Source organism: Mustela nigripes, chromosome 4, assembly GCF_022355385.1.
Source record: "Mustela nigripes isolate SB6536 chromosome 4, MUSNIG.SB6536, whole genome shotgun sequence".
NCBI lineage: Eukaryota > Metazoa > Chordata > Mammalia > Carnivora > Mustelidae > Mustela > Mustela nigripes.
In genome coordinates, this window is record NC_081560.1 from 9,966,759 (window position 1) to 10,110,937 (window position 144,179).

At 39.5% G+C, this 144,179-nt stretch overlaps 1 protein-coding gene across 1 annotated transcript in view; it reads left to right on the forward strand.

The window, feature by feature from the left end:
- The first annotated feature begins 143,875 nt into the window (after nucleotides 1-143,875).
- Nucleotides 143,876-144,179, forward strand: part of TPK1 (thiamin pyrophosphokinase 1) — a 335,002-nt gene continuing 334,698 nt past the window's right edge. The window contains exon 1 of the mRNA XM_059396203.1: nucleotides 143,876-143,966. The gene's annotated coding sequence lies outside the window, so the exon portion shown is untranslated. The remainder of the gene's footprint in view (nucleotides 143,967-144,179) is intronic.

The following is a 144,179-nucleotide window of genomic DNA, read 5'->3' on the forward strand; positions in this document are numbered from 1 at the left end:
TCAAGTTAAGCTGGAGCTTTCAGTGTCCAAGAGAGCTCAGAGCTTGAACCAAGCTAGTGTTCTTCTCCTTGTACTCATTTTGTACCTTCTACTCTTGCCCATATGCACGTAGGAAGTAAGACCATAGGTAGAATTTCCTTTTCTTAACATTGTGCCTTTTTTTCCATTTGGCTAAGGCATTTTTCCTGTCCTCACCCTGTCTTTTCCTAGGTACCATCTCTAACTATATCTGGTTTTCTTTTCTTCTTCTGTTTTAACCATAATCAGATCATAAGATACTCATTTCTCTGTTATGTTTCCCATTCAGAAACATGTTGTATGCATCCCTTCAGTAAATACAGATCAGACTCATTTTGTGATAACTAAGTGACATCCCATTGGGTTACCAATGACATTCAAAATACCTAGCAATTGGTATATATCAATTGTATCTCAATAAACCTGTTTTTTCTGGACATTGATCAGTTAGAATGGTCATCTGCTCTAAAAAACAAACAAGGGGAAAAAAAAGCAAAACTAAAAAAACCCTTGGTTTATTGCAGTTGGTTTTCAAACCTGCTGAGCAATTTCTTTGCCATTTCCATTTGAGTAAATATTAATGTTTCTGGGCTTTTGTCATCATGAAATTAATTCAGTAAATTTTATTATAGGGTAATAGTCTTATATCCTTTTACAGAATGAAATTGAAAAGACCTACTAATTAGCATTTATAATCAGTGTTTTTATTTCTATAAGAAATGACTACCAAAAATGGGATTGGTGTATCAAAAGAAACATATATTTTTGAATTACTAATTTTGGCTGTTACTGCCTGACAACCTCCAACTATCAGTGACAAAGGAGTGCCTATTGTCCACTTTATGGACAGCATTAATGTTTATCACTATTTTTTGACAATCTAATGGGCAAAAAGTGGAATCTGTATTCTTTTAATTTATATTTTCCTGCTAAAATGGAGAATAAACATCTTCTCATTAATTTACTGGCCTTCGGATTTCCTCTTGGCTTAGTTACCTAGTTATATCCTATGCCAAAGTTATATCCTTTTTCTTATTCTTACATAGGAATTCCTTACAAATTCTGCATATCGGGGCCCCTGGTTGACTCAGTCATTTGAGCGTCTGACTCTTGATTTCCTCTCACATCATGATCCCAGGGTCCTGAGATGGAGCCCTGGGTCGAGCTCTGTGCTCAGCAGGGAATCTGCTTAAGGATTCTCTCCCTCTCCCTCTGCCCCTCCTCCCCCTTTCAATAAATAAATCTTTTGTAAAAAAAAAAATTCTGCATATTAACCTTAATCTGACATAAATACTGTAAATATTTACCTACACTGTTGCTTTTAACTTGTGCTTTCTTTAGATTTACACAAATTTTAATCATTCTGCAGTCAGATTTACCTCTTGTTTAAGTTTTAAGGGTTGCTTTCTTGCATTAAACAGTATCCTTCACTCCACGATTTCTAAGTGTCTTTCTGTGTTTTCTTCTGGACTTTCTGGTTTGTTTTAATGTTATTATCCATGCTACATTTCATTTTCTCCATAATGTGAGGTGGGAATATATGCTTGTGTAACTCTGCATGGATGGCCGTCTTTGCCAGCACAACTTATGAAATAAGTCGCTCTCTTCAATAACTGAATTAAAGTAACACATTCGTCACATATTACATGTCCTCTATACTAGATATATTTCTGGGCATTGTTTTTCCAATTGATCTATTTAGCTATTCCCTTGCTATTATCATATATCTTTATTATCCTGATTCCATAGATAGTTTTAGTATCTGACAAGCCAAAAATTATTTCACTATTTATTTCATAACTTTGGGAGCTATTCTCCAATATTTATTTGTCCATTTGAGTTTTAGATTTGGTATTCTGTCTCAAAAATAAAAACATGTGAAGTGGCACTTTGTTAAATGCATATATTTGAGGATAGAAAATTAACTTTTTACATCCTAGAACATGATATGAGTTGACATTGCTCAGATCTTTTTATATTTCTTAATATAGTGTATAGATTTTTGTATAGAGATACTAAGCAGTCTTTCTTAGTTTATTCCAAGGTATTTTAGTTTTGTTTTTGTTCAATTTTTTTTCATCTTCAATACAAACAAATTATTTCCAGTACAGATAAAACCTACTGAATTATGTAACGTTATTTTTTATTCAGCCAGCTTACTGTCTTCTTCTATTAATCTCACTAGATTTATTCTAGGGTGTCTATTCTTAGTAAGTCAAAAGACCAAGCAAACCAAGAGAAACAAAAAAGTATTTATAACAAAAATAACAGATAAAAATGCATTTCTTAACACAAAAAATACTCTTGAAAACCAGTAAGGAAAAAAATGCAGTGGACGATCTTGTAAAGAATATGAAAAAGTAAATAGAAGAGGCAAACACAAAGAAAAACAAAAATGGCCTGTAAACATTTGAAAAGATGTTAAAACCCATGACACTAAAGAAATGCAAATTAAAATAAATTACTATCACATCGGTAAACATTTTACAGGTTGCAACTGCCTAGTTTTAAAATGGCAATAAAACCGAGATACTCTCATGGGCACTTTTTTTTTTTTTTTTTTTAAGATTTGATTTATTTATTTGAGAGAGAGAGTGAGAGATAGCAGGAGAGGGGAGAAGGTCAGAGCTGGGATCCTGATGCGGGACTCGATCCCAGGACCCCGGGATCATGACCCAAGCTGAAGTCAGCGGGTTAACCCACTGAGCCACCCAGGTGCCCACTCTCATGGGCACTCTTAATGGCAAATTCATTTTAGATTAAACTTACGTTAGTTGGTACTACCAGTTTGGTTACCTTCAGCTCGGTCAAAGTATGCCCGAGTTCCTACAGGCCAGGGTTAAACACAAGGTTAAAGACATAGACAGGGAGGAGACTGTGTAACGGAAGAAGACAGGTCCTTCTCTTTTCTATTGCTTGTGTCTGGAAGGACCTGCAGTGCAACTCATTACCCGAAGAACAAACACCTTTGCTGTGAGATAACCATGAGAGCAGAGTAATGAGAATGTGCAGTGTCTTCCTTAACCCATGCAGATGCCCTCTGATGCCCACCTGGGCTTACCTCACTCTAATCATTCCTCTCCCCTCCTTCTTTCATGTTCCTTGTGTCTTTTCTGCTATTTCCCCTTCACCCCCAGAACTCAAGGCTGTATTTAAGGAATTATATAAGGGGTTCTGCTGCTTAATCCATTCAGTGGATCACTGGAAAGAATGAGATATTCTGATTCGTAAGAGTAGAACATCTAGGGGCGCCTGGGTGGCTCAGTGGGTTAAAGCCTCTGCCTTCAGCTTGGGTCATGATCCCAGGGTCCTGAGATCGAGCCCCACATCAGGCTCCCTGCTCAGCAGGGAGCCTGCTTTCTCCCTCTCTCTACCTGCCTCTCTGCCTACTTGTGCTGTCTGTCAAATAAATAAATAAAATCCTTAAAAAAAAAAAGAGTAGAACATCTATAAGACATTAAATTGTTATCGACAGCCTTTTATAACATAAATTGACTACCTTTACTCTACTAAAAAATGCTGCCTAGTTCTTCCAAGGTGCTCCTCACTTCAGGACTGAATATGGGGCAAGAGAGAAGTGAAAGTAAACCTTGTCTTGACCCAACAATACTCTGTAAAATACAGAAAAACAGGTTAGAAACCAGAATCTTGCCATTCTTCTCTGGCTGTTTCTATATTATCTCAACTCTGGCTCTTAAAAAACAAATCTTATGGGTTCCAGAAAGATCAACTATATTCTTCTATTTAGTAACTGTGTCACATACTGACTAAGGACAGTCACTGGAAGGACAATGTCTAGAACATTCTAGGATCTAGATTATTGTTCACTGTTGAAGGATTATCATGATTCCTTCTCATCTGGGAACAACAACTCAACAGATAATAAGAGGCGGGAAGTCGGGCAGGGATACAGCAGAGGATCCGTTTCACTAAAGTCACCCTGCTCACTCTTTAAGGCAAACGGCCTCCGTTGAAGAATTTCGAGCTTCAACTGTAAGGACAATGGTGGGGTAAATTGGAAATTATTTTATTTTAAAATGCATGGTTTTCACAGGAACTGAAGGGGAAAACACAGGTCAAAGCTTGATGTGCTCGACAGAGGACATGAACAGAATACACCTGTGTGGGGTTGGTTCCCCCTCCTGTAGATACAAAATGCACTCACCTTTCAACTCACTGTGGTCATTTGGTTTATTTCCTGGATTTTGTGCCTTACCAGAAACCCATCATTCAGGTTCAGGCCAGCACTTCCAGTGTAATGAATGACTGGAGCTTTTTTTTTTTTTAAGCCATTTTTTCAATGTCCTGTCTCCATAGCCAGGAACATAATAATTCACGTTGAGGATGTTAAGGATTAGCAGACGGGAGAGTGCAGTCACTAAAATCATTACATCAAACTCTGGGTCTTTGCTTTTCCATGCAGTTGTCTTTAGAATTCTCAACCCAACTTCCCATGTGTCCATTAGCCATTGCTCAGAACTCAGCTAGCATCAAGGAACCTTGTCCATCTCCTAGCCTTCATAGCCCTCTGTGTCCAAGCCAGGTTTTTAATCATAGTACGTATTATTTGAGGCTTTTGGGTTGTGGTGTCCGAAAGCAGCTCCAGAAAAAGGTAAAGAGTAATTATAAAAATAGAAAGGACATGAATATAGCCATCCTCAAAAATAGAACTTGAACTGAAAAGAAAGATGTTGAAGTCTCTTTCTCATCTTGGCTTTTTTTTTTTTTTTCCTATTTCTGTTTTACTGTTTTCTAACTCTACTGGCCAGTCTTATCTTTTTTTGTTTTCTTCTTCAGTCTACATACTGTATTGTGACTGCTACACAGTTCTACGGTTAATTTTACAGTCCAGCCACATGCAGAGATTTGCAACCATTCAGAGCTCACTGCCATCCTGGAAGAGAATGCCTGGCCCAGTTAGAATCGGTGGACCCCAGGATCAACCCTAGTAGCTAAACAGCAAAGTAACAGCCTAAGCATCAGGGTCCAAACCTGTGGATAAAGGAAATTTTTCAGAAAAGTTGGCAACATTTTAAGTAGGAAGGACATCCCAAAATTGTTTGCTGTAATTCATAATATCTTCTTGAACTTACTTCCCTAACTTAACCTAAATAGAGTAGAAATCATTTGAGAGTTAGTATGTATCTCATCATTAATTTTTCACCACATAAAGCTTGGAATGTGCCATATAATAAGTGCCTGGTATTGTTTATTAAACAAATTCTTTTTTATTTAGCCCTTTTGAATGAAACATTCATCCAGGTGCTAATGGATGGTCTTATCAGAGCCTTATGAAACTTGAGTCCAGATCATAACCTTACATGGACTCTTTGTGGGAGGTGGAGCAAGAGAGTATACTTTTAATGTCCACATGAAAGTATCTTTGGCCATATATTGAGATAGTATAGCAAAGTGATTTTTTTTTTTTAAATGAGCCTTGGATTCAAGAACACCGGGGTTTGAAAAAGGACTACTCCTCTTTCTGTTTATATGTTGTGGGCTAAATCATTTAACTTCTACACCTCAATTTCCTCACCCACAAAATAAAGATGATAATAATTTCCATAGGAACATTTAAATACTGAAATAAGCTAGTGTACGTAATTGCCTTATAAGAAATAGACAATCAAATGTGGGTGTTTTTCCCTCTTCTTAGCATAATGCTCCTAAGCAAATTGCCCACTATGATGCTATGAAGTGCTTAAAAGGTAAATATTATGAGGCATAAATCAAACCAAGGATTCTAGGAAAACTCATTATTGAAGTACAGAAAAATTACAGCAATGAAAAGATTAGTGAGATTGAAAAAAAGGTTTAGGCACAAAGAATTTAAACATTTAGAACTTGTTGACACTACGGGTCAGATGGTTCACTTTCCCCATTTAAAAGACAAGTATGGGGGGGCGCCTGGGTGGCTCAGTGGGTTAAAGCCTCGGCCTTCAGCTCAGCTCATGATCTCAGGGTCCTGGATCGAGCCCTACATCAGGCTCTCTGCTCAGCAGGAGGCCTGCTTCCCCTTCTCTCTCTGCCTGCCTCTCTGCCTACTCGTGATCCATGTCTGTCAAATAAATAAATAAAATCTTTTAATTAATTAATTAATTAAAAGACAAGTATATGGGGCGCCTGGGTGGCTCAGTGGGTTAAGCCTCTGCCTTCAGCTTGGGTCACGGTCTCAGGGTCCTGGGATCGAGTCCCACATCAAGCTCCCTGATCATCAGGGAGCCTGCTTCCCTCTCTCTCTCTCTCTCTCTGCCTGCCTCTCTGCCTACTTGTGATCTCTCTCTGTCAAATAAATGAAAAAAAAACTTTAAAAAAAATACAGGTATGTGATGTTTATGGAATTGAAGTTAAGTCCGCAGAGTGACATAATAGCTAGTGGTGGAACTGGATTTCCTGATGACCAGTGCAGGGTTCTTTGTGAGAGTAAGGAAGGCACGACCTGTGCCTATAGAAGATGATTCACAGCTAGGTCATCCTGTCAGTCCACATTGCCAAAATTCAAGTTTCATGGCATGATTCAACCTACCATCCTTAATTTTCTCAACTGAACTGCATTCCCTTTATACTCTACTTCAGTCAGGCATTCCTTGCCATTCCTTTGGTCTCACAGTTGACCTTGCATTCACTCAAAACTGCTCTGAAACCTTTAATCCTATAGCCAACCCCATGTTCACAACTTCTAGTCCTTTTAGAGCTTGAATTCGCTTTCTCCACTGCATGTTCTCTTAGAGTCCTTGACATCTCCAGCTCAGTAATTCCTTCCTTTTTTTTCCCCCAGAGCATCTTCCCAATGTTTTCTGTTCTTTCTCTTTTGGCCCAGATTCCAAGAAACTCCATGGGGTTCTTGTTTGCCAATGATCTCACATCTCTGGGACCAAGTCCTCACACAATACTATTTCTAATAATGACAGACAACAAAAACAGAAACAACATATTCCTTCTTTGCCCCTAGTACTTGGGTGCTGAGCTTTGCTGAGTAAAAACTCAAAACTGGGCAGATTAGTCCAATTCTCAGTGTATGGATTATAACCCAACTGACATCTCCAAGTTTCCCTGTAATGATAATTTCAAAGTCATTTCCTCAGTTCTTTTTGCATCCTCAGAGAAGCATCAAATGTCCTGTTTCACAGAGAAATAGAAACCATTATGCTAAACCAACTCCATTTCCTGCCCTTCTGTTTCCCCCCCCCCCCCCACACGCACATCTTCTTCTTTGCCTCTTACAGGATGAAATATTTTTCCATCAGTCCAAAGATACCCCCTACTGTGCTCTGTACCTCATCTCTTCTGACTCTGGAAACTTCCAGCCACCATTTCCCCCTTCAACTCTGAGGAGAAAGCATGTGGTATATAAACACAGTATTTCTCATCTTAGAAATGACATTATAGTTAACTTTGAATCCTCCCCTTAATACCTTGTAAATTCTGTGTAATGAGATATGTGACCACTATTTGGCCATAAAGAGGAGTGAATTTCTGACCAATGGTACGACATGGGTGAACCTTGAAAACATGGTGCTAGGTGAAAGAAGCCGGACAAAGGGCCACATGTTATGTGAAATTTCCAGAGTAGGCAAATCCGTAGAGCTAGATAATTAGAGCTTGAAGGACGTGGGAAGCAGGAATCAACTGCCAGTGGATATGGATTTTGTTTTGGGGGTGATGTTCTCGAACTCATAACTTTGCCAATGTACTTAAGAAAACCGAATGATACACTTTTTAAAGGATTAATTTTATAGTATGTAAGTCATCTCTCAGTGAAGTTTTTACTTAAAAAGGAGACAGTAGAACTGCTAAATCCCATATTATTAGACCAGCTAAGCAAATGGAACATCAGTATTTCTATCTTTAAGGCATAAACCTATGACCAAATTATAGCTACCTGGAGAATCCACTCATAATAGAGAATTTGCAATAGAAAATGTAACTGCAGTAAATCATTCAATAACTGCCTGATTAAAAAATGAACTCAGGCAATAATAGGTAATCAAAAATGTAAAAAAAAAATTTGTGTATCAAAATCAGTAGAAATTCATTTTATGTATCCAAAATCAAAATAGATATACTTTATGCTAATGGAGATTTGGGGGGAAATTATCATTGGCCATCTACGTAAATTGTTCCTAGAAAAAATTAAAAGTTACTTTAAATGCAGTGCAATTTTAAATAAAATGTAAGTAAGGTGAGATGTCTATAAAGTCCCCAGGATATTACATTAGACTTTATATAACCTAACAAATTTTCTTATGGACTTAAATATAAAGATAATTTTTCTCAATGAAGGGAATAATAATTAACTTCTAAAATGCACCATTGTTTCAAAAAGAAGAAATAATGTAGCATCATGTATGCCTCTTCTGCAACTTAAGAATTTCTAACGAAAGAAGATCGATTGCTATTTGTTTCTTTTGGCTTCGAAGATGAGGACCACTTGTCCAATAAATGGACATCAAAACTTCAAGGAATCAGAGGCTATGTTCAAGTGAATCGATTTGCCCTAACAGAGAATGGTAATGGGAAAACTGTTTTATATTTTACTCAAGTCCAAATATCTTGAAAAGATTTCTTTTTGAATTTCCGTATTCTCAATTCTGCCAGTAGGTTGAAATGAGGAGTTACCTTTTTGATCAGTAAGGCTCATAAAGTATTCATTCACATAACCTCCCTGTTCAAGGCTCCTGCCTTTTCCATGTCTGTTCACTTGTTCAACATGGGATTTAAAATCGAATTATTTTTAGTTTAAAGATTTTTCCTCCCTCAAGACTTTTTTCCAGCCTATACCTCTCAGTTCTCTTTCTTCAACAAGGATTGCATTCTCTTTTTGTCTCAGTAATGGATAGAATAGCAGAGTCCCTTAACTCTAGCTGCTCAGATATTCTGTTTTTCTGTGTTGAAGGCATTTTCCTCGGGGGCTTCTGTCATCATGCCACAGCCTACAAAGTAGGTGATACTGTGAGGTGAAGGGAAGCTCAGCGGGCCATCAGATGTAGAATCCCACCCCCTCCCCCCAAGGCCACCTATCGTTTTGCCAACAGAGAAACTGTATCTTGATCCACATAAAATAGTTAGAGCTCAGGGACCCACTGACTCAACAACAAAATGAACCAAACAACAAAAAAAGATAAATAAATTAGAACGTGAACACATTTGTTTTTGATGAGAAAGGTCTCTGTCCCCTACGCTCAGATCACTCCATCCTGTCTTTTCACTGGAAGACAAAGTATATGAAAACAATAGAGCTAAGCAGTAAGTAAAAACACTGGAAAAATAGGAAAGATGATTTTAACTCAATTTTCTGATCGTAAAAGTGATTCTTGGTTTTGGGGGCCAGATGGAATAACAAAGATCTGATTTGCTGTCCTTTCCTGTGTAGTTTCTACATGGTCTTCAAAGCTTCATTAGGCGTCATCTCCAGAAGCCTCCGTAGCTCATCCTGGTCTCTATTCATTGTCCGGTGTTCATTTTTACTTTACCGTATTGTAATTCTCCATTTACTTGCCTTTCCCTAACTGGGCTAGGAGATCTCTGAGGGTGAAGGCTGTATCCGTCAGTTACATACCCTCATACACAGGCACATAGTTGGTTGTCAATAAATATTAAATAGGGAGGGCAAAAGGAAGGGAGGGAGGGAAGAAGCAAGCTACAGATGTACTATGATACTTAAAAAGGATTCCTACTCAACAACGGTACTTTCTCTACATTCCATTGTCATTCTTTCCTTTCCTTTCACCCTTAAATGCTCTAAAAATTATTAACTTTTTCAGCAGCGACTTTAATTTAGGCTAATTCTTGCTGACATTTAAGGAAGCATGTTTAAATATAATGATGAAACTAGTTTATTCTTTTTAAGATTTTATTTATTTGTCATAGAGAAAGAGAGAGCACAAGCAGGGGGAGCAGCAGGCAGAGGGAAGAAGAAGCAGGCTCCAGCAGGGAGCCTGATACGGAGCTCGATCCCAGGACTCTAGGATCACCATCCAAGCCAAAAGCAATTAATGCGCTAAGCCACGCAGATGTCCCTATGAATCTGTTTTTAAATCTCAATGTAGAATGGGTTGTTTCTTAAAAGGTTTCTGAGGACCACAAATGTAATTTTTATACATTGATTTTTTTTTTGTAATAATACTACAAACAAATTTCTCTTAGATTTTTTTGTTTTTATCTACCTCCTCCTAATAAATCTGTCAACATGTACAATAAACTGCCATTTCCCAATTACTATCACTTATACAAACCATATCACCTTTATGTCAAAAAAAAAACCTCTTCTAAAAAAAAAAAAAACCTTCTTACTTTTAAAATATTATTTTTCTAAACACTACAGAAATATGTTTGTATTTGAAAAATGGTATTGAGATAGGAACTCATATTAAAATAAACTCCAAAACAGTTGGTTAAACATGAAAATTAAAATCCTAAATCCTTAAAGATATATTTAAGGCTTACTTAGTCTTTAAAAATATAACTTTTGTAACTTTGAGAGTAGATTATTGAAAGAAATGATAGAAAAGTATTTAACACTTTAAAAATCAAAATAAAAACACAACTCCTTAAGAAAACTTCTTTATAATACATCAGGTACTTAATATCTACTCAATCAAAATGTAAATAAAAGCATTTGAGGGGCGCCTGCGTGGCTTAGTGGGTTGAAGCCTCTGCCTTCAGCTCAGGTCATGATCCCAAAGTCCTGGGATCGAGCCCCACGTTGTGCTCTCTGCTCAGTGGGGAGCCTGCTTCCTCTCTCTCTGCCTGCTTCTCTGCCTACTTGATCTCTGTCTGTCAAATAAATAAATAATATCTTTAAGAAAAAAAAAAAGCATTTGAATCCCAAAAGTTGATTCAGAAACATCTTAAAGCTATAGTTATCAAAAATATATATAATATCAGTGAGCCTGATGATAAAATTTATATGTGAACTGAAACTCTTATATAATGCAGGCAGAAGTGAAAGTGTTATACTTTAGGAGATGATCTATAAAGACTTATGAAAATATTTAAATATTTTGATTAAATATTTATTTGTTGGTATTCTGAATTTATTATCCAAAAGTAAAAACAAAACCACATGCATAAAAATATTCAAAACTGGTATTTAGTATGTAACATTATTATATACTATTATTTGTATAAAGAACCAGAATAACTAGCAATAGATTTTTCATTAAATATAAATATCATAAAAACAATGATTAGGTTTAAAAACATGAAAACTACTTAGCAAAGTAGAACATGTTTATGATGCAGTGTTGATTGAAAAAATAGGATATGACAAGTTCTGCAATATGATTATATCTGTATTGAAATTAAGTATGGCCACAGATAGATCTAAATGAGAACCTGAGAAATCTAAACATTTGATTGACTGGCATAGCAGAATCCTAAGTTTATTTTTTTAACTGACATAATCAATTTAGATTCTTGGTTACACAATGTAACATATGCACCAATTTTTCAAATGGAATAACAGAAAGCTAAATTTGAAAGGATTCTTTCTTGGTAAGTTTCTTGAAGCAAGGCTAAACAGTGTCTGTGGCTAATGTTGCCAGATTTAGCAAACTAAAAAAACAGGGCTCCCAGTTAAATGTGAGTTTCAGATAAACAATGAATGTGTTTTTGTTTGTGGGAAAAAAATTTTAATTTTGCTGATTTTTATAACTGTCCTAAAAATATTAGACTTCAAAAAGAATTAAATTCTTAGCTTTTTTACTGTAAGTATGCACATTTAAATATTTGGAATAGGGATGCGTGGGTGGCAGAGTCATTTAAGCATCTAACTCTCAGTTTTGGCTCAGGTCATGATCTCAGGGTCCTTGGATCAGGCCCCAGGTAGGGCTCTGTGCTCAGCGGGGAGTCTGCTTCGGTTTCTCTCCCTCTCTCTCCCTCTGCCCCTTCCCACATGCGCGCTCGCTCTCTCTCTCTCTCTCTCTCTCTCAAATAAATAAATAAATAAATAAATCTTTTAAAAAACAAAAAAAGGGCTCCAGGGTAGCTCAGTTGGCTAAGCAGCTGCCTTCAGCTCAGGTCATGATCCCAGAGTCCTGGGATCGAGCCCTGCATCAGGCTCTCTGCTCAGTGGGGAGCCTGCTTCTCCCTCTCTCTCTGCCTGCCGCTCTGCCTACTTATGCTCTCTCTCCATCAGATAAATAAATAAGTCCTTTTTAAAAATAAATAAATAAATAAAAATAAATATTTGGAACATGATTTTACTACAGAAGTATTTGTTATTTGTTTGAAATTCAGATTGAATGGAGTGACTAGGATTTTGCCTGTCATCCCAACTTGTGCTACTTAGTAATCCATACTGACTCCAACCATGAACCATTCATATTAAACAGTTGTGCTCCTGGGTAAGAAGTAGGGGAGACGGGTAGGGAGGCAGATGAAACAGTCACAAGAAGATGCAGCCTTGGCTCTGACCAAATACAAAAATGTTTAATTTTATTGCCGTAATGCATCTTCTAGGAAAGCTTTATTTTATCCAAAGGGTCAGGAATAAGAACAGATTCTGACACCAAAGTGAGGAAGAATGATGAAGGAGATTGTGAAAACTGAGATCATAATAGACAACAGGGACAGTTATGTCCCCGTATTTTCAGGTTTTCCCAGCTCTGCTGCCCGAGACCAGTCTACGTCTTGATTAAGCCACCATAACAGCCCCCCATATTGTACAGTCTGTATTTCCAAACAGCCCAGCTCAGTAACGCAGTTGGACAAGATCCAGAGTGGTCCTGGAGCCACTATCCCTGATGGAGCTTATCAGTACTTTGCAGATTATTTACTTTCATCAACACGACACTCATGGTCAACTCTGGCTGGATGGCTCAGCAGAGAATGTTGCCTAGAGAGCAACATACAGCGGCTTCAAGATTATCGCTTTGTCAGCTAATGAGATGTTTCGTGGAAATTTGGTATCCACTTTCTTCGGGATAGATTATAAATCTCAGTCTCTTTTGTCAGAGCTATAAACGGCCTGGGTGAGTGGACTGGCGGCCACAAGGACTCTGAAGCGATAGTCAGCCTGCGGTGTCGCAAGCCTAGAAAGAAGCTAGTGTGGCTGGGAGGCAGTGAACAAAAGGAAGAGTGACAGGTGAGCGCAGACAGGTCGCGCCCAAATTCTGGACCAAGTGTTTGGATACCATCGGAACGTGCATGTGCAGCTCTGGAGGGAGGCAGAGGGGGGACGGATACAATCTGATTTGAGGCAGGTAGCATACATAGTTTTATTCTTATCAGTTGGGCATTTTTTAATGGTCAGCTCACCCCTAGGTCCCTGTTGCTGTGGATAAGGGCTACAGGTCAACTATTCTAAAAGTGGAATCATGGAGGGAGTTTTTTGGCAGACATCCCTCACCTGGCTTATATTTAATAACCTTATGCAATTCTGTTAGTCAGTTTGATAAATAGACTGACATTTTGTAAACAATATGTTGCTGAACCCAAACCATGATTATTTGCGCCTTAACTACCGCAGGCGTCTCTTAAAGTACTTGGTGCTCCTGTTTCCACTTTTGCTCTCCTCCAATCCGTTCAACACCCAGAAGTCAGTATCATTTTCAAAATGTAAATCCACCAAATCGTGTAATTTCCATGCTTAACATGGTCTACTGGGGGGCTACTGGGTTTTTTCTCAGGGTGTAAAGACCAGAAAAGATCATCACTCCCATCCATATGTTACACAAAAGCTAAACAAACTTCAGCTTCATAGCTTTAAACTCACCAGGTGTGGAGGGAAAGGCATACTCACTACCAGGCATAAAACCTCTCTATTTCAGTCTCCACTATCCTACACAAAATATCCATTTTTCAACAAAAATCATGAGGCAACAAGGAACAACAGATTGCCAAATGACAAAGCAATTAACTAACACAACCATACTCAGGTATGACACTGATATTGGGACTACCTGACAGGGAATTAAAAATAACTCATGGGGACGCCTGGGTGGCTCAGTGGGTTAAAGCTTCTGCCTTCAGCTCAGGTCATGATCCAGGGGTCCTGGGATCGAGCCCCGTGTCAGGGCTCTCTGCTCAGCAGGGAGCCTGCTTCCTCCTCTCTCTCTGCCTGCCTCTCTGCCTACTTGTGATCTCTGTCTGTCAAATAAATAAATAAAATCTTTAAAATTTAAAAAAAAAAAAAAACCTCTGTCACTGGCTCCAAAATATTCTTAAGAATTCAAGATAGATGGCAAATGTCACCAGAGAGATGAAGGAAGGAATGAGGGAAGGATGGACGGATGGACGGACGGATGGATGGACGGGCGGGCAGAAGAAGGAAGAGGGATGAAGTGGGGAGAGAGAGAGAAAAAAAACAGTAATGGCAGTGAAAAATGACTTTGTAGACATGTTACAGCTGTGAATAGTCAGTAAACTTGAAGATAAATCAATAAAAAGTCTTTACCAGGACTTAGCTATCAAAACTCAACAGTAAGAAAGCAAACAATGCAATAAAAAACAGTGCCAAGGAGTTGAATATTGCCCCCACGAAGATCTATAGATGGCAAATAAGCATAGAAAGAGATGCTTAATATCCTCAGTGTAAAACAAAACCACAATGAGATACCATCAAGCACTTTTTAGAATAGCAAAAAAAAATTTTTTTAGTTGTTAATACCCTGTACTTACAAAGATGAGGATTCTCATACATTAGAAATATGAAATGCTATGGCTTCTTTGGAGAATACCTGGACATTTTCTTTTTTTTTTCTTTTTTTAAGATTTTATTTATTTATTCAACAGAGAGAGATCGCAAATAGGCAGAGAAGCAAGCAAAGAGAGAGAGGAGGAAGCAGGCTTCCCACCAAGGAGAGAGCCCAATGAGGGGCTCGATCCCAGGACGCTGGGATCATGACCTGAGCCAAAGGCAGAGGCTTTAACCCTCTGAGCCACCCAGGCGCCCAGAATACCTGGACATTTTCTTAAAGCTAAGCATGTACTTACAATGTGACCCAGCAGTCCCAGTTCTAGTGTTTACGTAAGAAAACTGGAAACAATGTTCATACAAATAACTTTACATAAATATTCATAGTTTTTGTTTTGGTTTTGGGCTTTTTGGCTTTTAGGGGTTTTTTGTGTTTGTTTGTTTGTTTTTTAAAGATTTTATTTATTTATTTGACAGGCAGAAATCACAAGAAGGCAGAGAGGCAGGCAGAGGGAGAGAGGAGGAAGCAGGATCCCTGCCAAGCAGAGAGCCCGATGTGGGGCTCGATCCCAGGACCCTGGGATCATGACCTGAGCCTAAGCAGAGGCTTTAACCCACTGAGCCACCCAGGCGCCCCTAGGGTTGTTTTTTTTTTTAAGATTTTTATTTATTTGTTTGACAGACAGAGATCACAAGTAGGCAGAGAGGCAGGCAGAGAGAGAGGGGAAAGCAGACTCCTCACTGAGCAAGAGCTCAAGATCCTGAGATCATGACCTGAGCCGAAGGCAGAGGCTTTAACTCCTGAGCCACCCAGGCGCCCCGGTTTTTTTGTTTTTGTTTTGTTTTGTGTTTTAGAGAGAGAGAGCCTGTGCTCATGCAACGAGGGTTCAGGAAAGGGTGAGGAGACGGAGAGAGAGGATCCCAAGCAGGCTCCATGCCTGGCTTAGAGCCCAATGCATGGCTTGATCTCAAGACCTGAAATCGTGACCTGAGCCAAAATCTGATTGAGCCACCCAGGTGCCCTTCATCGTTCTTATTTTTAAACTCCAAAAACTGGGGGCGCCTGGGTGGCTCAGTCATTAAGTGTCTGCCTTCAGCTTAGGTCATGATCCCAGGGTCCTGGTATTGAGCCCTGCGTGGAGCTCCCTGCTCAGCGGGGAGCCTGCTTCTCTGTCTCCCACTCCCCCTGCTTGAGTTCCCTCTCTCGCTGTCTCTCTCTCTGTCAAATAAATAAATAAATTTTTTTTAAATTCTTTAAAAATAAACTCCAAAACCTACAGGTAACTCAGATATTCTTCACATGGTAAATTGTATTTTATTTGTTCTCAAGCAACCACTTCCAGAGTTCAGTTATGAATGAGTCCAGATTCAGACAAAATTATAATCCAAACCTGTGGTTTAAGGCAACTGTAGAGATTTTTGATCTGGCTTAATGCCTCTTTTGAAATTTTATAAATTAATTAATAATCCACCTTATTCTTGAAATATTGTGGTTACATACAAGCATTTCTTGTTCTTTCTTTTTATATGGTCAAGTGTTGCCTGGAAGAAAAGTGGAGGAAGTAGATCAGAAGATTTAAAACTGTGGCTTTTGGATTCAGCCACTCATTTAACAAATACGTATCAATGCTTATTATATGCCAGAGATTTTTCTGTGAATGAGACACTCCCCTGCCTTCATGGAGCTTGTATTTTAGAAATGGGGACAGTTAACAATAAAAATTTTTAAATTTAAAAATGATGAAGCAGGGGTGCCTGGGTGGCTCAGTGGGTTAAACCTCTGCTTTCGGCTCAGGTCATGATCTCAGGGGCCAGGGATCGAGTCCTGCATCTGGCTCTCTGCTCAGCAGGGAGCCTGCTTCCCCCTCTCTCTCTGCCTACTTGTGATCTCTGTCTGTCAAATAAATAAATAAATAAATAAAATCCTTAAAAAAAAATGATGAAGCAAACGGACATTTCAAATTCTGATCGTTGTTGTAATGAGGCCAGGTGATGTAGCAGAGGAAGAGTAAATGAGAGGCATTTGTTTTAGGGTCCGTGTTAAGGCTGTCTGAGGGTTGACAGCAAAGTTGTGATGTGAAGGAGAAGGAACCAACCCAGTTAAGACCTGGGGGGAAGATGTTGCAGGAGTTGGACACCAAGTGCAATAGCATGAAGTGGGAGAGGGACGCGGGGCCGGACCCGTGAGAGCACTGAGTGAGGATGGAGCCCAGGCAGAAGAGGGGAGGCACAGCCACAGGGCGTGGAAACCCACTTCCGTTTGCAGAGCCTACCAGAAAGTTGTTTGCTTGTTGCGTTTTACTCTCTATACAGCAAAAGATACTCTTGATGACATACAGTCCTATGGATTTTGGCACAGGCATGACATCATGCACTGACCACACACTCACGAAGCAGACGCCTTCTCATGCCTCAGATGGCTCCCATGGCCCATTTGTTGTCATCTGTGTCTTCTCTGTCCCTACCTGTGGTTTTGCCCTTTACAGGATACCGTGTAGACGGAGGCATGCAACAGGTAGTCTTTTGGAATAGATTACTCTGTATCTGAAAAAAAAATATTGTAAATCTCATTGTGAAAAACATGAGAGCAGAAACTATTTTGTTTTGCCCGTCCTAATATTTCAGATGCTCAGCACAGACCCATACCACACCGGCCGCACAGTCAGTGTTTGATGTATGCAGTAAATAATTAATCCACACAGTTCCTCGATAGACAGACCCGGTGTACAAGTGCGAATCGTGGTGTAAAGATGCTGTGGGTTCTGCTGTCGGCTCTGCAGCTAATTAGTGCTGTGACCTTCACCTTTCTGATCCTCAGTTTCCATGGAAGGAAGGAGCTCAGTTAGATGAGTCCTCGGGTCCTTTCCGAATCTCTTGGATTTTCCCCTAGGTTGTATTCAGAAATTCATTGTAAGACAGTTTTTAGAACTGGAAAGGTTTTTCCTGCAGAGTCAATGTTTCCAAATGAAGCAAAATCTCTCAACTGTCCCAAGAAAACCTGGTCTATCCTGAATTTGATGTATTGCAAGAAACCGAAGTGTGTGGGTGGGTGAGTGTGTGTGTGTGAGAGAGAGAGAGAGAAAGAGAGAGAGAGAAAGAGAAGCCAAGGAATATAACAATACAACACTGGAAATTGAATAAAACTGAAAAAGAATAAAATTGAACATAGCTTATCTAACCAAACATAGTTTATCTTGGAAGCAGCTCCTTGAGGCAAAGCAATTTTAATTAGTGGAGAATGAGCTGGTAGATGGAAACTATTTTAGGAATTCTGAAAATGTTCTGAGCATTCTCAAGGCCTTTTATGTCCCGACGACACAGTTTGGCTTATTATTATTACATCTAATATTTCTAAATGTATGACTTTTCTTTTTCTTGTTATAATATATCTCTCTGTCATAATTTCTATGCTTAACAGTGGTGCTAAATTGTTCTTTGACCTACTCAACTGAAGAAAGAAGGGTGAAGGTGATTATAGATTGTCCCAAGGCTTGTGGGGAGCTTGGGAGGGGCCAGGCAGAAGACAATTAACAACAGTAACAGTTCGTATCGGTGGTGTAAGAAAGTAACTGTGAACAAGGAGTTAACCAGGCTTGTGGCTATAAAAGAAATAGGCTGTGGGATTGGTGGGATTACTGAAGACACAGAGAAGGTAGGAAGGAGGGGCTGAGTCTAACCATCTCCACCCTGGGCCACATCAGTTGAAGACGCCATGTGTGTGTTCTGAGGCAACCCAGAAGGAAAGGTCGAGCTTCTTCAGGACAGGGGATTGGAAACAGTTTTCCCTTTCTTGTTCTTCAAGTCTTTCCACTGGTTCCTTATAGAATTGGCCTTCCTATCTTCTTGTGCTGTTCTTGTGGTCTACTTACTGCCACAAGGAATCATAATGGTGCTATCTACTATATCTATATATCTATATATGAATGATCGTACATAGTCAACTTTGACTCACATGGTATTCTTGTTAACATTTGAAAATTTTCCAAGTCTTGAGTCTTCTGCCTATAATATATTGTAACGTAAATAGACAATGTCTACTTACAACATATCATTGTAACTGTAGAGTTGTAAGGACACTGTACATTTTGAGGAAAAAAACCTAAATGGGCTAAATGACAACCCTGTTGTTGACAAAGTAGCTTCTGATGATATGGAAAAAATAGCCATAAGGCAAGTATCACATACTTCACTTGGAAATTTCTTCTATATGAAAATAGAAATGGGTCTACGTATTCCGGTAAAAACCAGAAGACATCTAAATTTTATCAGCTCACTCCGCCTTTGTTGAATGGGTCTCATGTGATGTTTCTCAAAGTGTGGTCCCCAAAATCTTCCTGCATCACAATCGCCGGTGTGCTTGTTAAAAAGCAGATGCCTGAAATCTACCCTGAGTCTTTGGAGATGAGCCTGATATCCCGAATTTCAGCAAGCTTTCTATATTACATTTATGTTTGCTAAAATCTCAGCATCTCCAGTGAAATGCAGGATCCTGTTGTGTCAGACCAGGCACCACGCCAGCGCTTGGCATAGAGTTTACCAACCACAAAGTAAACTGCCCTTCCTCTCTCCCTGCAACCCCCTGCGGTGCTCCCAGACTCTTCTTGCCGACGACATAGATTAGATGCTTCCAAGCACTCAAAAGCCCAAAGGTTAATGAGGCATCTCATTCATATTTCATGATTGCTGTTTGCCCTTCTCTGCCTTTGGGACACACAATGGGAAAGTGCAATCAATAGAATAATATCAGGGGCACCAGACAATTAGAAGATACCAGAAATAATCCATAGACTCCTACTGTATTTAAAAGCAAATGCCCTGAATTAATAAATTATCAGCAGAGATCATTATTTTCTCAGAATTTGTCAATGTGTGGAAAAAAAAAAACAACTAACTGTATCAAACTCTCAAAATAAATAGCACCTACAATTTCTTTGTTCAACATCCCATCCTCACATGGCTGTTTTCGTAACGTCTGCTCTGTTCCTTGGCGTTGGGGCCATCGTTCTACAACTTTGTTCTCTGTGCTGACAGACTAAGTAGAGCTCTTTACTCGCAAGCTAATATCCTCACACAGGCGACCATGATGGAAAGGACAAGCGGAACCCACTATGTGTGGAAGACGAATTCCTCTAACATTCACTTTCTAAATTCTCTAAATCTCCACTACATTTTAAAGTTCATTTCTTGAGTAAGGTTTTTCTTAAAATCTTCTGGGAAAAGGCTACTTTATCAATTACTATTCATTTCATCCCTGCTTCTCTGGAGCCCTTTAGCTCTCCTATACAGTCCTTTGTTTCATATTTAAAAGTTGATTTAGAATAATAATAAAAACCATTATTGAGTATCTAAAATATCCCAGAACTTTTGTATGCATCATTTTTAAATCTTAAGCATTTGCCCAGAATATGGTTCTCACAACTCAAGTCCCCCAAAATGTTCTTTACAAAGAATAGAATTTGGGGATTAGGTAATTTAGGAACTGTTTCACATGGTGTCTTGTCTTCCCAATTCCCCAAACACCTCCACATATTAAATCATCTGAGGAAATCTACAGTGAAAACAAAAATGCAAAAACTTTTTTCCCAGAGTTGCTCAAGTTGACTTGATCATGAAACTTTAAGGTTTAAGTGAAATCACTTTAGAAAATGCTGCCTTAAGCCAGATTTGAAAATAAGTTATATTATTATTAATATTATTGTTGCTATTACTCTTACATTAAGTTTAGAACACTAAGGCAGTGGCAAAAATGATGACTTGCCCAGAGCCATACCACCAATGGGTAGCAGAACCGAAATTGGGACTCAGAAATCCACTTTGTTCTCACTATTTCCACCGTAAGCTCTCTTCTCCAAAACATTTCTGAAGTTCTGTACATTCAAAGAAACTCACATCTACCCATGGATATTGTATGTTCAAGATAGAAATCCTCATTTATTAATTCTTCATAATTCTTCTGGGGGAAATAAACCATTGGATCTTGCTTATCTAATAATGAAGTATAAAGAATTAGCACACAACACTGGTTTGCCCTGTAACCATTGCTTAACATGAAATTTTAAGACAAAAATTTTGAAGCAGTGATCCATTCCAGGGCAATTTTTTTTAATTTTTTATTTTTTATAAACATTTATTTTTATCCCCAGGGGTACAGGTCTGTGAATCGCCAGGTTTACACACTTCACAGCACTCACCAAAGCACATACCCTCCCCAATGTCCAAAACCCCACCCCCTTCTCCCAACCGCCCTCCCCCCAGCAACCCTCAGTTTGTTTTGTGAGATTAAGAGTCACTTATGGTTTGTCTCCCTCCCAATCCCATCTTGTTTCATTGATTCTTCTCCTACCCACTTAAGCCCCCATGTTGCATCACCACTTCCTCATATCAGGGCAATTTTTAAAGAGTTGGAGACCCTGAGGCCGAATTTAGCAAGAAAGCATACTTCAGAGCAGAGCATCAGGGAGAAACCTTCCCAAGGGAAAGGAGGAACGGGAGGATGAAAAGAGGGAGGCAGGGAAAGAAGAAAACGAAGAGGAAAATTAAAGAATTAAATTTGAGATGAGTGAGATGGCGAGAATCGGATCTGGAGTTCATGAGACCGAAGGACACGACACCTCCCTTCCAGGAAAGTGTTCTGCATAGATGTCTGCATAGGGAAGTTAAAGTAATGTAAACAAAAGTGTTCATTACAGCATTGTTTATAAGAAAAAAATGGGAACAGCTTAGGTCCAAAAATAAGGAAGTGTTTAAATAAGTTACGATACAGAATATGGAGTAAGGTTTATATGAACAAATAGGAAACAACTATAAGGCACGTTTTGTTCCATTAAGACGAGGTCCCAGAAGAGTATGTGTAGCACGATCCAATTTGGGAAGGGAGCTGGGCAGGCTGAGATGAAGGAGGTTGTGAAAGGCACCTGCTTGCACACCTGTGTTTGTTACTGTTCGTCTTTAATAGCAACAGGCATGTAGTCCTGGATTACTTTTCTTATTTAAAAATCATTTTAAGAGATCGAGTGGAGAGTGTATGTAATGCAGACAGAATATTCTAGTGAACTAAACATCAACTGTATCCAGACAACCTGAATTAAACTGCAATTCTGCATCCTGTGATCTAGGGAACTGAGCTTTTCTTAAACTTATCCAAGTCTTCACTTTACCAGCATAAAATAGGGGTAATTAATACGTGTCTCTCAGGATTCCAAGACTTCCAAAACTTATATAATGTATATGGAGGTGCCCAGTATATGGTATTCAGCATTAATAATAGCAAATCACTTTGGAGAATTAACAATACATCCCATATTTTGCCATGTGTTGTATCTTCTTTTTCCTTTATCTGCTCCTGGATGCAAGTCCCTTAAAGACTTGGCTGCTCGTAATATTAAATCTTGGTCTCTTCTGCCATATTTACTTACCACTACCTGGTAATATCTTAGGATATTGCAGATTGAGGAAATAAAGTAGAATTATGCAAATTTTGGGCTGGAATATATCTTCCAGTTTACCTAGCCTGATTTCCAATTTTACTACAAAGAGAACAATTGCTTATCATGCTACTTAGTCCATTAAATTTGTCAAATTTATAGTGTGTATCCCAAGGTCCTTTGTCTTAATGCTAACTCAGGTCTGTCCTCCTAGGAGATCTTCCCACTTAACTCACACCATTGAGCTTCATTTCCTGGTAAAGAGATACGTTTATTTTAATTTTTTTAGAGCCAAGAGAAAGTTTTTTATTAGGAATTGTATCAAAATCCCAGCCCCCTAAGTCAGGCCCAGAGAGGAAGCTACTCCAGCCCTGGCAGAAGGTACCCAGGGAGGGCACTGGACCAGACATCGTTCCTCAGAACCATAAATAGAATAAATATTCACAGAGGTCCCAGGAAAAGTCAGACCGCTCTTCTCTCTATGAAGAGGAAGGGTGTTGGGGTCCAGCCCTGCCTTACCCCAAGGACTGCGGACTCCCAAGAGGCATCACGTAAAATCATGACATGAAGGATTCAGAGTCATAAGCCTTAGCAGGCGATCTGAGGAAGTGGCACCCCCAGGTCTGAAGGAGCCCAGCTGTGGTCTAGCAGTGAGGGGAGGCCCCTACAGCACTGGGCTGGTTCAGCTCCCCCCCCATAAAGGGGTGATACATTTAGAACATGGAATGTTGGAAAGCATGCAAGTTGAGAACCATCACTGTGTAAACCTTGAGAAGGCTGAGATTGACTGGCGGAGAGAGGGAGAAAATAAGAACCTGGGTTTGAGAGACACACTTCTCCTGTTCAGCCGGTCTTTAGATTCACTTGTGTCATGTCACTTACAAACAATGTCGTGTTTACTTTGGTCCCTATGTGTGTCGGACCGCTGTGCTAGTCAAGCAATACACGTAAGGAGAGGCACACTGGCAAGACATCCCCTCTTTGCCCTCCTTGTATCGAAGGTGATAGAGACCGCTGGAATATGACGAAATATTTTTAGTAGTGATATTTCAGAGTCCCATTTTCAAATTTTTGGCATTTCATTACAGATAAAAATGACCCCTTGGGGGGAGGGGGTTTGGGAGAGGGGGGTGGGGTTATGGACATTGGGAGGGGTAACTGCTATGGTGAGTGCTGTGAAGTGTGTAAACCTAGCAATTCACAGACCTGTACCCCTGTGGCTAAAAATACATTATATTTTTAAATTTTTTTAAAAAAAATTTTATATATTTAAAAATTTTTTTTAAACTATGAAAAAAAATGACCCCGAGGTAAATATCCTAACGAAGTAAGTCTTCCATGTTTCAGGGCCAGAGGAGGAGCTCCTTGTGAAGCAAATACTTCTACTTGGGGCATCATGCACTATAGGAATAATAGCCTAAAAGAGATTTTTTTTCCCCTATTTTGAAATATTTTCAGACACAGAACAGGAACAAAAAATGAACAAGCAAAACATTAGAGATCTAAACGTTGTACCTCTGATTGCTACCCTGCTTTGGCATTATTCATTCCTTGAATGAAGCTTTGACTATAAAGTAAGTATCCTTAAACTATATGGTATTGTTTACAAGTATCCAAACTCCATATAAATTATGTCATTCTTTATCTGGCCTTACACAGCTTGCTTTATTTGCTTCAGCTTTTGTTTTTGAGATTTATACATACTGATACATGTAGTTCTGGTTTATTTAGGCTGCTTTTGATATTACTCACTTATAAGAATATATGATGACTTAGTCTCATAACCATGAGTGTTTATGTTGTTTCTGGATGAATTGAAAACAGCATGGTAATAATGTTCTGGAATCAGTACGTCTCTACATCTGTCTATCTCTACATCTCCTTCAGCTCATGGACCTGAATTACATAATCGCTGGTCAGAGGGCATAGTTGCTAGATGCTGCCAAATTATTCTTCAAACCCATTTGCCAATTTATACTCCTACTCACACCTACATAAGAGATTTTCTGAGGTTTGAAAATCCTCACCAATACATGGTAGGGTCCAACTTTCTTTAAAAAAAAAAAAAGATTTTATTTATTTATTTGACAGAGAGAGATCACAAGTAGGCAGATAGGCAGGCAGAGAAAGAGAGAGGGAAGCAGGCTCCTTGCTGAGCAGAGAGCCCGATGCAGGACTCGATCCCAGGACCCTGAGATCATGACCTGAGCCGAAGGCAGCGGCTTAACCCACTGAGCCACCCGGTGCCCCAGGGTCCAACTTTCTAATTTTAAAGGAGCTAGTTTTCCCTTTCTTTAAGTTTGCATCATGGTAATGAAATGTAGTTTGTTTTTTATACTACTAGACTCTGCAGATAGCAGAAAGAAGAGATGAAAAGGGGAATTGGACATAATTGGGATAAAATAAAAAATAATAATGATAAAACTTTGAAAGACATCTAAATATAAAAAATGAGGAAATATTAAACATCCATTTCAAGAACTTTGTCATAAGTGGCATTATAAATTCCCTTTGCAAGTCAAAGGGATGCTCCAAGGTAAAATCTTTTAATGTGTATGTGTGCTTTGTGGATCATATACACTTCCAATGACAATTATAAGTCTCAATACGTAACATAAGACAGAGCAATTAAGTATGGTAAAAGTGATATATTCTTGTGTTTACTATTTAGAAACATATTAGAACTTAATATTTTGATACATTTGGAGTTTTATTCTGAACATTTTTTGTCTTCAAACTTTCAGTAGCTTTCTAGAGGGTTCTTAAATTTCTCATTTTGATCCTTTCTTTCTTGTTTACCAAGTTACAAAACTCTTCTAATGGTCTAGGATCTAAAGAAGGTCAAGAATCAGTATTCCTTTCACTGGACAATTAGAGGTCCATGACTGTGAACTCGCTGTTGAATGCCAGACTTCATTCAGGATGTTTTCACTTGGGCTTTTCACAGACTGGTATTGATTTCCCTCTTCAGTGCAATATCTTTTCATGTAGTAGTGCCTTGAGCAGAGCAGAGATCCAAGAAGAATTTGAATTTTTATCTGCTGAATACTTATTTTCAAAACTTTTACATATATTGTCCTCTTACCTTCATATCAGTTGAGCAGGGCTAAATCATTTTCCCTCAGAATCATATTTCATATTATACGTTTAGAATTTCAAATAGCTAAGGGATTGTGTCAACCATCACAATAACTTAGAGGGAGAGGAGTTGAATAAGCTAAGGAAAGCTCCCCTCCTGACTCCCAAGTGGTTTATAAGTCTTCAGACTCCTAAATAATTTGCTATAGTCCACGTTCCTGCAGGTTGATGGTGTTGATTTGTCGGCACAAAGATGGGGGCAGTCCCATTAACCAAGCTTACAAAAGTAACATAAAATAAGAACATCAATTTATTGATTTACAGTGCGAAAAATGACTACAGAGGGAACCCATCACTCAAATCCTTTGGTCCTTGTACTTTTCCCTGCAGACATGACACAAGAGAAGTCAAGTTGTCAGGGTCTATGGTGAACCTGGAAACCCTATCCTTAAATTAATATAGTAAGTGTAGAAATTCAAAAACAAAACAGAACAAAAAGAAAAAAGATAAAGGTGCTCATGCTTGACGGAACAAAAATGTCAGGGTTAAGAAGAAGTCATCTAAGAATCCTAATCATTTTCCCACAGACACGAGTTTCAAGATACTCTATCTATTGAAGAAATTAGAGTGAAAGTCCTTCCCATAAGTAAAACTCCAAATTCAGATAGTGTCACTAATGAATAGTACCAGACATTTAAAGAAGATGTAAGACCAAGCCTACATATACTCTTCTCTTTTTTTAATTTAATTTTATTTTTTATTAACATAATGTATCATTTGTTTCAGGGGTACAGGTCTAAGATTCATCAGTCTTACACAACTCACAGTGTTCACCACAACACATACCCTCCCCAGTTTTCATCACCCAGCAACCCCATCCCTCCCACCCTACCCCCACTCCGACAACCCTCAGTTTGCTGAGATTAAGAGTCTCTTATGGTTTGTCTCTCTCTCTCTGATTTCATCCGTTTCATTTTTTCCTCTCTTCCCCATGATCTCCTGCCTTGTTTCTCAAATTCCACATATCAGCGAGATCATATGAAAAATGTCTTTCTTTGATTGACTTACTTTGCTTAGTATAATACCCTCTGGTTCCATCCACGACTTCGCAAATGGCAAGATTTCATTTTTGATGGCTGCATAATATTCGTGTGTGTGTGTGTGTGTGTGTGCGTGTGTATCACATCTCATTTATCCATTCATCTGCCAATGGACATCCGGGTTCTTTCCATAGTTTGGCTATTGTGGACATTGCTGCTATAAACATTTGGGTGCACGTGCCCCTCTGGATCACTACGTTTGTATCTTTACAGTAAATACCCAGTAGTGCAGGTGCTGGGTTGTAGGGTAGCTCTAATTTCAACTTTCTGAGGAAACTCTACACTGTTTTCCAGAGTGGCTGCACCAAAAGTGTAGGAGGGTACCCCTCTCTCTGCATCCTTGCCAACACCTGTCATTTCCTGACTTGTTAATTTTAGCCATTCTGATCAAAACTACATATATTCTTCTTGAAAAGTGCAGATGAGGGAACATTTTCCTGATTTATTTTATGAGGTGAGCATTATCATGATACCAAAACTGCACATAAACATGACAAGAAAGGAAAACTGAAGACTTTATCCCTCATGGCATAGATGGAAAAATTGAATCAAGCAATATGTAAGAAGGGTAATATATCCTGACCCAGCACGTTCATCCCAGGAAGGCAAAGTTGGTTTATGTTCAAAGGTCCATCAACATATCAGCAGACACACAGTAAATGGAATATACCATGGTATATCCATACAGTGGACTACTTGTCAGTAAGAAATAGAAATGAACTATATGCTACCATGTGGATGAAACTTAAAAATATTTTGCTAAGTGAAATTATCCAATTACAAAAACCATATATTATGAAATTCCATGTAAATGAAAGACCCAGAATAGACAAAGACAGAAGCACAGAAACGTGATCAGTAGTTGCATGGGGCTGGGGAGAGGGAGAGAGGAAATTGGGACGGAACGGAGAGTGTCTGCTATTAGGTACAGGATTTCTTTTTGGAGTGGTAAAAATTATCTAAAATTGGTAATGGTTGCACAACTCTGTGAAAGTAAAACCCATTAAATTGAATTATATGATACATAAGTAAAGCTATTAAAAAAATAATCAGTGTAATTTACCATATTAGCAAATCAAAAAAGAAGATCATACAGTCCTCTCAATAGAGGCAGAAAAGCATTTTCCAAGATCTAAAATCTATTCCTTAAAAATCTTCAGCAAACGAGGAAATGAAAGGAATGTCCTCACTTGATAAAAAGTATCTAGGACAAACTTAGGGTCAAACAGCGTGGTTTTTTTTCCCCCTACTTGTATCAGAGATACACATCAGTGATAGGAAAGCTCATTCAGGAGCCACAGGTTGTCTGCTTAGGATCTTGATCCCACTGGATGTAATTGCATAATGAATTTTGAAAAGATGAAAGTGGATTTCTACTTCAAAAATAGACTCTGATATAAACATTTGAGCAGTAACAAACATTTATAATCTGCAAGTAACATTCTCCTATCCAATAAATTGCCCAAACATTTATAATCTGCAAGTAACATTCTCCTATCCAATAAATTGCCCAACTGAGTATATGTTTCTCACCACTATGCATGATAAGACTAGTTTCAATATGAATGAAAATCTGTGCTGTGTAAAATTTACAGTTTGGGAGAAAGTCTGTATTGGCGTTGGAAAGGAAGGCGGTGCTCACAACCACTGCATGTTTGGCACTCGTACTATATGGAAGAAGAACTGAAGAATAAAATTTGGCATGGACTTAGAAATGAATGATTTTTACCAGACAATACACGAGTTGTTAGTGAATACCTTTTTTAAATTGCTGTTCCTCTTTTTTGACTTCTATTTTCTATTATTTGTGATGCCAGGAAAGTTGTGCTTTTTCTGAGCAGTTGGGGAATTTTGTTGTTGTTGTTTCATTTTTTGTATTTTTGTTGTTGTTGTTGTTGTTCTTTCTTCTTAATCTCACAGACACTATGAACTGTGTGTCATCCATTATATTCCCTTTAGGGTTGGTTACTTTTAGTATATATGCATAATCTTGCTTCCAGATTTTGTGTAGTTAATACACTCAGCCTCGTTTTATTTAATTTTTTTCCCTCCAATTTTCACTCTGTCTCTGTTTTCTCAACAATTTATTTTTGATGTTGTTTTATCTTGTCAGGGCATGTTTTTTTTTTTTTAAGATTTTATTTATTTATGTAAGCGAGAGAGAGAGGTAGAGAGAGCACAAGTCAGGGGAAAGGCAGAGGAAGAGAGAGAAGCAGGGTCCCTGCTGAACAGAGAGCCTGACATGGGGCTCTATCCCAGGACCCTGAGATCATGACCTGAGCCAAAGGCTTACCTGACTGAGCCACCCAGGCACCCCAAAGCATATATTTTTCAGCTGATGACAGCTGACATCATCCTGTCATGTAAGTTTCATATGCTGTTATCACTGAACCCAACCCAGCCGGCTCTGGGAAACAATGTCTTCCACCCTTTCCAGATGTTGGAGAATGGGGAAAAAGATGTGGAGATATATACAAAATCTTCCATTTCCTTAAGACAAGAATGCTTCCCAATTTCTGTTTCTAGCAATTAATTCAGTATATAGATCATCTTGCTTTCTTGTAGTGCTGACACTTTCTGCACAGCTATAGTGAATGTAGGGCAGCACTCTGATTTTTTTTTTATTGCTTCAAAATACCACTGACATAAGGCTATTATTGTGGTAGACAATTACTTCTCTAAAGAAAAGGGTGCTCCCTGTGGAGGCAGATTAGACCAGAGTAAATACTTCTCTATTTCATGCCATTTTGTAAATTGCTTTAATTCCTTATCAAAATAAAGCAAGCGTATGAACATGCAGTTAAAAATCTATCTCTGTTTCTGTTGCTAATGTACAAATCTGTACAAAAGTGTTTAAAGAAAAAAGCCAGAAAGACTTTCTTCCTCAATTGCTTTTTGGGGGAAAAAGAAAGTAGGCATGAAAACAAAGATGTTATCATACTGGCATAAATTTAATAATCTGGGAATGCAAAGTATTAGTGAGAAAATGGAGATATGTGATTCCAGACATCACTGTTGGAAGTGTAAATTGGCAGATACATTTCAGAAAACAATTAAAAGTTATCTTGTAAAGTCAAGCATTCACATACCCTGTGATTTGAAATTCTGTTCCTAAGGATAGAGACTGAGTTGAACTAACTGTCCAATATAGAAGCCACCGGCCACCATGGCTATAACATTTTGAATGTTGAATAAATAGAATAAAATGCCCAGTAGTAATGAGAAGGCCTGGGGTCCAGATCATGGTCTCCAGTACTATTTTCCCACAAAGGGAGCTAGTATTCCTTGAAAATGACTGATTCTAGAATCGGGGCAGGAAATACACAAGATGAGCCTGGAAGACACAACACTCTCTCTCTCTTTCTGGTGGGGGTATGTCCAAGAGACACAGGAAGCAACTGAAAAAGCTCCTGATGGCCAAAGCTGGAATCACCTGAGCAATACACTAAATTCAGTCTTTCCCAAAGTAGAGAAGAAGTATCTGTATGAGTTCATACTGTATATACTATTGAATATAAGAGTATATGGAAGAGAAAAGATGAATCTCCCTTATAGAAGAATTCCAAAGGATTCCCACTCCTTGTGTGTGGGCTACACATAGCAACTCTATTCCAAAAAAATACAGCATGGAAAGGTAGCACAGGGAAGGGGGGCAAAGGGTAAATGTTACAGAGGAGAAACCTGACAGATGCCACCTCAGCCCAGTGATCAAGGTCAGCCACAGCCGTGAGTGCTAAGTCGTGTTCACAGTATTCGTAGTGTGTACCCTTGATAGGACGTGATGAAAACGGCACTCTCCTTCTGTCGTCTTCTTCCCAAAAACCCACGACTCCAGTTTCATTATGAGAAGAACACCAGAAAATCCCAATAGGGGGACACTATACAAAATACGTGACCAGGACTCCTAAAATTGCCAAGGTCATCAGAAACAAGGAGAGTCCCTGAGACTGCCACAGCCACAGAGTGCCTAAGGAAACACGATGACTGAATTTAATGTGGTTTCCTGGATGGTATCCTAGCACAGAAAAAGGACTTTAAATAAAACTATCACAAGCAAATTGTAATATAAGTGAATATTAATAAGGCATGGACTTCAGTTAATTATAATGTATCAGGAAACAAACTGAGGGTTGCTGGGGGGTCGGGGAGTAGAGATAGTTATGGACATTGGGAAGGGTGTGTGCTATGGTGAGGGCTGTGAGTTGTATAAGATTGATGATTCACAGACCTGTACCCCAGGGCAAATAATACATTATATGTTAATAAAAAAAAGTATCAATATTGGTTCAGTAATTGTTAGAAATGCACAGTACTGATGTAAGGTATTTAAAATAGGACACATGGGGTGAGGGACATATGGGAACTCTCTGTGCTACCTTTATAATGTTTCTGTAAATCTAAAACTGTTCTAAAAACTGCAGGGTTTTTTTAAAGAAGAGATCTGATCAGAGAAACAAAACACCACTTATAATATACGAGGAAACTCTTAAAGGCATGTACTGTCCTCTTTTTCCCACGAATCTTTACATCAAAATAAATTTATTTCAATACTCCATGGATGGATCTTTCTTGGAAATTAAAGGCATAAAATCAATTTTGTAAAACTTTTAAATTAAATAAAAAATTCAATTTCTCAGTCACATTGGCCATATGAAGCCAAGAACTTGAAAGCCCCTTGTGGGTATTGGCTGTGATCCTGGATACTGTAGATGGAACAGTTCTCATCATTGCAGAAAATCTGGTTAGATGTTGCTGCTCTGTAGAAACTCTACCTAATCTGTGCACCGATATACATAAGCATGTTGACAGCATTGCTTATGGTATTTTTTTAATTGTAAAAACAAAACAAAATAATTCCCATCAACAGAAGAATGAATAAATAAATTATGACCGATTTATAATGTAGAATCCTACCCAACAGTGCAAATGAATGGATTGTAAATTCGTACATCAGCATGTGTGAATTTTTTAAATGTTGAGTGAGGGGCGCCTGGGTGGCTCAGTGGGTTAATCCTCTGCCTTCAGCTCAGGTCATGGTCTCAGGGTCCTGGGATGGAGTCCCGCATCGAGCTACCTACTTAGCGGGGAGCCAGCTTCTCTCTCTCTCTCTCTCTCTCTCTCTCTCTGCCTGCTTGTGATCTCTCTCTCTCTCTGTGTCTGTCTGTCAAATAAATAAATAAAATATTTTTCAAAAAATTAAAATGTCAAGTGAAAGAGGCAATTTTAAAAGTCACATATATTCTGAAATCATTTTTAAAATTCAGAAACAACAGCACCAAATAATGTGTTGCTTACAGATACTTGTGCATCTGGTAAAATTATAAGGAGAGCACAAGAAAATGATAATCACAAAATTTGTCCTTGGAGGACAAAGGAGACTTAATTGGGAGGAATATTTGGAATTCCAGTGGCACTGGTGAGAATGTTTTTGCCGAGGTCAGGTGGTGGTTCCAGATATGTCTGTTCTGTTACTACGCTTCACAGTCTTCATTTTTATTTCATAAGATATCTTGACCATATCCTCTCTCTGTCAGAGCCTTATCTGATTTCTCCTTTTCTACGTAGCATTTACCCATTTTCTCTAATAGGGATTACTCATTCCCATTATCAAGTGTTGCTCTACTAGAACAGTTGAAATGAACACTTGCTGGCTATCACAGGTTTTACTGTTTGTCTCCTGACCCTGTAAATGGTTTTCATGCTTCCAGATTTGCATTACTACATTTTAGTCTGGGTTTGTAGCCTAATTTAGCACTTCAAAACTCAAAATGAATATTAATCTATGCTTCTCAATTCAGGGGACATTATCTTGCAAGTCAAATGAGAAAGGCCAATTCAGACAATCTATTGTTTAATCTTGTGTCATCCAAATATTGACTGTTCTCATAGTGGAGCATCATTACCTGGAAGAATCAACAGCACTTGAAATGCACAAAATGTTTCTGAACTCACTTAGTAAGACTTTATTAATATTCCCTACAAAATGCTGTTGACGCTGTTTCATTCATATTTCAAAATCCTCTCCTTGATTTACTTAACTAAATCTCTACCCACTCTTTCCAATGCTGTATTAATTACTAACTTCCTTCTATATCCTGCTAGGATTTCAAAAAATAATAGGTAGGAAAGCCTATTTGGAATTATGTTTTTAGTTATTTCCCATGCTGGTTTTCTGAATTACTATTTTTCTCATACTCATATTTTAAAACAAATCATGTATTTAACCACAACAGATGGATATTCTGGTTATTTTTAATGATACGTAAATTTTTGAATGAGCTAGCCCATTTTATTTTTGATTATAATGTTTAAAAGTGCCCTACTATTCGGAAATTAAATGTGAGGAGAAACCAAATCAGGTTAATAGAAAAATAAGCAGTCTTTTCCAGTTTAGCTAAGCATTTCTCACAAATGTAAATTAGAGAGAAAAGAAACTCCATAGTCTAAAGGGGTAACCAAAGCTTTCCACTGTGATTGTTGTTCCATTGTCTTTTTGTGTATGATCTGAGGTATATGCCGACTCTTCAGTAAAAATAATAAACATCTGGGGCACCTGAGTGGCTCAGTGGGTTAAGCTGCTGCCTTCGGCTCAGGTCATGATCTCAGGGTCCTGGGATGGAGTCCTGCATCTGCATCGGGCTCTCTGCTCAGCAGGGAGCCTGCTTCCCTCTCTCTCTCTCTCTCTCTGCCTGCCTCTCTGTCTACTGTGATCTCTCTCTGTCAAATAAATAAATATAATCTTTTTTTTAAAAAATAGTAAATATCTATCTTAAAAAAAAAAGTAAATATTTTGGTCCAGAAATTATAGTACAGTTGACCCTTGAACATAGTGAGGGCTAAGGATCCCACCGCACCCCACCCCCAGAGGCAGTCAGAAGTCCACATATAACCTTTCACTCCCTAAAAATTTAACTACTAAAAACCTACTATGCACTGGAAGTCTTACCAATAGCGTAAATAGCTGGTTAACGTATATTCTGTATTTCATACATATTATATACTATATTCTTACTGTCAAGCAAGCTAGAGAAAAGAAATGTGATTAAGAAAATCTTAAGGAAGGGAAGTACATTTACAGTACTTATGGTATTAGTGGAAAAAAAGAAAATCCACATAGACCCACACAGTTCAAGTCCCTGCTATTCCACGGTCCCCTGTAACTCATACCCACTTTTTTTTTTTAAGATTATTTAATTATTTATTTATTTGAGAGAGAGTGAGCGAGAGCACACAGAAGGAGCGAGAACAGATTGCCTTTTGAGCAGGGAGCCCAATGTGGGGCTCGATCCCAGGACCCTGGGATCCTGACCTGAGACAAAGGCAGATAAAATGCTTAACCGACTGAGCCACCCAGAAGCTCCTGTGCCCACATTTCAAACTGCTCATGTTAGGGACGGAAACCAGCTTCATTTCCACTTTGACAGCGTTAAGAAAATAGAAAGGTGAATACTTACACTCTTGTAAATAAGTAGTAAAAGTTAACTAAATCTGTAGTAAATCTCCCTCAAAGACAAGGCCAACAGAACTGGACAGGACACCTGTAAGACATCTCTGCCAAGCCCTGACCCACCTGAAAATAGACAAATATTCTTCTGTCATTGCCTTTGTCTAGGCCTAGAAGCAACGAGAAAATGGTTCCAAATCCTGCAAAGATCTGAGGTTGCCTAAGACCTACTTTGACTCGCCGGTAATTCATTCCATATATCAGGTTAGAAACTCCAAATTCCAACTAACACATAGGCAGAAAGTGGAGGGAGTGGGCAGAGCTGCGATTTCTGCAGGTCGGGGCGGGGGTGGGGGGGGTGGTGGTGGGCAGTCTAGAAGCAAGGGCCTCAGCAGCCGGGTTTATTGAGAACAGAACTTTCATCTTCCAATTTCTTTATATTTGTAAAGAGCCAAGTGTTTTGGTAGACGTGTCCACACCAGTTGAAAGCAAATACGCTTCTAATAAAACGGACCGCCTAGACAGCTTCGCCTGCCCCCAACCTCCATCCCAGCCCCAGCCTGGCGCCAACAGCATACACTGCTCCCGGGACCATTTGGCTCCCCTCATCCGCATGGTAACAGTGACTCTGATACTATATGACGCCAGCCCGTGGGCCACAGCCAACTGGACCGTGGGTGGAAAGTAGCTGGGCCAGTAAACTTCTTCCCCAGGTAACGTGGACTCGGGACTACAACGTCAGATCAGTCAGGTTAGTTTCCCCGCAGGAGAGCTCACGACAGCTGCTTTGGACCATCCCAGCTTCCCCAGCAAACTGTGCGTCTGCAGGGACACTAGCCCGGAAGGGAAGAGGAGGAGGGAGGAGGTATAGGAAGGAGGGAGAGGGAGAGGAGGGGAGGGGAGGGAAAACAGGATGGGGAGGAGCTGGAGGAGGAACAGGAGAGTTGGCGCCATGGAAAGCAAAGGCAAGAGCAGAGAGACGCAGAGCCCCAGCGGCATTTCTTCCCTGGCCCTCCAGTTCCTGGTGCTCGTTGGATTCCAACTGCCTCTCTGGATCTCCATAGTAAACTTTGTTTGCTTTAACGTAAGCGACCGAAGTGAATTTGTGCTATTTAAATTCAGTACAGTTCTAGGAGATGTGCGGAGCTTGTTACGCGGAGAGAATTCAATTATTCTTGACACCTCAACTTGCCCAGGTGCTGCAGATGTACAAAGGAGCCTTAGCTACTCCTCAATGTACAGATATTCTCATTTCAAAACGGAGTACGCTGCTCACAGCTGTGTCGGGGGGAGGACTGTCCCCTCAGTGCTGTCTTCAAAGTCACCTTCGAATGCAGCTGTCACGCAGGTGCCGTCCATTTCCGCCTCTCACACCCGTACCCCACTGACCCCTTCACAAACCAAACTTGGGCTCGTTCCTCCTGCCTCCAGTTACACCAGACCTGCCCTGTGCCTGGGGGAGAGGGCGCGGGAAAGGGCTGGGTGTTCCTGGGGCAAGTGCCTGGGAGAGCTTTTTCAGCTTACTCCTTTCCGGACTCTCTTCGGGGTGTTCCTTTCCCATCTTGTGATCTGCCCCCGCTGGGCCGGCCAGACGTTTGGACTCTTCTGGTCCCATGACGGCTCACAATGAATGTTCTAGATACAGAGCCGCTTGATGTCACGTGACCAAGTGTTTGGTCTCTATCAAGGCCCAGTAACAGGCCAGGAACTGTCTCTCAAGCGACATAACTCTTCACTGTGGTTGGCAGGGACTTGCTTCCAATTCCAGGGTCTGGGTTACTGTTTTCTCACTGGGCTTGCCCTGAACTTCACTTTGAGTCTTTCCCACCATTAACAGTGTCGGATCCACGAGACCCAAATGCCAGCACACCTCAACCTTCCACTGAGCCCTTTCCTGTTATGGGGCCACTCAGTGCTGACAGCCACCATGCCATGTGGTGTCCGAGGAGGAGCAACATTCCTGGGATTCTTACGTCTCCTAACAAGAGTAGACCCCATCTTCTGGGGTCCTCAGTGAAGTATTAAATACATGTTCCAAGAAAGAACCACTAAGCAAATGCTGTTAGCTATCAAGTTCTACATTCTGGCCCCCTTTTCAAGCCCTTGGGCTGATAGGCAATATCTTGCTAAGTGGCCAAGAGATTCAGTGACATGATTTCAAGGAGATCTGTGGTGGTCATTCATTTCCCCACCTCTCTCCATAGTGTGAAAATCATTTGTCACGGAGTGTGCTCTACACTTCACGATTATGTCTCTACTCAGGGCTTCCTTAAATGTGGATGATTCTGAACTCTGAATTTCTAGACTCAGTCTTGTCCGGGGTAAAACCACTGCCCCCTCCACTTTCCCTCCTATTCTAGTACTTTCCCCCAACCTAGTCTTTCTTCTTGGGGCGGGAACATCACACAGAAGGCATATCGGAAATATCAGCAGAAATCACAAAAAGCCTTCAGCAATGTGAGACGATATTTGAGGCTAGCCTTGATGAATGAGTGCGTCAAATTTCTATAAACAGAGAATGGAGTAAAGTAGGTCTAGGCAGCAGCAAGAAAAACAGGAAAGCTCCAGAAGGATGATGAGATGTGGCTTGTTTGAAGGAGAGCCATGATCCAGTGTAATGCGACGAGCTTATCATTGTCCGATTAGGTGGGTTATTTGTGTTGTATTTGTAAAACTATCCTAGAGCCATTTCAAGGAACACAAACTAAGAGCCATCGAAAAACTGAATATTGTGTTTTATATTTGGACTCATCGTCATGGGGCAAAAAAAAAAAAAAAGACTTACTCTCCCAGATCTTAGATACAACAGGTCAGTTAATTTCTCACAGGACATGCAACCTTGTTTGCAGCATGTTATTGTTCATCCACATCAAATTCATTGAGGACTATGACCTTAGTGCTTTCTGCCCCACATTTGTAGCTCCAACGCTATAATTTTCTGGCTTTCACTTCTTTTTTATTTCCTTTTCTTCATATTCCATCTTTCCCTAGTGAATTACTTTCCATTTATCTTGATTAAACCTCACTCTATTGATTTCTATCCTTTTCTGTAACTTCTCAGAAACCTGCTGTATATTAACTCTGTTTTCTGTGATATTAGATAGCCCTCCTGGCTCTGGGTAACATTTAGGGGAGCTCTAAAATCCAACAACATAGAGTAACCTCCCTTTCAAATTTTGGATACTATAATTCTAGCAGGATGAGAAAACATGTGTGTGCATATTTTATGTGAGGATGGTATTGTTCCAATAATTAGCTCTTGCTTCACTGTATAAAATTATAATATTTAGGAATAATCTACTAAAAAGCCAAATTTTAATATATGCATTCCTTTGCAATGAGAGAAAATAAAGACAAAAGTTCACATTCTAATATCAAGCTGTATTTACTATTTGAGCATTATGATATGAATGTATAATTACTTTTGATTTTATCTTTCTGTGTGTCAAATATTATACATTCATCCATTCATGTAATTTTCACAAGAGCACTAAGAATGCACCCTTCAGTGATTTATTCAGTGTATGCAGCATGGTGGGATTTGAACCCACATATTTCCAACTCTTCCTACTGTGTAAAATGCTCCACTTTTAATTTATTCAGGCAACTGAATAATTATTTTTTGAGGGTCTCCTGTCTTCCACTCACACTGCTGGATGCTGGAGAAATAGTGATAAACAGACAAATTTTCAGCTCTCATAGATCTGGTCTCTGATGAAGACTAGTGTCTCACTTAGTTTCATCCATACACTTTTCTTTACTGCACAGAAAAACCACCAGACACGAGCTCCTTCAACAGTCCTCCATGCGCCTCAAAATGTATTGATACCTCCCCATCTTACTTCTCTCCATTTCACTTCAGAGCGAGAAATGTCCATCCTCTTTTCTTAGACCCACTGTCAGTAGCCAAAGCCATGGTTTTGATCCCATGCCCTTCCGACATTTCTGGAAATTGTTTTCTGTGAGTTATCACAAGCCTCTATCTCATCTTCGATATCTCCCTCTCAAACGATTGTTCCCTTTTATTGACATTCTCCACCAAAAAATTAATATTTTTTTGTCTTGTATATTTCTCAAGCAACTGCTTTTGCATTTGTCCTCAGCAATAGCTTTAACAGCTTTTAGACTTGTTTTGACTCTTCCACGCATCCCATTACCTCTTCAAACCAAGTCTCTGTGGCTTTTGCCTCCCCCTCTTCCCACTTGAAAGCAAAGGGAGAGAATACAGAGTGCCCAGTCTCTCCCCCCACCATGTGCTCCTTCTGAGGAATATACTCGCTTGGCTTTGCAGGGTGTCCCTGGGAGATGTGGCCGTGGTCACACATACTGATGGCGCGCCCATCACCTGTCACTCGCCGTTCCCCTGCCCACACATCTGTACTTCGCCCGCCCAGGCCCTTGTCTCAGGTCTGCTCAGAGAACTCAAATTAAGAAAAGATTCCAATGGATTCTTGTCGATTCCAATTCTTTACTCTCTCCCCAAATCTTTCTTCCCACGCCCTCTGTTCCTCTTTTAAACCTCATCTCTGGCTCCTGTGCTGACCCGTCTTGCTGCTTCCACCACCTTCCCCCTCTCCACCATCCTTACGGCATGGAGTACAATTTTTTCTAAAATGTGTAGCTGCTCACATCACTCTTCTGCTTAAAATCTGCTGATGCCTTTCTTATTGCCCACAGAATGAAGTTGATGCCGCTGATGCGGACTGTTGAGCCCTTCCTAAATTCGCACCAGCCTACATTTTTGGCCTTACACCCTGCCATACTTCCCATGGTCCAGCCACATCAAATTAATTATACTTTCCCGAAACACACATCATTTATCTTCATAACCCTTGTCTTTGCACACAGTTTTCTCTTCTTGGAGGGCCCTTCTGTCTTTCCCTCCTTCCCTGGCCCAGAAACTCATTTGTTCTTCAAGACTCTATCCAGATGCATCTGGAAAGCATTTCATAATTTCCCTACATGTGGCTTGACCCATCTAATGGGATGGTGTCGCACTCTGCTCAGGTCTCTGTCCTGAGACTTACGTTTTATTGAAATCTGTGTTCACACACTGTCTGTTTCACTAGCTGGTGGAGTCTTCCGGGACTAGCCCAACGCTGACCGATCTTGCTCCTGAACACTGGCAATGATACGTGGCTATAAGGATCTGGATAAAGGAAGGAGTGGTAGAAATTACAGTCAACTGACATGAAAGGAAAGTGGCAAGTGGAAGTGGGATGACTCTAGGTTTCTTGCTATTCCGTCCCTCCATCCTCCTCCTCCAACACCACCACCACGTATAAACTAGAATTATAAAATTACTGTATATTTAGTTTTAAAGCAGTCTCAGATACAGCACGATTTTTGAAACAAGGCCATTCCAACCCTAAAAACATCTCTCAGACTACCTCTCCAATGCCTGAAAAGCTTTCATTAAAGACACAAACCTTTCATTTCAACACTAGGGGAAGAAATGCTGAAGTTCAAATGACTTGGGAGTTAACACATTTATGCAAATTAGTTTTATTGTTAAAGTAAATTGTATCAAATTTTAATATGAGGAGAGGACTAAAACCCAAGAAGACAATGGATCTCTGAAGCAATGGGGCTACTGGTGCCCTGAATCCATTCCTTTCTACTGAGACAAATGAAATTTATGCAGAGAAGTTTTATATTGTATATTTTCACACATTCTCCTAAGTTTCAGATTCTTTCTTCTTCTGCACCAAAATTTGTCGAATAATGTCCCATCGCCTTAGGACCCTGCTCTGCACTTCTCCATATGGCAAATATATGACCTCTTTTATAGTATTTCATTTAACTCAAATATTTACTGAGTGTTGTTTATATGCTGAGTATACAAGGATAATATATCTAACATTTCCCAGTATATTCAAGCCCACTTTTTCCAAACCCAAAAGTGGGCATTTATTGCCTCCAGGGCAAGTTGTTATGGTCAAACTAGTTTAAGAGAGCCACCCCCGAGCTTCCATAGAATATGAAAATGATTTGAAAGAATGTGTCGTTGAACAGAGAGGATATTTCCCTTCCCTTAACCTTTAGTCACCCTCCTTTCCTTTTTTTAAGATGATTTTATTTATTTATTTGAGAGAGCGAGCAAGAGTGAGAGAGAGTGTGTGTGTTTGCACACACACAAGCGGGGGAGTGCAGAGGGAGAAGAAGCAGCAGTCTCCCCGTGGGCAGGGAGATGGATGAGCAGGAGGACCAACCTGGGGCTGGATCCTGGGGACTCCAGGATCGTGAGCGGACCCAAAGGCAGATGCTCACTGACTGAGCTGTCCATGCACCCGCCCAGCCTCCGTGCCTTAGACCACAAAGCTGCTGTACTGAGGATGAAGAGGGGAAAGTGATAGAACACCCACATAAGTTTAAATATTCAGTAGAAGAGAGCTTGAAAGAAAGAAGACCCAAAGTCTCCCCCTGTTCTCAACAACCCCAGGCACCTATATGCGTTCCTGTAGTGTTAAGGGTTGTTAGAGAAAAACAGCAGCATGGCCAGAAACAGACCCCGGGGCTTCCCCCCGACCTGACCTGGTATAGAGTAGGAAAAAAGAACACATTTTCTGAGTCCTAGAGAATATCAAGGAATTATCAGACAGTGAGCCACACTTGAGAACGTCCTGACCGCTGCATGACATAGCCCCGTGACAACCTATGCGGTGCGAGAAGATGGGTCAGAGCCAGCCGGAGCCGGTAGGAACCGGTTTTCACACTCATCAGTCTCCCGAGATTTGTGGGCAGCCTCAGGAAGGGGATGCCCCGAACTGAGGACATCTTCAGTTAACTGAGGTCAGAGTTCTACCCGACAGAAGAGTGAAGGCAAAGATAAAATAAGTTTGGGCGCCTGGGTGGGTTGGTTGAGCAACTGCCTTCGGCTCAGGTCATGATCCCGGACTTCCAGGATCGAGTCCCGCATCTGGCTCCCAGCTCCATGGGGAGTCTGCTTTCTCCCTCTGACCTTCTCCTCTCTCATGCTCTCTCTCACTCATTCTCCCTCAAATAAATAAATAAAATCTTAAAAAAAAAAAAAAAAGATAAAATAAGTTTGATTCACGGCAAATGAAAGACCCATTTCTTGTAAAACTGAGTTTGTGATCTAGTATTTATGCTGGTAACTTCTTCACTTACCTAAAGTAGCGGGTGACTCTAACAACACAGCAGATTATAGGGTCCCTTCCTGAAAAGGAGTCTGTGGAAAGAGAACAGCCGTTAGACCCAGCCAGGGTGACTCCTGTGTGTCCCCCCTCGTGCTGTGTGTTCACGTTTACTGTGGCTCAGAGATACTTTCAGTGTCTCTAAAATGAGGATGGGGTTTTAGAATTAAATGAGGGGTAGAAGTTAAAATCCTGGATATGGGTTACAAGGTCAGGAAATGTCTTTCCCTTTATTTCTACAAAAAGGTTTTTTTTCCTTAATTTAGAGACCATATTTATGTAAAAAAAAAAAAAAAAAAAAAGAATCATGCCTAGGTGTAATGATAGCTCCTCTAACTGCTCAAAGAGTATGACTAAATTTGTCAGTAGGACTATGGGGGAAGACGGTCCTATTCTACTGATTGTGTGAGGATAACTCGGCCCCTCCCACTCAATTTCAGAATGCTACCCATTTCACCCTTTTCCCAAATGTCTTAGATGTTTGAGTCCGAGTTTAACCTGAATCACTCTGGTTGCAGCGGCCACCGGAGCTCATCTTGGAAACTCAGGGTGTGGTTCTGATCACAGTATAATAGAGGGAGCTTTTTATTTTTGCTCAGAGTGGTAAGATTTTGTGCAACCGAATTTGAATCATAAAGTCCGTTTCAGGCCCACCCGTTTTACGCACTGGTCTCTGCAGATGAAAGAAGTAAAATGAGATTTCTAATTTACAGCAAGCGTTATGATGCACAAGGTAGCCATAGCTTTTGGGGAAGGAAAGTGAGGACTTGACACAGCGATTTAGGATTTTTATAGTTAGTATCATCTTCTTGTTAGTGGGTCCACTGGCAATCATAATATTAGGCCATAAAAGTTGGTGTTAACTTTACTTTGCTCTTCCCAAATTTTTACCTTATTTTTTTTTTCTTGTTCAAACAATCACTGACCATGATAGCGTAAGTGGTTTGTAGAGATCAGGCAACCCAGGGACAGCAGCGTGGCCGTTTCTAGGCAGAAGTCCGTGGACAGGTGGTTTTATTTTCTCCCCACAAAAATGTCTACTCTGCCTTTTCTTTTTTTTTCCCTTCGTTTCTTGTTACAGTTTGTTTCCATTTTTCTTTTTTAAATCAAGGTATGACTTAGATCCAGGAAAATGCCCAAATCTAAAGTAAATTTTTGTATCTGTATACAGGTGTGTAAATCGCATCCCAGTCAAGGTACTGAACAATTCCCAGTTTCTTTATAACCCTCTTCAGTAACCGCAACCATCCAAAATAGCCACCATTCTGATATTTATTCCCGCAGATGAGTTTTGTTTGCTTAATTTTAAACCTAGCATAGACGGAATCATATAGTATACCATCTTTTGTGTGCAGGAACACAGCTGCTGTGAATGGTCTTGTACATGTCTTTTGGCAGACGTATGCACCCATTTGCATGTGTTTATCCAGCAATCAAATCACTAGGTCACAGGCTATAAATACTTTATAGATATATCTACATCTGCCAGTTTTCCAAAATAATCGTTTTATATACTCAACAGCAATGCGTGAATTCCACTTGTTCCAAATCCTCACCAAGACTTGGTAGAAATGTTTTCAGTGAATTTTAATTTGAATATATCTAAGGTCTATGGGAATGTTCTTCGGTCCGTATACCTACCCCTTGTCCTCTATCTAGCCATTTCATATCCAGAGTTTCAGTTCATGGCCCTTGAAGGCTTTTGAGTTAGACAAATAACTACTGATCTCATCCAGTTTCTTATTGATCAGATTAAGAAAACTGGTCCCGGAAAATCTAACTAGCTAACCCAGCATCGCATAACTAGAAACAAATCTTGAAATAGATCTTCGACTGGACTTTAGCCCAAGCCTCTTTCCACGGGATGGCAGTGCCCCCCCTTGACACTCAGCCTCCCCTTTTAACTCTTCTCCACACCGGCTAAATCCCTCTTCAGAAAATCTTTTGAAAGACAAGGCACCCTTCAATCATGGGCCTCACTTGGAACCATGTTGTTGGCCTGTATCGCAACACTTCCTGTGCTTCTTTTTTTGAATGCTAAATGGAAAGCATAATTTCAATTCTGTGTTGCAGACAAGGCAACATGCTGCAGATTAAAAAAAAAGGGGGGGTGGGGGACTGGAATGGGAACCAGCTGACCACCTGCGAGTTTTCACAGTCTTATTGAAGGAGAGAGGAGCCTCCTGATGATGGGAATGAGTCATTTTCATTCTGTCTCCAGGGCTATGTTGCCGCATTCGCAAAATCTCCGTGGAAAAGTATGGTGGTTTCCTGGCAAGTATTTCTTCCAAGTCTCCACCTAATTCATATGTCATAACCATTTGCCAAAAAACAGGGAGGGGTGTCAACAATGTTATGTGAATAAATATGATATGATTTGAAATAGGCGAAGACTATTAAAAAAGGTTGAAAAGTAACCAAAGATACTGTGACTGACATCTATTGTTTTCCTCAGTTTCGTTTGATATGAAATGAGGAGTCGGCTGAATTATTTTTAAGATTGCCTCCAGCTTGGTAGTTCTATGAATGGATTAACCATAAACATAATTTATATGATGGAGGGAAAACATAAAGCAAACCCAGAGTTTATTTATGAGGATCTAGTTTGAGAAACAGACTTAATTATGTAAACTGGAGACAACTGTCATCGGAGGAGCTGGCATTTCCATTAATTGGTCATTGACATGAACTTGTCTCATTATTATGTCATCATCCATCATTCTCCTTCTCCCGCCTCACCTGCCTTCCAACTGTACTTGATTAAACAAATTTATGTTTAGTATTTGACAAAGAAATACTTTCTTTTCTTATGGAGTTGCACTGTATCAAAGTGATATATTCCTTACCGGTTTATCTGAGAAATATGGGATCAATTATTATGCTATACAAGAGCAAAAATCTGAAAGCAATAAATCTATCTCAAATGAACAATATAAAATTGTATTTATAGGATCCGAAATGAAATTAACATTAGTCATCTTTTCACACAATGATCTGAGGCATGCTTCTTTTTCTAAAATGGTCTGAAGCAATAGAGTAAAAACTCGGGAAGAAGTTTTGAGATTTCTCATGCCTAAGAAAAAAATTTAAGACCTGTAAAAAAGCTAGATTAAAATTACCAGGGAGTGTTTTGATTTGTTTTGTCAGTTTGGGCGCTCCAGTGATAAGATATTCAGTACCTTACTTAGGAATCACCTTTTCCCCTTGTCATACGAGGATTCATGTTTTCTTTAATTAGAAATTGATTAGAAGCCTAATAAAGCTTGATGAGTGGTAGCAAAATCCTTTTGCAAAAGGCTGAGCTCTATCTACTCACACAGTTTCTTTCCTTGTGCTCACTCCATGTCCCCAGTCCGTGTCTGAAAAGAGGATAGAGAGAAATTCAAGGTATTTTTCTTTGTACAGTTTCTCACTAAATTTTTAATTACTAGGAGCCGTTCTAATGAGTAGGTCAGAGTAACCAAAAAAGTGTAAATAATCTTTTTTTGTACAGAGTGAATAAATTTGAAGGTTGACTTGAGGAAGTTTCTAGAGATTTGCAGAAATGGAGGCACACAGGCTTTGTTGAGAGAAATGCTTTAGTTTACACCCACAGGAGTCGTAGTTTGTGATACACTAAGACCAAAATCTTCAACCCTCCCCTTAGGGACAAATACCTGCTTAAAAAGTCAGAAATGTAGATTGTGTGAATCAGTAAAACAGTATAAAAATCTCTCAGCAAAGGCTGTTGAGTAGAGTTCACATCACGGTGGTGTAAGTGATGGTATTGGGTCACCTTTTTCTCGTCATCAGGCTTGGGATTTATCAGGGGTGATTTTGAGGGAGATCTAGAGAGAGAGTTAGAGGGAAAACTTCGGTAATGAGCAAACAAGAGATGTTACTTTTCTTTACCAGAGAAATCAAAACTTATGCGGAAAAAATATATTTCTGTGGAAAAAAAATTTTTATTTTTCAAATGAAAAAGTCCGACTGTGAAGTAAAGCAAGCAAGAGCTCAGTAAAACACAGCGCAAATGAGATACAGAGCAGTGCCCCCGCTGGAAGGGCCTGTTTGGGTTCAGTGAGGGACACACTCAGCGTTGGGTACCACCAGATTAGTTCCGTGAGGAACAGACAGGGATTGGGGTCATGATCAGGTGTCAGAGCAAGTGAGCAGAGGCAACAGGCAGGAGTGGGGTCGCAAACAAGCCTTGAGAAGCTGAGTAGAGCAGAAACACTCAGGGGGGACCAGAGGGATTAAAAGTCAAGGAAGTAAGAACAGCAAAATGTATTTGGGAAGACATCAGAATTTGATCTTTCCACAAATTTTTGTTGTTCCCATGGTTCAGTGCGGTAGCTGATTTATCTGAGGAAATGACAGGCATCCCCTTGCTGGTCATTCTTCCTTACTAGAAGGATCTGAGGCCCAGAGGAGTGGTTTTATTTTCATCTAAATAAACTTTTTCTAAGTCAATACTGGACTCTAGTCACCCTAGACAATCCAGAGCCTTATCCAAGAAGCCAGTCGAGGTAGAATCCTTTGAATCTCCTAAAACTTTTATTGTTCCCTTCTTCCCCAAGATAAGAGTTCCAATCTAATAGCTGTGTTCTTACCTGAGATCCTCATGTAAACCAGAAAAACATTCAGAGAGTCATACAGGCTCCATGCGCTGTGTGGGGTTGGCTTGAGATCCTCTCTTCCTCTCCCCCTCCTGCTCATGCTCTCTTTCTCTCTAAAATAATAAATAAATAAATCTTCAGAGTCATAGAAGCTAGAGATAGCAAAATATGCAGCTCTAGGGAAAATAAAAATAACCAGTTGACTACTGTGTGTCAGCTTGAGGGTCCAGTGGAAATTTGAACCTCGATCCAGAAGGAGTCTCAGTGAAGCTAGAAAGAATGAAAACATTTCTTAAATGTCCTAGGAGGGGAAAGTAAAAGCCATGAGGCCGTGTACAGGCCAGGTTTGGGAGGCAGACCAGAAGGATTTGCTGTAACTTTCAGTGATTGTATACTAGAAAGAATTTATACTTTTAAAAATCTTCAGGTACTGCAGTTTCTGTTTCAAAATATCCTTCCTAACCACATGAAGAGATTAGGGAAGAAAAGAACGAATTCATGTGAATTTTTAAAGCAGTAATTTTAACTGGATATTTTTAGGCTCAAGACTAAAGGAACTCTACAGGAGCACTGTGCCCTCATCAGTAAACTTGTTTCTCACGGCGCATGGCTGGCAATCTTGAATATACTTAAGTATATTCTAATGTTGAACAAATAAGTAAATAGTTTATAGATAATGAAAGCCATGAAGAAGTGGCGAGGAGAGAAAGGAAAAGACTAGAATGAATTGTGCACTAGATCAGGGTTGGTGGTATTGGCATGAACTCAATGGCCTTTAGATGACGTAGGAAGAGACAAGATCTTCTCATGTGCGTAGTTGGTATTGATTCCTGATTGCCTAATGCTGTCTGCTGGGAACACCAGAAGCAAGAACACCCAGTAGAAATGAACACATCTTAGCACCACATCTTGGTTTAGATACACTGTTCTTCAGTAAAAGGAAACATTTAGAGAAGTGGTTAATTCCAGGTCTGGGGCAGGGAAAGCACCAGATGAACCTGAAGAATCCTAACAGGCTGTAAACTAAGGATTGCTCCAAAAAGAATAGGAATCATGATGAGACAACCCAGGAGCCCCCTGAGAGGCTGCGAATAGCCCAAATTGGAACATTCTGGAATGGATGGATGGATGACTGGGTGGATGGATGGGTGAGGTTATAGCACACAGAATAAAATAAGTATGAATTAGTAAATGTGGGAGAAGAAAGAGCTCTTATTTACAGCAGAATTTTTTTTTAAGATTTATTTATTTATCTGACAGAAAGATAAAGAGCACAAGTAGGCAGAGAGGCAGGCAGAGGGAGAGGGAGAAGCAGCCTCCCCACCAATCAGGGAGCCCGACGCAGGACCCCGGGATCATGACCCGAGCCGAGGGCTACCGCCCAACCAACTGAGCCACCCAGGTGTCCCCTACAGCAGAATTATTTTAAATATATGTGGAAGAAATGAGGAAAGTAGACCATTACAACACCACAGTAGTTGTACCGGCAAGATCCAGCCCTGGTTGCTAAAATTAGTGGGTGAAATTTTGAGAAGCTCTAATTTCTCAAACTATCTCCCCAAGATATTTATTAATTAAAAAAACAATCCAGTTACCTCAGAGTGGAGAACCTGGCAGACACCACCCTCACTTGGGATAATAAGGCAGAGTCATCATGCGCTCCCCAAGAAGGTGTACTGGGGAGGGAACACTGCTCCTGTCACTTTCTTGCCAAAATATGCATGACCTGAGGATACTCTGGAGAAAACAGGGGAGGAACATTTGTAGATGTAGCGGGACATCTACAAAACAACAGGCATCTTCAAAAATGTCCACATATGGTCATATCTGAGTAACTGTCACAGATTCTGGGGGACTAAGGAAACGTGACAAGTGAATGCGGCTTGTGCATTGGATCTTAGAACAAAGAGAGGACTTTAGGTGAGATCCAAATAAAATCTGTAGTTCGTTTCATAGTATCGTGTCAGCATGAATTTCTTGATGTTGATAATTATATGGCTGGTATGTTGTCTTAACTTTGGATGGAATTTGGTGAAAGGTAGACGGTCTTTGTACTATTTTTGCCACTTTTATGTAAGTCTAAAATTATTTCAAAATGAAGGTTAAAAAATTATTTTACTTAATGATGTCTGCCATCTTCTCCCTAAAATTGGATCGAATTGCATTGAAATGAATTAAACTCCAAGAATCTCAAAGACAGAGGAGGGAATGATACGAGGAGAAAAAAGTAAGACGACTGTCTGTCCTCAGGACAGAAGCCACTGGGAAGGACAAGGGGTATGTCAGGCAGTGTCAGGGATGGGGGCCCAGCTTCAGCCTGAATTATATCCCACCAAAGAGCTTCCGACTCTGGGCTGTGGAGCGATGGCCCCCAGAAGAAAATTTACATCAGGGACTGAGGAGAGTCTGGAAAAGAACGTATTCAAAGGCAGGTTTCTCAAGCTTCAGTAACTTTGCATATCATTTACGTAATACTTGTTAACTCTTATACCTCCTGAATGATTGTTCAATCATTTTTATAACATTGGTCTTGAAATGACTCACTTTTTTAACTTGCTGTCATCTCTTTGCTACTTAAAATCATCTTTGGGTCCGTGACTGATGCAGCTGGTTGAGCATCCGACCTCTGGTTTCAGCTCGGGTCGTGATATCAGAGTTGTGAGATCAAGCCCGAGGTCAGGCTCCACATTCAACCCGGTGTCTGCTTGAGATTCTCTCCCGCTCTCCCTCTGCCCCTCCTGCTTGTTCTTGCTCTCTCAAAATAAATAAATAAATTATTAAATCATCTGGCATGTCACCAGTGGCTCACAGAATATGATAGAGGGGCAGCTGAATTTTCGAGGCTGTGTAGGAAGCCTGCAGGTAATGCAGAACCTAAGGGGACTCTTTTCCTTATGACACATCACACACACACACACACACACACACACACACACACATCACTGTCTCTGCAGAGGGAAACCTGGAAGAGGATCCAGGTATCCTTGTACCTTTGGCATGGGAGCTGCTGGACTTTGGGACATTGAGGGATCCAGCAAACATAAGTTAGCTCTAGAACCTCTAGCACGTAGACTATCATGAGAGGGAGTGATGGGTTCCTGGTGTGGCAGAGACAGCCAGGAGGGGGGTGTGGTGTTGGCACTTGGCCGGTGGAGGAAGGCAGAACAGAGGTGGGAGCCTCTGTAAGAGGCTGTAAGGCCCTCTCAGGCGGTGGGGTGTCCTGAAAACCACACTGAACAGGCTGGCACAGGAATGAGGCAAATGACTGTGTCACAAAGTGGCAGAACGAATGCGTATCATGAGTAAATGTACGATACCTCCAAGAACTCAGAAGTAACGGGGGGCCGACATGTGTGACTTCTTAGGCTTGGAGGTACTGCACCAGAACTTGGGGTGGAAAGCAGTGAGAACTAACCTCACAAGTAATAGCTGTGATACACAGTTACGAGAGTGTAAATGGATAAAATCATTCTATGCACAACTTGGCAATACTGAGTGAGATAAAGTGGGTACACCTTATGATCCCTTCTTATGAGAAAAATTCCTACGTGTTCTTAAAAGAGGAAATGTTCAGTACAGCTTGAGTTGTAATAACACTAATTTGAAAGCAATCGAGGCGTTCATTATCAGATTATTGGATATGTATAGTAGGGGCATACCATGGAACACTAAGCAGCAGTCCAAAAAGGGAATTACATGTGTGTGTAACAGCACGTGGTTTGATCTTAAAGACAGAGTTGAGAGAAAATACCAAAAAAAAAAAAAAAAAATCGTGTAATAGCTAGCACTTAAGTAACATATATTATGTGTCAGGCACTGTTCTAGGCCCTGTACACTTGGGAACTCACTTGCTCCTTGCACAAAGCAATGAGGTAGGTACTGTCCTTATCCCCAGACTCTTATGTGAGGAAATTCAGATACATAGAGATTAAATATTTAATGATTTGTGCAAGATCAAATAGTTAATAAGTAGTAAAAAAAAAAATAGATATATTCAGACCCAGGCTACCTGCCTTGAAAATCCATGCCAGCTATAGTCATCATACTGTACATTAACCACTATACGATACTGATACTCTCTATCAATAAAAAACAAGAAGCAACTTTGAGCTAAATGCACAGTTACAATTTTAAAAAACAGGTACATCCCCAAATTAGAGTACACATAAAGATACATACATTTCTAAGAGCGTGTAACAAGAAAGAGTAAAATGAATGCATATGCCTCTCTGGAGTAGACAGGTAAGGTGATTGAAGAATAGGGTAGAAAGGGAAAAATAAACCAAATGAATGAAATAATGTAAAATAAACTCCATAAGATATGAGTAAGTCTTAGAACTGAGGAGACAGGCAAGGGAGTTCTAAGAAAAAGCCAGGAGGCCTGTGCTGGGAGTGTCTGTTCAGCACTGTCCAGTCTGAGAGAGAAAGAAGCAAAGCCTGAAACTGATGGTCTACCACATGAATCAGGAGGCACTCAGTCAGCGAAGGAGCATTACTCTAGGATAGAGACTCTTCTTTCGTTCGGATGTACTATATAATATTCATTAAATTACTGGTCCTTTTATTCACCCAAGCGGAATATTTGTAGAGTTGAGGTTTAATGGACATACAACAATATGTTAGTTTTAGATGTATACAACATGATATTTTCGTATATGTATTTGTTGCACATGGATTGCCATAATAGATTCTGTTACCGTCCATCACCATATATTGTTACAAACCTGATTTTTCTTGTGATGAGAACGTGGAGGGTCTGCTCTCTTAGCAACCTCCAGTTGGACACTAGACTACTGTTAACTTAGCCACCATCCCTTCCATTACATCCGCAGGACTTACTTGTCTTACAACTAGAAGTTTGGATATTGTGACCACCTTCATTCACCCTTTGCCCACCCCACTTCCCCATCTTCCTCCTCTGGTAACCACCAGTCTGTTCTCTGTATCTCTGAGTTTGCGGGTTTCTGGGGGCTTTGTGTGTGTGTGTGTTTTTCTTTTTCTCTTTTGTAGCTCCACATGCAATTGAGATCATAGAGTGTCTTTTTCTGTCCTACTTATTTCACTTGGCTTAATGCCCTCAACTTCCATCCATGCTGTTGCAAATGGCAGGATTTTCTCCCTTTTTATAGCTGAATAATATCCCCTTGTGTATATATACCACATCTCTATTATTCATTCATCTGTTGATGGACACTTAGGTTGTTTCCATGTCTTGGCTCTTGTGAATACTGCTGCAATGAGCATGGGGTGTATATAGCTTTTCAAGACCGTGATTTCACTTCCTTTGGATAAATACCCAGAACTGCAATTGCACTTACTATTTCTTGTCTTTTGATAAAAGTCATTCTAACAAATATAAGATGATATCTAACTGTGGTTTGGATTTGTATTTCCCTGATGATGAGGGATGTTGAGCATCTTTTCATCTACCTGTCGACCATCTTATGTCTTTTTCAGGAAAATGTCTATGCAGTTACTCTACTCATTTTTAACCAAATTGTTTGGTTCTGATTTTTTTTTTCTTTTGAGTTACGTGCATTCTTTATGTATTTGGGATATTAGTTCCTTGTCAGATATATGATTTGCAAATACTTTCTCCCATTTAGTATGTTGCCTTTCCATTTGATTGACAGTTTGACTTACTGTGCAGAAGTTAGTTTGATAACAGTCTCACTTGTTGATTTTTGCTTTTGTTTTCACTTTTGGTGTCGAATCCAAAAACTCCATGCCAAGACCCATGTCAGGGAGTTTTCCCCCTTTGTTTTCTTCTAGGGGTTTTATAGTTTCAGCCTTATATAAAGCAGGATAGTTTGACCCCAAAATTTCATCACCATATGCCTCATATTCTATACCTTTGACCTATTAATTCTTTGTTCTTTCTGTCGAGAATTAAATAGTAGGTATTAATCTTACATCTGATTCATAATGAATCTTTCTAGTAGCAATACTCACTATAGAATAAAACAGATGACTAAAGTTATGCACTTAATATTTGTTAATGACTACAAGCTGTTGGAAATATCAAACATTTCTTGCAAAAATAGATCTCAAAATTTGGCTCAAGAAAATTGGGTACCTTTTGTACACGGAAAATAGTAGACACAAAAGAAAATGACAGTAGTGGAAATTTTAATCTCTAGTATTGGACTAATGGATGGATTTAATCTTTGTTGTAAAATTTATGCAGAAAATTGTTTTCAACATACTTTCATTAAAATAAAAATAGAACAGAAGAAAATTTTTAATGACTTTTACCCCTGCTGTATAAAAAGTGATTAAGTAATTTAATTATAGTTAGCTCCAGGAAATTCTGAAAATTCATCCATGATGGTAAAATATACATTTAACATATCTGTAGTAATAGGAAACCAACCCTTCTTAGGGTCACAACCAGGGAGAACATCAGGTTCTCACAAACTTCAGGGCAACATCTGACACCACGGTTATTTTGACACAGGGTAGGGCAGACAAGCCCATCCAATTATATGTAAAAGTGCTAGAAAATTCAATTAAAAGTTTTAGATTTCAGAGCAAATACTGTTGGCTAGGGACAGCGGGAAATGTTTTCTGATCTGAGCCTTACATGATGAATAAGATTTTAATGGGTGTAAAGCATGGGTCAGAGAATAGGAACCTTCTGAGACAGTTAATGAAATAAGGAAAATATAAGACACGATCAAAAGTCAAAGGGCAACCTGTTTGGCTTTATCATAGGTTTTATTTAGGGAAATACGTGGAGATGTAGTGGAAAAAGTAGGTGTATGCCAGACTTCAAGGAATCTTGAAAACCAATCCGCATAGTAAGGATGCTATTAGAAAAATCATTGAATGGCCTAAAATTTTTGTCTGTTTAATAAGCAAACATTGATATTTTTTTTAAAAAAAGGAAACCCTCAAAATCTAAGATGCTTTAGAAAAAATATTAGAAATTATGCCCTAAAAGATAGGATCCAATGATGTAATTTTGTACTTTCACAAGTCCTAGGAAAATACCACACTAGCAAAAAGAAAATCCTCATAAGTGCCTTGTTTGGAGAATTGTCTCTCTCCCCCAGCAAATGGAATAAATTTACTACTCAGAATCTATCCTACTTTTTGACTTAGCTCCAACCCAGCAGCAACTCTGCCTTCGGTGCAACCTTCCAAGGACTTGGAACTTCTGTCTCTAGCTGTCACATCCTGCTCAGGGCTCTTCCTCTCTTCTGCCGAACCAAGACAGCTGGGGCTGTGGTGGGAAGAAGCCCGAAACAGAGGACAGTGTTCACTTCTCAGCTTGTCCACTCTAGAGCTTCGTAACACAGGTAACTGCCTTCCCCACACTGAGCTTCATTATCTTTCCCTGCAAGGTAAAGGACTTGACCTGGGATGACCTCTCAGTTTCCTCAAGGTCTGACTTTTCATGTCTCAAAGACGTTCCTTTAATAAGCTACCCTGGCGTTTCCAGAGCCACTTCCTGTGGTGCAACACAGAAAGTTCTATTAAAAACGTGTGTTAAGAGATCAACGATCAGGACAAAATTATAAGTATGTTAAGCCAAAGTAGCTCTTTCTATATTCAGTTTAAAATACAGACCTCAAGAATGTGCCTGGTTTCCATATCCCTTTCAGTAACATACAGCTGAGCTACTTGGGCACGGCCTAGAGGTGCTCCAGCATCATTCTGCAGCACAGATTAGAAAGCAAATGAATAAATATCTAATTCCATTCTATTCTTTTCCGTCTACTTTTGATACTAATCATGGCAGAAATAAACATGGTGATCAATAATATAGAGATTAGGACCAGAAAACACATGTGTTCGACTATTATCACGACCACTTACTTTGTTACTCTGATCAAATTAGTTAATTTCCCTAAGCCCCAGTTTCCACATTTATAAAGTGATGTTTTGTGAGGATTTAACAAGATAATGTAAATAAAGTCTTGACATATAATAAGAGCTCAGTAAACAGAATGGAATAACAGTGTAAAACATGCAAAACAAAATATCGACTCCCAGCAAGGAATGGCTTTTAACATAGCAGCTTCCCCTTAAAAAGTGTCTGACCTGAAAAAAGTTACCTGCTGACATTTGCTGTTGTCTAATTAAGTGGTTCTCAATATTGACTTCATGGTAGAAACATTGGGAAGTTTTCAAAACTACCAATTCCCAAGTCCAGCCCCACACAGTAAATCAGAGTATCTGGCTCACTTAGGTGAGGAGGAGATGGGCTGGAAAAATGGGCCACTCAGTTTGAGAGCTCTCAGATCTCAAGATTTAGACATAATTTAAACTTAGAGACTCAAATCTAATTGGGTTGCATCCTCCCATAAATACCTGAAATTTATAGACCTGGACTAGTTTATAGGAGAACTCATGCTCTGTTTTATACAGTGAAAATCCCCTGCAGAAAAGCAGCGATTTTCCCCCAAACCTGGAATTCTTCTATATTTTGTATATTCTGGGAGAATTTACTTTTCAAATATGCTAATGAATGTCTAAATATGGAGTTTGGAATCAGTTGTCTGTCATCTAGCTCAGACCTAAAAGCTGAAAGCAGACCTGAATGGTATATGATGGCAAGATTAATATCACAAGTCATACTGGTCAGTTTTAGCATGTATGCTGGTGTACTAGTATGTGATCTGGTAATAGGATGGAGTAACCTAGAGAGAAAAAAAAGCTTAAAGTTTTTTACTCTCAGTATAAAATGTTTTCATGTATTCTCAGTATAAAATGTTTTTTTTTTTCCCAATTCGATAAAGATATTTTGCACTTTGGAGTTTTTTTTTTTTTTTAAGATTTTATTTATTTATTTGACAGAGAGAGATTACAAGTAGGCAGAGAGAGAGAGGAGGAAGCAGGCTCCCTGCTGAACAGAGAGCCCGATGCGGGACTCGATCCCAGGACCCTGAGATCATGACCTGAGCCGAAGGCAGCGGCTTAACCCACTGAGCCACCCAGGCGCCCCGGAGTTTTGTTTTTTAAAACTACATTTTGGGGGGCTGCCTGACTGGCTCTGTTGTTAGAGCATGCAGTTCTTGATCTCAGGGTTGTAAGTTCCAGCCCCAGATTAGGTGTTATGCTTACTTAAAAATAAAAGAATCTTTAAAAAAATAAATAAATTTTTAGGAGCAATAAGGGCCCCATAACTAAATTAGAAAAAATAAAGATAAAAATGTTAACACTTCACGTGACTATTTCCATTTCAGTTTTGAAAGCATACTAATATCTTGGTGATGAACTTTTGTGGGCCAGCATACTTTCAGGCATCATGAGCGACTCCTGCTTTGATGGAGAGATAAGATGACTACACCATTTTTCCAGTGAAATTGCCACTGCTCAAAATATTGAACTTCCGTATATCATTATCTATATTTAGAAATGACACATGGTACTAAATAATATTATCACTTCTCTGCAAAACAGGTGATACTGTTTAGGAATTAACTTGCAGATTTGCCTTTGGGGTTCCTAGACTCTGCCTTCTCTAGCACATCTTGAATTAAATTGGCATAGCTAAATATATCACTATCAATCAGCAAAATGTCATATCTTGATAAATTTTTCAAAATATAGTACCTTTGGAGATGAAGCAGTTTGCATCATAAATAAAGATATCTTTCACTAAAATAATAGCAAATGTAACATCCTGTGATTATCACAATGGAGATTAATTTAAAAGATTCCCTAAAAACAACAAAAAAAAACCCAGGACAGGGAGTAGAAACAGTACTAGTCAGAGCTAGCCCCTGATCTTCACCTAATTAATAATGTGACTCTGGAGAGATTACTTAAATTATCTGGGCTTCCATTTTCTCCCTCTATCTCTCAAATCCTTTCAAGCTTCAATATTCTTTAATTCTTTAATTATATGTGCTGTCATGTTTATAATCAAGAGAACCGAAATCTCATTTCCGTGATATGCGAAGTGAGTGAGTTTTTCCTTGGTTATGTGCTGATCTTTAACGTGAGAATTCTGGTCTGCTAGGAACTGCTGTGTCTCCATTAAAATGAATAAACTTACTTCCTAGCCTAAGTTACTGTTCTGTGATTTGGGACAGCTCTATTATTTAAGGAAAAGGTTCAGCTTCTGTAATAAGGAGGCCCCAGAATACAATGGCCTAAATAAGAGAGAAGTTTATTTCTCTTTCATATACCATTTCAGGGGACCTGAGGCGGTGGGAGAACAGCTTTGTTTCATGAGATCATTCTGGCATCCAATTTCTTTCCCTTATGGTACTCTAGTCCTCCAGGGTATTGTCCTCATCCTAATTTGGGAGTTGAAAATTTCCTTAGTAAAAAAAGGTCTGGTTTCAAAACCTCAGTTTTCAGTGAAGAGAAATACATGGAAAGGAAGTGATTGATCCAGTCAGAGCTGGATCAGTCAGATATGGATGCCGTCAGATCCAGAAGACAGCCAGTCGGGGTTAGCATTAATCGCACACTTACCACCTTCAGCAACCTGTCTCTTCCATCACCTCCAGCACAAAGCAGCCACTACTTAAGTACAATGGAAACATCAGTGGCTTTAGAGTAAGCAAGCATTTCTTTCTCTCTTGAGCAAACAATATAATGTTGCATCCTTATAAAATGGAGATGATTCTTATTTCATGGAGAAGTTGGTATGAAATCACATAATGCAGGAGTGCCTGGGTGGCTCAGTGGGTTAAGCGCTCAGCTCTTGGTTTCGGCTCAGATCATGATCGTGGCTTCCGGGATTTGAACCCCTCTTCCAGCTCTATGTTCAGCAGGGAGTCGGCTGGAAGAGTTTCACCCTCTGCCCCTCCCCCCACTCAGGAGCTGGCAGTGTCTCTTAAATGAGCAAAATTTTTTAAATTTTTATTTTTTATTTTTATTTTTTAAGATTTTATTCATTTACTTGACAGAGATCACATGTAGACAGAGAGGCAGGCAGAGAGAGAGGAAGGGAAGCAGGCTCCCCGCTGAGCATAAAGCCTGATGTGGGGCTTGATCCCAGGACCCTGGGATCACAGCCTGAGCTGAAGGCAGAGGCTTTAACCCACTGAGCCACCCAGGTGCCCCGCAAATTATTTTTAAAAAAGGAGGTCACATAATGTAAATAAACTCACTTACCATGGAACTAGACACATAGTAAATGCTACATAATGCCCCTCACCCTTCCTCACACAGTTATGGAAGAAAGTATTTTTTCATGCTCAAGGACTACATTGTGGTAGCAAGATATTCTACCTCAAACATCTCTTAAATGACCAGCCTTCTGAGCAATACAGTGTTTCACATTCACACAGTCCTCTGCAGTTATCAAACCACATGTGCATATCTTATCTCATTGGCTATCACCCCCGGAGGCAGGTAGTGCTGGAAAAATCTCTCTCCTTTCACAGCCCTGTGCAATCCACTGCATCACACGTTGTGTTTCCAAAACCTCCAATACACATTACACTGTTTGATGAGCACAACTTCATGAAGAAGGAAGAGTAGATGTCTTTGTCATCATTGTATATGTAAGAAAACTGAGTTTGGGAGGAGTCATTAGTTAAATTTTTTTTTTTTTTAATCAGAGTAAGGAGCTAAATTTATATATGGTCAGTTCTCAAAAACTGTTTTTTAAATAAAATAAGCAAAGGGATAAATCTGACTCCTGATTTCAAAACCTATTTTATCTTGAAGTCTCAGAGAAAACTATATCCCCCAGTTCAGACATGATCCTGAATTTAAAAAAAAAAATTATATATATACACATATATGTATGTATGTATATATATGTGTGTGTGTGTATGTATATGTGTGTGTGTGTATATATATATATATATATATATATAGAGAGAGAGAGAGAGAGAGATGGACCAGTATATTTTGTACCTCACTGTACCAGAAGGTACCTGAGACATTATCTGAAGTATTAGAGCCCCAGAAATTAGGGGTTATCCTCAGCATTTCTCTCTGAAAAGACAGAGATGGCCATGTCTGTGACAGTGGAGCCTGCCTGACTGTTGTTACTACTCTCCTCTCCTGCTACCCCAGAAGGCTGTCAGTCAACAGGATGGGCCCCAGGAGCTGGAGGCACTGATCCACCACAGTAGCGAGGTGGTGTCCCTGGGCCAGCGAGGGATGTCTCTCCTCCTAGGGCTGCAGACTCTCATAGGTCTTCGACTCTGGAAACTCCACCTCCAGGAGCTCACTTCTTTGCAGCCAGGAATGCTTTGAGCTGCCGGGATCTATTGTTATCAACTAGGGGTCTATTTAAAAGACAATATGAGGTGGACACTGTTCTTGGTCCAGTGGCTCTGTGATAGCAGCTATGATACCTCCATGGTCTTCCTGGCCTTTGGCGTGTCCATCTCCTTGGACTGCACTGCAGTCCTCACATGCCTTTCAAGACAACATGAAGTTGGACACCTACAAACATCCACTTGACTGTATCCCTCCCTGGCCAGAATTCTATCATGTGGCCACTCTTACTTACAAGAAAGTTAACCACCTATGCTAGAATAGTATCTACTTTCCCTAATCTCAGGGGAATGATGTCTGGATGTTTGGGTCATGGGGAACTAGCTTTCTTCTGATTTCTTCTTACTATCTTTTTCTTTCTGAAGTAAACAGGAAAAAAAAATTACTAACTCCTGATCATTGTTTAAATTGGTGAATAAATATGTACCAATATAGAAGAAGTTCAAAAATATTTTGTACATACACACATTCAATGCCTAGAAGATAGTCTGGAAACATATATACCAAACTTCTGACAGTCATAACTTTGGGGAGAAACATTAACTCCACTTGTTTTATTTAGTTTTTAAAAACATATCCAAGTGTCACTTGCAGGTATCTTTTAAAGAAGGTAACCACCAAAGAATTCTTGGAAACCAAGTTCTTGTTTTAATTGTCACCCATCTTCTATGTGAATACTTCCTCTCTATAGAAAAGATGCTTCCATAGAGGCCATCTATATGTTTAGACTCTATCCGAGTGATTTTAATGAGATTGATTTCCTAAAAAAATCTTTGTCCTCTGTACTCTTGAATATTTAAAACCATAATTTAAGTAGAACAAAACAAACTTAGTTATGCCATGAACTCCTTACATTAATTTCTTCTCCCTAGAAATAACATATAAGGCACTAATAAGATTTACTCTATGATGTTTAGTCAAACTAATAATATAACACATTTAAGTGCCACATGTACTACAGGAAAGAGAATAATTATGTGTAATGAATCTATAAATTACACAAAACCAGTGGGCTGCAGTTGAGCTTATTAGTGATAAAGAAATGGCATAATAAGCTCAACAATGGAATGATGTTCCATATGGGATTATTAAAGCAGCAATTTTTAAAAGAGTATAAATGGAAAACTAAAAGTACAATTAGTTGCAGAAAAATATTGATTGCACCCTGTAGTTTTATAAAGAAATGACAAAACAAAAACATGTAGTTCTGTGATTGGCTATTAAAATATGATGCAGATGACATTTATAAGCCAAATGTCATTATGCTTAAGAGAATATCACCAATGGAAACAATGTGTACCTCATCAGTACCTATAAATTACATCAAACTCTTCTAGTTGGATGCCTTGCAGCTTGTTCCCTTTGAAGAAAGAAAAAGAATTTGTTCAAAATTAAAAAAAAAGATATATATACATTAAAAATTGGAATATTTGGGCAGTTTGATATAGCCTGCTTCTAGACCAATGTTGGCAAATAGGAGGCACACAATAGCTATTGTTGAATAAATTACTAGATTGAAATACACACCCGAAAATGTTATCTTAGGAAAATGGGATTCAAAGGCATGTTCATTTTTCTTTCTTTATTTTTCTCTGCATCTCAAATTTTTAATGATTATATATTTCCTTGTCATCAGATAAAATGATAAAGCAATCTTTAAAACAAAGCAACTTGGGACACCTGGGTGGCTCAGTTGGTTAAGCAGCTGCCTTCAGCTTGGGTCATCATCCCAGCGTCATGGGATTGAGTCCCACATCAGGCTCCTTGCTCCGCAGGGAGCCTGCTTCTCCCTCTGACTCTGCCTGCCACACTGTCTGCCTGTGTTCACTCTCGCTCGCTCTCTCTCTGACAAATAAATAAATAAAATCTTTAAAAAAAAAAAAAACAACAACAACAAAGCAACTTAAATAAGGCAAGAACCATTTGAAAACCTACTGGGTCAGGTTACAGGGTCAGGCAGTTAGGAATAAATCATACTTGGGGTTATCTGAGGGAGACACCAAAGAGGTGAGGACAACAGCAAAGAGAGACCTGGATATAGGTCTTACAGGTTCAGATTTTATGCATGTTTTCACTTAGAAAGCCAATATCCAGGAACATATTGTCCTTCTCTGAATATAAACCTGAATATCTCCTCATTATCCTGGGATTATGGTCATGAATGAGCCAGTAGCCTCAGGTCCTAGGGAAAAGGAAAAACAAACAAACAAAAAAAAAAAAACAGTTAACATGAAAGACAGATTGAAATGCCAAGTTTGTGCTACATATGCTTATATGGTCTGAATTCGGGCTCTCCACATAGAATACATCCTCCCAAAACAGTAATGTAAAATTGACTTAAAGGGGGAAAACTACATGAGTCAGTACCTTAGTACAACTTCATGGCTGTCCCTACCTGTGAACCGCTAAAGATGATACTTTCAGGTGATGAGTATGGATAAGGATTACAAAACATGTGAAGAAATACAAAGACTAATTAGACAAGGCAAAAAAAAAAAATTACAAATGGGATAACTCATAAGAAGGTGTTCAAATAGAATAAAACAAACTGGAAAAGAAAAACTTTACAACAGGATTATTAAAGAGTGTAAACAGACACCATGCAGAAGAGTTCCTTTCAGCAGAAACAAACAGTTACAAAACAAGGAAAGGAAAAAATGTAAAAGAGCCAAGATAGGAATCCTGGGTTTGAAACATGAAGTCACTGAAATAAAAACAAAATACGTAGTATACTAGTAATAGTAGAATAGATACAGTTGAAAAGAGAATTAGTACATTGGAAAGACAAAGTACATCTCCCTCAATATAGCACAAAGAAATAAACTTGAAAGGCTTAGAGAACAATGAGAATGAGAAACTCCAGAGTCTGTGTAAGGGAAGTTCCAGTAAAAGAGGAGAGACCATGTGAGAGAAGATATATAATACAACAATGGCTGGCAGTTTTCTGGAAATTAGTCAAGAGATAAGCCCTTGGTCCAAACAGAGCTAAATTAAATTTTTAAATCTATACCCAGATACATGTAGGGAAAGTCCGATCATCAGAGATAGAATTAAAACTATTTAAAGCCACTGGAGACAAGAGAACAATTTTTCTATCAAAGAACTAAAATCAGACAAGTAGATAACCATATCAATGAAAACAGACACCAGACTGTAGGGGAGAAACATTTTCAAAGTACTAAAGTTAAGTGATTTTGAATCTGAAATTTTTAAGTAACCAAATTATTATTTTAAAGAAAGTATAAAAAAGACATTGCAGAAATGCAATGTAAGGTAATAGATGAAAGGTAATAGAAATTCACAGGCCACAGAACTACTAAATATTTCTGCCTTGTTCAGTTGGTGGCCAAGTGCTATATCAAATCTCTGTCATTTAAAAACTTCAGAGAGTAAAAAACAAAGGAAAGCTATCCAATGCATCTTATGAATCAATTATTAACATGATACTCCAAAGAAAACCATTACTGGGGAAGAAAACTATAACCTATTTTATTTATATTTTCATAGTAAAATTTCTTTACAAAATACCAGTAAATTAAATCCAAAGGTACATAAAAAAGTATGTCATGATGAAGTAGAATTTTCCCCAGGAATACAAAGATGTTTTGACATTAAAAACTGTTAATGTTTCTAACATATTAGAGATGAAAGGATCTCTAAACAGGATCTCTATCTCTTAAATAGTCATCTAAACAGAGAAAAAGTATTTGAAGAAATCAGTAATCATTTATTGTTTTTTAAATGCTTAATAAAATATGAATGTAAGGAGAGTTATTTACATAATAAGGTGAATCTGGCCAAAACCTAAAACAAATTTCACACTTACTGATGAAACTTTAGAAAATGTTATTACTGCTGGAAACAGGACAGTAAATCCTCCTATTACTTAGTCAGTGTTCTTTGGGAAATAATAATCAATACAATAAAGTGAGAAAAAAGGAAATAAGAGAATTATGGCAATTTAGGGATAGGAAGTGAAAATAAATATGGGTCTTGCCCTATCACTTTATGAAATTCTAACACTGGACAAATGCTGGATAAAGCAAGTGGTTCCAAGAATTGGATAACAGATGCGAATGGAGTAGTCCTTGAAAGAAAGAAATAACAAACTAAGCCCTATTTTCCAAACTGTGACAGAGCACATGAAACCAAACAGGATGCAATGGCTTGTTGGACTATGAAAACCAATTGGAAGTTGGGTTTTGAGGGAGCTGGAATTTGTGGGCAGGGGAACAGGAGAGCAGAAGTCTTGGACATCACTAGAAGGTTCCATTTTGTCCTTAACCCAATCCCATGATGTGCATACACAGAGCAAATGTCCTTGAGGCCTGGCTGTAAACAGCTCCTGGAGATGAGGATGGGGCTCTGAGCTAAGCAGAGATTCTGTGAATAAGGCCTTTGTGGAAAAATTATATAACTTTGCTAAAAGAAAGAAAACAATTATGAACATATGAAAACATATACCATGTTTGCCAGGAGAACATACTAAATACATTTATTCTCTTCTAATTAATCCATAAATTCAATTTCATTTCAATAAATGTTCTCCTAAAATTGAACACGGAAAAAATAAAAGGTGTATAAAAACCCAAACAACTTTTTTAGAAATGAAACCAAGAGGGGTTGTGAACCTTGGGGTAGAGAAGATAATAAAGACACACCCATCAAAAACATAAAGCAAAATTTTGATGAGTTTTTCTCTATCACAATTCGAAATTTCTGTAAGGCTTAAGGAGCTATAAACAGTAATTAAAAATCAAGGAAATACCAGAAAAAGTATTATCCAGAATATGAAAAGATAGTAAAATGGTTAAAATAGGAAATGTTAGAAAAAGACAATGGGTAGAAGAGGGAATACTAATGGAAAGTAAATTCAAAAAGTTGCTCAACCTCAGCAATAATCAAGGAACCACTGACCGGAACATAAGATACCATTCTTCTTCCCTCCAGTCAAACGTAAATAAGTCTCCTCGTGTAAAGTGCTAGTGAAGATATGAGGAAAAGAAATTCTCATACACTGCAGGAGGGAGTAAAATCTAGTAGGGACCCTTCAGAGGATAAATAAGCAGACTGTAATAACATTGGCAACACTCATAACTTTGAGCCGTGCCATTTCGTTTCTGGACATATAACCTCTTCCCACAGAATCCTTGCCCCCACCTCCACCCCCAAAAAGCTTATATATTCGCACAAGGAAACACATTCAAAGATGTCTTTTGTGGTGTATTTTTAATAACAAGGGGGAGATTAATGTAATTGTAGGTAAACATGAGATTGAACAAATAGCAGTATCCTTGTGATAAAATACTTTGTAGCAATTAAAAAGAGTAAACTATATATATATATTAATATAGTTTGAGAGCAGCATAATGGCAGATTATAGAAGGCAAATACAGAATAGGATACATATATATGCATATATATCACACACAGACTTAGACACATAAAACACAATATGGAGTATATGTTTATGTATGTATTTTGCTTGTTTGTTTTTAAGGAATGGCAGAGCAGACATCATAGAATTTACACCCAAGTTCAGAATTATGAGTGGCTTAGTTAAATCCCTCATGTTTTACCTAAGAAAAAAATACTAAAAGAAATTTGTGATAAAACGTTAACATTTGTCAGTTTCGGGGGGAGGAGTAATTGTGTACTATTCTTTTTTATTTTTTAAGATTTCATTTATTTATTTGACAGACAGAGATCACAATTAAGCAGAGAGGCAGGCAGAGAGAGAGGAAGGGAAGTAGGTTCTCCCCTCAGCAGAGAGCATGATGCGGGTCTTGATCCCAGGACCCTGGGATCATGACCTGAGCTGAAGGCAGAGGCTTTAACCCACTGAGCCACCCAGGTGCCCCAATGTATTATTCTTAATCCTCTATTTTTTTTAAATATCCTGAAACTTAAAGAAAGTCATCATTTGTTATACAAATGATGTCAGAAATTTGTGGTGGTGAAAACTAATTGAGAAAAATCTAGGATCATTGCAAATACTGTCACAGGTCTTTTGGGGGAATCTTATCTTGCTTGTCAGATAGGGCTTTGAGATCTCTAGGTTTTCTTTTTTTATCGAAGAGGTAAATTAGAATGGCTTAAGCTTCAAAAAGAAACTTTTTGTTAGTTTACCTTAAATAACTCCCATCTGAAATATTTGTTGGTTGCACATAAGCTTGGAAGAATTCTTTTGTTCCCTGTTCTCAGGCAGTGAAGCTTTCCCTAAGAACATTTTGAAGCAAAAACCAGACACAAGGCCATGCTCTAACGGCACCATTAAATTGTTCAGTGCTTGGTCTGGTACTTACAGTAATACTTAAAGCATTCCCCCAAGACCCATCAGAATAGAGCTGAGATATTATGTTCATTCAAACAAATGTCTTGCAATTTACACCTAATGAAATTTTCTCTAACATTGCTTCCTCCACTCCTCCCTCGTTAATCAATTAAGAAGGAGTAGAATTAAAATACCAACTGTAGCATAATGCAAAAGAGTTTTCCAGCATTCCATAACTGGGGAGTAAGCAATACATGTTGTTTTTTTTTTTTAAGTGTGTACAATATATCAGAAGTGGACAAAGGACACTAATGTGAACTTGGGGGAAATAATACAGCTCATATTGTTCAGTAGCAGATCTTAGATTTGTTTTTCTCTTTGATTTTGAAATTATTGGATACTTTTATGGACTTTGCCAGTAAAATAATTCCAGTTTTATTGCTATCCATATCCTGTGGTTTTATTTCCTAATAAAAAGATGTGTAGTGTTAGTGTTGTCCTGAAATGTAATTGATTTCTGAGCAGTATAATTTGCTATCTGGGAAATGGTCTTGTGAATTTCTATAAAATAGTACATGGATGAATGAGATGCTGAGAAAGACTGCTGTGCCAAAGAGTAATAATGGAGATAAAAATTATTTTTCATTATTTCAGTATTGGGTAGCTTTGAGTTTAATTTACTGAGCTTTTTAAAGCTTTTATCAAAATTACATATTTCAACAGAAACCTTCAAAAATCCGTTTTGATGTCGTGACATTTTTTCATTCCTCAAATCATTATGCTCTCAGTAATTTTAAACTGAGCCCACCTTTTTCTCCCACCAGAAATGCAGAGATTTACTTGGGATAAAATCAATGATCACAAGAAATTTCACAGGGCAGTCCTTAAATATGACAATTTCTGATTTGTTTAGGGTCTAGCCACAGGAACCTGTGAAACATCCCAAGGAATTTATAATATTTAATGCAGGCCCATGTGAAGGACACATCCTAAGCATTACGGGAGGCATGAACACACAAGGTCTAACTGGGAGGGAAGCGTGTATCAGCTCCTATTGTAGCCCAGTTACCAAAGACAGAAGGAGTCCGCTCATCTCCCATACCTGCCCACAGAGCCCAGCCCCAGCCATCAAACCATTCAACAGCCTCGCAAAGCCACTGTGCTCTGCTGGGGCGTCATTTCCTTAAGTCCCGGTTTGGGAGGAGCCCCAGAGAGAAAGCTGACTTTGTGTGCTTGCTTTCTCTCCACAGTCACACCTGCACTTCTGTTGTCAAATTGCAGAAAACAGTTGCTTTGAGTATCTTTTGCCGCGCTATAGCTGTTCATGCTCTTCATGCCCGCTTCCGGTCAGGACTGGAAGTCTGTTCTCTCTTCATAGCCCTATAACTCTTAGATCTTTTTTCCTTCTCCTCCCGCACTAGGGCCCGGGCGACCCAAGGGCTGGACCTACATATTTGCCTATGATATAGCCCGAGGGCCCAGTGAGATGTACATTGAATGAAACTAAAGGCACCAAAAATTTACATAGGATGGATGGCTCAAAGGTGTTTCCGATCCTGTTTTCCTTATTTCCTCTGAACAAAGATGATTTTGTTTTGGATTTCTCTTGAGAATAAGAATAAAATGATCAGAGGTAACAGTCTCTGTATGCAGATACACAATCCTCTGTCCACTATTCTGAAAACCACCAAAACTTGATTTTTTTTCCAATTTTGTGCCAAAACTCATTGGGTAGACAAACCAGACCAGAAGTGGCACAGCTACGTGTCCGTGTCCCAGCCACGTGCACTAGTAATGATTATTGATTTTTGTTATCTTATAAATTTGGGTTTAACTGAACAATGAAAATGCCAAGAGAGTTAGAATTTGGGTGACATTGAAAAGAAAAGGAAGCATCTGTCATTATCAGCAGCACCGAAAATGGAGTTAATGGGCAACTATAAAGCATCTTCCTGAAGAAAATAATGTGGCAGCTGCCACCATCGATAATTTAGAGGAAGGTGAAGACAAGATGCTGAAACTTTATGGTGACAGTGATGACAAGAACCACTGAAAACAGGGAAATCTTTTCAGAAGGGAGCAAGTACATAGCTGTGGGTTGATTAAAGGGTTCTGATGACAAAAAAAAAATTTTGTAAGCATACCATTGATCAGTTTGCCAGACAAGCCACCAACCATGAAACATAGAGATCATTTTCCAAAGTATGCTTATCAAATGTTCTGCCTAAGCAAATCATACATATTTTCCTTTCTGTTCTTCAAAACAATAGACTATTAGGAAAATAGGACTTCATCAAAATTCCCACACAATGCTGATGTTTCCGTCTTCAGCACTGTTGTTCTCCTGGAGAAAGGCCAAACAATGCCGTTCTGGGACTTGACTTCTAGAATTAGGCTAGCCAGAACACTCCACTAGCATTCCAAAATTTTATGTTAAATGCATGTGAGTTAGTGAAAATAATTTTTAAAAAAAGACACCGTAAGTCAAAATTTGACTTACCATATCAAATAATAATATGTGCATTTAGACATGTTTGTATTTACTATATCTTAAAAGTAATTATGTTGTTACTAGAAGTGCGTTTTGGGAGATACCTGGGTGGCTCAGTCAGTTAAGTGTCAGCCTTCAGCTCAGATTGTGATCCCAGTGTCCTGGGACTGAGTCCCACATCAGGCTCCCTGCTCAGTGGGGAGCCTCCTTCTCCCTCTGCCTGCTATGTGCTCGCTCTGACAAATAAATAAATAAAATCTTAAAAAAAAAAAAAAGAAAAGTGGGCCTTGGGGGGTAGGGTTTGTAAGTCTATGAGTAATTCCCTTCCACTTTTCTAACTTTCTTATTGGGTCAGCCTGTTTCACAGACAACCCAAGAGAAACATGGTACAGATTGAAGAGAAAGGACAGAGGTAGGATTTTTTTGGTTAATTAGACGATAGTACTATGAAGCCAAATTATAATGCTCTAACGTTCTTGTGAATTACTTTCAGAAGAAATGTGGACAAGAATTGCAGAAGTTCTGATTTATTCACCCATATGAAAACTGGTTTTTTTCATTCCGCCATCTTTTTTATTTATACCGTTAATTATGTCTAACATTATTGCAGTGAGATCATAGCAAGTAAGGCATTCTCGATCATTTTTCTGCACCATATTGGATTTCAAGGAAATGATCTGATTTTCACTTGTTTTTATATAATTTCATTTGTATAGATGTAGCCACCAAATGGATTTTTTTCCTGCTTTCTTGAATTTAAAGCCAATTTAATAAACCCTGTCTTGATCCAAATTCCCATTTGGAAACCTAGATACTATGGATTTATTTTTTTGGTTTCCATAGAATAAACACAACTCTGGAAAATCTGCCTAATTCCATGGATGGTTTTCTAGGTAAATGAAACCTTTCCTTTTATACCTAACGAGTTAATGAAATGTATGTAAATAAATTTCCTCTTTCTCTAATACATGTTTTAAAAACATAGAAAGTATATATTCAAACATAAACAAGATTCTTGTCAGTTGTGTAGATACAATTCCAAATGATTAAAAAAAAAATACTGAATGCCTTCTCCACTGACTGAAAAAAATAGATTATAAAAGCTGTTAACAAAACATGAAACGATCTTATCCTAGACAATAATAAAATACATACAGAGCTCAGCAAACTTGAGATCTCATCACTTACTTACTACATTAGCAAAAGTAATTCTAATTTTAAATTTACCTTTATCGAAGGTGTGTAAAACTGATATACTCCTGTACTGTTACAAGTTTTCTTGGAAAGCAGTAAATAGATACTGAATCATAAGAATGTTCATATATCAATTATTTAAAATAAGGCTGGTGAAAAGAATAGTCTCATAAAACTTATTTAGTATCCAACATGAAATGACAATATCACATAATAAATGTTCACGATAATTGCAACTGTCAATAAAAATCCAAAATCTTGCTGTGACACAGAGATTTAAGAGAAAGCTAGAGCCTTATTTATCAAAAATAATCAAAATATTACCTGTGGATTTTCTCTTCGTTTTTTTAAAAAATGGCAAAAAGGAAATTATTTTCAGACTCTAGAGCCACATGTTAACTATTGAGCCCTTAAAAAGTGACTAGTCCAAACTGAGACATGCTATAAACATAAGATATACTCTGGATTTGAAAAATTTAGTATAAAAAAGAATGCAAAATATATCACTAATAATTGTTATATTGATTACATGTTTAGATTATAGTATTTAGCTGCATTGGGTTAAATAGTATACTGTTAAATTAAATTAACTTGGCCTGTTTTTATGTGACTAAGTCATTAAGCCTGATCCTAAACTAAAGAAAGCCCCTAGGCAAAGGATTGCAGATTCCTGTGAAGGGTGTCTACAAAGCTACAGGGGCCAGTACAGTGGACCAGGACGCTATGGGCAGGGCACCTTCTGCTGTGAGAATGTTTGATTGGATCCATCAGAATTACTGAGACTGCTTCTGACTGCAAGCAGAAAATTCAATTCCAACTATATTAAGTAATAAACAGAATGTATTATTCTACGGAACTCAGAAGTGCACAGGCAGTCCAGGTAACTTCTGATGCCATAATTCCCCAATTCAACAATGTCACAAAAATCCAATGTCCTCCTGTATGCAAAGTCGGATTCATCCTAACAAGAGCCCCTTGTGGCAGTACGATGGTTGCCAAATGATAATGGAGAGCTCTGTGCTGAAATTGCCTACTTTAAGACCAGCCAGTGAAAGAGAATGTGTCCTTTTCTTTTCTTTTTTTTTTTTTGTTGTTGTTGTTTTTGTTGTTGCTCTCCCGGAATGAAAAGGAAGTTTCTTTCCCAAAAGAGGCTAACAAATACCTCTCATTAGCCTTAATTGCATCCCAGTTTCATCTCTAAACCAATCGCTATTGCCAAGTGTTAAGACGAGCTGAATGACTTAAGGCAGTCAGGGATCACCCACTGTATTTGAGAGCTTCAGGCTAGGGGTCAGTCCGGCCCAAACTGTGCAGTTGGGAAATTCAGAGTTGTTTAGAAAAGAATAAAAAGTAAAATGGATGCTAGGGATGGACCCAACAAATAAGCACTCTGCAACCTCGGGCAGAAACGCAGACGCAGGAATTCTGATGGGAATTTTAATTAACATCTTAGCATGAGAAAAAAATACCCACGAGGGAAAATGAATATATAAACTTTTTTAGGCTTTTTAGAAAACTTTGTACTGTCTCCAGGTTCTTTGCTATCTTTGCTATCTATCTCGGTTTTGTTGGTTTTGTTTTTTTTTTCCTCATAGTCTAAACAATATAACCCTTAAACTTAAGAGGCCTAAGTATTTCTTTTTTTCATCATGAACAAAGGAACTCGCGAGGGGATATTGAGCTAAAAAGCTAGGAGAATGACACAAACCAAAGCAAAGTATTAAGAGTTTGGAAGGACAAACATTAATCTCTCACTCCATACTTCTGCTTATCTGTCCATGTCTTAACTAGATTTGTCCAAGGGAAGTAGGATTAAAATTCTCATTTGTGAGTGGTTATGACATGGTCTGCCTGCATCACAACCAGCTGGGAAATTTGGTGTGTATATATTAAATGAGTAGAGCTGCCCATATACTTCCTTTATTCATAATAAAAAGTAAGGTGGTAAGGTATTTCTACCCCTAATTCTATTTCTATTGTTTATCTTATGGATTTTCTTTTTTTCTTTAAAGATTTTATTTATTTATTTGACAGAGAGAGAAGTGAAAGCAGAATGTCTCTAAATTTATAGCATATTTTTCCCATAGCTAGGATTTTTACCCTGAACACTGAAAAATCTGGGAATGTTTTATTTCTGCACTCTTAAATATCCAACAGAAATCTGTGTACATGTTTACCGAAGACACATTCGAGAATGTTCATTGCAGCATTATTCTCAAGAGCCCCAATCCAGAAACCACTCAAATATCTATCAACGGTAGAATGAATAATTTCCTATCACAGTTGATTTATACCATAGAATTCAACATAGCAATTAAAAATGAGGGGCGCCTGGGTGGTTCAGTAGGTTAAAGCCCCTGCCTTCGGCTCAGGTCATGATCTCAGGGTCCTGGGATCAAGCCCCACATTGGGCTCCCTGCTCAGTGGGGAACCTGCTTCCTCCTCTTTCTCTGCCTGCCTCTCTGTCTACTTGTGATCTCTCTCTTTCTGTCAAATAAATAAATAAAATCTTAAAAAAAAAAAAAAACTTTTAAAAATGAATGAAACTTGGGGTGCCTGGATGGCTCAGTCGGTTAAGTAACCAACTCTTGGTTTCAGCTCAGGTCATGATCTCAGGGTCATGAGATCAAGTGCCATGTCTGGCTCCACATTCAGGGAAGTGTCGGCTTGAGATTCTCTCCCACTCCCTCACATTCCCCTTCTGCTCCTCCCCTTGTTCGTGTGCTCTGTCTCTCTCAAATTAAAAAACATAAAACAAACAAAAAACACCTTAAAAAAAATAAATGAACATTTGCTATATAGAGCAACAGAGATGATTCTCATACACATAGCTTTAAGCAAATGAAGATGACATAGAAGAATTCATGCTCTAAGATTCCGTTGAAATAAAATTTGAAAATAAGCAAAACTGATCTATGATGTTAGAAGTCAGGATAATGCTTACCTCTGGCAAAAAAATAAAATAAAAAAAAATCGGGGACAGCATGTGGGAGGGAAGTAAAACAGGGACTTCTGAATAATATTCTTTGTGTTGATTGAGCAGTGGTTACACAGGTGTGTTTATTTCATAAAACTCAGGCTGTTCAGTTATGATTTGTACATTTCCATACCTAAGTTACAGTCAAAATTTAAAAGGGGGGCATTTTTCATAAGGGCTCAGCAGTTCTGACAGAATTTAAGGTCAGCAGACATTCTGGCCTCTGGAAATGCTGAAACAGAGGCCAGAAAGCGACAGAACCACAGCGTTCCCTTTCTCTGCCTCTCCGCCCTGCTTCCCACCATTCCTCTACGTCTCTCTCTCCTTCCGTCCTCTCAAGTCCACTTGCCAGAGTAAGACAAATGAAGTAGTAAAAGTACTTAATAGTGTGGTTAATATCATTTATTCCTATAGGGTTTTCTTAATGGAAAATGTACAGGGTTTGAAGTTCTCTTGTTGGTTTTATTCCCGGTAGGGATTAGAACAGAGCTGATATTTTTAGCCTCTGTCTACAGGCAGGGTAAGCACTTATTCTGATTGGTGTTGGCCATTCCAGATTCTTATTAAATAGCTAGAAAATGACCTCTGGCTTCGTTTTTTTCTTTTTCTTTTTTTTAAATAAAAGGGGAAAGAAACCCTTCATGTCAAAGCAAATAGACACTAATTATAAATTTAAACTTTAAAATTTTCTGTAATGAAAAAACTTTGATCGCTGAAAGAATAAAATAAAGCAATCTGACAGTTTTCTACGCCAAAGGGACTACAGGTGATAGCTAGTAAATTGAGAGATATCTTTAATGTTCCAAAGCAATTTTCTAACGCCGGAATCATTCCTTCACACACCTGCGTAAGATTCAGAAGCCCGTGGGGAAGTAAACATTTATTTCAAAAATAAACTCTAAAGTTTGGAAATAAAAACAGACAAGCCGTTTTCGTCTATAAGAAAATGTGGCTCCACGCTACCAGAGGTACTGTAATCAGAATTTCAAAGAGCGGAAATAACAGGTGACAACTTACTCAGAGACACTCCAACCAAGTAAACTGCAGAACAGGTGTCATGTACATCCATTACGCACAAGATCCGCAGAGAAAACTAGAATAAGGAGGCAGGGGGTCTCACTCCAGGTTGCCCCGGACTCTGAATTTTCTCCTCTGTAAAATGGGAACAAGCACGCATGCTCGATCTTGAGAAACAAATGATGGAGGTGAAAATTCTCCCGAAGGAAGTAACGTACAACTTGTATTTGTAGTTATTATTACAATCTTCTGAGGTCGCTTTCTCCTTTTCCTTGTGCCTCCTTGTTTTCTTCCGTCTTTACATTTTTTTCTCCTTCTCTTTTCCTCTTTCCTCCTTATCTTTACGTTTTTCTTTCTTGGTTTTTTTTTTTTCTTTTTTAAGATTTTATTTTTTAAATAATCTCTCCACCCAGCGTGACACTCCAACTCACATCCCTGAGATCGAGGTCACACGTTCCACCCACTGAGCCACGCGGGCACCGCTACCCTTTTCTTTCCTCTCTCCCTTCTCTGTCAGGGACATAACTACCCATAGCATGTTATTTTGACGAACCATATGGTATATATGTATTTGTATTTCCCTCTTAAAAAATCAACTAAACTGTTATTTTTACTTGTTTGCAACCCCAAATTAATTTTTAGTTTCAACAGGTGATTGGTTTATAAAAGAAAAACAAAAAACTTTCTTTACCCTAATCTAAAAGAATCATCCTTGGGTTTATTGAAATTAAAACATTTTGTTTGTCAGTGAACAATATTTCAGGGTCACAAGGAGCCAACCTATGAGTGATTTTCCTTTCGGGGACATTGAACCAAACACCGCCTCATTTCCTTCGGCTGCCCTGTATCGTACCCTTGGGTGAGTATGTATCTAGCCTGCCTCCCTCCTCTGTCTACTTCCTGAATGTTAAATGAGATCCCAGGATCTCTGATCAATGCTAATCAATCAATAAACACTTTCTTAGCATTCATAGCTTGTGTTAGATGTTTGGGAAAGTAGAGTTAAAAGAGATGGGTTTCTGACTTCAAATATCTTGCTACACATTTATCCTGGGAAACAGTATACCTGTAGTCTTTTAAATAATAATAGATGCATTAGGTCTCATTCTCTCTTTCAATGAACACAGAGAACCCTCTGCTGGGTACTATTGGCCTGGTGAAGATACAAGAAAATTAGGAGAGGATCACCAAAGTGGAGGCATGTGCCATCTAAAAGGAAAGAAAGGAAAACAAATAAATGTAATAAATGTAATAACTATCATAATAGCAGATCTGGAGGAAGGACTGACTCTACCTGAGGGAGTCAAGACTTCACCGCCGAGGGAGCATCCAGCTGAGGCAAAGGAAGCTCATGTGGGGCAGGAGAGAAGAACGGGTCGATGGAGTGTGTCTTGTCATGTGTTGGCTTCTATTCTTCTGTCCACTCCTCAAATGCTGGTGTCCTTCGGAGTTCTCTAGAGGGTCCTCATCACTTCCGCTTCTGAATACCCTGTTAGAGTGCTTTTGTCCCACTCATAACTTTGATGCCAGGACTCCCAAACCTGCCATCTTCAGCCTAGAAACCATCTGTCTAAAAACCATCTAGAAACCGTCTGTCTCTTCATTGTTCTACTCTTGTCCACTCTCAGTACTAGAGACACAATGATATTTCTTAGATAGGAATTTACTCTTGACATTTTCTCTTTGAAACTTCTCAAGTGTTTCCATTGTTCTTAGAAAAAGTCCAACATTTTTTTTCCTAATAAGACGCTGACCTGGTCATTGTTTACCCCACCAGAGATCTTTCTTGTTCCCGGGCCTTCTCATGCTATATCCTAGCAATACTGAGTCTCCTTTAATTCCTCAGATCAAACATCATTTGGGGGCTTCCCTGCTTGTGTGCTTTCTACCTTCAGCACAATCTTCTCCTGTACTTTGTCCAGGGTCAGGCCTTCTCAATCTCCAGATGTTGGATTAAAGGTTTCTGACCCCACAGTGCAGGCTGGCTCCCATCCCGTAGGGTCCCCTCCACGGGAAGACCTCAGGGGGTGAATATGTCAGTCTTGAATAATGTTCTACCACTTGGCATGTTGGTTCTCAACATGTGCAAGGAAATGCAGAGCTGGTGAAAATAAAGTCAGAGTGAGAGAGAAAAAAGGAAGAAGACAGCAGTTTAAGACCATGCCAGGTACCTGTAAACCACACGGAGGAAAGCTCTCCTAGACAGAGGGCACGTGGTATGAAGTCCAGGGAGCAAGGGCATAGAAACTGCTGAGCTGGTTGAAGAGAATGTTCACAGTTTGTATCAAAGGGACTGGCCAAGGCACCACCCATGTCGCAGCTAAATCCAATTCTTATCATGTAGACACTCCTTTGAAGAGTGGGATTTCAGTCACCTAAGTTATTGCTGAAGATTCTTGACTGTTTGCCGCTCCTGAACAATCTTTTGTTCGGTTCCCTGGCTCCCACTGAACTCCTGGTGGGCTTGAACCACCACCCAGAGTCCACACAACAGTACGGGCTGCCGCAGCGTGCTTCCTGGTTTATAGTAAGACGTTTGTTCAAATAATGTTCCCATCCTAATGAGTTGATTATTTTTTAAGATATCACATATTTAGTTAAATAAATACTTAATGTATCTCACTGGACTCGTTCATGTAAATCTCTGAAGAGTCATTGGATCTTCTCTTCCATCTTGATTTCTTTGGAAATCAGCTGACATGTGAAGACAGAGCAGGGCTTTAATAGCAATAAAAGGCTTACCTAATCATCACTTCTTCCATAGACGGTGTTACTCAAACAGGTGTCATTCTGGAGAGTGGCATGGAGCTGTCCTAGAATTGTCTCTAAAACTAAATAGTTAAATTACTGAAATATGCTAACGTAAAATAAACTTAGGGTATTTCTTCCTTTTTTTTTTTTTTTCTTTTCTAAGTTCTGCAGTGTTTGGGAGATCAATTTCGTATGTTTCTGTCGATGGACTTGTGGTATGTCAATAACAGAAAATGATGAAAGCTCAATACTCAAAGCCAAATAGCTTTTCAGCCTGTAGCCAGGGAAAGCAAACAGCTTGGGACCCACTTACTAGAAAGGTCCCAGCCAGATGAGGGGCATGTTATTATTCCATTTCATGAGGAGATGATCCTTCTGGGAATGGAGGACGTGTGGATCAACACAGGACACTGAGGGAAGAATCCAGTTCCAGGATCTAGGGAACAGGGAGGGCCTAAGCAGAGCTTCTTTGTGGGGATAACAGTTTCAGGTAAGTCTCGGTCACTTAAAAAACATGAACTGAACCCATTTCCTTACCCTCAGTTTCTGTGTTCTGCCTTCTTAATGTAGGTTCTGTTTTTGATAGGCTGTGATCTTGAGATCCTGAAGTAGCTTCCACATCTCACGGAGCTACATACACAGTTCAAGTTGTAACTTTCAAGAAAGTCTGTGACATGGAGAGTTCAAACAAAAGTCCTGCCTTTGAATCTCATTGGACTTTTTTTGGCCAACTTGAGACAAATGTCTTCACCAACCATTGTGACCAAGGGGATAGGATCTATTGATTGGCTTAGCCAGTTGGGTTTTAACTTAGGAATTGACAGTTGCTTTCCTCTCATCTGACTCATTAGGCTGAAGATGTAGGATATTGTTAGGAAAGGAGCAAAGAAGGCTGCATTCTAGGAAAGCATTCAAAAAATATCCTGTTCCTACCACTTCAGTGACATCATTTATTGTTTACATAGAATATGCCTGGCACTGTACTAGGTGCTGGGCTGGAGGAAGATTTGGAATGAGATGAAGGGAATGTGCAAGTTATAAAGATGAGTATGACATAGTTACTGATTATGAGAACCCAACCCTCTGCTTGGGGAGATAAACACGGTAATGATTTTCTTGGCAAATCATGGCAGGAGTTGGCAAAAATGGGTTCTTCATACAATCACACTGGAGACACCTGCAGGACGAACTGGCAATGGATCTGGGTCCCCTTCCTGCCTTCATGTCCATGGTTCCCACATCCTATGTACTAAGGTCCCCTCTATGGTGGCATATTTTGACAAAGCGAAAAACATCCAGATTATTGTGAGATTGTTGTAAATAGATGGGGAAGGAAGCAAAGATTTTCATTTTAAATTTTGAAAGACTTTATGAAACCAGTGACTGCCTAGGATAACAGCACTCATTTATTTAAATCACCCTCTATGCTTTCTTTCATAGTTTACTTTAAATTTAATTTAAACAGTAATTATTCTTTCCCCAGCATTATGTCTTGCCTGTCTCCCCTCCTGCTGATGGTGTTTTTAAATAATGACAAAATGACATAAAAAATGCAATCAAAATGGCGATTTTTTCATCACTATTCAACTAGAATTATGTATTAACTGTGAAGAATGGCCTTTTTCTCAGCATGAGGAGCGTTACTAGACTCTATCGCCAAGATTCACAGGGTTTCCCTTAAAATACCAAGTCTTGCTTGTGTTTTATAAAGTCACATTTTCTGTGCCTGGACCATAACCTAAGTATGTGGTTCGCCCACGCATTGCCAAAGATTTTGCAGCACTCTGTGAGGATTTGTTGTGACACGTTATAAAATCTCTGCTATAGGAAACCTGGTTGGTTAGAGGACTCAAGTTAGAAGAGACACGAGCTTCTTTACTGCCCCCTGGCGCCACTGTTCAGGACGGAACGAGCGACCACAGGAACGGGTAAAGCCTTTTTAGACAGGAAAATAGAGAAGAAATAAGCCCGTAAGAATAGGCATAAGCATCCTAAGAAATCCCTCTAAAGAAGAGAAGGAGGGGCACCTGGATGGCGCAGTTGCTGTAAGTGGCCGACTTGATTTTGGCTCCGGTTGCCATCTCCTGGTGTGGGATCAAGCCCCACATCGGGCTACCAGCTCAGCATAGAGTCTGCTGGGAACTCTCTCTCCCTCCTCCCTCCCACTCAGGAGGAGGAGGAAGAGCGGGAAGGCTAGTAGAGGCATACAAACCCAAAAAGATAGGTGCTAACAGCCCTGTTAGAGAAGAAGTACAGAATGAGAGAACATAGGTTGGGGGGGGACAGTGTGAGAGAACTTGGGTGTGCACTGGAAGGGAAGGAAGGACTCATGGGTCCCCTGGAGCCCCAGGGGAGCACCCTCAGCAGGGAGCGGAATAAGGGTTTCTCCTTTGTGTGTCCCAATCTGGGGCCTAGCATGCATATGATTTAGCTTGACGGACGCCAACCACCCCCTTCTACCCGCGTCCAGCCCCACAAGCTAATCCCTACAAACTCAGTTTGAAAACTTTGGAATTCGTATATGGCCGTGTCCGTAGGAGGGTTGCTGCTAGTGGAAAAACAGCAGCACAAAGTTGTCAATTGAACACCCGGTCCCCTTCCGTCCTCTGAACTCTGAAATGCAGACTATTACATAACTCTGTCTCACTTCCCAGTTCTTTTGTTTGGGCTCAGAGTCAGTAATAATACGGCCACTACATTTTCCTTCTCATCTGTAACCGAAAGTACTTGGCATCTCATCCTAGCAGAGATGCCAGTCTTCCATGGCTACCTTCACGTCTAGGTTCCAGGAAATGTCAAGATATCCCTGATGTTGTGCAAAGAAGTTCTGCTGAGGCTAAAGTCCGTGTGTCTCGTGTGGAATTTTCTCCTGTTTTTGCCCTGAGAGTGAACTACGTCTGTCATCCTTCCTTAGTATCTCTAACTTTTGGGTGAGTCCCCCATCCTCTAACCAGAGAATGCAAGTAGGCTTCTGTGTTTTGACAGACCGGCCAGGTTGGTAGATTATTTGGAGTTATGTATGTTAGTAACCAAAAACATTTTAATAATTTTTCTAGATCTATACATAGAAAATTTTAACAGAACTCTTTATTATTTTATCAGAAAGTATTATCAGGGGATCTCCAAAGAAGAGCCTTTCAGTATCCCCCACATAAACCATGGCTGCCCATCTTACGTACAGGGTCTCTTTTCCCACCAACCCTCCCAGAATCCTTCATATTTTCTCCTTAAGTGTCCACATGTTAATTTTATACCTACGAGCCTATTTGATGTATGATTATTGGTCTTTCTGCATTTGAAATCCACATGCCTCAGTGATGCCCTGAATTTCTTAAATTGTAGCTTACCAGAGGAGAGGGTATCTGCCTAATTCTACCTAATACAGCATCATATATGGGTAAATGAATTTAGTAAGTGCTTTTCATAATTTAAAAAAAAAAAAATGCAGGTGCATTTGGGTGTCTCAGTCAGTTAAGCGTCGAACTCTTGGTTACAGCTCAGGTCATCATCTCAGGATCATTGTGAGATCAAGTCCCGTGTCGGGCTCCATCCTGGGTGTGGAGTCTGCTTAAAATTCTCTCTCCCTCTCCCTCTGCCTCTTACCCCACTCATTCACTCACTGTCTCTAAAAAATAAATAAATAAAAAATTAAAAATATACATGCGATATTATGTTCACAGAATTATTTCTTCCCAGTATCTATTAGGGCATCTACTGTTCGCCTGCCTTTACGCTGAACTTTTCAAAATCTCTCTTAATAGTGTTCCCAGCACAGAGGACAAGAAGCAGCAGTCCTTTATTTTTTTTTTTTTTTAAAGATTTTATTTATTTATTTGAGAGAGAGACAGTGAGAGAGAACATGAGCGAGGAGAAGGTCAGAGGGAGAAGCAGACTCCCCATGGAGCTGGGAGCCCGATGTGGGACTCGATCCCGGGACTCCAGGATCATGACCTGAGCCGAAGGCAGTCGTCCAACCAACTGAGCCACCCAGGCGCCCAGCAGCAGTCCTTTAAAACAGTGGGAAAAAAAGAGCACACAGGGCCCCCTCATCTCTGGATGTCCCTGGTCACAGAATGAGTTTCGTTTCTCCAGTATGCAATGCAGATCACATAGTTTTATAAGACACACATTTCCCCTGAGAATTTAAGATGACAGCTTTCTACTCAAGCCACCAACTTCCACATCTCTGTATGTCAAAAATGCATCTCTTCTTTTTTTAATCTCTTATTTTACAAATGAGGGAATCGAGATCTTTAGAGGTTAAATGGCTTGTTCATGGGGACACAGCTAATTAGCAGACTTGCAGACATCATTCATCAACCTTAAAATGTCCTTTCAGTATGTTACCAAGTATAACCTATTATGTTAAGAAAGCTCCTTTCCTACGAGCTAGGAGTTCCATCAATACTGCCCACCTTCCTTTGTAATTAACTTTTGTTTTATCTCTCTTAATAGAGTCCATAAAATAGAGGACAAACAGCAGTAGGTATTTTTAACCTGTTATAGTTTCTGTATGTTATTAGACCAACTTTAAAACAACATAAAATATTTAAGAAGCAGCCATAGAGGCACCTGGCTGGCTCAGTCCGTTAAGTATCTGCCTTCGGCTCAGGTCATGATCTCGGGGTCCTGGGATCAATCCCCGCATTGGGCTCCCTGCCTGGCAGGGAGCCTGCTACACCCTTTCCCTCTGTTCCTCCACTGCTCTCAGTCTCTTTCAAATATATAAATAAAACCTTTAAAAAAAAAAAAAAAAGAAAAGAAAAAGCAGCCATAGTCTCCCCAACATCGTAATACCACAAGTAATTGATATGAGGCTCCTTCCCAAACTTTTTTTTTCTTTTCCTTTCAAATGCACTTTAATTTTAATGGACTCTCTTGCAAACATCGAAGATCTTCTTAATCTGAATAAATTACATTAAAATGAATGAACATTGGCATCTGTATTTTTTAAAATTTATTTTTTTATTTTTTTATTAACATATAATGTATTATTAACCCAGGGGTACAGGTCTGTGAATCGCCAGGTTTATACACTTCACAGCACTCACCATAGCACATGCCCTCCCCAATGTCAATAACCCAGCACCCTCTCCCTACCCCCCAAACTTTTTTTCAATCTAGCAATGTGTACTTTTTAGAATACTGTAGAGTATTGGTTATATGTGAATTTATGTGTATTATTGTTCTCTTTTTTTCTCTTAACATTGTCTTGTTCCTTTTTCTATTCTGCTGCAAAACAGTACAAACATTCCTACAAAATGACTGTCTGATCATGATGCAAGAGGATAATTTACATAACCTTTCCCCTATTCTTGGACACGTGGGGTATTTCTGGTTTGCTGCCGTTGTGAGTAATGCAGGAGAGAACACACTTATGCGAGTAGAAGCACAGCACACAGGGACAAATATCCTCATGCCAAGTGAAAAATCTGGTTCAGATTTACCTTCTGTGAAGAACAACATCCAAATATTGATCGTTGTTTTGACACAGAATATGTTTGCTTTGCCAATGACAGAGCTGGGGATAGAATGAACTTCTCTTCGAAACAAATGTTTTTCTTGGATGGTGGACTTCTTTATTGAACTGTGAGCTCTGAATGGGTAAATAGTCTCCTTTTCTTCAATTTAGACAAGGATAGGCAGTTATAAATGATACTATTTTATACATACTATTGACCAAGTCCTTAATCTATGTTATCTAGAACCTTCCCAGAAACTCTATAAGGCAGGTGCTGTTACTCTGTTTTATAAATTTACAAATGAGGAGCCTGAGGCTCAGAGAGCTTTAGCAGGAGCCGGCTGCCAGGCAGTTGACTTCGAGCCCACATTCTTGACGTTGGACTATCTCGTGTCACGTCCCAGCTGAGCAAAGATGAGAGGGAATGATACCCAGTTGTTTTATTTGCACAGATTTGTTGAGATGTAATCCACATGCTATATGATTCACTCTGTTCAAGAGTGCACTTCAATTTTTTTATTAACATATAATGTATTATTTATTTCAGGGGTACAGTTCCATGATTCATCAGTCTTACAGATTCACAGATACATCCAACCACACACCGTCTATTTTAGAACATTTTCATCACTTCAAAGAGAAACCCCCTACCCTTCAGCTATCATCACCCTTTCTAGTCCTCTGACACCCAACCCTAAGCAATAATTAATCCACTTTCTGTCCCTGTGGATTTCCCCATCTGAACTTGCCTATCTTTGTACTCACACAACACATAGACTTTTGTGTTTCTGGCTTCTCTCACTTTGCATAACATCTTGAAGTTTCAGTCAAGTTGTAGTATATATCAGTACTTCTTTCCTTTTCGTGGTTGAGTAATATTCCATTGCATGGATCTGCCACATTTGGGTTGTATAGTGGTCCACTGATGGACATTTGGGTTATTTCTACCCTTTGGCTATTATTAATGATATTACAACAAACATTTATATACAAGTTTTATGAGGGCATATGTCTTTATTTTTCTTGGCTATATATATATCTTAGAATGGAATTGCAAGGTCATATGGTGATTCTGATTAATTATTTTAGGAGGTACCAGACTTTTCAAAGTGGCTGTACCAAAATGCTACATTTTTTTTGTACATTTCTACCAGCAGTGTATGAGGGTTTTAATTTCTCCACATCCTGACCAACACTTCTTATAATCTGGCTTTTTGATTCTAAGCATTCTAGTGGGTGTTTTTGACTTCATGTTCTTCTGGCCTAGAGAGGCCAGAACTATATTCAGGTGGATGTAAAGACTTATGTCATTGTCTCTCAACTCTACCTTTGGGGATAAAGCAGATCTGACCAATCACAGAAAAAGCTCAAAGCCAAGGAAAAAAAATCAAAAGGAAGGCAACTCAAAACTGCATTTTGTGTTTGTCAGACACATAAGGCTTAAGAGTAAGGAATATTTACACAATCCACGTATCCACACATCATTATTTATCACTATGAACCTTATGAACTTATTTCAGTTGCAAAAGGGTAGTTATGCCTCTTTACCCCTCTCCGCCCTCACCTTCATGTCCTACCCCTTCATCCAAAGTCACCTGCGGATTGAAGAACATCAGTTCTCTAATATCTCATGCTATGTACTTTTCAGGATTACTAGGCAATTTATTCAACATGAATACAGTTACGGATCATCTCCTATAGCCAAACCCTGACTATGGAAGGTGTTCGAGCTCCAGTTGTGAATATAAACCGAATAAAATCCTTGCCACCTTGGGACTTACCATATAGTAAGGAAGAAGTTATCGATCAAAAAATCACACAAATTACTGTAAGTCCACACCTGTGCTAAGTGCCACAGGGACGGGTACTTAATGTGTGCAGGGGATGTGGGGAATCAGGTTGGCAGAGCTACTTTATGGCAGGGAATGTTTGTGACAGTGAGATGTTGAATTTATGGCAGTGTGTTAATAGTGTCACTTGATTTCAATTTTTCTGAAACCACAGTAATAAACAGCTTCTAGTGAGGCTTCTGGGAGCTCAGATTAAAGCAAAAGATATTTTTTCCATATAGTAAACAAAAATAATATTACTAATATGAAAGCTCCTATTCTTTTTATTTTTTCCTTAAGATTTTATTTATTTATTTGTCAGAGAGAGAGTGCACACAAGTAGGGGGAGCAGGAGAGGGAGGAACAAGGATCCTGACACGGGGCTTGATCCCAGGACCCTGAGATCATGACCTGAGCCAAAGGTAGATGCTTCAGTGACTGAGCCACGTAGGTACCCCAAAAACTCAAGTTATGATAGACATGTATATTAGCCTCTAAGCTAATATACATGTCTATCACTACTAAGCTACCTTAAAAAGTCAAATGTATTTCCATGGACCTGATCACATAAAATCTATTTTCTTTATGTTTGTTTATTTTTATTTCTTTTCCTTTGTTTCAAATTCCACTTGTTCTTTCAGGTGTTTGTTATTTCAGTATTTGTTTTACTATTAAATGTTTATTTCACATACTGGCTCTTTTTTTTTTTTTTTCTTTTTGAGCCTTTTAAGTTTTATCTGCTGTTTTATCTACAAATGGATTGAAGTTTATTTTCAAAACAAGACAGCTTCTCAGAGATTTCTAATTGGTATAAGGAGAAATGGCCTTGATCTTTTCTAAGTTTCTATCGAAGCTGAACTAGGGGTGCCTGGGTGGCTCAGTTGGTTAAGCATCTGCCTTTGGCTCAGGCCATGATCCAAGGGTCCTGGACTCGAGCCCCGCTTTGGGCTCCTTGTTTGGTGAGGAATCTGCTTCTCCCTCTGCCCCTGCCTGCTTGAGCTCTCTCTCTGTGTCAAATAAATAAACAAAATCTTCATACTTTAAAAAAAAAAAGTTGAACCAGACCTCTAATCTACATATCTATTATTCCCTGTTGTTTCAACACTCTTCTTTGGAGGACTGGGATTCCAAACAAGTGGACTTTTTCTGGATTTCCCCTGGCTTTCCTACATCTTAATGCCTGATGCTGTTCAGCTGAGGTAGGCTCTGAGGTCAGATCTGAGCCGGAGTCCAGATTCCCTTATCTACCACGGATGTGATCTTCAGTGGCCTGTGGGACCTCCCTGAACCTCAGTGTTTTCATGGGGGAAAAAAAAATGGAATACCTCTTCAGGGTTTTAAACATTTAACAATAGAATTTATATAAAATGTGTTTTACATTTGGCAAAAAAAAAAAAATACTATAGAAGAGTAACTTATTGAATAATTACATTGTTTTGTATTTTCCACTGCTGTAGATTCATCTGGAATGGAGGAGAGCTTCCTTCCTGCCTGCCAGGAGAGTTACAAAGTATTTCGTTTCCACATGCTAATTGCTTTTGACCAAGGAGAAAGGTAAGCAAGCTCTTTGGGTTACTAGGGTCTGAAACCTGGCTTCTTCAGAAATCAAACCCCAGGGGTGCCTGGGTGGCTCAGTGGGTTAAGCCTCTGCCTTTGGCTCAGATCATGATCCCCGAGGTCCTGGAATCGAGCCCTGCATCAGGCTCTCTGCTCAGTGGGGAGTCTGCCTCCCCCCCCCCTCTCTGCCTGACTCTCTGCCTGCTTGTGACCTCTGTTTCTCTGTCAAATAAATAAATAAAATCTTTAAAAAAAAAAAAAAAAGAACTCAAACCCCAGCTGACTGGCAATATTGGTGAGGGAGAAAAGGGTATGATGAAATGCAGTGTCGTATTTTATTTTTTGGGAGGAAGGGAATTCGAGAGGTAAAGTCAGCCAGTCCTCCCTTGGGTCCCTGAAGTCTGAAGGAGGGCTGTAGCAACATAGCAGGTGGTGCCCGGAGCCTGCTGTGATGAGTACTTTGGAGCCAGAAGGGTCCCCAAATGACGCTGGGGATGCCCCTAAATGTTGGGGGGGGGTGTTGCTCAGGGAGGCTGTGGCTGCCCCCACCCTCTGCTTCACTGTGTGGACAGAACCTGCTGACCTGCTGGGTGCAGAGTTGGCAGTGGTTCTCAGCAGCAGTCAGGAGGTGACGGAGGCGACCAACCACTCCTTGCCCACAGTAGCTCTGAAAGCATCGTAGCAGTGGTGGCAGCCAAGAGCTCCTCCCTACTGAGAAGTCAGAAAGACAACAGAGCTCTTTAAATATCTGGGAATTCTTGAAAAATTCCCAGATACTTAAAAAAAAATTTTTTTAATTTTAAAAAATTCTTGAAAAATTCCCAGAGGACAAAAGATCACCACCAAAACTACTAAGGGACATCCCGCCAATTGTGTGTGTGTGTGTGTGTGTGTGTGTGTGTGTGTGTGCGCGCGCGCGCGCACTGGAGGACGGAATGGGAGCATTCTGGGCTTTTTGCAGCTAAAGTGGAAAAAAAAATGTGGCATTATTTACGCTCTGAGTGATGGGAGGCAGTTCCTAGGCACTGCATGTGTCTACAGAAGGACTAAGTATCAATCACTTGATAATGAGAAAAGCCCCTATGTTATTTTGGCAACAACATTGAAATAATAAATGCTCAGGGCTCCTGGGTGGCTCAGTCGTTAAGCATCTGCCTTCAGTTCAGGTCATGATCCCAGGGTCCTGGGGTGGAGCCCCCCACATCAGGCTCCCTGCTCGGCGGGGAGCCTGCTTCTCCCTCTCTCACTCCCCCTGCTTGTGTTCCCTCTCTCGCTGTGTCTCTGTCAAATAAATAAATAAGGTCTTTAAAAAAAAAAAAAGAAGAAGAAGAAGAAGAGGAAGAAAGAAAAGGAATAACAAATACTGGGATGCCTGGGTGGCTCAGTTGGTTAAGCATCTGCCTTCAGCTCAAGTCATGATCCTGGGGTCTTGGGATCAGGTCCTACATCAGGCTCTCTGCTCAGCGGAGAGTCTACTTCTTCCTCAGCCTGCCTCTCTCTCTCTGACAAATAAATAAACAAAATCTTTTAAAAAAAAATTTAAAAAATTTAAAAAAAGGAAGAAAGAAAGAAAGAGATGCCTATACGATATTTTATTATTTTGCCTTTGTGAGTCCTTTTCTCAGATAAAACCCCGTGCTTTCGAAAACAGGCATAAAACCATAGGAAGTCTGGCTCTCCTGGTCGGTCACCCCCCGGCCTTGCCTTTCCCCTTTCTCTCTCTCTGTTTCTGTCTCTCCTTCACCTGTTCAGTTCCTCTTTCTCTTTCCTTTCTTCTCCTCCACATTCTAGCTGTTTCTTGCTCTCTCCCCTCTCTCCACTTCCCGTTTTACCTTCCCCCTGACCCCACCCCCTGACCCCCGACCCCTCCTTCCTCCCGGCCACTCGCCTCTTCCTCCCTGCATTGTACTTGCCATTAATCCCACTCCTTCCCCCCCCACCTTGCATTGACTTCTTCAAAATAGAATTTTCTTTAAATAGAACCTGCGATATAGATCCATAGTCCCTCCTTTCAACCACGAGGGAAAACTCACTTCAAACTATCAAGAGCAGGAAGTTTCCAGGGTTAGCACGGGAGCGTCTTACATTCTGGACAATGATCCTGAAATCTGCTTCTGTCTGTGAAGGAAACTTGATATGTCAATAAAAAGTGCCTAACATTATCTACGTAAACTTTTTTTAATAGCTTATCTTTCAGGTAAAACAAAAAACAGGCATGGTCACTGGTAACAGAAAGGGTTCTTCGGGGCTGATGAAAACAGGGACATATTCTGATAAAATATCTGGTGAGGTAAAAACCATAACACCTTAGTGTAATAAGATTCTGTATTAAAATAGCTGAAGTAGAAAAAAGTATATGTAATATTCCGCCTACCTAAGTAATTATGACTTACAATATCTCTTCCTGCTGTAGCTTCAAGGCCTGACCCTTGGAACTTCTGTTCTAGAGGCAGAACGAGCCCTGTGTGGGCTGAGGAGAGACAGCAGGAGGCCTGACTCTTACAATGGTGTTGATTTGAATAGATGGACCAGGTGTTTCTTTTCGCTCTTTTAAGAACTGGTATTTTTTCCAAGAGGCTAATCAACCAAAACAGTAGAGTCCGTGTGCATGCCGGGGACTTTTTACCTCAAGACCTTTTCAACAAATGCCTGACAGGACCTTAAAAACATTTCCTAATATTTTAAGTGAGTCCCCTGTGAACAGAAAGTTCCCAGTGAAGAGAGCCAATGCAGACACAGGAGGGAAGTGTGAAAGAGGAAGGCTTTCACATTCGTATTGATTACTGCCCATTTATAAAACGAGGAATTTTGTCACGACAGCCTCATGATTAGGTAAAGAAGATGCAGTCTCCGAAATTGTAGAACTTTAAGGGCTTCTCGACATCCAGAATGTTGCCCATCCTGGCCTGCCTGATGTATCACAATGAGAAAGTAATTCCTTTGGAGAAGTCTTCCTGTCTCCTATTAACTGAATCTATTATGTCAGAATGGCTTAATCAGTAAAGAGGAACTGAAGATAGTGTTCTAAAAGCAGATTCTGTATCAGTGCTGTCTAGTAAAAACACAGCATGAGTCATATATGTAGTTTTAACTTCTCTATGAACCGCGTTAAAGAAGTAAAATTAAACAGAAGCAGGTAAAATTAATTTTAATAATATATTGTATTTAACCCAGCACAGAGTATTGTCATTTAAACACGAAAAAAATAGTAATGCATTATTTCACATTGGGCAAACATGAAAGGACAAATCTTATATGATTCCACGTACACGAAGTATCGAGAGCAGAGAAATTCATAGACATAGAAAGTAGAATGGTGGTTCCCGTGGGTTTAGGACTGAGGAATGGAGAGTTGTTTATTAGGTACAGAGTTTAGTTTGGGGTTATGGGAAAAGTCTAGAAATGGATGGTGATGGTGATTGCATAAGATTGTGAGTTACTTAATGCCATTAATTATATACTTAAAAATGGTTAAAACAGTAGATGTTATTTTATGTATATTTTACCACAATTAAAAAAATGAAAATTCACTGCTATAACTCCCTGTTGATAATATTCAGCCTTTTAGGATGCCTGGGTGCCTCAGTTGGTTAAGTGTCTGCCTTTAGCTCAGGTCACAATCCCAAGGTCCTGGGAGCTTGGAACTTCTTGCTCAGCGGGGAGCCTGCTTCTCCTTCTGCCTGCCACTCCCCCTGCTTCTTCTCTCTCTCTCTGACAAATAAATAAATAAAGTTTTTAAGAATAATAATAATAATAATATTCAGCTTTCAGCTCTGAAGTTATCTACTTTGGGAAGATGAGCTTCTCCATGTTGTTTGATGATCATAGTTTAGGAAGTGTTCCATTATATTATTAATTGCAAAATTACACCTTTTTTCCTCTATGGTGGAGTATTGGGTGGATTATGCAAGTGAGTGGGTTCAACTTTCAGTTGCAATCAGGGACGCTGGAGCCAACTGAGACTCAAACACGGTGCTGGAAACCTGGACTCCTGCTATAGAGACAAGTGTTCTTGAAAGGAGAGCAGGTCCGTTCAGTGGAAGAGCTGTTATTTTAAAAATACAATACGTGAAATTCTGGCTCTTGATGAGACATAAAAAGTGCTTTATAATTAGTAAATGGACAAAAAAGAATTGCCCGGTTTTTCTTTCTTTCTTTCTTTTTTCTTCCACAATGACTCCCACCAGGGCTGTACTCAGCCTGTCCAGAGGTGTAGGCATTTTTCTAACTTAAAAGTCAATTAACCAGTACATAAGTACTGAGCTTTACGATAACCTCATCTTGAACATCAGAGCAAAGAGCAACCTTCCATTATGAGACAGCAAGTTCCCAGGTTCCCTGTCACTGCGTGTGTCCTGCCCACGGGAGAGCTGTGATGCTGGAAAGCCTGTGCTCAGCTGTTAGAGAGGCCTGTGTTCAAGCCCCAGCATCAGCATTATTACCTGTAAACTATTAAGTTAGTTAGACACTTTGAATGTCTTTCTCACCTGTCAGATGAGGAAATACATACTCCTCAGAATTGCCCTGAGGATTCAAGGTAATTTACATGACGTGTCTGACGTCATTAAATGAACCCTATTATTATTCTCCTTTTGGAAGTTAGCTTAGGACTTACTCTACTCTGGAACATACTTTTACTTGGAGGAGAGTAAAAACTTTATTTGTGCCTGCACTTTGTAGCATAATTACAACAGTAATTAAATAATTGTTTGTTTAACCCCTGGCTAAATGCCTCTTTCCCCTGCAACACTTTTTCTCTGTAACACTTTTTGTAAACTTCGCAAAGTCAGGGGCCATCTGTTTCCTTCTCCAGTTTATTCTCCGATCCTTGGGAAATCATGCAAATGATAAAGAGACAGGGAGAAAAGAGAATCCTCTGGCTGGGTTGGTACCTGAGGCCCATAACTGTATGTCTGAGAGTAAGAGCTTCATGTTCTGCCAGACCCAGTTAGTCTGGGCTACTAAACACAGGAATGTGGGTTCCAGCCCCTTCTGAGATGATATCTTTGCCCCGCCACCTTCTTCACATGGTTTATAATCTACGTATGACTTATCAAGGTGCATAAGCTTGGTGCCTACCACAGGGCCCAACACATAAAAGGTATTCAACAGATACCTTTTTTATTTTTTTTTAAGATTTTATTTATTTGACAGACAGATCACAAGTAGGCAGAGGGGCAGACGGAGAGAGAGGAGGAAGCAGGCTCCCTGCTGAGCAGAGAGCCTGATGTGGGGCTTGATCCCAGGACCCTGGGACCATGACCTGAAGCCAAAAGCAGAGGCTTTAACCCCCTGAGCCACCCAGGTGCCCCAGATACCTTTTTTTTTTTTTTTTTTTTTTTTTCAGATTTTATTTCTTTATTTGACAGAGAGAGAGATCACAAGTAGACAGAGCAGCACACAGAGAGAGGGGGGAGCAAGCTCCCCACTGAGCAGAGAGCCCAATATGGGGCTCAATCCCAGGACCTGAGATCATGACCTGAGCTGAAGGCAGAAGCTTTAACCCACCGAGCCACCCAGGCACCCCTCAACAGATGCTTTTGATAAACCAGTATAAGTCAACCTTCTTCATGTACCAATGTGAAGGGTGCCCCTGACTTTGTAAACTGTAATGGGACTGTTCATAGAGTCTATTACATTTTAACCTAAACAGCCATAGGAACATCAATATCTTCGCATAGGTGCCAGTGTAGAAACAATACTGGGTCAGGTTTTGGAAAATGTGGCTTTTAAAGCACTTTAACTTTGGTTTGCCCATCTCCAAAATAAGAAAGTTGGAATAAATGAACTCTAGTTTCCTTCCAGATATGCCATTATTGATTTTTAAATATGAATACTTAAGGAGAAAATAGTAAAAGGTAATAATTAAAACGGTGAGGAATTTTTAGTGATTTAAAGTAGTGTAATAGCTTCTGGTCACCACAGTGTTCTGGGCAATGTATTTATATCCACCAAGTCTTAATTAACTATTGAAATCAACGTTGAAGATACTGGTCCTAATCACTCTGGTGTCAAGTGAGAACTCGGGCAACTTGTCCGTATTGTTTCCCGTGAATGGAGGCTCCTTGAACCTGAGCAAGGATTCCTTTGTCTACTGTGTTGACAATTTAGACACTGGAAAATAGAGCTTTTGGAAAGCAGGACCATAAATCTATCCACTCCACCATTCAACTTTTTATTGACCCATAAGAGCCAACTGTCCACATAGATATTTGGGTGCCTATGTCTCCATCCAGTATAATCTAACATAAACCAGGAGTACATGTCATTGCACCCTCTAAGAAGTAAGCAGAAAGTTATATTTTTGCTTGCATCGGTCCTCTCTGGAGTGTTGTTTGGCTTTGTAGATCTTTCTTTCTACTCCCATTCTCATGGGCACTGATCCATGGAAAGAGATGTAACGAAGACCTACTAGCAGCGATCTATTCGATAAGGTATTGTCCATCACCAGCAGACCTTGCAAAGAGATGGGGGTCTCTTACCTCAAGCTGACCTTCTGTCTTTCCTTTCTGTTGCATCAGAATCCCCAAGATTAGGTCATTAGTATGTATATGGACAATATAGTGATAATCAAGATATTTAGCAACTGGTTCTGCAGAAGCATCAATCTATAAGAAAGGATGAGAGTATTTATTGCTATGTAGGGTCCTAGAGGTTCCCTGATATGCCAGCAGTTAACCATTTACTTGCTTGAGGAGGTCAGTGTTCCTAGGGACGAGTCTGGCTGGATTGATAGGCAAAGGAACACTTAGAGGACCTCAGGGAAATATAATAAGCAGGAATAACTTAGATATTTTAACAATTAGTATAACCATTACATTGTATGCTCATGGAGTATCAGCCTTGAGTATATGTGATTGCTCTACTAAAGAGTTCAGACAATTTCAAGAGTGAATTACAATAGGAAGGAAAAGGTTAGAGCTCGAGGTAATTGGACTTCTCCTCGCAGCTCCATACTAAAAGCAGGTACACTGTAAATCCTAATCTCCAGATTCCAAGTACCCACCTCCTCCCAACCTCAGGACTGCGTTACCTTTCCCAAGTAGCTCTTTAATCTTTCTTTTTGAATTTCCAAACATTTTCCCTTGGGGAAGCCTTTGCCTCTGACTACCTCTTCAAAAGAAACCTCTTCTTGTGAATCATTCTTCCCTTTGTCCAATGCCTTGCCCAAGAGTGAACTGAGCAGGCCAGGAAGGTAACGATGCCCGCCGTCTTTAAGCAGCCAGGCTGAGAGTGGCCTCCGATACTACTGGAAAGCAAGGCTGGGATCCTCTAGTCTGAGCTTCTTTTTAATATTCTTACCAATGTGATCTATAGGTCTCCCACTTTTTAAATTTTATTACATACTCCTTAAAGGAAGAACATCTAGTTTTAAGTAGATTAAAACTAAATGGTTAACTCTCATTAACCATTTTCATACCATTTTCACAATTGCTGAGAACCGAATTGTGCCCCTCAAAGACTCATATGTTGAAGCCTAACCCTCAGTGAGACTGTATTTGGAGTAAGGAAGTTATTCAGGTTACAAAAAATCATCTGGGTAGAGCTAGGGCCCAAAACTAATAGGAGACACCAGGAATCTCACTATCTCTTTGCCATGTGAGGTCTCATCAAGAAGGTGGCCATCAGGGGTGCCTGGGTGGCTCAGTGGGTTAAGCCGCTGCCTTCGGCTCAGGTCATGATCTCAGGGTCCTGGGATCGAGTCCCGCATCGGGCTCTCTGCTCAGCAGGGAGCCTGCTTCCTTCTCTCTCTCTCTCTCTGCCTGCCTCTCAGTGTACTTGTAATTTCTCTCTGTCAAATAAATAAATAAAATCTTTAAAAAAAAAAAAAAAGAAAGTGGCCATCGGCAAACCAGAAGCCACATTGGCCTGCACATTGATCTTGGACCTCTTATTTCTCTATGGCATTTTATTATGGCAATCTAAACGGAATAAGACAATAGTCCAATCCCATAGTGAGAAAAAAAAATACTTTTCTCAATTCACATGGGACTGCCATAGCCTTTGTACTAAATGTTCTCCTTTATTCTGCAAAAGCACTGCTTTGTTTTCTTTTGTTGGGAGATTTTTATCTCTGACCTAGTAGCCTATTTCCCGTCTATATTTTAAAAAATGCGAATGTTAGTTTTAATGGTTGTTTTCTAAGCTTCTGAAAAGAGCCTTGAAAAGGACCTTCTGATGAGGGGGATGGTTCTCCAGGAGGTGTTTCTCTGCTCATCCTATGTGCTGCTCTCATACTACTTTCCTCTAAATCTACCTAGCTACTTCCTGCTCCCAAAGAGCTCTGACAACAAAGAGTTGTCAGAACTCTAGGACACAAAGGACTTTGTTTCATTTCAAAGCTGTGAAAATTGAGTCTCAGAACAATTAAGAAATTTGCCCCCAAATCCCAACAGAATAGTATATGATGCATATGCTAAACTAAGTGCTCTTTCTTTGGGTCTAACACTTTTCCACTCTGCTATTCCCAACAAAAGAAAACACAGCAGTGCTTTTGTGGAATAAAGTAGAACATTAGCACAAAGGCTATGCAGTCCCATGTGAATTGAGAAAAAAAAAATTTTTCTCACTCTGGGATTGGACTATTTGACATCTAGGAAATCAAAATAAGTCTCCACTTGGAAGCTAAAGACTGAAAGTTCATTGTTGGAGGCTAACAGTAAGGATGCGTTACCCTCCACCCCGTCCTGAGTGGAGCGATAAGGAAGCCAACAGGTAGGGAGAAGGAGGGAACTGGAAGCTGACTTGCTCTCAAGTCTCTGTTTAGAGGCTCCTGAGGTCCCTTGGGAAAGCTGCTTCTGTTCTTTCTGAAATTTGGTTTCTGCTCTTCCTTTATTTCTAAAAGCCAACATTCTGGGGGTTAAGTTTGTTTGTTTCTGGTATTTTTATTTTCATTTTTTGCTTTTTTTCCTTAAGCTAAGTCAAGTTGGGTTTGTGGCTTCCAATCAAAAGCCTCAACTGATACAAAGACCCACACATCATTTTAGGAGCAATAGGAGGTAAAGAGATTCAATTCACCATAGTCCTATAAGGAAAAGTAAAAGGTACGGAAATAAATTTTAACATTTCTTAAGAAGACCGAATCCTCACTTGACTTTAAAACATTATTTCACAAAGAACAACTGAATTCTTTCTGGAAGGATACTTAGTAATTATTCCAAGGCAATATTTGAACACTGCCCTCGAGCTTTTTACATCAGAGGACACAAAGGCCCAGAGCCTTTAAATGTCAAGCCCAGTTCTGTCTCTGTCAGACTGTGTCACCAGAGTCCAGGTGAAATGTTTCCTTCCATGCAAATATGGTAGCGCTGTCCAGGAGTATACTAAATGACTACTGAGAGTAACACACTGTGCTAGTCACTGGGGAAATCACTGTGCACATAATTTATGATATCCGACAAAGCAGGTTGGACGTCACTTTTATCTCTCATTGACAGGGTTTCCATTTTCTCTCCATCTTTCTGTCTCTGTCTCTCCATCTTTTATCTATCTGTCTAATATTTTTACCTTCTCCCTGAGTTTTTTCCCCCAGCCAGGTGGCTGTGCATTCCACAAGGTCTATTTATTTACCTGTCTTTTGTATCCCCTGTAGTTCCAAGCACAATGCATCAAAACCGAGATTGCCTGCTGGATAGTCATCAGGCTGCTGGTGATACCTGGGGTGCTCCATCTGAATTATTTTTCTGAAGGACCAACATTTTTGGAAATACCCGTAATTAGAAGGCTTGAATGGATAAGAAAGAATCTGGGGCACCTGGGTGGCTTAGTTGGTTAAGTCCAATTCTTAATGTCAACTCGGGTCACCATCTCAGGGTCATGAGATCAAGCCCTGCATCAGGCTCACACTCAGCATGGTGTCTGCTTGAGATTCTCTCTCTCCTTCTCCCTCCGTTCCTCTCCCGGCTCATGCGCATGCTCTCTCTCTCTCTCTCTCAAATAAATACCCAGTCCCGCATCGGGTTCTCTGCTCAGCGGGGAGCCTGCTTCCCTCTCTCTCTCTCTCTCTCTCTGCCTGCCTCTCTGCCTCCTTGTGATCTCTGCCTGTCAAATAAATAAATAAAATCTTTTTAAAAAAACTGTAATAAAATCTTTTTAAAAAGAGGGAAAAAATCAATGAAAAAAGAGAGTTGTAGTTGAGTCCTTCTCACTTTCTGGCCCCTCTTCCAAATTCCTTCCTCCCTCCCGTCTTCTCCCCGTATCTGCGGTGGCCAACCCGTCCTCACTCCTCTCCCAGCTCACATCTCCTTCCCTCAGGAAAGCCTTTTCCAGACCCCCGGAGTAGGCTTATGATTTCCCATAGTACATGTCCATGGCACTCCATATTTCCACATTTATGGTGCTTATTACACTACTCATTATTTATTCATATTTGCATTTCCCTCAAAGATGAAGCGAGGAGCTCATCTTTCTTGTTCTGTGGTTTATTAGTGATACCGACCAGTACTTGGCACACAGAAGACACCTAATAATTGCTGTCTTTATTGAAGGAATGGAAATACATTTTCATAGAAACCAAAACACAGAAAACAGGAAATTTATTCATTAATATGCCTATTCAGTAATTAACCACTCAATAAACTTATAGAGCTGTCTGCTATATTTCCGACACCATGTTATATGAAGATTGGAAGAAAAAAACCTACCGATCCCTGAGAAAGAAGCTCCTTCTAATGGGAGAGTCAGTTCCACAAATGCTTCTAAGCAAACGTGATCATTTCTAGATAAGCATATAGCCATGTGAAACTGTCGATGTTACCAAGTGATATAGAGACGTCAAGAAGAATGAAGTATATGAAACACATTACATATATGCTTAGCATGGAATTTGTAAATTTAAGATTTGTAATTTTCTTAATCGTTTGATATGTTTAAGCTTTGTCTTCTTTGAAAAGGTATATACTTAGGGCACCTAGGTGGCTCAGTGGCTTAAGCCTCTGCCTTCGGCTCAGGTCATGATCTCAGGCTCCTGGGACTGAGCCCTATTGGGCTCTCTGCTCAACAGGGAGCCTGCTTTTCCCCCTCTCTCTGCCTGCCTCTCTGCCTACTTGTGATCTATCAAATAAATAAATAAAATCTTAAAAAAATAAATAAGTAAAAAGGTATATACTTACTCTTGTGCTGTGGTGAGTCTGTATATAGTCCTTCAGATTCGTTTTAAAAGAGACTGTAGACCAAACTGCCATGTTCTATTTAAAATACTTGTTCAAATCCTTCAAAATATTTTATATAACTTTTAATCCATCAGCAAATAGTCATGATATCCTATTTGCTCAATATTATACATATGAAATACAGCTCTAATTTTAGATAAAAAACAGTGATAACCATGTAAAAATATTCCACCAGGAAGAAGATAATAAATATCTCATTATTCTCTTCTATTTATATGTGTATTCCATCCACTCTAGTGGATAATGAAGCGGCTGTTAAAAGTTCAGTAAAAGATAAAACACTAGTGATCCTGAACCCCAATTTAATTAGGCTTGGCCAGGATTTATTATGAGTGTAGAGAGACCGTCGAGCAAGTTTAAAGAAGTGAAGCCCAGTGGAGATTATCTATGCAGTGTGCATATGTATTTATAACTCCACTGGGCTCTTTTAACTCCACAAATAACCTTATTTTTCTCTTGCCCAAATAACTTTCTCTTCTGGAAAAAATAAATTTCCTGAAACAATAGGAACACTTATTTTTAAGTGTAGGAACTGGCTTTATCGTTGGTCAAAAGAGGCCATAAATCAAGGCATCCTTGTTGTTTATTTGAAATCTATGACTCACAATGTGGTGGGTTGAGAAGCTTGCCCTATTGAAACAGTCATGCTGCTATTGCCCTTAATCCTAGAAGCCACATGTTCTGGACTGCCAGGGCTCCCCTAACTTGTGAAATTGTCATTATTCCTTTTGGGGACAGCCGTACTGGCCCGTATCTCATGGTAAGATAAAGTGACTACATTAATTCTGGGAGTACAGCTGCTCACTCAGTCAAGACACAGGCTTCCCTAGACCGTGTACGGTCAAGTCCCTGGAACAGAGTGTCACTTCTGGGAGGAACAGCCCATCTCACGGTTATAAATGGCTGTGAGGAATCGTAGGACAGGTTTACCAACATTGTATTTACAGATGCCGGTGTTTTCCATCGAGTGAATTGTTGGACTTCAACTGCCATCTGTTTTGCTGGGACATATTTCACACCCTTTCTCTGGAGACAATTAACATGATTCAGCATGCTACAGGAGTTCACCGGGCGGAGGGAAGAGTTCCAGGCAGTTGAGATGCAATTAATTAAATAGATACTCAGAGCTTTATAATTCTATTAGAATCCATTGTCATGTCAAAAGTGTCTTCCAATATTATGCTGAAAACCTGGAACATTCTGTCCTTGAATGTTCAATACAGTCGCTGAAAAGGGCTAAGGGAATTCATTTTGGTTTTCTCAGTCTCTGTTTGAACTTCTAACTAACCTATTTTTTTCCATCCCCTCTCTTGCCATAGCTGCGGTAGTGAGTATTTATACAGCTGTTCTCGTCCCTGAGCTGCTGAATAAGGGCCTGATTATTTCAAACAACTTTTGTAATTAGCCTTCAAGAAGCAAATTGCTATGTTATGTACAGTATCTGTGATTACGATAAACTGTTCTTTTTTATAACATTTCAATGTGGGCTTTAATTGGCGAGCCCCAGCAGCTTGGTGAGCATTCTGTGAACTCAATATATTGAAAAAACAGAAGAATATTTGACAATCAATAGAACAAGTACAGTACTTTTAGCTCAGTTTGGTTTTAAAAGGATCTATTAAATTAAAAAAAAAAATTTTTTTAAATCCTAAAATGCCGTGTTGTACTTCTTCCCCGGGGGTAATTCTGTGACTCCGAAGTGGGAGTGATAACTTAGCAAGCTCAGTAATTCGGTCAGATAAATCTCCCAGGCTCTGCCATGCTTTGATATTTCTGTATTTAATATTCACTCCGCAAATACTTAGGCAAACACTTAGGATCCCTTAGAACTGTTGTCAGGTACCCCTGGGGAATATTCCCGTAGCTTCTGTCAGATGTAGCCACCAAAGGTGATGCTATGGGAGACTTCTGAGAGGCAGAGCTTGGAAAATGAGCTGCCTAACTGGAAACCCACTGCCCTGGCCGGGAGAGAGGCCACATACACTGGGGGCAGTGACTGTTTTCCCTTCTCTTATTTCGACAAGGAAATATTTTCTGCAGTCATGTATCCTTTTTTTTCTTTTTTTATTCTGTTTTCTGGGTGTGTTCAGGTAGCTATAATTCTAGGTGCTATCTGATTAGAACACCTATCTGCACATAGCCGTGAAGCCCATAGCATTGCCCAGAAATCCGGGAGCTCAAACTGAATGAACCTTTGGTATCTGTCCATTTTAGGAGAGAGAACATGCATTTCTTAGTGGACGTGCAACAGATAGTTACCTTATGTTAATGGATCGGTCTGAAACTGATAATATAAGGGTGTATGTTACCTATGCTGGGAATTAAAGGGTTCCACACCCAATTCCAGGGTGTGTGGGCGGGATGGGGGTTTCCCATACCACCATACGATTCTCAGCTACCAACTGGATGTCCTACGATTCAACTCAATTCTGACAGTATCCACGCAGAGGTAACACCTGACTGCACAGGTTAAAGGCTCAGTCCTACAAGACTACCCCTCACCCGCCTGACTTCAGACGCCAGTCACAGGATCCAGTTGTCTGCTGTGCTTCTGACTGACTGGCTATAGATTAGGTGTTTCAACACCCCTTTCTAGGGTTTCATTAATTTGCCACTGTGGCTCACATAACTCAGAGAAACATTTTCCTTAGATTACCTGTTTATCGTAAAAGTATATAACTCAGAAACAGCCAGGCAGAGGTATGGGGAAGAGGCACAGAGCTTCCCTCTTGAGGCAGGACACTTTCCCAGAAGCTCTGCGTCCACCAACCCAGAAGCTCTCCCAGCCCTGATTTGGGGGGGTTGTATGGAAGATTCATTGCAAAGACATGACTGATTTAATCATTGGCCATTGGTGACTGAGTTGACTTCCAGCCCCTCTCTCCTCTCCAGCCATCCATAGGTGCTTTCCAGAAGTCACTTATTGGCCTTACCTTTATGGCTCAGAAATGGAGGACAAGAGACCAAATAAAGAACAAAAGATGATCACATTGCTCTTATCACTCAGGGAATCACGAGGGTTTGGGGAGCTGTGAGCCAGGAACTGTAGATGAAAACCAAATATATATATGAGGAATATGTTTGGGACCAGATGACCCAACATATATTTCTTACAAATCACAGTATTGCAGGAATCTAAGAGGTGAAATCTAGCAGGCATCCATTGTCTCCCCTTTATTCATTCCTTCTTTATTCTAGTGTAAATACCTCTTGGGACACCTGGGTGGCTCAGTCATTAAGCATTTGCCTTCGGCTCAGGTCTTGATCCACAGGAAGCCTGCTTCTCCCACTCCCACTCCCCCACTTGTGTTCCTTTTCTTGCTATGTCTTTCTCTGTCAAATAAATAAAATCTTTAAAAAACAGAACAAAACAAAACAAAACCTCTCTTCCTTTCTCTCACTGCCTGTCCCCAATCCAAGGGTCTGGACAATTACAAACCCCAGTAACATGCCACAGAAGTGATGCTCACTGGCCCAAAAGATTCTCCAGACCCTTGTCCAGAGATGGGTGCTGGACTCAAGCAGGTCCAGACCCCTCTGCAGGGGGTGATCTTCATTCTGGGAGGCATTGGTGGGCACTGGGTGCTGAAGCTCTGGGAGCCCTGGGCAAGGCCTCTCACACAGGAGCTGAACATGGAAGAAGTAAGGCTGCTGGTAGACCTTCTGATGCCAGTGACAAAGTTGTCATAGTCCCTCAACAGGAAGCAGAACGAGAAAGTCATATTCAAGATGAAGCCATGTCTAGGGGAGGACCAGCTCCAAATGGTGGTATCCAGAGCTCAGCAGAGCAATGAACATGGACTAAGAACCCTGTTTGAGTATATCTAGAAGTTTCTGCAGCTCCCACACAACTCTGAGAAGAGACTGTCCTCAAAAATAACCGACTTGGTTGGTCTTGAGTCTGTTGGTACACCCCAAATCAGGATTTTGGTAAAAGTGGTTTATTGTACAAGTGATTTCACAAGTAAAGTAAAGAAGTGGGAAGTAAGACTGGAAAAAAGATGAAAAGTGCCAATAAAGATCAAGTCACTGCTATGGACAGGGGGCCCAAATCTTACCATCACCTTCTGAGGGATACCGTCCAACGCAACAGACAGCAAAGGATCTGGATGTTTATCTGCCTCTTTAATTGAGGGTCAGTCCTCTTTATTTGAGGGTCATTCCTCGGCATTAACTTCCTCCACACATTCAACTAGCCCACACACTTGTTCACGGGGCCAGAGGATGCTCTGACATAGAGAAGCATAGAACGTTGAAACCGTCTATGAGTGCCTGCCCTCGCGGGCCCAGGGAGTGTATGTAAGACACCAGGGAAGTCAGCTGCAATTTGTCGCCACTCTTGGGGAATAGAGTTCTGATTATTTTATTTATTTGATTTACAAAAATAGAGATTCTAATCAAAATGACAAAATAAGCCAATTCATGGAGACCACTTCTTTTCACCCCAGCTCCAAATATAAGAAAGTGCAAGTGCAAATATTTCATTTAAGAGTGGTTCATTAGCACTGAGCTATCAAAACAATGTCTGAATGAAAAAAAGACGTCTCCAGGTAACACCTACAGAACCCTTGCAGTGATGATTTGAAGCAACATGGTCCATGGGAATAACCAAATATGTGATTTAGGGTTAAGGTTGTAAAACTTGAGTGAAGGCTACAGTTTTAAAAATGAATCAGACAGATCCTAGATGTGAAAAATATAGCCACAGAAAGAAAAATGAAGAAATATATCTTTTTTTATTTCACGTATTGTAAAGCAATGTATACCTGTTACAAAGAGACAAAGATGACTTTAAATGCAATGCAGCACTAGAACCATATCTTTAAAATTCTGAGGGAAAAATTATGGAACAAGAATTTATTGTATATTTGGCTAGATTATGAATCCGTATGGTGGCAGAATTAAAATAAAATTAGATATACCAGTACCTTGAAGATTATTGTCATATGTCCATTCTTCGAAAGATGCCTGGAGGTGTACCCCAGCAGAATGAAGGAGAAAACAGAGAGAGGACAGAACTTCCCAGTAACAGCCATTAAAGGAAGGTCTTGGGTCATAGGCATGTACAGGCCTGGGGAGCAACCAGTTTATGTTAGCACAGGAGGCCAAGAGCTCCAATATCAATAGAAAAGGGGAAAACATCATCTAACAGGTAGTATGACTGGAAAGAGAGGGCATTCCAGAGAAGATGGGGAAAATGACAGAGACGTGAAAAAGTGTCCTGTGCTCAGGGAACTTACAATATTTCAGAAGTCCGAGGTGACAAGAGACGAGTCTGGAGAAGTGAGCAGAGCAGGATCACTCAGGGAAGTTATGACATTCCCAGGAGATGTGCTGTTTTCCCAGGCCATTCCCCATCCTGCTCACCCAAGAATGACAGACCCCACACACACACCATACTCCTACCTCTCTTTTCAATCTCCTTGGGTTTTTTTTAGCAGGATTCTGTGTGTGTGTGTGTGTGTGTGTGTGTGTGTGTGTGTGTGTGTGTATGCATGTGCACTTGTATTTGTTTAATTTTAATACCAATACCGTTAACATACACTGTTAGATTAGCTTCAGGTGTACAATATGGTGATCGAACAATTTTATATATTACTCATCACACTGAGTGTTTTCTTAATCTCCTTCACCTATTTCACCCAGCCACCTCCCCTCTGGTAACCATCAATTTGTTCTCTATAGTTAAGAGTCTGTTTTTTTATTTGTCTCTTTTTTCCCTTTGTTTATTTTGTTACTTAAATTCCACGTATGAGTGAGATCACAGGGTATTTGTCTTTCTCTGACTAACTTATTTCACTTCACATTATACCCTCCGTGTTGTTGCAAATGGCAAGATTCCATTCCTTTTTGCAGCTGAGTAATATTCCACTGTCTATATGTATTCCACTTTGTCTTTATCTGTTCATCAGTTGATGGAGACTTGGGTCATTTCCCTAATTTGATTCCACACCAACCCATATTCAGATGGCCAAAGCCAAGAGAGGAAAATTTTGAAATAATCAGGTGTCCTCTTTCATGACATTTTTGTGTCCTTTGCTTCAGTGACTGAATCTACCATCTAGAGTCTGGGATTTTTGCTTTAATCTCTCCCCTAGCAAAATGAACTTCAATAGAAGCTTCCAAACTTAATCATTCATCACTTAAGAGTACTATAAATGAATGTGCTGTTATCATTTTAAGCCTTTCTGAAAATTGTGAAGTAAAAGTCTTTGCTTTCTCTTTAGTAAGCTGTTAACAATAAGCTGACGTGATCCAGTCAAGGAAACTTTTCTGAACTTACACAATATTGTCATCATTTAAAAAACAGTTAAACCAGAAAGGAAACTTCCTAGGGTTTAGATATAATTACATATTAAGTATAATTTACATATTATAATAAGTTTATATATAGTAAATATGTACATTTAATTACATATTAAAATAATATGATAAAATCATACTTTTAAATGTAACAAAATTTTTAAAGTTTATAATCATATAATTAAGAGAAATTATAATTTTATAGTGAGAACATTTAAATATGTTCAAAATAATAGTAATATGATTATGCTGTACTTAGCAAATTAAAGTTAAATGCTATTTTTTTTTTAATTGCATGTTTTGGTTTTCCCAGCACTTATCTTTGTAGTGCCCTAAGTTTAGACAATGATAAAACACCTAATACCACTGCCTTTTCATCTACAGTAATTTCAGCATTTGTACTTTTCTTTAACCCAGAATTCACTACCTCATACCACATTGAAACTTTTCTTCGATCAGTCTATATAACATACGCTGATAGGAATAGAAGCAAATTCAGGACTTTTCAGTTTCAGGACTGATTCAGTGATGAGAGATACGCTGTTCTGCTGGGGCATATCAGACAACATAATGGTAGAATAGTTCTAAAACTTTACCCTGCATCGAGCTTGTAATAGCTAAAAAGTCACTAAAGTTGACAGATTTAGCCATGTTAAACTTTCTATTTTGTTGAAGTAATGACAAATGTCCACTTTAGAAGCCAGGGAAGCATCAGATATCTTTGCAAAGCCAATAAGTCTTTTCCAACACAATAAATACTAAACTCACAGCCCTTAAATGTAATGCTTCCACTAATATAAATGTAAAATGTATATAAACATGCTCTGCACACTGTAAAGTGCTATTACACAGAAGTATTATAAATTTCATGAAGTGAAATAAAGATAAGGGTCAAATCTTAATCCCAAGGAATAATTCCATCTCTTAACAGAAGCAATTACAGTTCAGTAACAATAAAATAATGTCAAGGTATTCCTAGATCCCCTAAACCTAGGGACTTAGATTGAATTTACAACCTAATCACTTGTGAATTCCTCTTGTGCCAAAATATGTTAATATATTAATATAGTAATACGTAGATAAGCACATATATATTGCTTCCAGAGATGTGTTAGTTTTCTTAAGCTGATTTTTCCATAGGATTTTTATTTTCCCCATTAGTCTTATAGCCGTTGTTGATGACTCTATGTAGAGTGGCCATATGATATATTATCCAAACCAGGACACTTTTGAGAAGAAAGGAGGTCCTAACAGATATAAACATATCCTGAGAATCCTGGACACGTGGTTACCCCAGTGTAGGGAGGAGCAGTATGGCTTCTAACTTATGTACTTCTGCAGCTGTCCATGTATTGAGGTATGAATTTTTAAGCATGAACGATCTAAAACATGTTAATCATCCTTCATTTAGCTTTTTCAGATAGTTCACCTTTTAAAATTGTATGTTTGAACAATCGGAGATTTATTTGGACCTATGTATACTGCATTTTCCCAATTCTCTTTGGGATCAGTTTAGACAAACAAAATATAAAGGATTATGTATGTCACCAAAGAGCCATTCATTATTACAACTATTTAACCTCATTAATTCTATAATTTATCAATAAGCACTGTTTATTACATTTAAATCATTGCCAAACCATAGTATATTGTAGGAGACAGAAAAAAAAACATACAATCAAAACTCGGCTTGGTAATACAATCCTAGAACTATATACAAATAATTGGTAAAGGCCATGCCCAAGAAGAATGGATAAGGATTAAGCTGAGTCTCAAAAGAAAGTTCATTAATTGGATAATGATATTTCAATTGTCTTGTGAAAAAGTGTGGAAGAATTCAGAAGTGTGGCATGTTAATGCAAGGAGATCTAAGATCACATCAGTATGACCTAATAAGCTTTCGATGAAACCGAAGTTAAGTTGAAACTCAACCATGAAAGGTATTGGATAAGGCTGACGATAAGAATACATATGGAAGATGAAGTTCTAAAGACAATAAAAAAAGGTGAGAATTACATTTAGTTAAAATTGACCTTGAAAATCACTTATATTGCCCATAAAGTACAGTATTCATTTCTTAAAAATATAATCCTATGTGGTGTTCTTGTGCACAGTAAGACTTGACCTACTAAATTTCCTATAGGAAGGACCAAGTGATATGCAGATTATCCGGTCATTCAAATCTTTCTACTTTTAAGAGGACTATAAAATCTGAAGGATAGGGAACAATTCTCTGCTTGCTTGCCTCCAGTGGTTATCAAAATCTGTTTTAAGTTTAAGCCTCTATAACCATAATTCAAGCTAATTTGATTAGATGATGTGACTTCACTGTGTTGATTAGATTCATTTAATACAGACTGTACAGAATATATTCTGTATAGAATATGTTACAATAAACTAACTCTAAACCCAGAGTCTATAATTTACTGTGAGTTAAATTAGATTTGTCTATCAAAGAGACACAATTTATATAGCAAACTTTAAACAAATTTAAGTTTTCTAAGATTAATTTAACTTGTGAATAACTTTTAGATTAAATTATTCTCACTCAATTGCAAAATTTTAATTAAGATATTGGCATTGAAACCTCTACTTTATAAACACTCTGTTAGGAGTTAGTCACCAATGTGCTTGAAAACATGTATTTCTTTGTTTAGAAATTTTTCCATAATGTACTTTTTCACTAATTTAGCCTGACTCTGTCTTTCAAACTGCCCCTCCTACCCCTGTGATGTTAATTAAGTAGGTGCTATTTTAATGTTGTAGGCTTCTCCATTTCCAATTAAGAATGATATTAAGCAAATCAAATTAAAAGTAAAGCCGAGGCTGCAAAACAGATGTATAAGACTGCTGATAAGGTAGGAACACAAATAAATAGATTACCACGTTGTGGCTTTTTAAAAGGACTTACTTTAAATGATAGATCACTCATTACGTGAGTATTGCAAAGAAGGGCTAACATCTACCAAAAGTCATTTTTAATTTTTAAAATTACCTAAAATATGTTTAAACTACTAACACAAAGTAAAATGAACTGGAGGTAGCTACTTGCAAATGAGGAACATAGAGATAAGGTGTTAGAATAAATTATCTATTCTGTCTATATTATTTGGCTTTATCTTGATGCTTTTAAATTAATTGTACTGAGCTAATGGAACTATGAAATTAGCCTTATTAAAAAAAAACTTGAGATCTAGAGTCAGTAAATATTTATTGAGTGTCTACCATTTAATGATGCAAGACAAGGCATTGGGAATGTCTTTATACATTCAAGATAATAATTTGAGACATTTTTTAAAGAAACTTTCTAGTATATTCCATTGGAGGAATGCATTTTTTTATTTCAATTTCTGTTTATCCCACCTTGCTCTGCAAAAGGGTTTAAAGCTACCGGTATTTGAGAGGACTATAAGGGATGTATGAAAACAATACCATAAGTCAGTATATATCATATAAACTCCATAAGCATCATACAAACAAAAATACTATTGGATTCTGAAGAGAACAAACTACTTTGGTCTTTGATGATCGAAGAGAAGTCTTTAATGATGTAGCGCTATTTGAATCTGGCTTCAAAGGACAAATAAGATTTTTTTTAATTTAAATTCAATTAGCCAACATATAAGTACATCATTAGTTGCAGATGTAGTGTTCAATAATTTATCACTTGGTGTATAACACCCCAGTGCTCATCACATGTGCCCTCCTTAATGCCCAAATAAGATTTCAAATAAAGGGGACTGCAAAAACAGACTATTTCCTATTCCAAAAATGTATTACTGCAAGGGAACAAGACAGGCAAGCCTGTGATGCGTTTGAGTAGAGTGAATTCACCTGTCTTTTGTTGACGATTGTTTAATTGGTTGGTTGGTTGAGAGAGGGGAGTAAAAGATGGGCCTTTCATTGGTTTTTCAAACACTGAGTTCAAGTAAGGGAAATGTTGAGATTAGAAGGAGTTGTGTAGAGAAGATAGGCTTCAAAACCAAACAGACCAGAGATCAGTATCAGAGCAGGTTACTTAACTTTTGAGAACCTCTATTATTTTGTCCTCTAAAATGAGATTAATAATTGGTTACTACAAAGTTTAGATGCCATGTAGAACATCTGGCCCATAGCTCTGATGTGATTTTGACTATTGAAAAGCTTTGAATGCTAATAAAAATAATGTTGTTGAGGGCTTACAATGTGCCAAACTCTGTTTTAAGCATTTGACAAGTATTAATTTACAAGAGAGTGGAAGTAGATTCCCCAAGGTCATAGCTAGAGTCGGGATTTGGATACCAAACCAGTACTAGGAGAGTTGTGATTGCCAAGGTTCTGGAGTCAGACGCCTACGTGTGAATCCTCCTGATTCCACCACTTTCTAGCTGAGTGACATTGTCAAGTAATGACATTTTCATGGTCTCAATTTCTTCATGTGGAAAATACACTTATTCCTTCATAAGGGTAAGTCTGTGTTACAGTAAAACTTTGTTTATCAAAACAAACAGTGGCTGGACTTGCCCTCCCCCCTCACCTCCTCCTCCCCTCGTCATAGTTTACTGACCCCTGGTCTAGCCAACTACCATCTGGGTGATGTTCTGAAAATCATATAACTCACTTTTCTAACTTCACTTTCCCCTTCTGTTCTTTCAACATGAAAGCATTATTGTGAGGATAAAATTAAATGCAGTGCATAGAAATGCTTTGTAAGTTCAAACTACTGTAGACTTTGGATTTTATAGTGTAAAGTCTATAAAATGTAAATTGCTGAAATGGAAGATGTCATCCATTTCTATTGAAGAGCCATGGATCCCAGTGTTCCACTGTTTCAGAAACTCGGAATTCAATGACGTTTGAAGTGTTTCCTTCCTAAAATTTATGGGATTCATGACTAGTCTCAAAGTTTCCAATAATTTATTTTTGATCTTTGATATCAAGCCTGTTCTTCCTACCCTGGGTTCTTGTGGGATTTATTCTAGAATTAATAAAGTAAAGACAGTGACCATTGACATGGAGTTAGTGATACATGGTGAAAAGAAATCAATTACAGGAAACATTTGCCCATCATAGTTAGCAATATCCTGATTTGATTTGGTTAATTCTTTCAACAAATATTGATTGGGTACCTGTTACAAAGCTAAGCACATCAACGTCCTTGAGATACAAAGAGGAATAAAATGAAGCCCCTAGTCCATGTGAAAAGACCAGTTACATGAACTATACTGTTTGAGAATATGAAACTCTTCTACCTTGAATGGTTCATTAAACAAGCAATCTTTGAGCTGGACATGCAAAGATTTTGCTAAGTAGAAGATGTGTGTGCAGTCATGAAAGAACATGTTGCAAGAGGGCCATGTTTCAGAAATGGCATTCGTTGGTACACAATCTTTTTAACTTTTATCATGTCTACGTACCATGTTCTGTTATTCATGATTTCTATTTAAATCAACACATAGTTTTAAGTTTGAGTAAATTTATTTGCAAAGAGAACCTCAGTTTTGTTGAATCAGTTACAGTTTTCTCAGATACAAAAATTAAAACAAATTTGTGATTATATAAATTAAAAATAGCAATAAGTTTTAAAATGTTAATTCTTATCCCATTAAACATTATTTCCTTGACCACCAGTGATGCACATTTCACTTTGGGAAACATTTGTTACTTTGGGTAACAGCATTTGGAGGACTGGTGAATTCAACCAGGGATTCGAAATTACCTAATAAAATCACAGAATGTTTAGTCTAGAAGGAATCTTAGAAGCCATGTAATCTAATTGCCTACATTTTACTGAGACCTAGGGAGAAAGTATTTTGCCCAAGATGGCAAAGATAAATCTTGAATTGAGAACTTACAACTTCTAATCTAATGTTCTTTCTGGTGCTCTGTGGCATTAGATTTAGCTTTCAATACTTAATGACTCTGATAAATAAATTTATAGATCTCCAATTTTAGCATGAGTCATCTAGAAACTTGCTTGGGGGGAAAAAATGCATTCAAGATGCCCTATTCTTTGGTAATGACATTAATAATTTTAAAAAACACTAATGAGATTTCTAATTTCACTCAATACCACCGTTAGGCTAATGCCCAAAGATAAAAGAGTGAATAATGGCCTTTCTAAATAAACATGCCAAACACAAGATGTGTTAGTTTCTGATGTCATGAAAACTCCAGGAAAATAACTGCAAAACATTATAAAAAAAAAAAAATGTAGCCCTCCCCCCAAAAAAAGAAAAATGAAAGGAGGCAACAGTAAATAGCAGGTAGCAATGGGATTTTTCTGACAAAGAAAATAAGGGACTAAGCAGATACTGAATTAGCAGAGTAGAGACATAGCTAATAGTGAAGTGCCAACAAGCCAGGACATGGAAAAACCAAAAGCGAAAATGGAGGGCTCCCAGCACACCTGCCTTGAGGGTGTGGAAAACGGAAGCAGAAGGATCAGTTGAGGGTCTGCATAAGGGGCAATTAGACCCTGCTATCTGCTTGCCAGTCCACATAGCCAGACAATTCGCCCTTCTTGGGTAATTAAATCAGCAAGTCCCTGGTCTTGGGACACCAGGCATAGCTGACAGCCATGCTTAAATGGTGGGGTTAAATAAAAGTGAGCCTAGAGGTCAGGGGAGACCCCCTTCCTCACTGCCCTTACTCCCAAGATAGCCTAAGCAGGCAATGAAGGGATTCCTTTCTGAGGAAAGTAACCAGGACCGAAGAAAGAACCTGCAAGTACTGACACACCAGTATCCTAACCAGACGCACGGTCTTCCCAGTCAGTTCACTTGGAGCGGACCAATCCCCCCGGGGCAAAAGTGCCTCCTGCCCTCAGACCGGCTTTGCAATAATTCTATTTTATATATGCATGGGCAAACGATCACCAGACATATTAAGGGGAGCTTTAGCATAAAGAAGAGTGACAAAAATTAACATAAAAATCATTTGAAATTCAGAGATAAGGAACTAGAAAACCTAAGTAAAATTTTATTGAATGATTTCCAAGAGATAGAAGATAATTGCTTTCATTAAACAAAATCAGATTACCAGAAAAAAAAAAAATGAAGAACATTTAAAAAATCAATCAAATTGGAAATGATAGAGTAGGAAAATATTTTTTAAATCAATGAAAGGTTGGGAGTTGAAAAGAGGAAATAACTCCCAAAAAGCAGGATCAAAAGACATATTAATAGGAAATAGGAATAGGAGAGAAAATATTTTAGAAGGTAGATTTCCCTAGTGAGACTTACATAGAATTGATCTATTTTAATTATAAAAGGGAAATTTCCCCAAGTAGCAACTTGGGTATTTCCCATTCACATCATATATGTTTACATTAGGCTTGCTCCAAATTGGATTATCAAATCTTTTTATTGAGAACAGCATGTTTTAAATGTTTAAAATAGTCAAGTGGCTGGGGCGCCTGGGTGGCTCAGTGGGTTGAGCCTCTGCCTTCAGCTCAGGTCATGATCTCAGGGTCCTGGGATCGAGTCCCGCATTGGGCTCTCTGCTCAGCGGGGAGCCTGCTTCCTCCTCTCTTTCTCTGCCTGCCTCTCTGCCTACTTGTGATCTCTGTCTGTCAAATAAACAAATAAAATATTTAATAAATAAATAAATAAATAAAATAGTCAAATGGCAACTTAACCATATGAGCATCATCTCCGTGTGTGTGTGTGTGTGTGTGTGTGTGTATAATCTATCTCCACATCCTACTCCTGCTTTCTCCACTTCAACCCATTCGGTTCTCATTGCTTTAAGAAGCCTTCTGTGCTGCTCACTGGGGACTCCCATTTCCAGCTATGTGCCGTGCTTCCGTGAGCGGCTTTGGGGGAAAGGAGGGAGGAATGGAGGGGAGCACGGTACGGGGTTGAGGCTACAGAGGTTTGGGGTGGGGGGTCATTTACTCATCTGATCAAATGAGTAAAGCCATCTCTGGTGATATTATGTAGAAATTTCCACAGCAATCCCCCAATAACATGGCCACCCACAGACGCCAGCGGTTTGATCACTATGAGGAATCCAGAGCTGGGCACTGGGAACAGCAGTAAAAACAGATTTTCTTCAGGAACGGTTGCAATAGGGGAGAAGGGACCTCAGTACAGAACGGGGCTCAGTTCCAAATACGGCATGGACAAGTGGGAGTCTAGTGAAGAAACAAGTGTGGGGGGTGGATTCTCACAAAAAATGGATTCCACAGGGTAGAGATGGAAGCCCAAGGTCGGGCTTACACAGAGGGGCCTGACTAAAGTTTGGTCAGGGAGCGGTTCTTTCTCACTACCTTAAAATGAAATTTGTGTTCACTCCCCTTGTAGCTTTCCCACACCATTTTAGAAACTGAGGTAAGCATGTGACTTTCCAGCCAGTTAAGACCAATACGTAGAAGCAAGAAGCTTCCACAGCCTATCCGGCCACCCACACTCTCTCTGGTGAGTCTTCCTGCATTGTCCGTCTATTCCCCAAAACTGAGATGTATGTGTGTGCTCAGAAGTGCCCTGGTATAGAGCCTAAGAGCTCAGACTTGGAGCCAGAGGGTGTGGGTTCCGATTTTGACTCTGCCACTTGCTAGCCATGTAATCTTGAGAAAATCACCTTGTCTCCCTCCAGCTTGGCTTTGCCATTTGTGAAACAGAGATACTCACTATACAAGACCTCACAGAGTTGTTAGGTTCACGATTTTATATAAAGAGCTTGGAACAGTCCGTGGTACATAGTAAAGGCTATCCTTGTTAGCTATTACTTGCTCGTTTTCTTGATGTTTGGAGTTCTGGGGAATCTGGGATCTGCCAACCCTCACTCCCCCATGCTCTCCTCCTAAGGTTTCTCCATCCATCTGTTCCTTTGAACCCATACTTGCTCTCTCCCAACCACATACTTCTTTCCTATTTCTCTAGATTAAACCAACGACATATTGTAAGATAATAAATAATCCAATATAATCTTACAAAAAGGGTGGGGCAAACCTGAATCTTCCCATCAATGAAGCAAGCCAGTTGTTCCGAACCTTGGAAAACCAGAAACACTATTTTTAATGGGTACTATATTTTGATGAATATTTTAAAAATACAATAATGTGATTTAGGGAAAAAATAAAATACAACTCAGAGGTTTTTAATGAAAACCAAACCCTTTGCTCCAACATGCTAATCCTCTAACTTCTTTCCCAAGAGACAAATGTTTTTGACTCTTAATATCTTTCTTGTCATTATCTTCCCTCTATACAATTAATATCTTATTTTTTCCATTATATGCTTTTGTGAGTGAGGGCATAGTTCATATACACCAAGTCCATCTCCCTCTCCCCATCTGCCCTAGCACAGTGGTATCACTCTTTAGGCAAAATCAGTAAACCATGGTTATATTATTACACATATGTATTATAGTTTACTACAAAGCAAAGTAGTATACTATGATTCTTTTCCATTTTTTTTTTAAGAGAAAGCGTGCACACCCTTGTCTGGTGGGTGGTGGGGGTGAGGTGGGGGGAGGCAGAGGGACAAGGAGGTAAACTTAAATAGACTCCCAACTGAGCACAGAGCCCTGGAGGAACTCTATCTCATGACCCTGAGACGGTGACCTGAGCCGAACTCAAGAGTAGGACACTTAACCCACAGCCACCCAGCCACCCCTTTTTTCCATTCTTATAAAATCATTTGTTCCCCTGGAATTTCAGATGGATTCTTTATCCGTTCTTCCACTGTTTGTCCTTTCCATATTTGAAAGGGTTTCCAAGTTCCGGGTCACAGCATATATTCTTCCAAGAACCGGAAACTCAGTAGTTTCTATTTTAACTGTAGCATTGTCTTGCATTTTCATTTCCGTGGATTTCTGAATTGTTCCAGAAGGTAGAAGCCGCTGCACTACGTTTTGTGTTTCATCTTTTTCAGTTCTGTCCAGGCGACGTCTTTGCTTCTTTAGGGCAGTCGGGCCACCATGATTTGACCTCCTTTGACGTCACATGGCGGAGGTTAGAGCTCAGGCTTAATGTGCTTAAGTCTACCACTTACCAAAAATGTGATCTTGGGCTATGTAATCACCCTGGCCCTTCAATTGCCACTGTGCATTAAGAAATGTATTAGCGAATTCTTCAAGAAATACGCATTTCCTTATTGAGCACGTAGCGTGTCCCTGGGCACTATTCTACGCTCTTTACATGCATTTTCTCATTTAATCCTCATACCAATTCATGAAGTAGAGAGTAGCATAGCCCTCATTTTACATCTGAGCACTCTGAGGCAAATGGGGTTTAAGGACTGTGCCTGAGGTCACCCAGCAGCAAGGAGGGGAGCCAGGAATCGCGCTCAGGAGGCTGAGTTCCTGGCACAGACTCTCCCCGCTACAGCGTGCTTCCCCTTAGAACGAAGGTGCGTCTCCACAAACAGCTCCCTGTGAAAATAAACCCTACGGCTTCTCATAAGCACTACATGTCCCAGGATTTATCTGTGAAGCATGGTCAACTTAATGGAACATTCTGGGAAAAAAAAAAAAAAAAAACTGATCGGCTGTAACTAGTCTCTAGACAGAGCCCGACAGCCGCAAGGCGGACCAGTGAATAGAGTGACTGAGCTCATGGTGACTGAGAGCTTCCCGGAACCTTCTCGCTTCCATTATTCCCGTCACACGGTAGGCAGAAAGTTCGAGTCACACCTCCAAAATCCCCTGAACTAACCTCCTACCCAGGTCTCTCATTACCAAAAAGCAAGCCTATTCTCCTTAACCTACCTACTACTTGGTTTATTGAAAAGATTGCATGAGGGGCACTTGGGTGGCTCAGTGGGTTAAGCCTCTGCCTTCGGATCAGGTCATGACCCCAGGGTCCTAGGATTGAGCCCCGCATCGGGTTCTCTGCTTGGCAGGGAGCCTGCTTCTCCCTCTCTTTCTCTGCCTGCCTCTCTGCCCATTTGTGATCTGTCAAATAAATAAATTAATTTAATTAAATCTTTTTTAAAAAAAGAAAAGAAAAGATTGCATGAGAGTGTGAGTCCCCAGATTACCAGCCGTCTGAGTCAATCATAAAGCATCTCCATGATGGACGGGGACAAGCAAATTTATAATAGAACACGCATCTGTATTTCTGGGCCTCCCATCTAGAGATTCAGAGTCCAGAGGTCCAGGGAAATGACACCTTAACATGGTTTTTAAAAGCTCCTCAGATGACTGTGCCAATCAGCCAGGTGTGGGAAGCACAGCTCTAGGCTCCTGGCTCCATCCTCGCGTCAGACATCAGCTCTGCCCTGCTTTGCGGCTTCTCCCCTGCGGCTCCACAGTCAGCTGTTCTTATCCCCGTGTCTTTCTTTGCCTCTTAGGATGCCTGTCCGACTGTTAACCTATATATTTTCTACTTAGATCATCACTGAGCTAAAACCACAGGTTTGTTTCTCAGCAGGCATTACATTGACCTGTGGTATTTGCCTTTTAAATTGATTTTTTTTCATTAGCTCTTTTCCCTTCTGTCGGTTTTCCATATTAATTCCCATGGAACTATCCCCAGTTCTCATTTTCTTTTTTTTTTTTTAAGATTTTATTTATTTATTTAACAGAGAGAGATCACAAGTAGGCAGAGAGGCAGGCAGAGAGAGAGGAGGAAGCAGGCTCCCCACTGAGCAGAGAGCCCGATGTAGGGCTCCATCCCAGGACCCTGAGATCATGACCTGAGCCAAGGGCAGAGGTTTAACCCACTGAGCCACCCAGGCACCAACCCCCCCCCTCCGGTTCTCATTATCTACTGTCCACTTCACCCAGATCTTTACCTCAGCCCTTTGGCTCCCCTTAAATTGCCTTATCTCCTCGCATGTCGAGGACCCTTGCAGAGGATGTGGCCACCAAATGGCCATCGCCACATGTTTATGGGAGACCCAGTTAGCTGATCCACTTGCTGCTTGCTTCCTGGCTCTACTCTCTCAGCGGGAAGCCAGCAAATTGCAAAGAGTGGCAGGAAAGTTCTGTGAGAGCAGGAGTGGGGAGAGGACCAGAGCACGGGTAGAAAAGATGTCATTATCAGAAGATTGATACCTTGTACTTCAAGACTAGAGAAAGGACTGACAAAAATAGATGGAGAGAGAGAGAGATCTATTGACCCAGGTGAAGAGTGGTTAAGGGGCTTGTGCTGGGCTCTCAGGAAGTAGGACTTCCATGACCTGGAAAGTGGAGTTATTCGCTCTGCTACAAGTGATGCAGAATTCGGTGTTTGAACTAAAATTCCTCATTTGGAGTATAAGCCGGGTCCTGATAAAGCCGAGACGGATGGGTTGTGAGGAGTAGGGAGTAACCTAGAGAGAGGCCTTTCATGCCGGGTGGGCCAATATTTTGTTCCCCTTCCCCCCCACCCCACCCCCCATCCCCCCACCCCGTGAGTGGCCACGGCAGGAGGCCTTCTGATTTGACTTCATATCCCATTGTTGACTCCATAATATAACTCTACTGCTTCATTTTCGGATGTTTATCAGTTTGTATGTGTTTCACCTAAAGTGGAAACGCTTCATGGACGTTTGCACTGCATTCCCAATTTATGTAATTCTGGGTTGGCCAGGCTGTAAGTTATCAAGCACCTGATGCCTTCTTTTCACCTGGAGGGCATCGCTGCAGGACAGGAAACACTGGGACCGGCTGGGAGAGGAGGGGCGGCGAGGAGAGAGCAGGGCTGGGGCTAAGAGGCATTTTTCCTTTTTAAAAATGTCACAGAACAAAAACCAGAGCACAACATAAATACCACAACATAAAAACATGCTGTGCCCCATCCTGAAGGCCCTTCTGTCCTGCCTGGCAAACTTTTATTTACCTTCCACTTATGCCTCAAAGCCACTCTGTAATAAGCTATTTCATGGTCTCTGTGGGCATTTCTGGTTTTTTTCTATGCCCCCACACCAGTTGGAACTGACTCTATAAAGTACCCTGTTCATCATGATGTATTTTGAATAATTGGCTTCATCTATCTCTCGATTACGTGTTGAGTTTCTCCCGGGAACTGTGTTTTATTCACCTTCCTAGTCCTTCAGGGGCAATGCAGTGGCAGACAGGGAGGGGAAGGCTTACAAATGAGCAGCGGTAAGCAACTGGAAATAAATATTTCCATAAAATATTTTAATGATGTAGAGACCTGAGACTCTACTCTGGGACAGACTGAAAATCTAGCTCTGAGATTAAATAGACCTGAAATCCAGTGGCGAGATAAAGGGAGAGGAGATTGGTCACGACTCTCAGAGTCTTGTCAGTGTGTTAAATTTCCACTGGATGGAGGGTCAGAGCTCTGGACTTGGAGTCAGACAGCGTGGAATTTACTAGGTCTGAGGCCTTAGGCAAGTCACTACCTCTCAAAGCTTATCTCCTGGTCTGTAGACGGGGCAAGTTAAGGAAATGAAATAAGCACAATCCTTGGTACGCAATAAATATTGTTGTTATTGTTATTATAATCCAACCTCATTGGTAGAAGAAAGGAAAATACTGTCCTAGAAACATAACATTGTCCGTCACTAGCCATGCATTATCAATGTCCGAAAATCTTGTATAAAACTGAGAAGCAGAGCGGCGTGGGGTGGCTGAGTGGGGGAAGTGTCTGCCTTTGGCTCAGGTCATGATTCCCAGGGTGCTGGGATCGAGCCCCTCATCGGGCTCCCTGCTCAGCAGGGTGTCTGCTTGTCCCTGTCCTGCCTGCCGCTCCCTTTGCTTATGCTCTCTCTCTCTCAGTCTCTCTCTGTGTCAAATAGGTAAATAAAATCTTAAAAAACAAACAAACAAAACTGAGAAGTAGAGACTACATACTAAACCAAGGCTATCTGTGTGTCTATGGTCTGCGGGGATGTCTACATGCATGTGGGGGGTTGGTCGGGGGAAGTTTCGGGTAAGCAGTGATTGCCAAGTTACGGTTCATCATGCACCTGTTAGAATAGAACAAAGGGCTTTCCTGAACCTTGTAGACTGAACTGTGCTCCCATAACATTCACAGATTGGAGCGCTAACCCGGCATGTGCTCTGTATCTCGGGATGGTGTGTTTAAGGAGAAAACTAAAGTTAAATGCGGTCCTATGTGTTGGGCTCTCTCATCTAAGAGGATTGAGATCCTTTTAAGAAGAAATAGAGATACCCGGAAGTCAGGCACACAGACAAAAAAAAAAAAAAAAAAAAAAAAGCCACGTGAGGTCACAGTGAGAAGACAGCTGTCTGCAGACCACAAAGGGAGACCTCACCAGAAGCTGCCCCTGCCGGCACCATGATCTGGGACCTCCAGCCTGCGGAACAGTGAGAAAATAAATTTCTGCTATTTAAGCCACCCAGTCTGTGGTATGTTGTAAGGGCAGCCTGAAGGAATTAATACACTGAGTACTAGTACTCTTCAGTTCCCCACACAGATTTACCTCTTCCTGGAAGCAGGAATTGGGAGACCATACAGCCTGGTCCTTCATTCTCAGTGGATGCCTCTGGCGCACGCACAACTTTTCCTTCTACTCGGGGCCAGAGGGGAAGCTCTCACATCAAAGGCCTTCTCAGTGCTTATCTGGCAGCAAATATTTATGGCAGTTTCTTTTTATCTGTTTAAAAAAAAAAAACTTTCTGAGGACACAGGAAGAGCAGATGTGAAGCCGTGGTTCCTATCCAAAGATACCAACTCTGATGTCTGAACTTTTTCTAGAACAGACTCCTCCCAGAATTTCCCCAGCCTGACCCACAGGAGGTGGTCCTAAAGCTGGGCTGGACGCTTAACTGAAAATTGAATAGTGTGTCAACTCGTCTTATTCACACTAGTTGACTCTACATGATACATACATTGGCTTTAGTTTGTGGCAGTTATCGGACAAGAGGAACATAAAGCTAAAAAAGAAAAATAACTAGAGGGTACATTTGCATAAAGTCACCGAAAAATAAAAGGATCAGGAGCCTGCCCTGAAGTCTTTAAATTTGCTAATGAAGTTTTCAGCATTACCTTCCTAATGCTGGCTTCAAATACACAGATGTACTTTTTATTTTTATCTCTTTTTTAGCAGGTTCACTTTTTACTTTCTCCCTTACCTTTAGAAGAAGCATCTGTTTGGGATTTCTCCTGTTCCCAAGGCTATAGCTGGAGCATGGAATTAGCTGCTGCGTGGAGGGGGTTGCCATGTGCTTGTACCCCCCAGCCCCGCACCCCCCCACCCCGAGGCCATTAAGTCTGCTGCTGACTGCGCTGACAAAGCAGCCAGGAAGATCAGGCAGTCTCCAATTCTGCTTAAGTCAAAGAACAGAAAAATAAGAAGGAATAGGATCTGGCCCACCTGCCTATTTCCTTTTCTAAAAAACACAGAAAAATCACTTTCTTCCAAAAGCTTTGAGCTAGAAGACTGAGGGAATACCAGTCGGGATGAATGTCTTCGTACTTTTCTAATGCTTCAGCTTTCTGGAGATTTACCTTGATTAATTAGTTGTTTTCTTTATCTGTTTACTGAATAAAGAAACCCAAATAACAGCTTCGCTCATTGCATTGTCATGCATTGTGGAAAACTCAAGATGAGCTTTTTTTTTTTTTTTTCCGCATTAAAGTTCAACAGTGAAACAAACAAAAAAGCACCTTGATAACAGGAGAGCATCACTCTCTAGTTTCCATTTCCTGAATATTGGAGGAGAAGGAGGGAGTACATGATGACACCTGCCATTTCTCCTGTAACGGGCTTTTCCTAGGTTAATTTTGCCCATTTTTAGAAGACAGTTTGTGGGTTGTTGTTTTTTTTTTTCCAGAATTCTGTTTTGAATACTTGCTTTCTACAGTTTCTGATGGCTCAGTCCACGCTCAGACCTTCTCCCATTTTTTTTTTTTAAGATTCTATTTATTTATTTGACAGAGAGAGAGAATACAAGCAGGGGGATGGGAGAGGGAGATGCAGGCTTCCCCCAGCAGGGAGCCTGGGATCGTGATCTGAGCTGAAGGCAGACACTTAACCACTAAGCCACCCAGGCACCCCAGACCTTCTCTCATTTAAAAAAACCTGAGACTAGGAGTGGTACTTTGGGATTCTGCTCAGTACTTAATTCTTTAGAATATCACCAGTTTAGTAAAGCTTTTAAGAATCCAGAAGAAAAATGGTCTTTTTACAGTCAGACCTGTCTGTCCAGAAAAAGAAAAAAAAAAAGTGATTCTAACTACAACACGTGGAATTATATATCTGTTTGTAAATTTGATAAAGAATATTTTTAAAGGATTAGAGTTAATTTCTAAGCCTTAATTAGGGAAGAAAGAAGGACAGATAAACACTTTCACCAAGAAATTATAACCAAATACAAAAATAAGACGCTGAAGCAAAAATCATTTTGGCAAGCCAGAGTATGGCAATATGAAGAAAAAAATGAAAAGAGAACCAAATGGAAGAGAAAACAATTTAAAACTAAAAGCAAATACCTGGGATAGAGTCAGGTTACCTATATATCCGATTGGCAGATATTTGCACGTAAAGAAACTGGGAGAATAGAAATGGTGTTGAGAATCTCATGCACAAGTAACCTTAGAGATGATCTAACTTTTCATTCTCAATCTTCCTACTAAGGAATAATGGCCAATCCAATATTATGAAACAAGTAACAACGAGTAAACTAACTAAAATTAGCCAGCATTTTTCTCTCTGGAAATAAGTCCTGGGTGGAAAGCATAAACTTGCTTCAGCGTTTTCTCCATTTCTAATGGAGAAGCAAAGGACATAGTAATGTTTGAAACTGGGGTTTATATTTAGGGGTTTATATTTTTTTTTCCTTCCTTTTTTCTTTCATATTTTGATGTCGCAACCAAGTGTCCTTAATCTAGATACAGAAGAGTCAGGTAACTGCTGTGAGCTGAGTTAACCCTTAAGTGTTTGGTTATATATTAGGGAACTGACAATTTAGACCCCTCCTCTGGACAGATAGGAGAAAGACACAAACCAGAAAGACAGATTTTGCAAAAACCGTGGTGGCCATGACTCCTTCTTCCCATACAAGCATCTTCAAGCAGTTAAATACTTCTTGGCTTTGTTCTTTTATGCCATGAGTACGCTGTAAATTATTAGAATAATAAATAAATTCAGCAAGGTTACAGGATATAAGATCAATATGCAGAAATCAATTGTGTTACTATATAGTTGCAATGAACAATCCAAAAATTAAATTAAGAAAGCAATTCCATTTACAATAACATCAAAAAGAGTAAAATGCTCGGTAATAAATTTAACAAAAGAAGTGCTGAACTTATACTCAGAAAACTATAAAGCGTGATTGAAATTAAGGAAGTTATAAATACATAAAAATATCAATACTCCCTAAACTGATCTATAGATTCAATGCAATCCCTGTCAGAATCCCAGCTGATTTTTTCATAGAAATTGACAAACTGATTCTATTCTACCTGTGGAAATACAAAGGACACAGAAAAGCCAAAACAATCGTTAAAAAGTAAAATAAAGTAGGAGAACTCAGACTTCCTAATTTCAAAACTTACAACAAAGCAATAGTAATCAAGACAGTATGGCACTGACTCAAGGATAGACACACAGACCAAGGAAATAGAATTAAAAGTCCTGAAATAAAGTCATGTGTCGGTGGTCAGCTGATTTTCAACGAGTGCTTAGACCATTTAATGAAGAAATATTCAGTCTTTTCAACAAAATTATGTTGGTATGAGTGGTAATCACATGCAAAGGAAAAAAAGAAGAAATTGGATGCTTATCTCATACCATAAACAAACATTAACTCAAAATGGATCCAAGACCTAAATGGAGGTGCCTAAGGTATAATACTCTTAAGAATAAAACAGAAGGTGGGGCGTCTGGGTGGCTTAGTCGTTAAGCATCTGCCTTTGCTCAGGTCAGGATCCCGGGGTTCTGGGATGCAGCCCTGCATCCAGCCCTGTATTGAGCCCCACATCAGGCTCCCTGCTCACTGGGAAACCTGCTTCTCCCTCTCCCACTCCCCCTGCTTGTGTTCCCTCTCTTGCTGTGTCTATCTCTGTCAAATAAATAAATAAAATCTTAAAAAAATAATAATAAAACAGAATGGTATATCTTCATGACCTCAGATTTGGCATATAGATACTTTGGGGGTCTTCAAACTAAAAACTTTATGAAGGATGGCATGAAGAGAGTAATAGCCCACAGAATGGGAGAAAACATTTGCGTTTCATATACTATAGGGACTTGTATCCCTAATATGTAAAGAACTCAAACTCAACAAAATGAGACAACAATCCAGTTTTCAAAATGGGCAAAGGACTTAAATAGACATTTCTCCAAGGAAGATATACAAATGACCAACAAACACATGAAAAGATGCTCAAAATCTTTGGTCCTCAAGGAACCTCAAATCAAAACTACAATGAGATACTATATCATACCCACAAGCATGATTTAGAATCAAAAAGACAAACACTAACAGGTGATGGTAAACGTGTAGAGAAATCAAAACCTTTAAACACTTCCGGATGGGAATATAAAATGGTATAGCTGCTTTAGAAAACAATTTGACAGTTCCTCGAACAATTTAACATAGAATTACCATATGGCCCAAACCTTCTACTGCTAGGTATATATCCAAGAGAAATTAAAATACATCTCCATAAAAACTTGTGCATGAATTACTATAACAGCATTATTCATAAAGCCAAAAAGTGGGACTGACACAAATATCCATCAACTGACAAATAAACAAAACAAAATGTAGTATATGTGTACAACAGAGTATTATTTGGCCATAAAAGGGAAAAATGGATTGATACATGCTGCAACACCAATGAACCTTGAAAACATTATGAGAAGTAAAATAAGCCAGTTGTAGAAGTCTGCATACTATGTGATTCCATTCATACGGAGTTTCAGAAAAGGGGAATTTGTAAGACAGACTGTTTGTGGTTCAGTGGTTGCCTGGGGTAGGGGTTGTGGGAGAAAGAAAGGTGGTAATAAAAGGGGATATGGTTTCTTCTTGAGGTGATGCAATGTATTTTTTTTTAATTTTTTTTTTTTTCAGTAATCTTTATCCCCAGTGTGGGGTTTGAACCCACGACTCCAAGAGCAAGAGCTGCATGCACTACTGACCAAACCAGCCAGGCACCCTGTGGCAATGCAATGTTCTAAAATTGACCGTAGTGATAGTTGTACATATCTGTGACTTTATGGGAAACCACCAAAATTGTCCACCGTAAAGGGGTGATTTGTATGGTGTGTGAATTATATCTCAATAAAGCGGTTTCCAAAAATTTCTAAGTGTACCATATCAGTAATCGAAAAGTAAATGAAATTATACCATAAAATGCCTGATACATTATGCATTTTCATTTAATTTTTCATTGCTCCAGTATTTCCAGAATTGCAGCACAATTATTTTTTCTAATATTAAATGCATCAATATCATCCTTGTGTCCCCAGAGCTTGCAGAGAAAAATTGTAACCCCTCAGTTTGGAATTCAGTGATCTTCACAATCAGCTTTGTACTACCATCAGAAAAAATTTAAATTTTTCAATATCAACTTAAAAAGTGATATGAGCACAATAATTAAAACGATACAAAAAGGAAGACAATGAAAAATGTAAATCTCCTACTTAATTCACATTCCTAGGTTCCTTCCTTACCAGCAACCAGTTGCCAATTTTCCTGTGTATCTTCCCAAGGATGTTTGCTATGACCTGAACCCAACCTGTTGGCATATTGCACTCACTCAGCACCTAAGATGGACTATTTTTATTATTAATCATGAGTCCAGGGATACCTGGGTGGTTCAGTGGGTTAAGCCTCTGCCTTTGGCTCAGGTCATGATCTCAGGGTCCTGAGATCGAGCCCCACATGGGGCTCTCTGCTCAGCGGGAAGCCTGCTCCCCCTTCTCTCTCTGCCTGCCTCTCTGCCTGCTTGTGATCTCTCTCTTTGTCAAATAAATAAAAAAATCTTTAAAAAAAAATTATGAGTTCACGTGCATAAAAGTTAAGTTTCCAACTAAAAGTACAATTGCACACTCAACTTCTTTTTTTTATTATTTCACTAATAGCCCCCCAAATCCAGAACTTTCTACATTGTAGATATCCCAGTAAATATTTGTTGATGGCAAGATTAGAGGAAACTACTCAAAAAAAAAAAAAAAAAATCTTGGCTCTCTGCTGACAGTAGAGACCTTAACAAGGCAGAAGAGGTAGGACTGGGATAGAAGTATATGGAGGAAATATTTCCTGGAATGTTTTCATAAATGCAGAGGAGCAAAAACAGCATACTAACTTCCATTGAGAATCACCAAACTCAGTATTGCTCTTCTAATAATATTACATCCTAGCTGAAAGTAAACCATACTCCCCACATGGAAATTCATGGTCAAATAACTGTGCTCATAAAATGTTACAATTATACAAGCTTAAGCAATACTTTTTTGTCTTGAGGTCAGTGGGGTATTCTACTAGATTACAAGTTCATTTCTAACACAGGAAAGATTTTCTGGTAGCTCAAAACCTAACAATGAAGATAACAATGAAACAATTGCTCTATTCATATCTCTGTTAGTATTTGATTCTTGGTATTGAGAAAAATAATGTTTCTCTTTAAGTAACTCTTATAATGGTTTGTCTTCTTTTCACACCTTCTTATCACACTTTTTTCTTGATACATTCTTTGACTTTTCAGAGTTAGTCATCATTATATTTACTTCCTTTTTTATTTCTACACGTTTCATGACATTGAATGACAATCTTAACTTTTGTGCTCTGTTTACACTTTGCTTCACTAATTAGGAAGTAAGCAGATACTCCCTTGAAGATCAAAAACACAAAAGTGTGATGGGTTCATCTTGCATTATTAAGTAATAGTACCGTTTTGTGATTGAACCTCGTTCTCCAAGGTTCAGCCTTTCCAGGGTACTGTTGATGGCGGCACAGTGCTAATTTGCCTGGACAAAATGCTTGCAGTGAAACTAATAAACCTCCTTAATTAGTGAGTTGGGTGAATGAGCAGTCTGAGTTTATTAGTGTTTGAATGGTAAGAAGTTAAAAACAAACAAGGGAACACCCAACAATATAGAAAGTAACAATTGAAATACCCAACTGATTTATTTAAATTTTTGCAGTTGTAGAACTTCACCTTGGTCCTGTATGTGTTTATTTGTTTGTACCGTGGTTAAAATAATGATATGGTTCAATGTTTCATTTCTTCTTTCCGGAGGGCAGTGACTAATTTCACATTCCATTTCAAGATTTCTTTTCAGCCTTGGGCTTTACCTTAATCTAATACGGCAAATAGAACAAATTAAAACTTGTCAATCTATTTCCTTTTCAAAAGAGTGGAAACATCCCAAATTAATTCCAAATTTTTGTATACTTTTTAGAAAAGCTTAGTGATTGACATCTGAGCTTAAACATAACTTCTATAACCTCATCCATCTATGTAATGTGTTAAAGAAAACATATTCAATAATATGCTTATTCAAGAGACCTTCAGAATGCTAGTCAACAAGCAATAGAATGATACATATTTGAGAACCTTAATATTTTTAAAATCGTGCTCCTTACAGACAACAGAATGATCCATTGGTGAAACTCCTGACGGCAAACCCACAGATGACAAGCTATTTAGTGAACAATTTAGTGAGTGTCTCATTACCTTTTCCCCAACCACAGACATGTGAGTTCATTCTATTAACCTTAATAAGGTTGCTTTTGAAGCACTTTCCTTCTAAGATTTAAATGGGAACTCTGTCATATGTCAGCCTACAACGGAATCTAAATAACCAGACCAATAAAGCAGATGCAATGTGCTAAAAAGACTTCATCTGCTACAGATGAGTTAGGATGCTCCCTTTTGCTTAAGCGAAGCTATTTATAGCCTGTCGGAAAATGAAAACTTAAGCAAGGAATAGGTTTCTATATCCTCGGAGCACTGAAGCTCCTTCATCCTTCCAGGTTAGTGAAGCACATCTCTCTCTAGGGCTGACCTATATAATCCTTCCCCAGAAAGTTATTCTAAACAGGAGAATTTGAAAACCCATGAAGTATATACATTAAAATTTAAATCACAAAGAGCTTTCATGTTTCTAACTGAGCCAAGACACTATTAAACAGTTGATTTTGTATGATCAGCACATCCAAAGGTTTGGTTCTTTACAAACAGAATATCACCTGTTTTAAATGCATTTTACTGCTGAATGAAAAGCTGTTCAGAAGAGTCATCATTGGGGGTGCCTGGGTGGCTTAGTGGGTTAAGCCCTCTGCTTTCGGCTCGGGTCGTGGTCCCAGGGTCCTGGGATCAAGCCCTGCGTCGGGCTCTCTGCTCGGCGGGGAGCCTGCTTCCCTTCCTCTCTCTGCCTGCTTCTCTGCCTGCCTCTCTGCCTGCTTGTGGTCTCTCTCTGTCAAATAAATAAATAAAATCTTTAAAAAAAAAAAGAGTCATCATTTTTTGTTTGTTTTATAAAATAATGGGGAAATACTGAGTCTTAGAAGTTAAGTCATCTTAACATCTAACATTCAAGAAACATCTAAGTTTCTTGAATCCTTAATGAAATAGCCCAATATATGTACCAGAACTTCCCAAGGCATATCAGGGAGCAAGGGAAGCCCTTATATGAAGAAAAAGATATTACTGGCATCAGAGAGATCAAAGGTATATTGTGAATACTTTTCCTCTCATTTTTGTGGTCTTTCCTCTGTTTTCTTCATTTTTCCCTTTAATTGAAACTACTTTCCACTGGGGATGATTTTCCTAAATACCATTTTTATTACAAAGAGATGTTTGTTAGAATGAGTGAATATCTAATTGGTGAAATGGAGAGAGTAGAATGTTTGGGGGCTTTGCAGCACTCCAAGAAACCATTTCCCTCTCCAAATGTTCCAGGTGAGCCACCAGGGGGTCAAATACACAGGGCTATGTCCACTGTTTATGAAAGCACAGCCACACGTTATTTGCGAATCGCTTTGCAGGAAATAGTGCCTTTCACACTAAACCCTGATGTGGCGTGGCCTCTACCTCTCTGGCAGGAATTTATGCTCAAGGTCACATAGTAACATGCCTTTCTCTTTCAAATGTCAGTATTAAAGTTGAATTCCGCCTTTGTTTGCACTGTGCAGAATCAAACAAAATCTCAGCTTACATAATAATGTACGCCCGAGGCATCTGAGACATCCTCCTTCTGGGGGTTGTAATAAATGAAGATTGCTTCTGGAACTTCATTGCCAGAGGTAAAGGCTAAGTGTGAATTTGAACTGGATCCAGAGTCTGATGCTTAGTTGGACATTAAAACTGTCGAGGGGTTTTATAAAACATGCCTAGTGCTTGTTTCACTGGGCAACTGGCCTTCTAGTGTACTGACTTCCAAGTTTCATCTGAGACTCTACCTGAGCGCCAAGAAACATGAAACTGTTGATGCAAGAGGACATAATGTTTGTAATAAAATATTGTGTTTGTCTCTTTTATACCTATGCTTTTTTTTTTTTTTTTTTTTTTAAATTACAAGACACTTAAGGGTGTTGTTCATACAGTCAAGCTTTGGACACGCTTAACATTTAAACTCTACTGGGAGTTTTAAACAACTTCACTCTGAACTTCCTATATTTGATAGATTTGTTATAACAATGTGTTAATTTAATGACTAACCAAATGACCTTTTTTAATCCTTTGGGTTTTTAAGAATTTATTTTTGGTGACCCTATTACAGTATTAATTGCTTCTTGTGTTCTAAATAGGAATTCTGGGTTCTTTTTTATGAAGGCATAACTTTCTTTTTCTACTGATACTCATAAACGTATGAACAGTTGCTAACAAAGTTTTCGTTGCCAGAGAAGGTAAGAATGAAGAAGTGAGGTAGTCGTTTTGGTGACTCGTGATATATGGGGAACTATACTCTGTGTGTACCCTAAGAAGTTCTTCTTAGACTTTCTTGGCCTCAGATTCCCCATTCATAAAATGGATATAAAAATGTCACCTTTTATCAGATATGAGACAGAGTCTGATGATTGTGATGTACACTGTGTCACTAAGGAAAACAAAATACTACTTAAACTATAGCACGACACTTTCTTCTCCCTTGGGATTGTTATTTGATACTTATTGAAAGGTCTTTTTAAAGCCTTATTTAGATATATTTAATCATATGTCACACATTTGCTTCTATGATTTTCTGTGTGCACAATAATTCTCAATACACTTAAAAAAAAAAAAAGCTATATCCAATCTGTGAATTCACAGGCAGTGAAAACTGTTCTCCTGCCTACTACAGTTATAATCTACCATTAATTATAGATATTCTCATGGTTGAAGGTATAGCTTTGCGAAGAGAAATATATATATCTTAGACTATGTGGAGTATGGAATTATAGTATGATCAATAATCTGATATATAATTATTTTGTGGTTTGCCTTGGTACTTGGAGCTATCAAAGTCTTCCAGGTACTATGGACAGCACCACGCTCTAATAAACTTCCCTCTAATTAAGTACACAGATATGAGTGGCTTTTAATGGTAACTCCCTGTGAGACTGACCCAGAAGGCACCCAAGTGTATAAGCCAGGCTATCCTACTTGCTGTCTTTCAACTTCTGCCTCCTCCTGTGACAGCAAACCTTTAAAAAAATGATAGCTCCATTCTGTCAAGCTTTACAGACTTTAGGGCTTTATATAAATCCTATTGAACCTACATATTCTACCTTGATGGCCTCATCCTCGCTGAAGCCTGCCCTGAACTGTTTAGTCAGTAGAAGTATCTTTGGAATTGTTTGGCACATGCCTCCACGATTCACTTTCCGTGGCTCATAATTCAAGGTATACAGTACTGCAGTACTGTACTGCTTTATTTCTCTAAATTCAGTAACCTTCCTGGTTCACTCAACCAAATGAGGAAAACATTAGACCACGTAATCTAAAAATAAATCCCCTAGGTGTGATCTGTGAAAAGATTAGAAATGTTTGTAGTTCATACTACAAACCCCCTTTGCCTATGTAATGAATACAAACTCAATCTGTTTAAATGCATGACTTTGGTGTTCTCAATAAAAGTATGAGTGAATTATTAAGGAAAAATAAGAAAAGCTAGGGTCTGCTCTTGCCAGGAATAGTACTTGTATTTCTGTTCATGAGAATAAAATTTAAAATGTATCCTTTTAAAAGCAACACGTTTAAAATTCTGTGGGTGTTACAAATTTTGAGACATTTAGTGACTTTATACTTACTATCTCTCCTCAGCTTGTAGCTTCTCAAATTGATTAAGCCTTCCTTTAAGTGACCTAGCCTCGCATTATTCCAAGGGGAGCCCTAACAAAGGGACTTTGGGTCCCGCCCCTGATTTTCATCCTGAGATGTGCTCCTCTACTGCCCTCTACTGTGCGTATCAGTAATTTCTGCAAGGCTGCCAGAATGTGTACTGTTACTAATCGAAAAGCGGAATATCAAGTAAAAGCTCTGCTTTGCAAAGAGAAAAACCACAAAGATAACCTTTTGAAAGTGGTAATTTTTCATTATAAGTTACCACAAAAATGTTCTACTTTAAGTCACCATTACTAGAATAATGCTCCAAAAATATGACAAATCATGCTAAAGAGAGTTGGCTATATTTGTAGCAGCCGGAGGGAATTATCTTAGAATCGCATGTTGGAACTTTCTCATTCACACCATGGTAAGTAAATGAGTTAAAACATTAAGTGTAGCAAAGCTCATAAACTGACTTCTCCCAATTTCCTTTTTCTAAATGTCTCCATTCTTTACTGAGGAGAGGTATTCATTTTTCCTCTTTTATTGAACTGGAATGTAATATATGGTCGGCTATTTACTCTTGTTTATTTTTTTAAGATCTTATTTATTGATTGATTTGTCAGAGAGAGAGCGAGAGAGCGCAAGCAGTGGGAGAAGCAGGCTCCCTGCTGAGCAAGGAGCCCAACTGGGACTTGATTCCAGGACCGTGGGATCATGACCTGAGCCGAAGACAGACGTTTAATGACTGAGCCACCCAGGCGCCCCTACTCTTTTTTATACTTGGATCAATTGCACTTTAACAAAAGTTGGTTCATATTAAGGCTCTTGATATTTTGTTTTCTTCTTTCTGTTCTGCCTTCCTTTCTTCCTTCAACAAATACTTTTTGAGCAACTTGTATCTTGTTGAGAGCTGGAACAAGATTGGTTCCTGTCCCCATGGAACTTACAGTCTATGAGGAGAAAATAGACATGTAACAAGCAATTGCAAGAATAAGTATTTAATTATAATTTTCCAGAACAACATTACACAGTGAGTAAGTAGTATAGGTAAAGGCCCTGAACTGGGAGGAACTCAAGAAACTGAAAAGGACCTGAAAGGTGAGCATGCTAAAGAAATGTGGTAGGTGAGGCTGGAGAATGAGGCAGGAGTAGAACATCCTGGGTCTTCCAGGACACGTTATAGATTTTGGCCTTTATCTCTATAGTAGTTGGAAACAGTCAGTGATTTTAGGCAGAGGAATGACATAATTTAGACTGTGTTTAAGAGAGATAACAATGTCATCTGGGTGGATGCAAATTTTTTTCGGGGGATATTACCCAAGTCCAGTGAAATAGGATGGAGGCCTGAAATAAAAAGGAGGCAGTGGATGAGTTAGAGAAAATTTTAGAAAACAAGAAGGGAAGGATTTGGTGTGCAGTTGGAGGAGAGTGTATAAAGGAAAAGTTGTGGAGTTGGACTAAAAGGGAAGGGTATTTCTGAAGTATAGGAGGCTTGTAAATTCATCACTAGGTGTGCTAAGTTTCCTCTATTATTCAAAAGAAAACTGCCCCTTCTTTATCTTCTCTGCGCACACAGCAGCACACATGCAAAAATCCCCACATTTTACAGTGATTTCAGGCACATTTTAGATATACATCAGCTGAACTGATAAAGACAGATGCTTAATATATCCCCCCACCATATATATGCTGACATGTTAGATAATTTAAATATACAAGTGTGTGAATATGTATACATAAATGTATTTGTCTTGTGTATGTATATGTATATTGTGTATAGATATGTACACACACACACACACACACACACACACACACACACATCTATGCATGATGATTCAGGTGCTGCTAATAAGGATTCAGACCCTGCTATGAACCTTACAGTCAGGGACCAGAACACTAAAGCACATTTGGGACTCATGTGATGGGCCTGCACCTTCCACTCCTGAACTCAGTCAGGAAAACCATCAGGTAGCTTCCTTGTACTTTATTCAGTGTAGTAAACAGAAAGGCAATTAAAAACCAGCCATGAATAAACTAGACTGAAATTTCTGCTACACAGCAGTGCAAAAAAATGTGAACTGAAAATTTAAAGTAAAATCTAATTCAGAACAGTTGAAATCCAAAGGATGTTTTCATAAGCAAACACAACTGCTATTTACATATAATCAAAACTTTCAAACCATAAAAGAAGCAAATAACAATGTGAAAGAGTCAGTAGAAGCAATAGGAAAATTAAGACAAAAATCACAGATGACTTAACAATCTGAGAAGGACTATAAAATAAGCTTAAAATAACTGAAAAGGTGAAAGAAAGAATGGATGTCATAACAGTATAAAATGGTATGAATAAAATATCAGATTTGAAAATTTTTTTAAAGATTCTGAAAATTTTAAAAAATTAAGGGAAAATATCTTCAGAATATTGTTAAGTAGCAGAAGTAAAATTTAAAAGAGAATTATTAGACCATCCAAATAGAATTGTTAGACCACAAATAGAAAATAAAAGATTTATTTTCTAGAGACATCTAACCAAAAAAGATCTGACTCAGAAATAATGGAATTTCAAAGTGAGATGTCCAAAAGAATGGTTCTGTGGCTAATGGCTTGAATGAGAAAAGATAATGAAATCAATCACCCATTCTATCCTGTGGATCAACAGTCAAAAAGTCTTCATCATAAGCACAGAACTTTTGAAGATATTTCTGGGATTTAAGGTTTAACTTTCAACTTTATGAAAAGAAGTTCCTCCCATATAGAAGAATGTGGAACAAAGATCTACTTTTCTGCATAAACAACCAGAAAACTGTATAAAATATATGAAACAGAGCAGAAATGTGATGCCTTAGAGAAGAGAAACAAACAAGATGAATCTATCATCATTTTAGTTCTCTATCTGGAAGTAATTGCCACATTACAGGCTAGATACAAAACAAACCAAAAACAAGTAAAACCAACTGCCTCACTGAGATGAAAAGACAGACATAAAATTTGGGGGGGCTAAGATGGCTGAGATTTTCTGGGCCAAGTACCAAGAAATCATGCAGAAAAGAGCTCCAGAGATTTGCATAAAGATCACCTCAAATCTTTGGCTGAATTCGGTTCTGGTCATGCATTAAGTAAAGACTCTAAAAAGACCAGCCAAAAACAACAACTAGAAAACTATACACTAAAAAATTCCCAGACTTCACACGGGGTTGGAAGATATTGGAATTCCTATCAGCCAGAGAGGGACAAATCTGTTAAATACACAGGACATTCACTAGAGACTTCAGAAAAATCATGCCTAAGTACTGGTACTCAATAGTCCTAGAAGAAAGACTACAGAACTATAGACCCATTCTAACAAAGCCTGAAGACAAACATCAAGAGAATGAAACAGATCCTCAAGTAACTTAACTGTCTGCCAAGTATAGTTCAAGATCTTTAAAGGGAAAAAAAACAGAATTCACTCAACTCCACAAAATCAGAATGTCCAGCACCTAACCAAAAATTGCTAGACATGCAAAGGAGCAGAATTAGCTGACTCATATTAGGAAAAGAAAAGACTACAAAAAGATCCCCCATGGCGGAGATGGTAGAATTATCAGATAAAGACTCTTAAAAAGCTATTCTAATTATTCTCAAGGCTTTATAGGAAAATGAAAGATGTTTTTTAAATAAGAAAACACCCGGGTGGCTCAATGGGTTAAGCCTCTGCCTTCCACTCAGATCATAATCTCAGAGTCCTGGGATCGAGCCCTGCATCGGGCTCTCTGCTCAGCCGGTAACCTGCTTCCTCCTCTCTCTCTGCCTACTTGTGATCTCTGTCTGTCAAACAAATAAACAAAATTAAATAATAAAACAGAACTTCTAGCACTGAAAAATACAATATCTGAAATGAAAAATTCACAGTGATGCCAGCATCATAGTGGCATAAGATGTCCCTCATATTTGTCCCCTTTCCTAAACAAAAATCCACGATCCATCCAGACAAAAGTGCCCCTGAGGGAGCTGTGGGATTCCAGCACCATACATCATGGGATCCAGGAGGAATCTTGCCTACCCATGCAGGGTAACAGGCAGACAGACTGCAGTAGCGGGTGTGGACTCTGCAGCCGTTCATGAACCAGCTCTAGCCTCACTCAGCTATGATCTGGAAGCCCCTGGAAAACACTGTCTTAGATAATCACCCAATCTGAGAGCGCATTTGTGGAAGTACAGGTTTCCGGAGTTCACAGTCCAGCACACCATTAGAGCAAAAAACCACGAATTTGAACACATTAATTTAGATGGGTAAGAGGCTTGACTTTACCTACCTCATCCTTCCTGCAAGGCAGCACAGCTGAGGGCACTCACCCAAAACCAAAGGTTTTATAGGAAAAGAATAACATTAATAATTCCTCATGATCATAGATGCAAAATCTTTAACAAAATACAAGCAAGTTAAATCTAGTAATATATAAAAAGGATTATACATCATGACCGATTAATGGAGCTTAAAATGTTATACATTTTAATAACAAGCCATATGATTGTCATATTAACTGAATTAAGCGGGAAAATCATATAATTATAATCTTAAATCATGTAATCATATAATCTCAAGTCATATAACCTTAACCTGTGAGGGGAAAATAGCCATTTCACAAAATTAGCTCATTTAGGGTGACAATCTCAGCAAACTAAGGAATAGAAGGAAATTCCTTACCTGAAGAAAGCCCATTATGAAAAACCTACACATAACCTTGTAATTAATAATAAAAGACTGAATGACCTACGCCTAAGATTTGAAACAAGGCAAGGATATGTCTTCCTTTTGAAATTATATTGGAGATCCTATCCAGTACAATAAGGCCAAGAATAAAGATAAGTAAATACATAAAAGACATACTGATTAAAAAGGAAGAAACAAAACTATATTGCAAATAAAATAATCAGATTTTCACACAATATGATCTGTAAATTCTAAGTAATCTACAAACATGGGGCACCTAGGTGGCTCAGTGGGTGAAAGCTTCTCCCTTTGGCTCAGGTCATGATCCCAGGGTCCTGGGATCGAGCCCCACATTGGGCTCTCTGCTCAGCGGCAAGCCTGCTCTCCCCCGCCCCCCGCCTGCTTCTCTGCCTACTTGTGATCTCTGTCAAATAAATAAAAATAAAATCTTTTTTAAAAAAATCTACAAGCAAGTTAAATGACTTAAAGTAAATTTAACAAGATCACAGGATACAAGACCAATGTAAAAAATAAATTCTATATACTAACAAACAATTGATGTATAATAGTTGATGTATAAATATCTCATAAGTGGCACAATCCTGAAGTATGTGTTTCCCAGCATTTAACATGGGATGTAACGCCAGCATCCCATAGATATACCTGGCTTGTGCATCCTTCTGCAGCACTTCTTTAATAACTCCACTCTTGACAAGTGCTTCCATACCTCCAAATAAACAACAGTTGACCCCCAAACCATGTGTGGGTTAGGGATGCCAACCTCCCGTATAGTTGAAAATCCAGATATAACTTCTGACTCCCTAAAATCTTAGCCTACTGTTGACTGGAAGCCTTACGGATAACATAAATGGTTGATTAACACATTTTGTATGTTATATATATTAAGTACTATATTCTTACAATAAAGTAAGCTAGAGAAAAGAAAACATTAGGAAAATCCTAAGAAAGAGAAAATGTATGTGCAAGACCATACTGATATTTATAAAAACAAAGCCCACATATAAGTGACATATGCAGTTCAAACTCATGTTGCCAAAGGGTCAGCTGTGCTTATACCCCAAATCCCCATTTTAGGTTCTGCTCCTGAGAAACTCAAACCAAATATGACAATATGGTATGGCCTGGAGTTGAGGACATCCTGACCAAGCCCTTTGGTGCCTACTTCCTGAGAAATACAGAAAAATGGATCTTGGGCTTACAGATAGGGCCAGATTTTAAGTAGGTGAAGTTAGGGACTATAGGCTTGGAGGAGGTTGGGGGTGTCTGTGGAGTGTGTGGTGCCAGGCTATGCCCATAGGAGCTGTTTTGAATTGATTCCTTTATCAATACAATCATGATTTCATTATCTATAAATTGTGATGGTATCACTTTCAGTTCATGCTGATGTCTGCAAGCAGTCAAAAGCACATGATAACCAGGGGCGCCTGGGTGGCTCAGTGGGTTAGGGCCTCTGCCTTCGGCTCAGGTCATGATTCCAGGGTCCTGGGATTGAGCCCCACATCAGGCTCTCTGCTCTGCAGGGAGCCTGCTTCCTCCTCTCTCTCTGCCTGCCTCTCTGCCTAGTTGTGATTTCTCTCTGTCAAATAAATAAAATATTTAATTTAAAAAAAAAAAAGCACATGATAACCAATGAAAAAGAGACAGCAATATCATCTTGACCATCTGTCTACTTTTTCCCTCTTCAGGCTCCAAAGTTGAGTGTTAATCCCAAGGAAGGGTGGGAAAGAGAAGGTTGTGGGAGAGCAGAATGCTTTTCTCCCACACTCAAAATCGTTAACCCCACAAGTCTCCTTTGGGAGATGGGAGAGGAAGAAAGTCTTTAGTCAAATATGAGATCTAAGTTTTACAGTGAATAGTCCAGAATTTTAATAACGGAGCCTATTTTAATAACTAGTTTTTAGACTTACAGTGAATTTTAGTATTAAAATAGACTTCAATACTTAATTAAAACATACAAAAATATAGTATCATACTATATGCTCTAATATAATTAAAATACACTAATTTGATATTTAATTAAAATATACTTAAGTTCATACTAAATACTAAATACTAGAAGTGACCAAAAATGATGAATTAGGATGATGTCCTAAATAAGTCTCATATTTACCAGAAGATAGAGATGGGTAAGGTGTGGGGGTCTGTGGTTTTTTAAACAGAACATACCTGGTGGTAGTCATTGAAAAATAAACACCATACATAGAAATACATATGAGTATATAACAAAATATAACATAAATGCTGCTTAAATGAGCTGTGTCTGTTCCCTGGAACATGTATATATATTTAACCACCAAAAACATAGAGCATGAATTTGGGATGCTGTTTCTGAAGGATGATTGTCAATCAATCCAAATCACCGGGATTGTCAGGATTTCTGGGAATGTGGCCTCAAAAACCCTAGGTGGCTCAGTGGGTGAAAGTCTCTGCCTTCAGTTCAGATCATGATCCGAGGGTCCTGGGATCAAGCCCCGAATTGGGTTCTCTGCTCAGCGGGGAGCCTGCTTCTCCCTCTCTCTCTCTGCCTGCCTCTCTGCCTACTTGTGATCTCTCTGTCTGTTGAATGAATAAATAAAATCTTTAAAAAATATAATAAAATAAAATAAACAAGTTCATCAGGTGAATCTTAAGAACATTATAGTTTAAAAATTGTTCCACATATTATCCTGTATCTTTACTTTTTTGGAGATATTTTCCTTCTATTCTATTCTTCTTGGTAAAGATTCTTTTTTTTTTTTTTTTAAAGATTTTTTATTTATTTATTTGACAGAGAGAAATGACAAGCAGGCAGAGAGGCAGGCAGAGAGAGGGGAGGAAGCAGGCTCCCTGCTGAGCAGAAAGCCCGACACAGGGCTCGATCCCAGGACCCTGGGATCATGACCTGAGCCGAAGGCAGTGGCTTAACTCACTGAGCCACCCAGGCGCCCCTTCTTGGTAAAGATTCTTTAGGCTCTTATGTTCTCTTTGTAATTCTGTATGTATTGTAAAATCAGTTTGTCATTTTCTAGAGTATATAGAGCTGCTTCATTTCATTTAATCTTTGCATCAGATTATATTGTATTCTTTAAATTAATTTATCAATCATTCCTCTATTTTGGACATTTTAAACTTTTTGCCATTTTAAACCATGCAACAGTTCACACCTGTGTGCACACATCATTAGAAAGTGTGCAAGTCTTATTTTCAAGCAGAGTCTTAGAAGTAGAAGAGCTGGGTCACAAGGAATGTGCATTTAAAATAATGATATAAATGATAAAGGAATTATCCACTTAGAATACATAAATGTGTATGAAAATGCCCATTTCCCTAAGTCCTCTTAAACACTAGATATTATTCATCTTTTCCATTCTTTAATTTTATAAGGTTTATTGTTTTTTGTTTCTATTTCTGCAATTATTAGAGAGCTGGGTATCTTTGATGTATTTACTGGCATTTTTCTTCCTCCCCTGAACTGCTGTTCTCTGGACTGCTTTGTCTTTTTGATTGGCAGAAGCTCTTTTTATATTCTGGTTAGTAAGTTTTTGCTTGATATTCATGCTGCATAGATTTCTTCACTATGTGCTGCTTGTCTTTTTAGGTTGTTTTTCTCTTTATAAAAGTTTAAAATTTCTTAGTCAAATCTGAGTTGACTTCTGAGTTGAGTTACCAAAGACCTTCCTCATCTAAATATTACTTTTTAAAATCCTTACTCAAAAAGGATTTGACCTTTATATTTAGCTTTTAATACATTAGAAATTTATCTTTATGTGGTATGAAGTAGAAATTTATTTTTATTTATTTCCATGTATAGATAATTATATCAAGATACACTTTTTAAAGATATTTATTAACTATGTCACTATATCTTTTGTGTAATGTAAAATGTCACATTTATCATAAACTAAATTCCCACACATGTAAGTGTGCTTCTGAACTCTATTTTGTTCTATCAAAATACCTGTTTCTATGCTCATGCTACCTTTTTATTTTCTATTTTTAATTTTTTTAGTATTATTATTTTTTAAGTAGGCTCCACACCTAGCCTGGAGCCCAACACAGGGCTTAAACTCATGACTCTGAGATCAAGACCTGAGCTGAGAGCAAGAGTTGGCAGCTTAACTAAGGCACCCAGTGCCCCACTTCATGTTACCTTTTTTTTTTTTTTAAAGATTTTATTTACTTATTTGACAGAGAGAGATCACAAGTAGGCAGAGAGAGGAGGAAGCAGGCTCCCTGCCGAGCAGAGAGCCCGATGCGGGACTCGATCCCAGGACCCTGAGATCATGGCCTGAGCCGAAGGCAGCGGCTTAACCCACTGAGCCACCCAGGCGCCCTTCATGTTACCTTTTTAAAATTACTGTCATGACATATATTTTTCTTTTCCTACTAGGAAAATCTCATTTCTTTGACCTTTTTTTTTTTTTTTAAGTTATCGGGGTGCCCGGGTGGCTGGGTTGGTTAAGCTTCCAACTCTTGATTTTGACTCAAGTCAGGATCCCAGGGTAGAGAGATCAAGCCCTTCTATGGGCTCTGCACTAGGTGTGGAGCCTGCGTAAGATTCTTTCCTGTTCTGTATGCCCCACCCCCTCCCCCTCTATGCACACTCTCTCTAAGGAAAAAAAAAAAAAAGGAGTTATTATTCTCCTATACTTACAAATCAGTTTGTAAAATTCCTTAAAAATCATCCCACCTGCTCAGAAAATCCCAAATGCTCAGAAAAAGAGCATTAAATTTATTAGATTTGTTTGAAGGTTTTTTTAAAGTGATAATGAGTCTTCTCGATTAAAAACATGTATGTCTTACTATTTATAAAAATCTTTTATAGAAAACAGGATGATTTTTTAACATTTAACATTTGGCAGGCCTCCCAAATTCTATAATTTATTGATTGAAAAGCACATAGTCAAGACTATGGTAGATAAGCTAGTAAGGCTTTTAAATCCTGAAGAGTGGCAGGCTATAGGACATCCCCAAATATACCATTGTGGCATAAGGAATATTTTGAATTAAAGGCACTTGAAAAACAGCACGTTTAAGAAGAGCACTCTGACCTCTTTCTGAAAGCAGGAGCTCAGACTCCCATGTGAAAGGAGAAGAGAAGCATTCTTACCACCAGAGACCCAGAGTGGAGGCAGAGAGTATTCTGGACAAATAGACCTTGCTAAAATAGCTCATTTTCTGTTAGCCTCCCCATACATTTTACATTTTACTTACTTTTCCACAATTGCCTTTATTTGTTAAACCCACTTTGAAGGCATTTGGGTTTTACTACTTCTTTGGGCCTTCATTTACTTATGAGGGCGTCCATGTTACATAAAACTATATTAAATAGATGTGTATGGTTTTGTTCTATCTGTTAATCTGTTACATTAATTTAATTCTCAGGCCCAGGTGATGACCATAAGAGGAAACGGGTGAGGTTTTGACCCTGCCCACATTTACACAGATATTCCCTACATTTATATTATTCCTTTTAAATTCATTTCCCTCTCCTTTCGCTTGTCCGCTCCCATCTCAGTAAATAAAATTACTATATACCTCACTGTAAAAGCAAAAAATAGAGGAGTCATATCTCGCATGCCCCATATTTGATGCATGACCAAGAAGAGCTGATTCTGACCCTAGAATATACCCCAAATCCTTTCACTTTTGTGCTTCACCACCCCAGGCATCATTTCTTAGCTGATGCCTCTTGGTGGTTCAGACTAAAGTTGGACTGTGTATAACCAAAGCTTGGCCGGGGTGGGGGGATTAGATAAGAATGGCTTAACCAAGACAGAAGCTTATTGTTCTTTCACAAATATAACAGTGTTTGAAACAAGATAAGAGTTTGTTCCCTTTTGGTACTGAAAGCCAGGTTATTGACTGCTAAAGCAAGAACGTTTTCTATTATGTAAGTGACTTCTAACATATAAGGTGTCAATGTCTGAGAGTTCGTGGAACGTCCAGGTATTTCTAAAGCCTCTCATTCAATAAGTATCATCCATAGGTTAACACTGAAAAGAAATAAAATAAAATAAAATGAAAAAAGAAAGTATTATCCATAGGTTAAATAAATAATGTCTAGCTCATATTTATCCTATGGCATAATGGATATTTTTAGTGATATGCCAATCTTCTTGTGGTTAATAAATATATCCTGTACAAATATGCATACATATATTATATTATATATATATAATTATACACATATAAATATATATATAGTGTATGTATGTGTATATATACATATGTATATATACACATACATATATACATATATACATATGTATATATACACACAATTATATAAGGGGGGGGAGAGAGAGGCAGAGAAAAAGAGCTTGCTATGCACTATATACTATGGCCCTGAGAATATAGCAGTGAACAGATTAGGCCAAATTCTGGCCTTGTCATGGAAAACAGGGTCAATAAATAAATGAACAAATGTTCCAAAGAAGAAAAACAGTGTCTAAGATAGTGACTGAGGGAGGTAATTTTTTGATGGAAAATTAAAGGCTCTTTGAAGGGATGACATTTGAGCTTGAAATGAGCCAATGATGTGAAGAACTTGGTGAGCCAGGGAGACGAACATTCCAGAAAGAAAATGGAACAGAAAGGACTTGTTCTGTTTAAAAAGCATGACAGAAGCAAGTTTGGTTGGATCTTCATATGTGAGGAGAAGAAATGCTATAAGATTGTGTATAGGCAAAGGTCAAATTATTCAAGGCCTTTTCAGTTTAGATTTTCTTCTTAAATCAGCTGATGAGTTTAAGCAAGCAGGGACACGATTTATTTTACGGTTTAGAAGAACTTTGGCTACTCTGCCGGCACTAGAGGAGAGAGGCAGGCAGATGAAAGAGGAAAAGAGATAGTGGTTGTTATGGAGTCTGGATACGACGGCAACCCGGGCTTGGCTAGCCTGCTCTTAACGTTGGATCTTTTTCCATTTAGCAATAGTACCCATTTTTGTGAGCTCTACTGCATCCCATCTAAAAGACTGCATTTTCCGGCCTCCATTAAACCAGATGGGCCACGTGATTAAGTGCTAGCCAATTAGGTTTGACTAAAGTATTGTGTGAGACTTAGGAGAAGCCTCTAAGGATGTTAGAGTTTCACCTGAGCCTGAGCTCCAGTGAGAGAGTGATGGCTAAGAAACTCCCCACTTCTTGTTTGCTGGACACCTCCTCCCCACCTTTTTGTGTTCCAGGAAAAGGGTTATTTCAATGAAATACCCTCCCCATATGACTTCGATAAGACTCCCATAAGATTCTCAGATGATTCCCTTGTATTTTTAACTGATAAAGAGACCTCTTTATGTATCTGTTTATTAAGAGATCCTCCAACTCACTCTCTCTCTCTCTTTTGAGATAGAATTGATGTGTTCCAGGTATATCCAGCACCTCATTCTTTGTCTCATGAGTGATTAGATATTAAAAATGTTTGCCTGAGCAGGACGGTAGCCATGGAAGTTGGAATCCGCAAAGGAGTGTGTAACAACTCACCTGCCGAATCAACTAGCCTTGAAAATGGATGGTGCTGGAGTGTCGGGCCCATACCCGGGCGGCGCTGGCAGTTGGTGAAAAAAAAAAAAAAGTTTGCCTGAAAGGAGCTAAACACAGAGATGTTTCCTGTTCAGCTGACTGAGATTTCCCCCATGTGCAAAATGGTCCCAGCTCCAAATCATCTCACTTTTAATTTATCTATGCCTCCCCATAAAATCTAAGGCAAAATTACACTGTGATGACATGTGGATCTTAGGATCTAGGGTGTGCTCCTTGTTGCAATAGCCTGAAAATGTTTTCCTTAATTGTCTGGTGCATTTTGTCTCTCAGGTCTCTTTATATGGCAGATAATATTTTCCTTGCTCTTCTTCCTTCCTAATGCTTGAAATGTATAAGGTGAAGGCTGACTTCAGGCAGCCTTCTTGTGCCACAAGGTGGCATACATTTAAAATGAATCCTATTATATCAGACTATGGAAAGAACTATAAAAAGAAGCATAAAAGAATGTAATGAAATTATAAGCAAAATGAGATTAATTGTGAGGGGTTTGAGCAAATCTCAGGGAAGACTTTTCAGAGATGATACTTCATGTAGGTCCTAAAATAATAAGCATTTTTATTGATGGATGAGTGAAAATGACAAGCATGGTAGAATCTGATCCAAACTGCCCTCAACAGGTTGAATAAGTGAACTACTAAAATTTGGTCTTTGTTATAGTTGGGGCCTCCATTTTAAGGTAATGAAATAAAATATAAAAGACCTTAAACCAGTGACTGCAACAAGATAATTGGTCAGTAAATGTAAATTTGCTTTATTATTTAAAAGTTTTGCAATCTGACAAATAAACTTATCTCACTGTTGAAATTTGTAATGATAAAGGAAATTTCAACCTTTAATGTTTGTGGGCCTTGCTTCTGGGCTGCCAGGGAAGCTATATTTTAACATTTACTAAGGTCAAAATGACCTTGAAGAACCCCAAAGCACGGGCATTATTTGTGTTTCAGGCATACATTGTACATCTGCTTTGTTCACGCCTAAAAGGAGCATTCTGAACACAGAGGTTAAGAAGAAGAAAGAAACTTCCCTGGTTCCCATGATGTCAAAGTCCTACAGCCCTGCTAGAAACTTAAGGTCTACAACTTTCTGAAATGTCCTTTGTCTAATGATTTGTAACTTTTTATGGTAAAAGTGTGTACGACCCTATAGCAAATGTTCCTTTGCCAAAGCACTCTTTTGCTAAGATTGTGTATCCAGGGCAGCTGTCCTGACTTGGGCTCAAATAAAACTCCTTTCTTTTAGAAAATCTGGAAGCTTTGTTCATTTTCTGTCAACGGTTGTGTTTATCACATGTTTATTTGCCATGTGAATATTTTCTGTAATTTGCCTGTTTATATCCTTTGTCATTATTTCACTGTTTTGCTTGACTTACTGATGGGTTTGTAGTTCTTCATGTCATCTGGATAGAACAACCACTTGTCTGTTACATGTGCAAATATTTTCACTCCATCTCTGGTTTGTTGTCTTCTTAGTTTCACTGGTGGCATCTTTAAACAGGTAGACTTTTGAAATTTATTGTAGTTAAGTATTTCAGCTTTCTTTTAAACAATTTTGGGAGACACTTGGTCTAGATTACTCATAAAAACTTTGCAAAAATGTAGGCTACAGCTATCAACAGTGACGTCTTCAAGATATATATGGAGTACCATGTTCATGGAGCAGGACAAACATTTGCTGTCAATCTGTATATGCTAGCACCAGCCCAGGTGTTTATCTGTACTGAATCCTTTGATTCTTACAGAACCCTTCCAAAGTAGACAACTTTATTTCTGTCTTATACCTGAGGAAACTGAAGTTTCAATGTTCCATAGCTAGTAGGTGACATAGTTGAAATGGCCTGTGGGCCCCAACTATGATTGCAAACTCATAATATTAATTAGCAGTTGGGTTTAAAATTGTGTATGAGATAGGTATACATTTGGCTTAAGAGAGGTAAATGTGAAAAACACCTGAAAGTTCTATTTGATCTGGTAGCTAAAAAAGTGAAGCAACATAGACAATGTTGTACTCTTCTATGACTGGATTACAACTGGAACATTGTGAGATAAACAGTCAGATATTAAAGAAGTTAAAAAGGACTTTATTTAGTAACTACCGATAGTAGGAGAAAAAGCTGAGCTCCATTCTGATTTGCGCAGAAGTGATTTGAGTGTTTTAAAGGGAGAATAAGGGAGGAATAAGTGGAGGACCTAGTAGAGTCAGAGAAGTAAAAAATTATAAAGTGTTGTCAGTGTCTATGTGATTAGGACACACATTGTTTGCTAGCTGGAAGCTAGGATTCTGTCCCCCAACAGAGACGGGGAAACAGAGGCCCAATCCCTCCTGATGATTATATTTCAAAGAAATGGCTCTCAGGTCCTGGAGAGAGAGGCAGGTGGGGACAGAGAGAGGAGAGAAAGAGGCACTTCTGAGTTGCTAGAGATAATATGTCACAATTTTAAGCCCTTTGAGAGGTAAGAGGTTATCATCAGATTTTGGCCAGAACAGACAGTAAATCTGGCAGCCATAATGTTGGGAACAAAAGACACCCTCAAATTAGAAAGTAATAACTGACAGACATGATGATACGGGAGGAAACACTAACATTTTTTAAAATATTATTTATTTATTTATTTATTTTTTATAAACATATAATATATTTTTATCCCCAGGGGCACAGGTCTGTGAATCGCCAGGTTTACACACTTCACAGCACTCACCAAAGCACATACCCTCCCCAATGTCCATAACCCCATAACCCCAACCCTCCTCCCCCCAGCAACCCTCAGTTTGTTTTGTGAGATTTAGAGTCACTTATGGTTTGTCTCCCTCCCAATGCCATCTTGTTTCATTGATTCTTCTCCTACCCCCTTAAGCCCCCATGTTGCATCACCACTTCCTCATATCAGGGAGATCATATGATAGTTGTCTTTCTCTGATTGACTTATTTCACTAAGCATGATACCCTCTAGTTCCATCCACGTCATCGCAAATGGCAAGATTTCATTTCTTTTGATGGCTGCATAAGTATCCCATTGAAACACTAACATTTTAAACAAGCCGAATGACCATGAGGAACAAAAGCAGTCACACAGCCTAAGGTGATAAACTTGCAGAAAATTCAGTAAAATTTGCAAAAAGACTCCTGTAACCCTTTGTGTCATGCTCTCCAATGGCTGCCACATCCTGAAACTACCGCCAGAAATATCGAGCTCTATTCTGCTCCTTAAACTAGTAGTTTGGGACTGGAGTCTAACCAGGTTCCATAAAGGCACAGAATTTGCGTGTTTTGCCTATTTAACCTAAGCCTAATCCTCCCTCTTCAGAGCATAATCTTAGCTTGTTACTCAAGACTGCATTTCCGTATTTGCAAACTGCATATAATACGATTTTTCCTTGTCTCTGACCAGATTTTTTGTTGACAAGCATTCTCAGGCAGGCATTTTATGGGGGTGGAAGGAGCAGCACTGGGGTCAATCTAGGGACAGGGCTTGTGCAACTAAAAGTCATATTAGAAGTTGGTCAAGACTTAGTCTTGCAGAGGTCTGCAGGAGTTGCTGTGTGCTGAGAAATGTGCTGTTCTCACTGGTTCTTGGAACCACAATTTACAAGCAACATTAAATACAGAGAATAGGAACCAGGATGATAGAGTCTAAAAGTCACATCACGTTAGAACCTTGAGAAAATTGAACTTAGCCTAGAAAAGGTAAAGTCTGGGTAGTTGCCACGAGCACACTATGGAGGTGCACACATGAGTTGTGTCTTTCCACAATGTCAGCTTTATTCCGTCATAAAGCAAGATTAACATAATTGTAAAGCAGCTTCAAGATTTCAAACTCAATGGCATGTTGCTGTGTGTTTAATTTGGCTTCTCACACATCACACGAAGCAAAGTGTAAGACAAAGTCACCCGCCAAGCAAAATACAAGGGGTAGGAAGTTAACAAACCAAAGTCAAAGTCAGTCTGGGAGTGTGCAGTTGAGATAAAGCCTCAGTCGGTCAGAGAGAGCTGTTGGCACGTGCTGCTTATTATGTTCAAGCCACGGAGAATGTTCAGAGATCAACAGGGCAGAGCCTTTGGTGGCAATTACCTTTTTGATGTGGTCAGCTGTGAAAAGATCCTTATCTAGAAAGTCTGGTCTTTTCTTGGAAAGATCCTCACTCTTTAAAGGCGTTTAATCCGGACTTTGTGCCTTTGCAGACCTCTTCTGGTTTCCCTGGTTATCAGTTCTGGGTATCCTCAGCTTGTGTTGTTTTCAGTGATATCTAGTCTTAGTTGCAACATATTTGGCTGCATAAATCACGGCTTAACACGGTCACTGTTGGATATGAGTGGCCCCATCTTGCTTTCCACGCAATACATTGAAGATGATTATGAGGACCAGGGATCCCTCCAACATGTGGTGGCGCTGGGAGTTGGGAACATTGACAGCTACAGTAAGGGGATTTTTGCCTAAAGTAAGAATTTTTCCGGTGATTAAGATTGCTTAGTTTTGGAAAAGCTCCATGGCAAAAGGAGTGAGCACTCCATCCTAGGAGTGTTAAGGAACAAATAGAAATGCTAGTAGGTGGCTTAAATTTTTTTCAAACTAAAAATGTATTGACCTGCAGGCGCCTGGGTGTCCCAGCGGGTTAAGAGTCCAATTCTTGATTTCAACTCAGGTCACCATCTCAGGGTCCTGGAATGAGCCCCGAGTCCTGCTCAAGCTTCTCAGAGAGTTCTGCTTGGGGATTTCTCTCTCTCCCTCTGCCCCTCACCCTGCTCACAGGCTGTGCTCTCTCTCAAATAAATGAATCTTTAAAAACAAACAAACAAACAAACAAACAGGGGCACCTGGGTTCAGCTCGGGTCACCGCCTCAAGGTCCTGGATGGAGCCCCACATCGGGCTCTCTGCTTGGTGGGGAGCCTGCTTCCCCGCCTCTCTCTGCCTACTTGTGATCTCTCTCTCTCTGTCAAATAAAATCTTTAAAAACAAACAAACAAACAAAAAAACCCCCAAACAAACACAGAATTTTATTGACCTGAAAGATGAAACAGTTTTGTCAGCAAAATGCGTTTGTTCCAGAATAGCAAAGAACTGCAGTTCAGGGCCCGCAAGCTGTGGCGACACCACAGGTAAGCCCCACAAAGGAGAGGACCGTTACTTCAGGGAGGAGGACGGCGGGAGGTTGCTCTGAACCGACAGTTCCTGGAGCAGAGCGAGAGTTCGGGATGAGGAGGGATCTCGTCGGTGGAGCGCGCTGGGCTCGCTGGCGGACGCGACATCCAGCTTCTTCCACGTGGGGCCCGTGACGGTGGCGTCCTTCCTGTCGGAAGAGGCTCCCGCTGGGGTCTGTCACCGACGCTCCTTCCTGTACTTGGCGAGTCCTCTTGTAACTGGCGGCAAGGGCACGGCCCGAGGGCCCCCCCTCGGACGAGGGTTCCCGTTAGGGGCTTCGACACCTTCCTCTGGTTAGGCCCGCCGGGAAGGGAGGAAGGACAGCCGCGGGGCCGCTCGGGCTGCAGGCGGCACGCGGAGATCGGGGCGGAAAGGGGACCGGGAGGACGGGCTCCGGAAAACCGGAAGGTTGCCCGGCTCTGAGGCCAGGCTGAGGAAGGGTGACGGAGCGGCTTCTGCTTGGTTTGGAGCCCAGCGCGGCCTCCTCACGGACGGCAGCGCAGAGCGCTGGGCAGCGACTCCCGCGGCCGCCGGAGCGCAGAGCCGGCGTGGAAGACAGCCGCGGGAGGAAGTCAGCTGGCGCGCGGCCCGGCGTCGGCGACGTCGGGGGCGCGCGGCCCGGCGGGAACGCGCGGCCCGCACCGGCCCACGGCTCCGGAAGGGGGCGGGGCCGCCTCGCGCGCCCGTTACTTAAGCCGGCGAGCGCCAGCCGCGCGCCGTCGAGGCTCCTCAGCTGAGCTCCGAGCGGTCGATCGCCCTCGCTCCCGCAGCCCCGGCTCCGCTCGCCGCGGGCTCCACCCGCCATTGTGTAAGTGCGGCCGCCGCTCAGCGCGCCGCCCGCCGTGTGGACGCGCGGGCCGCGGGGTGGGGCGGGCAGCGCGAGGAAGGGGGGTGGTGGGCAGCCGCGTCTGGCTCTGCAGTCCCCGGATGGTGGCGGTGCGCGGGGACAGGGAGGAGGGAGCGGCTCCCGGAGGCACGCGCGGCGTCTGCCCGCCCCGCCGGCCGGCCTCCCTCTTGGCTC